The sequence below is a fragment of the Dryas octopetala genome, chromosome 2 (genome assembly GCF_963921425.1).
Source record: "Dryas octopetala chromosome 2, drDryOcto1.1, whole genome shotgun sequence".
In the NCBI taxonomy this organism is placed as follows: domain Eukaryota; kingdom Viridiplantae; phylum Streptophyta; class Magnoliopsida; order Rosales; family Rosaceae; genus Dryas; species Dryas octopetala.
The window spans coordinates 6,799,196-6,943,374 of record NC_141367.1 but is presented as its reverse complement, the minus strand read 5'-3'; the positions used below and the strand labels follow the sequence as shown (position 1 = coordinate 6,943,374).

Below are 144,179 nucleotides of genomic sequence, written 5' to 3'. Positions count from 1 at the left end.
TGATATTTTCAATCCTTATTCCTCTTTCACTATTACTTATATTGATGATGTTTTAATTTATTCTTCCTCACTGGAAGAACATTTTAAACATGTTAACATCTTTCTTAAGGTAGTGAAAAATGTAGGGTTGGTGGTCTCAAGCAAGAAGATAGTCTTATTCCAGACTAAAATAAGGTTCCTTGGACACAACATTGATCAAGGAACAATTGTTCCTATTGACAGAGCTATTGCGTTTGCAGACAAATTCCCAGATGAATTAAAAGACAAAACGCAATTACAGAGGTTTTTGGGAAGTCTTAATTATGTCTCAGACTTCTACCATGATCTTGCTAAAATAAGCAAGCCATTATACGAGAGGTTAAAAAAGAACCCTCCTCCTTGGGATAAAAAACATACCCAAGCCGTAAAGGCCTTAAAGGCTCATGTCAAAGAACTCCCTTGCCTATCCATTCCTAAACCAGGAATGTTTAAAATTGTGGAAACAGATGCTTCAGAAAAAGGATACGGAGGAATCCTAAAACAGAAGGATTTAAATTCAAAAAAAGAGGAATTAGTCAGATTTACTTCAGGAGTTTGGAATAGCGCTCAAAAGAATTATGCCACAATTAAAAAAGAAATTTTGGCTATCGTTTTAACTGTTACCAAATTCGAAAGTGATTTGCTAAATCAAAAGTTTTTAATACGTGTTGACTGCAAAGTTGCTAAGGAAGTTTTGCTAAAAGATGTTAAAAATTTAGCTTCTAAACAAATTTTTGCCAGATGGCAAGCTATCCTTTCAGCCTTTGATTTTGACATAGAATACATAAAAGGGGAGGATAACTCTCTTCCTGATTTCCTAACAAGAGAATTTCTGCAGGGCAAGAATGAGGAGAGGTTCATATTTCAGGAGAGGCTCAGGATCAAGGATGAACCAGAGGCAACAGAAAGAAGCTCAACAGCACACCCAGTGGCTTAGAGAGCCTCAGCCTGAGGAGCCTAAAAGGACTCCCTATTTTCCCTCCTTGGAGGTATCTGTTACAATAATTGAAAATCAGGATTTAACTAATCCTCCGCCAGATGTTGGTAAAAAGTACCTGGTAAACCATTGCAGCCCTGCACTGGGCAATAAAACTCGTGAATGGTACGAGGCAGTCTTAACAGACTGTGGATCGGTGCAAATTAAGCATCACTTCAGAAACAGAGGGATTATTGCCTTTTCTCATTTCATCATCTGTGATTTTATCACACCTGATGAATGGGGAACATCCCTTTTCGCTAAACAGCGTTTTAATGTGGAACAGGGACTTATCCCAAACCGCTTTGATTATTATGATTACATAAAAGCTTGGGAGGTCTCACTACTTTATCAGAATCAAGAATTTACCCATTCCTGGTTCCTCCAGTTTAAAACAACTGGTCAAAAAGCCCTTCCAAACTGGCTTAAAGCCTGGTACGCCATCTGGGGACATTCTCCAGACATTATTCCTGCCCCTGTTATGGACAGCCTAATCCGTTTTCAAAACTTTAATGAAGATGTTGTTCCTAGGTGGGAAACGGGATTATGGTTCATGTATTTATACAGTGTTCCCTGGATCCTTAAATGGTCCTATACTATCTCTCTTCCAAACGAAGACGAAGATATCTACATCCCCAATCTTCGCCGTTCGATTTGTGTCAAATGGTGGGACAAGTTCAACTCCAAATCCATTGAAGGAGCTTCTTTTAAATCTAAAAAGATTAAAGACATTTTGGGTTCCTCTTCCTCATCTTCTTCCTCTGATTCAGACAGGTTGAGGCATCTTGAGGCTGAATGCAACGAGCTAAGAAACCAACTCCTTAGAAGGACTGGTAAGAGGTCGGACACTGAAGCCCCTTCTTTTGACATCACCTCTGACAATGATAATGAGGATGACTGTTTCGGAGTCTTCACCCCAATCAAGTAACTTTACTAAAAGTAAAGAAAAATCTCGTGATGCTTATCAGCATCTATGATGGTCCCACTTATCTTTCGGTGGTTTGGCTTTTGTAAAATAATTTAACTTTACTATTTACTTTTTGACTTTTGTTCACGGGTGGTTGTACCCACTCTATCTTTCTGTTTTGCTTTTTAAAGGATAAGATTCCTTGTCGAGGCCAGCTGTTAGGCCTGGGTCTTTCCTTTCTCTTTATTTAAAGAGGCAAGAGCCTCAGTTGTAGGCATCGAATAACTTTAAGTTTTCTGCAAGTGTGAGATTGTAAGTGTGCAAACAAGTCTCCTGTTAAGACTTGATATTAATATAAGTGTGAGAATTTGCTTTCATTCCCGAAGTGTTCATTTCAAATCTGTAAGTCTGAATGTTTAATTTGATTTCAGTTCTTCTATATGTTTGTTTATTTCAGTTTATTCTGATTATACTTTTTAGTTTATATCTCTAGACTTTGCCAATTTTTAAAGTTAAAAAAGATTAATTTTTCGGTTTTAAAACCCTCTCCCTTACCTGGGATAGTTTTGGTATCAGAGCCATTTTTCACGGGAGATAGTAGTAGAGGTTATTAGTTTGATATTAGTGACGAGTTCTGACGAGTGAAGGGCAGTTGAAGGCAGGTTTAGCCGTTGGTAAGTCCCAGGAAGTAACTCAGGTTCAGAAATCAAACACTTTTATTTTCTAATCGCTTCTATGGCCAATCTCTTTAGAAGTCTGTCCAGATCCTCCGAAGCTAGTTCCTCAGGGAAGATGAAGCTGAACAATACCGAAGAAATAGTCTTTGCTGACTATGAAAAGCAGCTCCAGAACTGGTCCATACCAGCCTTTCCTACCAAGGAGATATACAGAAAAGGCACATTCGACTGGAGAACAGATTATGTTATCAAAACAACAGAAAGGACAGTGCCTATCTCCAATGCTCAGGACAACTTCCAGTTGTTCACACCAAGTATGCTAAATCAGCATATTTCCAAAAAATTCAAATACCTACACATAGGTGTAGTCCAGGTTGCGGTAAAACCTTTGGTAAGAACAGGTTTAAATACCTCTGTCTTGGTCTGTGTAAGGGATCAAAGGCATAACAAGTTTTCTGATTCTCTACTTGGAGTAGTTGAATCCTCTCTAAGTGAAGGTCCTATATTTTTTAATTGTTTTCCTAATTTCTCTGTATCCTTAACTGACAAAGGAATCCTGAAAGCCTTAACTCTAAACATCAAGTCCCATGGATTTGATATGATCCCAGGATCTGAGAACATGGCCATTGTTTACAGGATCTATTATAAAGCAATGACTACCTTATGCCCAGGAGCAAAGGATTTGCATGAGGAAGGAAAAACAATTATGTTTCAAGCAGATCTAAAAAGATCTAATGTGGCCGTCCCAAGGACAATTAGCTGGAACCAAGTCAGTCTCCCTCTCGAATGGACAGTAGCTCAAGAGGCACCTCAAAGGCCTCTCCAAAATCAGGAAATTGACCAGATCGTGGAGCATGATGATGGCGAGGTAGAAATTAGATTCTCCAATCTTAGATCTACGCGTCTTGGAACTTCCACAAACTCCAGGTTTTCTTATCCAGAAAACCCGCCAAGCCGACCAGTAACCTTGCCAAGATCTGTCTCATCCAGAACCATAGATGAACCATTGATGGTTGGAACAGAGAGAGAAGGATTAATCAGTAAGCCTATTTATACTGATTTTGAAAAATCTAATGTAGAGGATGACACAGTTGGGCCAACCTTTTCTGATGTGCAGGGGCCAATTTATACTGGGCCACAAATTAATGTTTTAGAAGGTGGAGGCCCATCCCATTTCCAGTATGATCTCAAAACTCTAAAAGCAGAGTTTATGAGCCCAAAGCATAGGCTTAAAAGAGCCTGGTTTCACGAAAACTTTGACAACATGCAAAGAATCTCTTTCCATGCAGAATGGACTTCCTACATGGAAAATACCAAAAGAGAAATTCCCTTTTGGGATTGGTTCTATCATAAGATCCAAAATCATGGTAGTGAAAAGTTAAAAGCTTCAATCAACACTATCACAAGTTCCATTAAAGAGTGGGCTACCAAAGAAGGAGACAAAGTAAGGTCAGTACATCCTCCTAATATTCCTATAATTGTTTCTGGAAGTTTAGCTACACCAGTTAAAGCATCGTCACTTTCTGGGGTAGATAACGAGTCCAGGGTTTGTTATAAACATATTGATGCCCTAGTGCAACAGAGCAATTATACCAATTTGTTTTTACAAACCTTAGGGGAACAAACCAGTAGAATTGAGGATAGTTTAAATGAACTAGCTCCTAAAAAGGAAGACTTAAAGTCTAAGGTGGCTTTTGAAACAGATAAATCTATCTTTAAACCACCACCAGACTTAGGAGAATTTAAACTTTCAAAAGGAAACCAGTCAGAACTAATTGAAGAAATCACAAATAGGTTAAATAACCTACAAGTGAAAACAAAAGAAAAACAAACAATAAATGTCTTATCTAAATCTGGATCTGATTCAGAGATAGATGAGGTGCAAAAAGCCTTCTTGGACTCTGGCAATGAACAGGATAAAAATCCTGTTCCTTCCTTAGATATTAATAGACTTACCTATAATTCAAGGTCCAGTTATGGTTTTCAAGGAAAACCCCAGTTTGCCCCTACAAGGAATTACTACTATAGGCCCACACCGGTAGATATGCAGTATGAAGAAAACTGGTACAATGACTCTGCAAGGTATGATGGAAATTCCATTGTTGAATGGAATATTGATGGTAAGACTGAATACCAAATCCTTGATACTTTTAATGATGATGTTAGCCACTGCTTATAGAGCCTCTTCTAATAATACAGAAAAGCAAATTGCAGGAGCAATTATTGCAGGTTTTGCAGGCCAGCTAAGAGGTTGGTGGGATTTCTTACCAGAAGCAGACAAACAAGCAATCTTATGTGCAACTAAACCAGTTGTCAAAATTGAAGGGCAAACTATGACCCAAACAGCAGAAGGAGATGCTGTTAATACACTGGTCTATACATTAACTCTCCATTTTGCAGGAACAGGAATGTTAATGGCTGATAAATCTAGAGAAGTTCTTATGAACTTAAAATGTGCAAGCCTTACTGAATACAGGTGGTATAAAGACGTTTTTATGGCAAGAGTCTTTACTAGAGATGACTGTCATTCCGATTTCTGGAAAGAGAAATTTCTTTCCGGATTACCACCACTCTTCGGAGAAAAGGTTAGGCAAAGGCTAAAAGCCAAATATGGTGGAACTATCCCCTTCAGAAATTGTACGTATGGAGAACTCCACAGTGAAATTTGTACTGAAGGTATAGCCATATGTATAGACATGAAGCTAAAAAAGCAGCTTGAAAAGGAGAAATTCCTTAAAGGAAAAGAAATGGGTGATTTCTGTGAACAGTTTGGGCTAACTACTGAAAATGGCCCATCACAGAAAAGGAAGTCAAAACCCAAATTTACACCTAATAGGTACAAGCAGGCTAAAAGGCCAAAACCGTTCCAAAGCCAACCGTTCCAAAGCCCATTCCAGGGCAAAAGAGGGCCTACCAAGAAAAGATATCCTGGTAAAAACTCAGGTAAAGCCCCTGTTACTTCCTGCCTTTCACTCTGGTCGTCCGGCTCGGCTGGAATGCTCTGCCGAGAAGGAGACGGTGAAAGGACCTCCTGCTCGGTTCGGGTCCGGCGCGATCGGAAACCCGATCTATCACTGTTCTCGAGCTGAGCACGATGGCGCGCAAGTTCCCCGGCCAGCTCGGCCTGTTTTGCGAGCAGCTCATTATTCTGCTTGAGAAGTGCATTCTCAGCGGCCAGATGCCGTTGGCTCTCCTTAAGGAGTTTGTGAGCAGCCCTGATTTTCGAGGGACCTTTGGACTTTGGTGTCCTGGGGAGTTGTGCTCCCCTCGTCTTCTCAGGTGTCTCAGGCTGATGTTGTTCATCATTCTGAGACGCTCCTGAAGAAGAACTGCTGTCACGAAAGATGGTAGCCATGATGACTTGTTTGGAGGAAGAACTTAGCACTCGTGGTGATGAACACAACGGCTGAAGATGATCTTCCCACAGACGGCGCCAATCTGTTGATACAAATTTCCGTAAGAGAGATGCAACAACTTAGAGGTGGTGACTTGGCTGATCCGAAGCCTTGCTGGATGATGATGTGAGATCTTCCTGTAAGAGAAACAAGATCAAAGGAGATGGACCGGTGTGGTACCAGCCAAACACGCTCCGATGATGAAGTCAGTGATGTGTGTTTGTTGATAGGTGAGGAAGAACAAAAGATGAACTTGGGAGAATAGGAAGAACAAGGCAAATGTTCTGGGTTTATTCTCAGCAAGTTGGGTATGCTCTTGGGTGAGTGGAGATTTTTTGTAAGTGTTTGTCTGGTGAGAGGTTGATAGATAGATTGATAATCATGGATCCCATTTTGCACATATGAGTTGATATATATAGGCAAAAGAGATTTGTGATGAGTAAGTTACCTGCATGTGACTGGCTGGTTGAGAAAGATCCACGAGTTCGGTCGTGAACAGTGGCATGCACAGCTACCCACCTCCTTTGCATTCAATGCTGCATTGAATGCAAGTATGGAAGATCCAGATGAACTGCCTCAGAAGTCATGAATGCAGGCTGGATTGCCTCTTTTGTCAGAAGACCTTTGTCAGGCGCATTTAAGTGTGGCGGTTTCATCCCAACGTGATCTTCCTGGGAATGGCGGCGGAGAGCCGAGCCGACCCGAACACATGTTCTTATGTGTACACATGAAGCCCATGTGTGATCGGGTTGGACACAGGATTCCCGACCGGACCGATCCAGTAGATAGAGATCCCTCCGAGCCGCATCTGGCCGACGCCAGAACCCGAAAGAAGGTTCTTCATGTGCCGAGCCGAGCCGAACCGGGGTGACCGTGGAAAGATGAACACTCAATCCCTTGGAAGATCATCGGTTCGGCTCGGACCGGGCATGGAGGGCTCGGCATGGAGACCCGATCTGAGCTGGCGGCGGAGGTGCTGAGCAGTGATGATGTGGAGGTCAAAGTCTGACCACTGAGAAGTCAAACATTGAAGTCAGGTCTGACCAGCCACGTGTCCGGCCCTGATTGGCCGTTGGATCGGTGTGGGTTTATCCACAAACACCAAGTACAAAGGACACGGGTTCACGAACATTCTTGGACAAGCTCCCCATGTTAAAGAGATTGAGTGGTGGCGGGTGATTTTGGATGAGGCACACATGATAAAGAATGTCAATGCTCAACAAAGTCAAGCTGTAACTAATTTGAAGGCTAAGCGAAGGTGGGTTGTTACAAGAACACTAATCCAGAATGGCTCATTTGATTTGTTTTCTTTGATGGCATTCTTGCGGTTTGAGCCTTTTTCAATTAAGAGCTACTGGCAAAGCTTGGTGCAGCGCCCGCTTGCTCAAGGTAACAAGAAGGGGCTCTCACGTCTGCAGGTAATAATGTGCTCCCATTTTTTTTGTGTTTCTTTTTTTTTTTTCAATTTTTTTTTTGTATAAACAGATTTGGATCTGTGCAACGGAAGTATGCATCACATGCAATTTTCTCCTCTTATACTCTGTTTATTTGCATGGTTAGGTGCTCTCATATCATTGTTTTTCTATATTACACAACAATTGCTTGTTTTGGAAAAAAAAAGAGAAATTTTTGGCCTTCATACAGCAGCAATGTTTAGGTGTATAATTTACTATCTTCAAAATACAACACCTTCCCTGCACCTCTATATTCAGCAAGTGCTAGCGATGATGGAATAAGAGCTGGAATTCTTTGGTGGAAACAAATAATAGTGAGGATAAAAAATTGTAAAATGTATTCTTGTTTGTATTTATGTTATAAATGGTTGCACCAATGTTATAAATGCATATTGAAAGGTGCCTAATAAAAAATTTCCGTTTCTAGCTTTTGTATTCTGCTTGTCATGTCTATTTTTGGTCAAACTGATTGTCATGTCTAGAAAAAAAAAAAAAAAAAAAAAAAAAAAAACCTAAATTTGATTGGTTGCTTTTTGGATGTTCACTTTGGCTAAACTGTACTAGAATTTCTAGTTTATGTAAAAGAGCAAACAAAAGTAACCCAATATTACAAATTTACAATAGAGTTCTATGGTAGGGATGGGAATGAGAATGCCCATTCCGTTGTTTGGTTGTCATACGTTGTAAGAGGATGAGCATTCCTATTATTCCAAAATAATTGGAAGTAAGAATGTTAGATTCTCGTTCCTAGAAATTCAAGCTCCAAACATCGAACATCCAGATGAGTTTTGGGTTTGTGAGAATGTGGAGTGTGGTGGTTTGGCTTTGTGAGAATGTGGAGTGTGGTGTTGTCTCATATTGAATCTGAATTTCAGCTGGAATCCTAATTTGTATCGTGCATTATATTACTCAGTTATTACTTTCTCCTTTATTATTAATTATCAAGTGTTTATCAGTACATAGTTTCTGAATTTAAGATTCTTATATTGATTTTATGATGAGTGTTGTTGGGATAATAAAACAAAAGAGAGAAAATGAGAGCCTATAAATTAACAAGCTATAGGAAACTCTAAACTTAAACGAGCATAAGGGGCACAATCATGCATCTTAAGAAGTTACACAAACATGTTTAATAAAACAACATTATTGAAGCATAAATCAAATCACTAAAACATCCACATATATATATATATATATATATCTCCTTGACTTTATCAAATCACTAAAACATTCTCCTATTTCAAATTCCAATATCACGACTACAACCCAAACCAATACAAGACAACATTATTTCACTCCAGTGCTGCTTCAATGACTGCATGTTTTTGCTGCCACCCTTTGAGATCTGCAATTGTTACGATTAAAGAAAAAAACTAACATTTAGATGTGCCATGAACATGTGATCGAAAACTTTAGGGAAATTTGGTAGTTATAAAAATCACATGTATTTGTTCATTTTGGTAGTTAAAAGACTTATTACTCAGGAAAGTAATATCCTTAAGTCTAAAACATATTATCATCTTATTTCAAAAAGGAAAACATATTATCATCGAACTTAAGTTGAACCAAGTCTAACAAACACAATACGTGTTACCTAATGAAATGAAAAGAACTCAAAACTTTATTTTGTTTTACAATACTTTTTATAAAACATAAAAAAACAAAAAGCAAATAAGAATTAAATTTTCATCAAACTCATAACCGCTTAGACCTTTGGAATTAATGGCATAAAACATAGATAGCATTTATTATGAAACCACAAATATGATATTGATAAGATAAAGAAGAAGAAATAAATACATAGACAGTAGATTGTTCCGTACCTTAAATCAAATCATCAATTGATGCAATTTGTTCACCATCAAGGAGAATAGATGGGACATGAGAGATGTTGGACCAATCCTCACCTTCTTCCCTTTCGCATCTTTTGCTCAATTCAGGACACCTGCTAAATTCCAATTCTCTGAGTGCAGTGAGGTGATGCATCCCTTCTGGCAAACTTGACAATTCGAAGCAATTCTCAATCACTAGTTTCTGGAGCAACCTGAAGTTTTGAAGCCACTCCGGAAGTACCGTGAGATCGTCACAATCCTCGATCCTCATGATCTCAAGAGTGTTTGCAGAATCTTGAAGCCAACAGGGCAAAACCTCCAGACTTTGATTGATGATATAGAAAACTCGGAGATCTCGAATGCCTTGTCCTGATTCCATCAAATCAAGGTTCTCACATCCCTCGATAAATAAAGTGTCTAGTGCGGTCAAGCGTTCCATATTAGGCGGCATGGACTCCAGACTTTCACATTCCACAATAAACAGTCTACGAAGGTTAGTGAGGTATTGGACTTCACCCAAAGATTTAAGATTCTTACACATGACGATCCATAAAGATTGAAGAGAGGTGAGGTGTCTAATTCCTTCTGGCAAATACATCTGCTGTGTAGTTAAAACCAACAGCATGAGGTTCACCAGGTTCCCAATGTCTCTGGGTAACTCATTCAATTCCACACACCCTGCAACTATTAACGTTTGCAAATTGAACAACTTACAAATGGAATCAGGAAGCTTTTCTATCCTATCATTACGAGACAGATCGAGGTATCTCAAGTGAATCAAATTGCCAATGGAACTTGGCAGGACCTCAAGAGTCGAATCACTCAGATCTAGCACCCGAAGATACTTGAATCTCGAGATGCATGTTTTTAAAAATGATTCATTGGTGACCCCATCTCCCTTATCTGGAAATAGAATGGTCTGGAGTTTATCTGACTGGAGTAGGAATTCAGGAACCAGTTGCTCTTCTTGGAAGAAATCCTTTTCAGATAGTGACACATGCCGAACCCTTTCAAAAGCCTTTTTGGGACGGAAATTAACGGATGACAACTCTACCTGCGCCTCTGAGATGGCTAAATCATGAACTAGATCATGCATTATAAATGATATAGCGCATAAACCATCCATCCCTAATTGAAAGAAAGACCTAGAACATAATTGCCTTATGTAGTTTAGGCCTATCTCATCATACCCTTGGTTTCCATTAGAGGTTTCAAGGAAGCCATGCGCCATCCATAGTGCAATCAGAGGTACACTTTGAAATACGTAATCTTTTGGAAAAAGTGAACAAAAGACAAAACAAGGCTTCAAGTAAGGTGGCAACGCATTATAGCTTAATTTGAGTGCAGGTAGAATGTCATCGTTTTGCTGTTCCAATGTCCAGATAGCATTATCCCTCACTTTCAACCAATCATTTTTGTCTCTTTTCACAGACAGTAGGCTCCCTACAGTAGTTACGGCTAGAGGAACTCCTCCACACTTTTTGACAATACTGTTTGCAATGTCCAACAAGTGTGAATACTGCTTCTCTTCTCCTTTTCTAAATGCCCTTTTTATAAACAAAGACATACAATCCTCAGGAGAAAGACCTTCTAATCGATGCATGTGTGTGGAGCCCATAAGTGAAGCAACCGATTCACTTCGTGTTGTTACAATGAGTTTACTCCCATTAGCCCCAACCTTTAACAAGCTTTCTAAACGAATCCATTTGTTTTTTGTTATTCCCAGTGGCTTCTTATCCCATACATCATCCAACACGAGAAGAAATTTTTTATCTCTCAAAACATTTTTCAACTTAATCTCCAAACCATCCAAACTTACATCCTCACAATTTTGATTAGTTGCAGATTTAAGAATTTTACGAACCAATGTTTCGTGGTCAAAGTCATCTGAGACGCATACCCACATGCTCAAATTAAATTGTTTTTTTATATCATCATTACACACCAATTGAGCAAGTGTAGTTTTGCCCATACCTCCTAACCCAATAATGGAAATAAGAGAAAGATTCACGTCCCCATGACCAGTGTTCTTTAAGAGATGGGTGATAAGTTTCTTTTTATCATCATCTCTCCCAAAAACATCTGAGACCAGCACAGAAGAGCCGGTCTCCCTCTGCATGTGCACGGCGCCATGCCATTCTCCAACTCGTTCAGAGAGAGAAAAGTTATTCTTTTCAACAGTAATTTGATCTAATCTTTTTCTTATGTCTTTGATTCTATGACCCATTTTACAGCGAAACACGAGTGGATTAGAACGTGAAAGGAAGTTGAATACCTTTCCTCGTGCCTTTCTTCTGATACTCCCACGGTTGATCACTTGCATCTGCAACTTTTGGAATTCAAAATCATCGAGCACTTCGTCTGCATCGTAGCAAACCTCTTTGAGCTTTTCTAACCAAATGGACAATCGCCGATCCTCTGTCTGCTTCTCCTCTGCATCCAGTAGCACTCTGGTGATGGTTTGTAAGGTCTCTTTGAGCTTGTTTAGCTCATCTTTGACACCCCATGCCAAGCAAATTTCTTGGTAAGTATGAGAAGCAAGCCTAGTCAACACTCTCTCTGCAATGTTGAAGGCAAATGACTCCATAATGATTCAGGGGGGGAGGAAAGGGAGTAATGTTATGTATGGTTGATTTGAGAAATGGGAAACGAGTAGATAGCTATGATAGAATATGGCACTTTATGGATTGGAAACTTGGCTTGCCTGGGTCTTCCTGAAGCAATTGACCAATCTTTCTTGTATATACATATGGAAAGCAAGCTGAAGGGGATAATTAAGGGACATGTCGGCCGGGCACCATGTGAAAGGAATCGGACTATGGAGTGGTGCACTCTAAAATGACGTGGAATAAGACAACTTGATTTTTATACTAATAAGCCATAGAATTAAAAATATGTTAATAATTATAAACCCCCTAGTTAGAGATAAAATCTTTCATAACCTCCACCCAAAATCTACCTCTCCTATAACCCCCAATCTTACACTTAATATTTTCCTAAACCCCCTAGTCAACTAATACCCAGTCAAGTTTGACTCCCCATCTTTTAATTTTCCAGTTTTACCCTTTTTTTTCCAATTATAACCCTCGAAAAAAATATTAAGCCCACATTTTTGAAATTTCTCTCTCTGTGCGTGCTTTCTCTCTCTCTCTCTCTCTCTCTCTCTCTCTCTCTCTCTCTCTCTCTCTCTCTCTCTCTCTCTCTCTCTCTCTCTCTCCCCGCGGTTGTCGTCGACGCGTGCGCCGCCGTCCGGCGACGGTTGCCGGCGATACCAGTCCCATCACGCTCACCTCTCCCCCCTCATCCTCTCCCTGCCCTCCACTCTCCGCGAAACTGAACGTCGACACCGGATCGGGTCTAGGCAGACCCGAGCTCCCCGCCGGAGATCTGCCAGTTCCGGCGACGACGAGGTGCCGGACCGCCATGGAATTAGGGGGTTTTGAAAGAGTTTCTAGATGGGTGGGGGTTTAGACAAATTTTTTTGGTGAGTAGGGTGTTTAAAATTAGGCACTAATTAAAAATTGGTTTCTAGAAGGTGATCTTTATTTAAAGCCCAACTTGCCAATAAGACAACTAATCTGTATACTTAATCAGCCTTAAAAGTCAAATTAAATTTGTTACTAGAAGGTGACTTAATTAATTGATCATGGGGTCAATATGGTGCAAAATATTGCAATCAATTATTGGCATCAAATTCTGTTTGTGAAAAGAAGATATATAACTCCTCCTACTTGAGTGTCGTCATGTAAACCCAAGAAAAGATGGAGACAAAAATTGTTAAAATGTCCCTCTCTAATCTATCAACCTAGTTTGTTTGAATGCCCCAACATTTTCCACAGTTCATACTATATATATGTTATTATGTTTATTATATTTTACGGTCACATTGATTAGGTGAAGTTTAGATTATAAAGGAGGAGGCAACAGCCGGTGTTCAATTGTCTATCATAGTGATCAATCAATCAGCATCAACCCATTGACCATCAAATTGAAATCTATACTTGCCTTTTGTTCAACAACCTGTTTCAGATGTGCTTCAAAATCTTCCTATGGACTCCCTGTTTCAGGGTCTTTGAGTTAGGCATGTTGATGAATCTGTTACTAGTGGTTCTATGGTAGATTATGAAATTAATGGACAACTTAATTTCAGACATGGCAGGAGTTGTTCTCATCTTTATGTTCAACTATGGGCCTATGGCAGAGTCCTTCCTTCTTTGATAGAAAAGCTTTCCGTCTTTTTTTTTTTTTTTTAACTTTTCTTGTATTTTTAAATTAAATTTCTATTTAATTTGCTTAAAATTTTAATTAAGGAACCCACTATTCGCACTCTAAAATTGTGATCATGCACTTCTCTGATTATTTTTAATTTATGAAATCTATTTTTATAACTAAATTGTCAATATGGCCCTCATTTAAAACTTGTAGTGTAGGAAACTTGTTCTGGCTCACTCTGCGCACCAATTTTATATCATTCCTCAACACCCATTTCTCTCTCTTACTGTATTATTGCTCCATGTAAGTCCTAAAAATTGCAAATCAACTCGTGTCTTCTGAATTTGTAAAGAGCAATCTATGCCTAAACATATTTTATTACACAAACCTTAAAAAACGAATTTGTCTCCCAGCATGAGCATGGAGAGGCTGGGTTGTGGATTTTACTGCAAGAAAAGGGATTCAATCAGTTCATTGATTTAATTTTGAGGACTCAAAACCTTAACTTATCAGTGACTCCAATCCACAATCATAGTCAAAATCATAAGGTTGAAGTTGAACCCATTAAAAATTTCAGATCTAACGAGCAAAGGAATCCCTTCTCTGCAAATCACTATTCTTTCCACTCTTTTTCCATGGCAGCCCGCATTAGACTCTCTCTCTCTTTACCTACCATGAAAGCAATACCACAATTACCATGAATTCCCAATCAAAACAATTCTACTCCAGAATTCTCAAAAGAATCACAGCTTCAATCCATACAAAGTTCAATTGAGTAATTGACTAAAACAAATGAAATAAATTGAAAAAAAAAAGAAAAAGAAAAAAAAAAAGAGGAGTGCATATTACTTTTTGAGAGTGTAAATAGCCTCCCTAGAATATTAGTTCGTAATTTTAAACTCCCTAACTACCCAAAAAATTTGCCTAAACCCTCACTCCTCTAAAAACTCTCTCAAAACCCCCTATAATTTATAATCATAAACTATCATTCTAACGCACTGACGCGCTACTCAAAAATTACTTCGCTGATACGTTCTGACGTGGATCATGTTGGCGTGAGTCAACCTTGGTATTAATAGAAAATATTTTATGGTATAATTATAATTAATGTAATTAATCAGCAATTAGTGTAGATTATACATTTCCTTGTAATTATGTTAAACTTTTTGTATACATACCACCTCTGTGGTAATTGTGAATTAATCTGAAATCATTTCCCTGAAACACATTTGCTCATGGTATCAGAGCAGACCCTCCTTTCTCTCTGCTCATAGGAATAAGGGTTTGTTTTGTGTTTTTCAGGTTGTTTTTTATTCATACCTAGGATTCTTGGTTATCGATTTTTCCCACAAATATCGTACATGTTTGTGTGATCTCTAAAGTATTTAAGATTGCTCATTCCGCTGCAAATATCTACTTGTGACCAGCCGCCGCTTGACCCGCTCGATCTGCCGCCGTAAGCCAGCCACCGTGTGTGATTCAGACGACCCAGGCGCTGCATCTATTAGCGCTGCCACTGTTGGTTTGTTCACATGCAATCTCTGGTTTGCTCAATCAATCCATATATCCCTGTGTATTGATTACATTGATATTAATTCATATATCTCTGTGTATCAATCCATATATCCATGTGTATCTCTGGTTTCCACTACTAACTTGGTTTGATTACAAAGAAAAAAGAGAAAAGAATATATATATATATATTATTAGTTGCTTATTGCCAGATTGTTGACTTCTGATCATTCATATGGGTAATGCTGATGGGCCTTTTGATTCTCTAAAACCCGATCAGTACAAAGGAAAAGATGTAAATTATTCATCTCTTCCTCCCATGAACCCACAAGAGATGTCATCCTTGATCACTTCTGAGAAACTCGACGGCACTAATTACGTCGAATGGGCTCTCATTGCTCAAAATAAGATTCGTGGTAGGAAGCGCTGGGGTTTTATTTCCGGTTCAAAAGCAGCACCAAAAAATGTGAATTCTGAAGAATATGAGACATGGGAAGATGAAAACTGTATGGTGAAGTCTTGGCTCCTTGACGCCATGACAAAGGATGTTCGTTCAATATTTCTTTGCTTGGCTACAGCAAAAGAAATTTGGGATACGCTGAAACAGACATATTCAGTTACTCAAGATGCATCAAAGGCTTATCAACTCCATTGTCAGGTAATTTCTATTCGACAAAATGGAGGGTCAATTGTTCCTTTTTTTGGCAAACTTCAAAAACTGTGGCAGGATCTTGATGCTATTGAACCATGTACTATGGAGTGTAGTCGTGATATTGAGCGGTACACTACTATTGTGAGTTCTCATAGACTGTATGTGTTTTTGGCGGGTTTGGATTCTCATTTGGATGGTGTTCGAGCTCGGATTCTTGCTATGTCTCCTCTTCCCAATCTGCAGGTAGCCTATGATATGGTATGTCAGGAGGCCAATAGACAGGATGCTATGCTTGGGACGGCACCAACTGATGGGGCTGTTATGTTGAGCGGACAGTCCTCTAACCGTTCTGATGCAAAGAATGGACCTCGAAAGTGTACTCATTGCAAGGGTACCAACCATTTTGTGGATACTTGTTTTCAGCTACATGGCTATCCAGAATGGCACCCACGTGGCAAGAAGACTGCTCATTCCGATTCTGTGGTAGAAGAACCAATTCCCCGAGGCCATTCTGCTAGCACTTCTAGTTTTACTGCCAAGACAGGTATTTTTAGTTCTGCTTTGAGTACACCTGAGTTTACTTGTGATAGTGCATGGACAATTGATACAGGTGCAACGGATCATATGACTTGTGATCGTTATGTTTTTCAGCGTCTGTCTTCAAATTGTCCAAAACCATTTATCATAAATGCTAATGGTGTGTCTTCTCCGGTTGTTGGAGTTGGCACTGTGTCATTGTCTCCATCTTTGTCCTTAACTGATACTTTGTTTGTTCCTTCCCTTAATTGTAATCTTTTATCTGTTAGTCAGCTCAGTCGGTCCTATAATTGTGTTGCCACCTTCTTTCCTACTCACTGTTTATTTCAGGACATCCATACCAAGGAGAAGATTGGCAGTGGTGAGCGAAGAGGTGGTTTGTACTATCTGGACAGTGTGTTACCAAAGACAGATGGGAGAGTTTTGTCTCATCATGTTGGTGGGAGTTTCTTTAAAAAATAAAAAGGAAATCTGGTTGTGGCATCGACGGCTAGGTCATCCTTCCTTTGGCTATCTTAGACGATTATTTGTTGGATGTAATCTTTCTGATTTTTGTTGTGCTACTTGTGTTTAATTTGGCTAAGAGCCATCGTGCTACTTTTTCTTCTCATGATAATCGAGTTGGTAAACCGTTTGATCCAATACATTCTGATGTTTGGGGGCCTTCCCTTGTTTCTACAAATAATGGCATGCATTGGTTTGTTACATTTATAGATGACTGTTCTCGAATGACTTGGGTGTATTTTTTGAAATATAAGAGTGATGTGTGTTCGGTGTTCCAGCTATTCCATCAGATGGTCTTGACTCAATTTGGTGTCTCTATTAAGACTCTTCGATCTGATAATGGTGGAGAGTATGTTAGTCTGGAGTTCACTGAATTTTTACAGTCTGCTGGTATCATCCATCAAACGTCTTGTTCTTCTACTCCTCGACAAAATGGATAGCTGAGCGCAAAAATCGTCATTTGTTGGAAGTTACTCGGTCACTTCTTCTTGGCGGGCATGTTCCCTCTCATTTATGGGGTGATGCCTTGAGTTCAGCAGTCTATTTGATCAATAGAACACCTTCGAGTGTCCTTGATTTTCGTCGACCCCTAGATGTGTTCTCTGATCACTGTAGTTTGCCATCTGTACTTCATCTGGAGCCTCGAATTTTTGGGTGTGTCGTTTATGTTCATCTCCATTCCCATCAACGCACTAAACTTGACCCACGTGCCTTAGAATGTGTTTTTGTTGGCTATGGACCTTCTCAGAAAGGCTACAGGTGTTATCATCTACCCACTAGACGGTTTTATGTGACCATGGATGTTATATTCCATGAACTTGTCTATTTTTATTCTCGGAACATTACTGATTCTTCCCTTTAGGGGGAGACTATTAGTGAAGTACAGAATTGAGAAGATGTGGACTTTTTTGATGCATTTACTGGGAAAGAGACTCGAGGGACTGAATGTATTTCAGAAGAAAATTCGACTGTAGACACCACTGAAAATCAGACTCTAGAGGATCAATCACCCATTGTTGTTGATGCAGAGCATATGGTCCATGATAGTACATTACCACCTTCTTCACCAATAGAACCATTGGTCCAATCTTCTCCTACTCCAATTGAGGTAATATCTAACCTTTATATAAATAGTTCTTTTAGTGTTGAGTCCATATCATCAAAATATCCACTCTCATCTCGTACTACTCGTGGTCAGCCTCCTGTTAGATATGAACCTGATCTGAAAGCAACAGTCAAATATCCCATTAGTAAACATATTTCATCTCATAGGTTATCCAAGTCATATGCATCTTATGTTCATCAATTATCTTCTGTTTCTATCCCTAGTAAATTGCAGGATGCTCTAGCAGATTCTAGATGGACCAAGGCTATGACAAAGGAAATGGAAGCTTTGAACAAGAATGGGACTTAGGAACTTGTTCCTTTACCAAAAGGGAAGAAGACTGTGGGATGTAGATGGGTGTTTGCAGTAAAACATAAGACTGATGGGTCTATTGAAAGGTACAAAGCTCGGTTGGTTGCAAAGGGATATACTCAGTCTTTTGGCATAGATTATCAGGAAACTTTTGCACCAGTCGCCAAACTCAACACTGTGAGAGTACTTCTATCATTAGCTGTTAACAAGAGTTGGCCTCTTCTTCAATTTGATGTTAAAAATGCATTCTTGCATGGTGAACTAACTGAAGAAGTATATATGGATCCATCTCCAGGTATAGCAGAATTATCGGGTACCAACATGGTGTACAAGTTGAGAAAATCTTTATATGGGTTAAAACAGTCTCCAAGAGCATAGTTTGGAAGATTTTCTAAAGCTATGAGGAACTATGGCTACAAACAAATTAATTCAGATCATACTCTATTCTTGAAGCGAAGGAAGGGTAACATTACTGCTTTGATTATTTATGTAGATGACATGGTGGTAACAGGTGATGATGATGAAGAAATTCGTAATTTACAGAAGTACTTGGCCACTGAGTTTGAAATGAAGCAGCTTGGATACTTAAAGTATTTCCTTGGGATTGAGGTAGCCCGCTCTAAAAATGGAATATTTCTATCTCAACGGAAGTATATTCTTGACTATTATCAGATACAGGGATGTTGGGGTGTAAACCTGTTGATACACCAATAATCACAAGCTGTTTGAGTGCTTGGGTTCATCTCCTGCTGACAAAGGGAGGTATCAGCGACTTGTTGGTAAGTTGATATATTTGTCTCACACTAGGCCTGATATTGCTTATGCAGTGAGTGTGATAAGTCAGTTTATGCATGCTCCGTGCAAACCACATATGGATGCTGTGGAGAGTATACTTAAGTATTTAAAATCTGCTCCAAGTAAAGGGTTGTTGTTTTCCAATCATGGCCACCTAAATGTTGAGGGATATAATGATGATGATTGGGCTGGTTCAGCAGATAATAGGAGGTCTACATCAGGATATTTTACTTTTGTAGGTGGGAATCTTGTGACATGGAGAAGTAAGAAGCAACGTGTGGTAGCCATATCAAGTGCAGAAGCCGAGTTTAGAGGTATGGCACATGGAGTATGTGAATTACTTTGGTTAAAAAATTTATTAGCTGATTTGGGTTTTAAACCAAGAACTGTCATGGATCTACACTGTGATAACAAGTCAGCTATTGAAATCGCACATAACCCTGTTCAACATGATCGAACCAAGCACGTGGAAATTGACAGACACTTTATCAAGGAGAAACTTGAAGCTGAGATTATCAGTTTTCCATTTGTAAGGTCTGAAGATCAACTTGCAGATGTGCTTACCAAGGCAGTAGCGAGCAGGGTATTTCTTGACTCACTAGTCAAGTTGGGCATGTGCAATATCTATGCACCAACTTGAGGGGGAGTGTTGGCGTGAGCCAACCTTGGTATTAATAGAAAAGATTTTATGGTATAATTATAATTAATGTAATTAATCAGCAATTAGTGTAGATTATACATTTCCCTGTAATTACGTTAAACTTCTTGTATACATACCACCTCTGTGGTAATTGTGAATTAATCTGAAATCATTTCCTTGAAACACATTTGCTCAGATAAGTGAAACTGAATTTCTAAAATTCAGTTACACTAACAAAATTTACATTGTTATTACTATAATAAAAAATAATAAACAGTTTCCTAAGGTTAGTGAGGTATTGGATCCCTTCACCCAAAGATTTAAGATTGGCACACTCTTTGACCCCTAAAAATTGAAGAGAGGTGAGGTGTCTAATTCCTTCTGGAAAATACATCTGCTGTGTAGTTAACACCAACAGTATCAGGTTCATCAGGTTCCCTATGTCTCTGGGTAACTCCTTCAATTCCACACACCCTGCAACTATTAACGCCTTCAAATTGAGCAACTTACAAATGGAATCAGGAAGCTTTTCTATCCTATGATTACCAGACAGATCGAGGTATCTCAAGTGACTCAAATTGCCAATGGAACTTGGCAGAACCTCAAAGTCGAATCACGCAGATCTAGCACCGAAAGATACTTGAATCTCGAGATGCATGTTTTTACAAAAGATTCATTAGTGATCCCAACATCTTCATCTGGAATTAGAATGGTCCGGAGTTTATCTGACTGGAGTAGGAATTCAGGAACCAGTTGCTCTTGTTCGGACAAATCCTTTTCAGAAAGCCATGCGCCACTGAACCCTTTCAAAATCCATGTGACACATGCCGAACCCTTTCAAAAGCCTTTTTGGGACGGAAATTAACAAATGAGAACTCTACCTACGCCACTGAGATGGCTAAATCATGAACTAGATCATGCATCGTAAATGATATAGCGAATATAGCATCCTTGTCTAATTGAAACAAAGACCTAGAACATAATTGCCTTATGTAGTCTAGGCCTATCTCATCATACCCTTGGTTTCCATTAGAGGTTTCAAGGAAGCCATGCGCCATCCATAGTCCAATCAGCTCTGCACTTTGAAATACGTAATCTTTTGGAATAAGTGAACAAAAGACAAAACAAGGCTTCAGGAAAGGTGCCCATGCATTGTAGCTTTAATTTGAGTGCAGGTAGAATGTCATCATTTTGCTGTTCCAATGTCCATATTGCATTATCCCTCACTTTCAACCAATCATTTCTGTCTCTTTTCAAAGACAGTAGAGCCGGTCTCGCTTTGCATGTGCATGCCATGCCAATCTCCAACTCGTTCTGAGAGAGAAAATTTATTCTTTTCAACAGTAATTTCATCTAACCTCTTTCTTATCTCTTTGATTCTATGACCCATTTTACAATGAAACACGAGTGGATTAGAACGTGAAAGGAAGTTGCATACCTTTCCTCGAGCCTTTCTTCTGATACTCCCACGGTTGAGCACTTGCATCTGCAACTTTTGGAATTCAAAGTCATCCAGCACTTGGTCTGCATCGTAGCAAACCTCTTTGAGCTTTCCTAACCAAATGGACAATCGCCAATCCTCTGTCTGCTTCTCCTCTGCATTCAGGAGCACTATGGTGATGGTTTGTAAGGTCTCTTGGAGCTTATTTAGCTCATCTCTGACACCCCATGCCAAGCAAATTTGTTGGTAAGTATGAGAAGCGAGCCTAGTCAACACTCTCTCTGTGCAAGGCTAATGACTCCATAATGATTCAGGGGGGGGGGGGAGGAAATTAAGGGAGTAATGTTATGTATGGCTGATTTGAGAAATGGGAAACAAGTAGTTATGAAAAAATCAAATGCGAAATTTGGGACTTTATGGATTGGAAACTTGGCTTACATCTGTTTTCCTGAAGCAATTGACATAGTGGAGTGTATATATATATGGGAAGCAAACTGAGTAAGATAAGAGACATTTGGGCACCATTTGCCTATATTGCACATTACAAGTGGAATCTATTAAAAACAGAAGAGTGGTGTTAAAGGAAACAACAATCCGGAGGAAAGTGAGGGTATAACTTGTCCAGGCCAAAGTGTTTGGTTTTTGCAATCTAATATTCTGGTTATTTCAAACTTGAGTGGAAGGCGATTCCAAACTTGCATTTTTGCACATTACAGTTTTATACTAACATCGATGTTTGTACACCTATAGCTACTTTTGTCAGATTCTGATAAAAGCAATACTATTTTTTTTTAAATGTGAATACTGCTTCTCTTCTCCTTTTCTAAATGCCCTTTTTATGAACAAAGACATACAATCCTCAGGAGAAAGACCTTTTAATGGATGTATGTGTGTGGAGCCCATAAGCAAAGCAACCGATTCATTACGTGTTGTGACAATGACTTTACTCCCATTAGCTCCAACCTTTAACAAGCTTTCTAAATGATTCCATTTGTTATTTGTTATTCCAATTGACATCTTATCCCAAACATCATCCAACACTAGAAGAAATTTTTTATCTCTCAAAACATCTTTCAACTTAATCTCCAAACCATCCAAACTTTCATCCTCACAATTTTGATCGGTTGCAGATTTAAGAATTTGATGAACCAATGTTTTGCTGTCAAAGTCATTTGAGACGCACACCCACATGCTCAAATTAAATTGTTTTTTTACTGTATCATCATTATACACCAATTTAGCAAGTGTAGTTTTCCCCAACCCTCCTAACCCAATAATGGAAATAACAAGAAAATTCACATCAGCATGACTAGTGTTCTTTAAGAGATGGGTGATAAGTTTCTTTTTATCATCACCTCTCCCAATAACATCTGAGGCGAGCACAGAAGAGCCAGTCTCCCTCTGCATGCGCACACCAGGCCAATCTCCAGCTCGAGAGAGAAAAGTTCGCTTTTTCAATTGCAATTTCATCTAACCTTTTTCTATGTCTTCGATTCTATGACCCATTTTAGAATGAAACACGAGTGGATTAGAGCGTGAAAGGAAGTTGCATACCTTTCCTCGTGCCTTTCTTCTGATACTCACACGGTTGCGCACTTGCATTTGCAATTTTGGAATTCAAAGTCATCCAGCACTTGGTCAGCGTCATAGCAAACCTCTTTGAGCTTTCCTAACCAAATGGACAGTAGACGATTCTCTGTTTGTTTCTCCTCTGCATCCAGTAGCACTATAGTTATGGTTTGTAAGGTCTCTTTGAGTTTGTTTAGCTCAACTTTGACACCCCATGCCAAGCAAATTTGTTGGTAAGTATGAGAAGCGAGCCTACTCAACACTTTCTCTGCAATGTTGAAGGCAAATGACTCCATAATGATTCAGCGGGGGAGGAAAGGGAGTAATGTTTTGTATGGTTGATTTGAGAAATGGGAAACGAGAAGCTACGAAAGAATATGGCACTTCATGGATTGGAAACTTGGCTTGCCTGGGTCTTCCTGTAGCAATTGACCAATCTTTTATATACAACTACTGAATTTTTACAACTAATAAAATTGGTGTGAAAAGGAAATAATAATCGTAGTTTTGAAGGAATCAGATGGGGAATATGGATGGGAAGCAAATACAAAAAAGTATAAGAGACATGTGGAAGCGCGCATATTCAAGTAGAGACTGGAGTCTAAAAATAAAATATAAATATAAAAAGAGTTAATTACACTTACACCCCTTGAGGTTTATCGTCTTTTCACATACACCCCTGGGGTTTCAATAATTACACATACACCCCTTGAGGTTTTAAAACTGTTACATATAACCCCCTATAATGAGACGAAAATGATGAGAAATTATGCAAAAAAGCATGTTAAGGGATTAAATAGCCTAATAAGATTATTCAAAGTGTAAGGTCCAACCAAATATTTTCTTTTTTATTTATTTTTTTTTCTTGTAGGGGGTTATATGCAACAGTTTTAAAACCTCAGGGAGTGTATGTGTAATTATTGAAACTTTAGGGGGTGTATGTGAAAAGACGATAAACCTTAGGGGGTGTAAGTGTAATTAACTCATATAAAAAATAAGAGACATGTGGGCACCATGTGGAATTGTATTGAAAACAGAAAATGGTGTGAAAGGGAAAAACAACAATTTGGGAGAGTGAGGGGATAACCGGTGCAAGTCAAAGTGTAGAAAGATAGAAAATTAATTGTGTGAGAGACGAGTTTTTTAGTAAGACAAGGAAAGTAAATTTTTTTGTTTTTTTGTTTATAGTATATAATTAATTTATTAGAAAATGTTAGAGGAACAAAACTTAAGCGAAAGTAATTGAATACAACGTACATTAATTTTGTGAATCATTGATATGATAAAACCTTAAAACAAAGTAATGAGTAGCATGCTTCAGTTTGATTGCTTACAACCTTAAAACAAAGTAATTAATACCTACAACCAGTGGCGGATCTACAATGGGGTCAATGGGGTCACTTGACCCCATGAACTCAGAAAGGCTGGGCTTGATGAAAAATCTTGACCCCATGAATGAAGCTTGGGTCTTAGTTGCAGCCATGGCTGGCAGGGGCAAGATTGCAGAGTAGAGGCAAGATTATAGAGCAGGGGCAAGAACCAGAACAGGGGAAAGAACCAGAGGCTGTCGCCGTCGCCCGTCACCTCCTGCTCTCTCGCTGTCGCCGTCGCCCCCTGCTCCCTCGCCGTCACCTGTCGCCCCCTGCTGGCTGCTGCCTCTACTCGCAAGTCGCAAGCGTCGCTTTCGCCCCTGCTGGGTTTATCTTGCCCCCATACCAGTGGATTTCTAGGTCCACCACTGCCTACAACATCATCTTATCTTGAAAGTGATGTACTTTGGTGAAGCTTTGGTCATTGAAACAAATTTACTGTTAAGACTTGAATTTTATGTTGAAAGCATTATTAAGGTTGCACAACTACTACCTCATTACAATCTTTCCAAGATAAATTCAGTGGGACAAAAATCTGGTGGAGAAGAAATAGTAGTTTTCTTCTAAGGCATTGACTACGTATACCCACCTAATAGAATCTTCAAAAATAGTTTGAGCACACCAAGAAGGGGGATGGTTAAAAATTTGCAGACCCAGGTCCAAAGAATGACCAAAAGTAGCAAGACTATCAGCAACATAGTTTCTTTCCCTGTAGATATGAGATAAGCAGCAAGTCCAGTCCCTTTTGAGGAGATCTTGACATGAAGCAATCAAGGAGCCGTGATTTATACAATCATTATGAAGCACCAATTGGACGCCACAAGAAGAATCCATCTCAACAAGAAGATGTCTATAACCACTATTCCAAGCCAAGCAAAGACCATGAAATAATCCCCATAATTCAGCAGATAAAATCTCACCTCTACCAAGATTGGCAGCAAAACCTGAAACCCAACAACCATTACAATCTCTAAAAACACCCCCAGCACTAATTGAACCAAGAGGCCCACTTTTACTCCCATCAACATTCAGTTTAATCCACTCAACAGGAGGAGGGGTCCAAGAGAGCATCAACTGAGAATTAGACTTTTGAGGAGCAGAAGCAAAATTAGCATTGTACCACTCAAGAGCAGCAGTCCTAATGAAAACTTCAGGCTGACCAGGGAAGGAGAAATCAGGCTCAAAAATCATTTTATTCCTCCAAAACCAAAGAAACCAGCAACCAAAACAGAAAATCACATTCCAGGCAACCCCACCATGGGAGACTTTCTTGGAAATCAAGTTGATCTTTAACCAGTCAGAAAACTCAATGCCAGGGGAATCCAAAATATGAATGGGCATCCAAAGGCTTCTCCAAACCAAATTAGCCCTGCTGCAATCCCGAAAGACATGAGAAATGGATTCCATAGAAGCACCACAAAAATTGAAAGCAGGGATGGGGCAAAAACCGCTTTTCCACCTCTGCTCATTGACCAAAAGCTTACCTAAACAAATCAACCACAAAAAAGTTTTAATTTTGGGAGGAGCAACAAGCTTCCAGATGAAAGACCATTGCCAGTTCTCATAACCATCATCCCCAAGACCAATATGATAAGCAGACTTGACTGAGAAAATGCCATTAGAAGAACTTCCCCAAATCCATCTATCATCATAACTCTTAGAAGTGCAAAAAGGAATGGCAACAATCTTTTGAACCAAATCCTCAGGCAAAAAAAATTCTAAGCTTAGGAATATCCCAACTTTGATTCACAGAAAAATCAACCACCTTAGCCTCAGAATGAACAGAGTCAAGAGGAATTAATGCATGAACATGTAATTTTCCAAAACCAGTCCAATTTTCATGCCAAAATAAAGTGTGCGTACCTGAACCAATCCTGCAAAATAAACCTTGCTTAAGGAGGGAGGCCCCATCAAGCATTCCCTTCCAAGAAGAAGAAGAAGAAGAAGAAGAAGAAGAAGTAGGCTTACGCTCATGGAGGATAGTCAAATTATTACCCTGCAAATACTTAGCTGAGACAGTTCTAGCCCACAAACCATCATCATTTTGAAGGATCCTCCAACCAGGCTTAGCGAGTAACGCAGTGTTCATCAATCTCATTCTTTTTAAACCCCTTTAGGAAGACAAACTTGACTTCACTTCACTAAATGAACCTTCCGCTTAGAATCCGTAGAACCCCACAAGAATCTTTTATTCAATTTATCAATATTATCACAATTTGAAACAGGAAGCTTAACCGATTGCATAGCATAGATAGGAATAGAAGAAGAAATAGATTGAATTAAAGTAACCCTCCCAGCAAGAGATAAGTTATTAATCTTCCAAGAAGCAAGCCTTGACTGCACTTTCTCAACAATTTCCTTATAGGTGAATTTAGTAATTCTAGAGTGAATAAGAGGCACTCCTAAGTAACGACCCAAATCTTTTGTCAAGGGACTGCCACAATGAGAACTAATAGCTTTAGCGAGACCAACAAGAGTATTAGGAGAACAGAACAATCTAGACTTCTCAAAACTGATTTGTTGACTAGAGACGGAACAAAACTGATCCAAACATCTTTTAATAACATTAGCTTGCCTCATTGAAGCCTCAAAGAAAAGGATAATATCATCTGCAAAACACAAATGAGAAATAGCTGGACCATTTCTACAAACATGCACAGGCTTCCATTCCCCTCTGCCAACAGAATCCATAATGAGATGACTAAGCTTTTCAACACAAAGAACGAAAAGATAGGGTGAAAGGGGATCACCTTGTCTAATCCCTCGCTCAGGCTGAAAGGCACTAGTTAACTCACCATTAACAATTAATTGATAATCAACTTTAGCAACACAATCCATTATGAGATTTAAAAGGTTACCAGAAACACCAACCTCTAATAAAGTCTCTTGAATGAAAGACCATTTGAGCCTATCATAAGCCTTGGCAAGATCAATCTTCCAAGCTAGAAAACCTCTCTTAGCCTTGCAAATTCTGAAAGTGTGGAGGGCTTCTTGAGCTGTAAAAATATTGTCTGTTATCTGTCTTCCAGGGATGAAACTCACCTGGTAGGGGCTGATCCATTTTTGCATAAGAGGTCTAAGCCTACTCACCACAATCTTAGTGACCACTTTATATAAAATATTGCATAAACTGATAGGCCTGAACTGAGAGATCAACTGAGGACCAGAAATCTTGGGGACAAGGGCAATAAGAGTATTACCAAGACCTTGAGGGATAGAACCAGTGCTAAAACAGTTACAGACCATATTGACAATATCAGGCCCAACAGTTTCCCAATGATTCTGATAAAAGCCTGCAGGAAAGCCATCAGGGCCAGGTGCCTTAAAAGCACCAATAGAAAAAAGGCTAGATTTAATTTCATCTTCAGTAACAGTCTTATTAATGCAAGACAACTCAGAACTAAGGATAAAAGGGAAATAATTAGGGAGCTGGATATCAGAAACACTAACATCTGAATCCATAAAAAGGGTTTTAAAATGAGAGACAGCAATGTCCTTGAGTGACCCAAATACCATTAGCATTGAGCAGCCCTGCAATTTTATTCTTTCTTCTTCGGATGACAGTGGAGAGGTGAAAGAAACTAGTGTTTCTATCACCATCTTGAAGCCATTTTACTCTTGACTTTTGCCTCCAAAAAGCAGCCTCTTGATCTAAAATTGCATTATTCTCATTTTGCAATTGACTCTCCAAATTTAGGAGAAAATAAGAAGCATTAGTACAGAGAGCCAGCTGAACTCCCCCTAACCTGGCCAAGAGCCTTTTTTTTTTTTTGTGAAAAAGATGACTAAAGACCTCCATATTCCACTTTTTAAGATCAATAGTCACAGCAGAAAGCTTGTTAAATAATTCGAGATCATGAGCAAACCAGACATATTGAAGAAAGTCCTTAAAACCCTCATGAAACAACCACATGCTTTCAAAACGAAAAGGCTTATTACTAGAATCAACATAATGACCATTATCTAAACAAATAAGGATAGGACAATGGTCAGAAGAAGTTTTAGGAAGGTGCTTGACAAAAGCTTTAGGAAAAAGCAATCTCCATGAATCATTGCTCACAGCCTATCAAGCCTCTCCCAAACAAGCCTACCAACATTATCTCTTCCCTTCCAGGTGAACGACGGACCAACAAAACCAAGATCAATACACTGCCATTTGTGAATCCAGTCTTTGAAACCACCAGCTCGAAAGTTTGGAGAACCTCCATTCTTCTCACTACTGCAGACCATTTCATTAAAATCCCCAGCTAAAAGCCAAGGGAGATTATGATTATAAGCTATAATATCTAAAACCTGCCAAAGAAAAGCTCTCTTTCTAATGCAAGGACTACCATACACAGCTGAAAAAAGCTACATAGAACCATCAGGCCAAGAAAACGAGAGAGTGAGAACTTGATCCATGCAGTGAATGACATCCACCTGAGCAACATTGGCACTCCATAATAACCAAATACCTCCAGAGAAGCCATGAGCATCAACTACCTCAAAATTAGGGAAACCAAGACTCTTGATGACCTCTAGAGCCTTAGAACCACTAATCCTAGGCTCAAACATAGCAGCAACATCAACTTTATTATTAGAGATTAAATCCCGAAAAGAATTCTTGAAAGAAGACCTATTAGCCCCTCTAACATTCCAACAAATAATATTCATCATCATTAAAAATAAGAGAGAGGTAGAATACTAAGAGGATAAACCTCAAACAGAAGCAACACCACCCTTCTCATGATGAGAAGAGTCCATGTGCATATCACCATACTGAGCTCCAACAGCTCCATGACCAATTTCCTGAGATTCAGGGACATAAGACAAATTAGTGTCACTTATATCTACACCCTCCATAGAGCAAATCCCTTTATCAGGCCTAATATCAGGAGGTAGATGGCCAAAGACAACAATGCTCTCCTCATAGTTGGGACCAGAATAAGCCTCAGTGATAACAGGATTACACACTCGAGGACCCTGCCCCAAAAAACCAGAGAAAGCAGCACTTAAGGTTTTCCTAAGCTTTTGAACCTCCTCTTCAGAATAAATAGACTTCATGCCACTCACAGAGACGCCTCCCTTTTGAGAAACACCATTTCCCCCACCCTTCTTATAAGATATATCAGAAAGAGGAGGTCTCTCTTCAGTAATTGCCTTCTTGCTTTTTGGGGACCAAACTTTCTTCCCCAAAACAGGTTTGTCCTTACCAGAGGTGGAGTTAGCAGGGACAGACCCTACAACAGACTCAACAACTTCCTGAGCTTCCTTAGATTTTAAGGCATTAAACCTAGATCCTTGAACTTTCATCTTATCCCCACCGGCAGAGCTAGTCCCGGAAGCCTTCTTACTTCTTCCCCTATGCTTTGGTTGCATCCAAACACCATGAATTGGCTCCTCAACCACCTCCTGAGACTTAACATGAACCATCTCAGGAATAGGTTCATTAATTGTAGTATCCTCAGAGTTAACAGCACCATCACCAACCTCCATATTTTTAGCTTCAGAAGCCTTATTTCAAGCACAACTCTCTTGCTTGTGACCATACCTCCCACAATGGAAGCAAATTTGAGGCATACCCTCATATTCCAAGTTATACCAAATTCCATTTATCTCAATATAGGCTTCAAGGGGCTTAGTAAGGTCAAGCTCAACACAAATGCGAGCAAACTTACCTCTAGAACAAGAGTTTGTGAGTATATCAATTTTGAGCAGCTTTCCCAGGGCATAGCCCAAGTGTTAAAGAATTCCATCTAAGCACCACTCACTCGGATCCAGACAGCCATATGAGTCACAGTGTCAGTAAAAGGATTGAACCCAGGCCTCCAATTCTGAATAGTCAAATAGTTTCCAGCAATGACCCAAGGCCCACTTGTTAAAACAAACTGCCGATCTTCTTCCAATTGAAATCTAACAATAAAATAGCCATTTTCAAGATCGATAAGCTGAAAATCCCCTTTAAGACCCCACTTCTGCTTTAGACGACCCACCAAGAAATTATAAGAATGGTTTCTGCCCAAAAGTTTGATGATGAGAGCTTGCCACCAAGGTTGGCACATCCGATCCATCGTCTTCTCAGAGAATCTAATGCTTGGACCCTTAGATCCACGAGAAATAACACAATCCTCGTCAAGTAAGTTAGACTCATTCAACGGAACAGATCGAGCACCCATAGTAGTCTCAACAGATTTCATAAGACGATCCATGAAACTTGGAGTCGATTTCGCCACCCCATATGGTGGCGGAGGAAGGGTAGAGTAAGAACCAAAATCTGGGTTGTCGACTGATCGACCTGCTTTCCAGCACGAGGATTCACAAAATCTAAGCCTCCCAAATTAGCCAAGGTGAATTCCGGCTCCCCGCCGCCCATTTGTGGTCGGAGAGCCGAAAAGATGGGTCTCTCCACCGTTGACGCCACCCCCAAACCAGTAGAATACCACCAGAAAGAGTACAGAGAGAACGTTTGTTAGGAGAGAGAACAGAGCTTTGCTGCTTTCAGTCACGTGATGTAAAAGTGATAGCTTCATGACTGATGCAGATTTTTCACTGTCAGAGAGCTAAACGTACGACATTAATACTAGTGGCTTCCTCGCTAGTAACTTCCTGGACCACAACAATTAATGCATCACAACCTTGAGGCCCCTTTTCTGATGATTATGTTATGTGAAAACCCCTTTTCAGCTTCTCTATTATACTGGCTTCTAACTTCACGTGGTTCTTATATCCTAAGAAATTAATTCAGTGAATATATAATGGTGGAATGGTCTCGGCGGTTGGATCACCTACTTCTCAGAGTAAAGAATACCCTCCCATATTCAAGAGTAAAGAGTGTATAAGGATTATCATTTCAGTTATTATAAATGATTGGATTATGTGTTGGGGTTTTTGTTAGATACTTTCGATTAAATATAATTATGAGTCCGTTAATATACAGGTATTGACATCTAATTTTATTAACCAAAACTACCTAAAGCATCATTCTTCATTTGCGGACCAACTACCACAAACCCATTCTTCATTTGCGGACACCACACCACCACTAGATCCCTGTGCCACAAAAAGCTCATTTACCCCGAGCATTGTTTTGACGAAAATAGACATAACAAAAAATAGCATGCAGACACCTTCTAAAATACCAGCATCAACGCATCACCAAAAAACAGAAACTGAAACTGCAAGTCCGCAACTCCAATAAACTGCAGTTTCACTTGCAGTTAGTAACTACAACTGCAAGTCTGCAACTCCAATAAACTGCAGTTTCATTTCATTTGCAGTTCCAGAAATTACAGTTTCTGCAGTTTCAGTTCACTTGCAGTTCCAGAAACTACAGAAACACTGCAGTTTCAGTTCACTTGCAGTTCTAGAAATTTTCTGCAGTTTCAGAAACTGAACTAAACAAAAAAAATCAAGAACCTACTACTGATAAGGAAGGCACGAGGGTGGAGTTGGCTTTCCCAATAACTTTCTAGGCGTTGTTATAGTGAGGAACTTGGCTTGTTCTTCGGCAACGTTGCGACAAGGTCGAAATCAGAGTCAACATCGGGGCTCCGATCGGGTCTGGGGGTTACTGGGTGTTCCGAGCTCACATGGATGAAGAGGGAAGAGAGAGGAACTCATGGGTGATCCTCTCGTCGCCATCCATGGCCGGATGCACACACACGCTGTCAAGGAAAGTTGCAGCGAGGGAGAGCAAAAGAGAACATAGAGAGAGTGCTTGGGGAGAGAGAAAGAGAGTGATGAAAGAGAAGATAAATTTCAGAAATGAGGGAGAGAGAGATACGTGAGAGAGTTTTGAAAAAATTAAAAAATTAGCAACCATTGGATTGCTTGGATAGCTAAGATAAAAAGCCTATACCAAACTGGTACCAAGAAATGGATAACCAATCCACTCTCAAAGTGACATGATTGTTAAATATTTTAAATATGTATATTACATATTACAAACAATAAGTAAAGTGTAGTAGAGAGTAATTATTTCTATAATTATTTCACATTACACAAGTAACAGTTTATAATTGGATATATTAAGTGAGAGCTTTCGCTAAATTACATCAAGATCTTTTAAGAAAAAATTCCTCACTTAGATGAGTTCATTGGGTTTATTCTCGTCTTGTGTTGGATTTTAACGCTTAAGTTGGATAAGCAATTATCCATAATTGTATGGAACAAACACATGCATCATTTCAAAGCATGGAATTAAATTTTGAAAATTTCTTTAAATTTTTTTTTTTTTTTTTTAGGTTTTGAAATATTAAAGAATTAAAATTGTCGAAATTTTGTTAAAAGTTTCAATTGTTTTTGTTTAAATTTTCAATGAAATTGAAATTCTTTCAAAATTTTTATATTTTTAAACTTCAAAATTTTTTCAAAATACGAAATTTAATTTCTTGTTTCAAAGTTTCACGACCAAAGTGAGATATGCATCTTTTTTTAAAATTATAGGTATATTCTAATTTAAGGTTTTTAGGACGAAGAAGAAAGGCACGTCAATACTATGGAGCCAACTTTCTGTCTTCGAGTCTCTATTTTCCACGCCACTAGCAAGGGTGACTACAACACAACAGTACAACACACGCCATCTATATTGTTATTATTCGCATCATGAAATTTGGAAGCACGCATACCATAGTTAGCAGCTTTTTTGGACTGCTCTTTTGGAGCTTATGACATTTTTAATCTTAATTACCCCCTCACTGAAACTCTGTATTTGGACTTTTCTCTCATTCAAAAGAGCAGAAACAAGTTTTATTTGTAACTCAACTAAGCCATTGGGTTGTTGTAAAGTATCTCTGATATTTTCAAGAAACAGCTTCCTTCAAAACTTTTAAAGTTTGAATTATAAACAAATTTTGCAATGGTTGTCTTCCCTATTCCACCAATTCCACAAATTACTAAAATGCCAGCATCTCTTGATCCATATTGAAACCATAAATTAATTTTTTTTGACTTGAGAATGAATTCCAATCAGATAAGGGCCAACACTTAAGGAAGTGTGAGTGATTTTGTCTTCAATCACTTTAACAATTTTCTTGATAAACTTTGACTCGTGCCTAAAAATTTTGCCAAAATGAAAAATCAATCAAACATGTCAAGACTTTGGAATTAGACTTTAAAATCCTTTTAGTAAAAAAAGAAGGAAGGATGTAAATGTAATTCACTTATGAATTTGAACAGATAAACAAACAAAATGCTCTCGATTAAGGCAATTCACTTATGATTTATTTCTCTGGTGAGGTAAGCGAGCTGTGCGCAATAGCTGGCTTTTTGCTGGTCAACTTGGTACGGTGTGTGGTACTCAAAAGTCAAAATGATGTGGCAAGGACTAAAATATAAAGCCCAACTTGCAAATAAGACAACTTTGTATTGTTAATCAGTCATAGAAGTATAGAATGCAAATTAATAAATTAGTTTGTAGAAGGTGACCTTAATCATGGGATCCATACGGTATTTAAATATCGCACTCAATTATAGGCATCAAATTTCCCTCCAGCAAGCCATATTTGACCTTGAATATTTCCTTTTCTCTTCCAATACCCACTCTTCACAAAGATGGTTCCAGCTACTTTTGCAAGAAGCTCAAAAAGAGCATTTTTAAGGTTTGTTTTGAAACAGTGCATATCCTAGCATTCATTTGAAAACACATGACAAAACAGAGTTTAGAAACAGAGATTGGAGATCATCTTATCACCATGTACATGTGCATTTGTGTATGTGCTTCTATTTTATACGCTTGCCTGTACTAGAGATTGTTTTATACCATATATGAGCAGCAGCCACATCATGTAAGTGTTTCCAAAGTGCCACTCTTTTTCATTTGGGGGCAACTGGTCACATAAACAACAGTAGAACCAATCTTGATAACCCATATATACCAGACACTAACACAATATTTATATAATATATAGCCTGGTGCATAGAGATCATAGTCTCAATATCCTTCACTTTTAGCATTATTAATTCCAAAGAAGCCAGATGCATATGCCTCCAGAAAAGACAAAATCTTTAACAACAAACTTATTTTTTAAAATAACTTACTGATAACTTTAGCTAAAATCCCAAATTTATGTACATTTTCCACGTCTATAATAGTATATGCAGGGAAAGATTTCCCACCATCCCCTATCACATTCAAAACCAAGCCAACAATCAAATGGATATATAAATTAAACCATTAAATACCATTCATACCCTCCAAATACCAGTGGAGGTGAAAGAATCTGCAACTGGAATTTGTCTCAACAGCATCAACAAAACGTTCTCCCCCTGCCAAATTTCAGCTGGAATCCAAATTTGTATCATGCATTGTATTACTGATCAATTTTTACGTACTTTCTGCTTTATTATTAATTATCAAGTGTTTATTAGTACAGAGTTTCTGAATTTAAGATTCTTGTATTGATTTTATGATGAGTGTTGTTGGGATATTAAAACAAAAGAGAGAAAATGAGAGCTTATAAATTAACAAGCTATAAGAAACTCTAAACTTACAAGAGCATAAGGAAAATAATTTCCTTATATTTAGAGTAGAAGTGCCTGCAGCTAGCGAAATTCGCATACCAAGTTTGTGCCACAATCTGAAATGCAATGTGATTAACTTCGATCCAAAAGGGGCACACTCATCCATCTTAAGAAGTTACACAAACATGTTTAATTAATACAACAACATTATTGAAGCATAAATCAAATCACTAAAACATCCATATATCACGACTACAACTCAAACCAATACAACACAACAAAATTTCACTCCAGTGCAGCTTCAATGACCGTATGTTTTTGCTGTCACTCTTTGAGATCTGCAATTGTTATGATTAAAGAAAAAAACCTAACATTTAGATGTACCATGAACATGTGATAAAAAACTTTAGGGAAATTTGGTAGTTATAAAAATCACATTTATTTGTTCATTTTGCTAGTTAAAAGACTGATTACTCAGGAAAGTAATATCCTTAAGTCTAAAACATATTATCATCTTATTTCAAAAAGGAAAACATATTATCATCTAACTTAAGTTGAATCAAGTCTAACAAACACAATATATATGTGTTAGCTAATGAAATGAAAAGACTCTCAAAACTTTAATTTGTTTTACAACACCTTTTATAAAACATTAAAAAAAAAAATTTAAACTTCCATCAAACCGACAACCGCTTAGACTTTTGGAATTTTGGAATTAATGGCATAAAATACAAACAACATTTACTATGAAACCCACAAATATGATATTTATGTTGATTGTGCTTAAGCATTTGCCAGACTAAGCTAGTTAATTAAGTCTGCAGTTATGTTAGTTAATTAACAAGTTAGTTTGATTATGTAATTGTACACGTGGCTGTGTCTCATAGGACACCAATTGATTGGTTGAGCTGAGCTCATAGGCTCACGCACTTGGCATGCCTCAGCATTGTGGTTACTGCCTTTTATGTAACAGAATGGGAATCAATGAAACAGTGGCGTGAGCACTGGAATTTTACACAGAGATCAAATTCATTTTTTGTTCTTCCCATTTTCAGCTTCAATGCTGCTTTCTTCCATAACCAAAAGTCTAATTAATTAAAACAAATCACACCTAAATTCTACATGGTATCAGAGCCTTGGTTTGGATCAAGGTGTACTGGGGCGTGATTGTGTGTGAAGAAAACAGAGTGAAACGAGCAAGGATTCGTAGTTGCAATGGCAAGCTCTGGAGGTGGTGAGCTACGAGCTCCTATCTTTGATGGTAATGAATTCGATTATTGGAAAGTAAGAATGATTACCATTTTCAAGTCACAAGGTTTGTGGAAGCTAGTAGAAAAAGGGATCACAGTCCCTGAATCAAAGAAAAAGAAGAGTTCTAAGAAAGATGAACAAGCTGAAGGTGTAGATGTTGATGAAGAGATGGAAGCATACCTTGAAGAACAGCACATGAAAGATGCAAAGGCATTAGGCATCATTCAAGGAGCAGTCTCCAAAGAAATCTTTCCTCGAATTGTTAATCAAGAAACAGCAAAGGGAGCTTGGAACCTACTGCAGGAGGAGTACCATGGTGATGAACAAGCTAGATCTGTGAAGTTGCAAGGTCTACGCAGAGAATTTGAGTATATGAGAATGAGAGATAATGAATGCCTTGCTGATTACTTTTCCAGGTTCTTTGATTTAACAAATCAGATGGAGAAATATGGTGAGATTCTCTCACATCAAAGAATGGTTCAAAAGGTACTTATCAGCTTATGCAAGATTTATGATCCAATGTGTGTAGTGTTAGAAAGAACTTGTGATCTGAATTCAGTTTCAGTACATGAGGTTGTTGGATCTTTGAAGAGTTATGAGCTTCGATTGAATAGACATGAGGAAGATGATGGACACACAGAGAAGGCATTCTCCAGTATGAGCATCACTCCAAAAGGCCAAAACTCACAGAATAGGCCATATGCTCATGATGGAGGAAGGAAGGGACAGAAGCAATGGAAAGGAAAACCAAGGAAATGGGATGCCAAGTTTCAAGTTGCTGGAAAACAGGAAAGAGGTGCTGACTCTGGGAAGCAGAAATGCAAGATTTGTGACAAACTTCACTATGGTGATTGTTGGTTCAAAGGCAAGGTCAAGTGTCACAAGTGTGACAAATTTGGCCACATGATGAAGGATTGTCATCAGCCTAACAGGAGGGGTGAAGTGGTGAATTATGCCAATCAGGTCCAGGACACTGCCACAATGTTCTATGCATGTCATATGGCATCTGTGCAAAAGGAACATGGGATCTGGTATCTTGATAGTGGCTGCAGCAACCATATGACAAGCTGTGAGTCACTTCTTATCAACATTGATCGAAGTGTGAGGTGCAAGGTCAAAATGGGAACTGGTGACTTAGTGGAGTCTACTGGCAAAGGTACATTGGTGGTTGAAACAAAGAAAGGAGTCAGACACATACCTGAAGTGATGATTGTCCCTGGTCTGGATGAGAATCTGCTCAGTGTTGGACAGATGATTGAGCATGGATATTGGCTTGTTTTTGGAGATTTCATGGTTTCCATTTATGGAGACAAGAACCTGCAGGAACCTGTCACTACTGTCAAAATGAAAGGAAACAGATGCTTCCCTCTTTCATTTGACAGTGTAACTCCCTTTATGGCAAATTCAGTTACCACTATAGGATCAACTTGGAAGTGGCACAGAAGGTTTGGTCATTTGAACTTTGGAAGTCTGAAAAGGTTACAAGAAAATGAGATGGTATATGGTCTACCAAGTTTGACAGACAGTGATCACATGTGTGAAAGCTGTGCAATGGGAAAAGCTCATAGGCAACCCTTTGACAAAGACAAAGTCAGAAAAGCTACTGACCTTTTGGAGTTAGTACACACAGATGTGTGTGGTCCCATGACAGAAACAATTGGAGGTAACAAATACTTTCTCACCTTTATTGATGACAAGTCAAGAATGTGTTGGGTCTATTTCTTGAAGTTCAAGTCAGATGCATTCAGTGTGTTTAAGAAATTTAAAGCAATGGTTGAATTGCAATGTGGATTTAAGCTTAAGAAATTGAGAAGTGATAGAGGGGGGGAGTATACCTCTCATGCCTTTGAGAAATTCTGTGAGGAGGTGGGAATTGAGAAGCAATTAACTGTTGCTTACTCACCTCAGCAGAATGGCATTGCTGAAAGGAAGAACAGGACCATAATGGAAATGGCCAGGACTATGCTCCATGAAAAGAAGCTGCCACAGAGTTTTTGGGGAGAAGCAGTCAATACTGCTGTCTACCTATTGAACAGGTGTCCTACAAATGCCTTAGATAACAAAACTCCATTTGAGGAGTACAGTGGAAGGAAGCCAGGTGTTAAACATCTAAGAGTCTTTGGTTCTGTATGCTTTACTCATGTTTCTGCACAAAATAGGCAGAAACTTGATGAAACTGGTCAGAGAGGCATCTTTGTGGGATATGGAACTCGAGAGAAGGGTTATAGAGTGTTTGATCTGAAGAATAACAAAGTGGTTGTCTCTAGGAGTGTGATTTTCGATGAAAACTCACTGTGGGATTGGAATTCTAAAGAAACTGTTTATATAACAGTACCTTTTGAAAGTGAGCAGACAAGCAATGCTGCAGAAGGTGAGGTTGAACCTGCAACACCTATGCAATCTCCAAGAGTGTCTAATGAGGCTGCAAGTGTGGAAAACTCATGTCCAAGTCCACTCACAGAAGGCTCAAGTGGTGGAACAAGTGTGACAAGGACTGATGTTCCAATTTCTACAGCTGAAAGGGAAATTGGGATGTCAGATACCTATGATAATACTCCAAAGAAGTGGAAGAACCTCAATGAGGTGTTTGCTCAATGCAAGTTTAGTGTAATAGAACCTGAGAGTTTTACTGAAGCTGTTAAAGACCAAGCATGGCAGAAAGCAATGTCAGAAGAGATTGCTATGATTGAGAAAAACCAGACTTGGAAGCTTGTAGATAGACCAAGTGACAAGCCTATTGTGGGAGTAAAGTGGATTTACAAGATCAAACTCAATCTGGATGGCACAATTCAGAAACACAAGGCAAGACTAGTTGCTAAAGGCTATACACAGAAGCCAGGAATTGATTTTAATGAAACCTTTGCTCCTGTGCCAAGGTTAGACACCATAAGAACACTGATTGCTCTAGCAGCTAAGAATGGCTGGAAGCTTTACCAACTTGATGTCAAATCAGCCTTTCTCAATGGAATCCTAGAGGAGGAAGTATATGTGGATCAACCAGATGGGTATGTTGTCAAGAATCAGGAGCACAAGGTGTATAAACTGCATAAAGCCCTCTATGGCTTGAAACAGGCTCCACGAGCTTGGTATGGAAATATTGACAGTTATTTGTTGGAATGTGGCTTTGAGAAAAGTCCTAGTGAAGCAACTTTGTATGTTAAAAGCAAGGAAGGCCAGGGCACACTTATTGTGTCAATCTATGTAGATGACATTGTCTACACAGGAAGCAGTGACAGCATGCTAGTGGAATTCAAAAGGGATATGATGAATAGATATGAAATGTCTGATCTTGGTCTGTTGCATCATTTTCTTGGAATGGGAGTGATCCAGCTAGAAGGGAGTATCTTTATTCACCAAAGAAAGTATGCTCTCAACTTGCTAGAGAAATTTGGGCTAAAGGATTGCAAACCTGTGTCCATCCCATTGTCAACAACTGAAAAATTAAGGAAGGAAGATGGAAGTGAGCCTGCAGATGAAGGCTTATACAGAAAACTGGTTGGAAGCTTGTTATACCTAACTGCTACAAGGCCTGACATTATGTTTGCAACAAGCTTACTAGCTAGGTTCATGCATTGTCCCTCTGCTAAGCACTTAGGAACAGCTAAAAGGGTGCTAAGATATGTGCAAGGAACCATTGACTATGGCATACAGTATAGGAAGGGAGATTCTGCCATTCTCATAGGCTATTGTGATAGTGATTGGAGTGGAGATGAGGATGATATGAGATCTACATCAGGTTATGCATTCTCTTTTGGGAGTGGTGCATTTTCATGGGCATCAGTCAAGCAACATAGTGTTGCTCTCTCTACTGCAGAGGCAGAATATATGAGTGCTTCAGAGGCTACATCACAAGCTATTTGGCTCAGGTTTGTCCTACAAGACTTTGGAGAAGAGCAAGTTGAACCAACTACCCTACTGTGTGATAACACATCTGCAATTGCAATGTCCAAGAACCCTGTATTTCACCAGAGGTCAAAGCACATAAAGAGGAAATTTCATTTCATAAGGGATGCTATTCATGATGGAGTGGTTGATCTGGTTTACTGCAAAGGAGAAGACCAACTTGCAGACATTTTCACGAAGGCATTAGCCAAAGACAGGTTCTGTTGGTTAAGGAGTAAGCTTGGAGTCAAGTCTGCCAAATCCTTAGAAGGGAGTGTTGATTGTGCTTAAGCATTTGCCAGACTAAGCTAGTTAATTAAGTCTGCAGTTATGTTAGTTAATTAACAAGTTAGTTTGATTATGTAATTGTACACGTGGCTGTGTCTCATAGGACACCAATTGATTGGTTGAGCTGAGCTCATAGGCTCACGCACTTGGCATGCCTCAGCATTGTGGTTACTGCCTTTTATGTAACAGAATGGGAATCAATGAAACAGTGGCGTGAGCACTGGAATTTTACACAGAGATCAAATTCATTTTTTGTTCTTCCCATTTTCAGCTTCAATGCTGCTTTCTTCCATAACCAAAAGTCTAATTAATTAAAACAAATCACACCTAAATTCTACAATTTATACAATAAGAAAGAAGAAATAAATAGATAGTAGATTGTTACGTACCTTAATTAATCATCAATTGATGCGATTTGTTCATCATTAAGGAGAATAGATGGGACATGAGAGATGTTGGACCAATCCTCACCTTCTTCCCTTTTGCATCTTTTGCTCAATTCAGGACACCCGCCAATGTCCAATTCTCTGAGTGCAGTGAGGTGATGCATCCCTTCCGGCAAACTTGACAATTCGGGGCAATTCCCAATCTTTAGTTTCTGGAGCAACCTGAAGTTTTGAAGCCACTCCGGAAGTACCGTGAGATCGTCACAATTCGCGATACCCATGGACTCAAGAGTGTTTTTCAGTCAGTATTGAAGTTGTGAAGAACTACTTTCAAGAGTGTTTTTAGTCATGTTTGGTGCATGATTGTGTATGTATCTATTTTATTTAATTTTGGTTCCTAATAAATTTAGGGGTTCTCCTTGGGCGGGCTTAACTTGAACCTGTCCAAACCCAACCCAAATTTTGAGGTCGCCCTAATTCACTGCTGACACTCAATGAAGCACCGATATGGATATAAATACGACGATACGATACGATATGATACGGTGATATAAAAAAATTTTAAAAATTAAGATACGATACGTCATGGATACGGCAAATAAAAATATATATTAATATATAATAATAAAAATATGAATAATTTAAAACATACTTTAAATAACATAAAAATTTAAATTCATTTCACTTAAACTCTAAAGACTTAAAAAGATCATCCAAATGTATTGGGTAACGTATATATTAACTAATATTAAACATTATATTATTAACATATATTATACACATTGTACTAGGTAAGTGGGTAACATATATATATTATTAACATATATCATTATATTATTAACTAATATTACATATTACACCGAATTGAAGAGAGTCAACTACTCAAGAAAGTAAGAAACAAATATACAAGCTGACAAAGTGATAACTGACAAGCTATTAATAATATAATTTATATTTTATTATATTACAATCAAATAATGAAATAATCAATATTATTATACATCAACCAAACGACCAGTATACACTATACGACTTTCCTTAATCTCAATTCTAGTTCTCAATTAATATATTACCAGTATACCACGCACAAAGTTCAAGAGTTCACAAAGAGTCAAAGACACAAACAAACACCAGTACGCACTTACCAGTAAATGAAGTGGCTGAAGAACTGAAGAACTGGGTGCGGCGCAGGTCGATCGTCGCTCGTCGCTTGTCGGTGGTGCGGTGCAGGTCGATCGTTTGGAGTGGGTTTCTGCACATCCGATTTGGGTTGCCAATTTGGGTTTCTTGACTCTCTCCAATTTGGGTTTTCAAGAATAAGTGAAGAACTGAAGAAGTAGCTGAAGAAGATTGTTGATGCAAATTTCCGTAAGAGAGATGCAACAACTTAGAGATGGTGACCTGGCTGATCCGAAGTCTTGCTGGATGATGATGTGGGATCTTCCTGTAAGAGAAAAAGAGATCAAAGGAGATGGACCGGTATGGTACCAGCCAAACACGCTCCGATGATGAAGTCAGTGATGTGTGTTTGATGGTAAGTGAGGAGGAACAAAGGATGAACTTGAGAGAATAGGATGAACAAGGCAAATGTTCTGGGCTTATTCTCAGCAAGTTGGGTATGCTCTTGGGTGAGTGAGAGCTTTGTGTAAGTGTTTGTCTGGTGAGAGGTTGATAGCTAGATCCTCCATTTTGCACATATAAGTTGGTATATATAGGCAGAGGAGATTGTGATGAGTAAGATACCTGCATGTGGTTGGCTGGTTGAGAAAGATCCACGCGTTCGGTCGTGAACAGTCGCATGCACAGCTACCCACCTCCTTTGCATTCAATGCAAGTATGGAAGATTCAGGTGAACTGCCTCAGTAGTCATGAATGTGGGCTGGGAAGTCCTATTTGTCAGAAGACCTTTGTCAGGTGCATTTAAGTGTGGCGGTTCATCCCAACATGATCTTCCTTGGAATGGCGGCGGGGGGCCGAGCCGACCCGAACACATGTTCTTATGTGTATACATGAAGCCCATGTGTGATCGGATCGGACATGGGATTCCTGACCGAACCGATCCAGTAGATAGGGGTCCTTCCGAGTCATAACTGATTGACGCTAGAACTCGAAAGGAGGTTCCTTCCGCGCCGAGCCGAGCCGAGACGACCGTGGAAAGATGAACACTCAATCCTTTGGAAGATCATCGGTTCGGGTTGGACCGGGCACGGAGGACTCGGCGTGGCGATCCGATCTGAACTGACAGAGGAAGTGCCGAGCTGTGATGATGTGGAGGTCAAAGTTTGACCACTGAGAAGTCAAACACTGAAGATGGGTCTGACCGGCCACGTGTCCAGCCATGGTTGGCTGTTGGATCGGTGTGGGTTTATCCACAAACAAAGATGAAGTGGCACTGTGGCAGACACGCAGAGTCCTCGATCGATTTCATGATTTCAAGGTAGAGACTCTTCGTATCCTTCATCCAAATTAAATTCTCTTCGTTTTCTTCAATTGACTGTTAAACTTATCCAAAAAATCGGATACCCGTGTCGAGAGCAAAGGATACACGTATCCAACGAGTCAAATACGTATCCGTTGACTTGGATACGTATCCAAAGCGTATCGGCCCGTATCTGATGCGTATCCGTATTCGATACGGGATACGGGACCAAAATGGCGTATCCATGCTTCAGAGCTGACACCTAAACCTGAACATACAACCCGAGACTCAGCCCAAATTTGCAACTCATACCAGCAACCTGATACAAATATGTATTAATAACATATTCATATATCAAATAGTATTTAAGCTATCTATTAGTCTGTCAGATTGTTGTTGTTGAATTGGTGTTTATTTGATTCTTAATATTCTGGATTTGGTCTTTCTCAATTTTTTTTTTTTTTGACAGATTGGGTTCACTGGTTAAACCTATGGGCTAAACTAAACCTGACCAATCCGGGCAACCTGAGCTCATAAAATTACTCATAGGTTGAGATTATTTTGAGCTCATCCCAACCAGTGTGGGTTAAATCCGGGTTTGTAAACCAAACTAAGTATCTCGCTTGAGATCAGGCTAACCTTACAACCTGCCCGAGCAGTTATATGTCTTTAACTGCTATGGTTATTGTATTTTTCATTTTATTTAAATTTTTATAGGGGAGGCGATGATGTTGGGTTATATTTACCAGTATTCTGTTTTTTTCTTGAGTCATATGGAAATGATTTGTGATTTGTTTACGCTCACTTAACAAATATTGTCTCGAGCTTATAGTTAACAATGATTCTTGAAAAGTTTCTCATATCCCAACTACGCTGTTGAAATTTTGAAGGAATTGCAAGTTTGTTAAGCTATGTTAATCAAGCTTAAACTCCATCAGGGTTGGAAGAAATTGTTGAGTGCCAAATTGAGAAATTCATCCTCATAATCTTCATTCTTAGGAGGGTTGCTGATTGTCTTTTGCATCTGGAGTATCTGGTCTTTTTTGTTATGAGAGTATATGGAACTCTTTTCATATCAATGCTGTATATGAAGTTGTATTTTCAATGTGTTGTTGCTCTTATGATGCATGCTAATATGCTATTAATACACTGTATGTCATCTAAGTATCTTTCCTTTTTTGGGTCTCAGTTGCCATCTTCTGCTTGGGGAAGTTGAAAATGCAATGCAGTACTTTAATAAGTGCTTGGAATCAGGAACTGGTGTGTGTTTGGATCGGAGAATTGTAATAGATTCTGCTGATGGCATACAAAAGGCTCAGGTAATGCATTTGTTTCTTCACATATTATGTGATAGGGGTGTAAGATTTTTATTTTAATGCTGTTTATAATAGTTTTATAATTAGTTATTGTATTTTGAGTTTGGTGATTGTGCTCAAATAGCCAAGGAAAAACAGAGAAGATGTGGTGGAGAAAGATTTCTTTTCCTCAAAATGTCTTAACTTTCATTCTAACCATGTAATATAAGCTAGTAGATACTTTTTTGAGTGTTTGTTGGCCTGGAGAGTATTTTGTGAGTGTTTTTTTAGATGATCTAATTAATATTGTTTTAGGGATTTTTTTTTTTTTGGGGGGGGGGTGAGTACACGTTTTATCTTCAATTTTCATGGTGGGTGCAAAAAGCAAATGGGTGTATTGAGAAATAAAGTTGGTGCAAATAGCACCCATTTTTAACCCACCTATTCATCATTTTCAACTTTCACAGTACTTTTAGAACAAAATTTACCAAACAGAATACAGGTACTCCTGTTATCTAGGGCAAGTTTTACATAATATTAGCAAACATTTTATAGTATTGCAATTGCTTTTCTAAAGAAACTTTTGGATAGCTGCAGCATTGTCTATAGGAGCCAAAGGATAACAGTTGGTGTGCTTGACATGACTTATGTGGTCTTTATTTTATACATAATCAATGTTTCAGGTATCCACATGCATAGGGTTAGGGAATCGTATAGGATCCATTTATTGATAATACATAAAGTTTATTAAAATATCGTGACAGCTATTTATGCAGTTTTCTTATTTTCAGAAAGTGGCAGCGTATTCAAATCGTTCTGCCAAGCTTCTGGAACAGGGAACCACTGATGCAGCTCTCAATGCTTTAGAAATGATTGCTGAGGCCTTATCAGGTAGTTTATACTCAGAAAAATTACTCGAATTGAAAGCGGAGGCTCTGTGTTTGGTCTGTGCTATATTCTCTACTCATGTATTTTCATTAGTTTCTTTTACTGAATCAATTGGTGTGGTGGTGGTTGGTGCTTCTTCAAATTTAAGTGTTTTTTTTTTTCTTATACCCCAAGTTTTGGTCTGAATATTGTTTGTATTTTTTGTGCTTCTTGCAGTTGAGAAGGTATGAAGAAGTAATTCAGCTGTGTGAGCATAGTTTGCATTTTGCTGAAAGGAATTTTGCTTCAGGGAACAGTGTAGCAAATATGGATGGTTCTGGATGTGACAATTACCCATTTGTTAGGTTGTGGAGGTGGTTCTTCATATCCAAGTCTTACTTTCATTTGGGAAGGCTTGAGGCAGCTCTTGCTTTACTTGAGAAGCTAGAGCAAGTGCGATCTATTAAAGACATGTAATACACAATTTTTCATTGCATACCTAACTTCTGTATTATAAAGTTCAGTCATGACATTCCTTTCTCTAATGACATGGAAGTTACTGAGTGTAATTTTAACTATGTACGTATGAAAGTAAGAATTTGGAATCATCGGTTTCATTAGCTGTCACTATACGTGAATTGTTAAGCCACAAGGTAAGCCCTCTGTTGCTTTAATATATTATGGTTATTATCTCACTTGGATGGAGGATTAGTAGAAAACTTTATAAATACGTCTCTTATATTGTCATGCTTACTATATCATGTATCACATGTGTTGCATCAGTTATTATTATTATTATTATAGTTATTTTTAAATTGAATTGTTTTTTCTTTCTAATCTGGGGCAGGGGAGACTCAAATTTGACTTCAAACAATGTGGAGTATTAAGTTAAGTGATTATCTTGCAAATGCAAAGAGAAGATTGGTAGCACATACTTCCACATCAAACCTTCATTAAGATAATTGTTTTCGTTGTACAATAATTCAATGATGGTTTTCAAATGATAGTTTGTATTGGTCCAAGGTGATTAACAATTACAAGAGTTCCTTGTCCTGGGGGATGAAGATTATAATCTTGGGGTCACTTCGTGGAGAAAATTAAAAAGGGGGAGGGGGGAAGGAATTACATTTTTGAGAATTTAATGGAAAGGTCAGTAATGTTTGGGCCAAGCAAATTGAATTCTTATGTGTTGGAACTTGGAAGATATGTTTTTTCCTCGCTCTTCTTGTTGTTGATTTATTTGGCCACTGTTCATAATAATAATGTTCTTGTTCTTCTGTCTAAGAGCTTTTATCTCTGTATCCAAATGTTTCAAATTTTTGTTAGCTATCAGTATGATTATTCTGCCAATAATTCGAGCATTTGAGATCATCTGTTAAGTTCCAATTCTCTTAAAAACAGAATGCAGGCAATGAAGCATTTAAATCTGGAAGATATACAGAAGCCGTGGAGCATTATACTGTTGCTTTATCTAGCAATATTGGATCTCGTCCATTTGCTGCAATCTGTTTGTGCAACCGTGGTGCAGCACACCAAGCTTTGGGTCAGATTACTGATGCCATTGCAGACTGCAGTCTTGCCATAGCTCTTGATGGAAATTATGTGAAGGTATGCCATTTAGGTGCATTTCCAGCAGGATACTACATAAGCATGTGAAGGTACCCTAAGAAGGAACTTTTTTTTTTTCTTTAATAATGTGAAGAGACCCTGTTTTGAGGATTTTGTTAGCACTTAATGACAGTCTTCATAACAAAGACCCATTTTTCTTTCCTGATTACTGAGTTGTAGATATCAAGATATCAATCCATTAAAATTTTCCGCGATCATTTAAATATGATAATTTCATTGGAAATCTTTCAAAATCTTGACCTTTTCCATTACACTCATCTTTTTATTTTAAAGAATTATAACTTGTTTCTTCCTTTGTAATCAGCAATTAATTGACCTTAAGATGATATTTGATATTCCAATTTAATAATGCTAAAGGTACTTTTACAATGTGTGTAACTCAAGTCCTGCAGTTCTTACAGAGTGATCTAAATAAGTTTGAGCTACAATGCTATAATACTTTTACAATGTGTGTAACTCAAGTGTATTGATTTTTTTTTTTTTTTGGAGAACAAGTGTATTACTTTGTTGTCTCTTTGGCAAGAAATCAGGTTAATTTGTTAAATGTTACCTTTCTTTGTTCATGGTCTTGCCCCCTTTTTTAGCAATGAATTATTCTGAACTCAAATTGGTTCTGTAAGTATTCTTGTTTCTGACTGTGTTTCTGATTGCTTCTGTCTTTAACAGGCAGTTTCTAGAAGAGCCACCTTACATGAGATGATACGGGACTATGGACAGGTGGCCAGTGATCTCCAAAGACTTGTTTGTATATATCCTTGAAAACCAATCTGATGACAAGGCCAAAGAGTCTAGTTTACAAGGTAGATCGAATGGCAGTGTAAAAGAATTACGCAATGCTCATCGACGTATGCCTTTGATGGAAGAAGAAGCTAAGAAAGGAATCCCCTTAAAGTTTTACCTCATTTTGTAAGTTCTTATTTTATGAACGTCTTTATAACTTGCCTAGATGTTAGTGTTCAATGAATTATGCATGGTGTCATGGAAATTTAGGGTTTTAATAAACCAATGGAGTTAGTGTTTCATATATATGTATAAATATGTGTATACATATATATATGTGTACAAATAGATGGTTCCGATCATCAAAATACAATATGGAGTTAACCCCACAAGAGATCCCTTAAATAAGCTTATTTAAGGGATCCCTCAATGGAAGAGGCCTATATGTGTGTGTGTATCTATATATAATTGTTCTCTAGAGCTGATTATTGCACCTTTCCTTTTTTTTTTTTTTTTTTCGGATTTTCCGGCACCGAGTGATTGGCAGGAACGTTGAGCCCTCGGCGTCTTTTTTAAAACACTGCGAATCGCCACTTATATATATATATAGAGTAATGCTATTTGGACCAAATTAAGTGACCAAATGAGAGGGACCAAGTGAGGTGTCACTTGGGGAGATGTGGAGATGAGGGACCACATGGAGATGAGGACCACCTCCCCAAGTGACACCTCACTTGGTCCCTCTCATTTGGTCACTTAATTTGGTCCAAATAGCATTACTCATATATATATATATATGCTTATTTATATATAGGAATTCTCTAACGAGGATGCCCTCATTTTAAGAAATGTGAAGACCACACTGCGGGACCCATTTCGAAATATGGTCTCATGATCCAAAGCATTTGTTATTCAAGTCCCTCTTCAAGGATTGTCTTTGCAGAACATTGGACAATCAGAAATCTTTTAATCATCTAATTGTTGTTAAATAACTAGGAAACATAGTGTTTCCAATAAACAAATATATGGTCATTATGATAATCAAATGACTAAATGATTTTTTATTTTTCTGATTTTTTTGCGCAAGTGATCTTGAAGAAGATCTTAAAAATGAATGGTTTCGATCGTGAACTACATTGCAGGGTAGGGCCAAACAATGTGGTCCTTTTATTAAAATAAGGGCATCCTTATAAGATATATATATATATACACACATATATATAGGTACAGGCTCCTTCTATTGAGATATACCTCAACTTATTTATGTTGAGGTATGACCTTATTGGGGCCCACACAAGTCGTTTTGTGTTGATCCGAACCGTTCGCAAGGATCATCTTCATTGATAGATCATCTTTGCAAAAAATTAGTCAAATCGGAAATCATTTGCCGATCTAACTTTGATAAAACAAATGGACGGTTTCATCAAAAATATTTGGTTCATCCATTTATTTGATCAAAGTTAGATAGGTAAATGATTTCTGATTTGGCTAATTTTTTGCAAGGATGATCTATCAATAGAGATGTAGAAAATGAACGGTTCGGATCGACACAAAACAACTCGTGTGGGCCCCAACAGGGTATACCTCAAGATAAATAAGTTGAGGTATACCTTAATAGAAGGAGCCTGTATATAAGTAATGTTCTCTTGCCAGATATTTAGCATGTTATGTATTGTTTTAATTTGCAACACAAATTCTAACAAGAATCCATTTGATCAATGGTCCGGATTGACATTTTAGCAACATAACATAACCAACTTATCTTCTTAGAACATAAGTTAGGTATCATAGTTTGTGTTGGTTACATACCATTCCCAGGCTTACTCTTAGATGATATTGCTAAAGATCTTATAATGTTTCCAGAATTATTGCTTTTGCTATCTCCATGTGGGAGGAAACTTTTGCCGTACATATACATTGAATGGCGGCTAATAACTTAAAATGATGTCCATTAGATGCAATAAGGAGTATTCAAGTTGTGAAGAACTACTTTCATATTTTGAGAGATTTACATTTTAGTCATGTTTGGTGTATGATTGTGTATGTATCCCCATGCCTAGATTTTTGGGAAGTTTATGTTGCCTGATAGCTTGACAGTTGAATTGGTGTAGCAGCTTAGTTGAGTTCAGAATATTGAGCCTATTTTGCTGTGACTTGTGCCAATAACTGATTATTGTAAATCTCAATGCCAGGGGAATTAAACCATCTGACACAAGTTCTGACATTAAGAAGGCATACCGGAAGGCAGCTCTCAAGCATCATCCGGACAAGGTTTTAACTTTTATACCTCCCATTGAGAAGTTTATGTATTCTTCTGTACCTCTGACAGCCCTTTTTTTTTTTTTCTCTATTTTCTTTTTGTCGTATTTAGGCTGGCCAGTTCTTGGCAAGAAGTGAGGGTGGAGATGAAGGTCGACTCTAGAAGGAAATCTCTTTGGAGGTTCATAAGGATGCTGACAGGCTCTTTAAAATGATTGGAGAGGCATATGCAGTGCTTTCAGACCCTACTAAGGTTTTTCCCCTAGATGATTGCTACTTGACAGTTACTAAAAAAAATAAAGTTATTTATACTACATTATTCTATGTGATTGAAGCTTTAGTTGTTTTCGCATTCATTGCACTATAGACATAATAATTACGGAAATTCTAACATAACTGCAGGCATTAGATGCCTTCAAGCTTTTGACCGTTAGATCAGTAAATGTTGATCTAACGGTTAAAAAAAAAACTTATGGGCCAGCAGGTAGCAAGTTAATTTCAAAATATTACATAGTTTTGCTTCTTAATCTTTACCCTCTCTCTCCCGCATCCTTTCTCCAATCAAAGCCCAGCCGTCCGGCGGCAACGTTGGCAAAATCGGCCCCAAATATTCATCTACCAGTTACCATGCCGAAATCGACGAATCGATTGAACTTCGTGACGGCCATCCGCCTTCTACAGCGGAGTTGCGACACTGACCACCCAAGACATCGTCCTCTCGACACACTGATCGTCTGGGTGTCCTCCTTTAGTCCTGAAATTCAATCATGGAGGAGAATCAAAGGAGAACAGATCCAACCCCTTCGCCGGCGATCTGAGTTTCTAGCGGCTTCGAGGTCTCTCTCGGGGATCAGGTATCAGATCATGGTCGCTACCGGATCATTACAGAGGTATAATTGCGTTCTCATAGAGAGATTGTCAATCTTGTCAATTACCTTGCAATGGCTTTCTGAAATTTGTGTATTTAAATTCTCTTACTTGTATGGATTTCAGAGGAATTGGTTTTTCTTGCTATGCCAGAAAATGTAATTGGTTTTTTCCCCGATTTGGGTTTTCACATATAGCAGCACAGAGTCCAGGAGGAAGATCTGTTGGTATGTTTTTTTCTATCCTTAAACCGGATACATGTTGGTATGTATGGGTAGAGTTTTGTATGCTGCCTTGATGCAGGAATATATGATATGTGCAACTATGTGTACCTGCATTACCTGTACTGTTACGTTCTCTGAATGTAATGTTATCAGGGAGATAAAAATTGTCTGAAGTTTTAGTGTTGTGTATGTTTGTTCTGGAGTTCAAGGCTAATCCCGCATCTTATTTTTCCTATTATTTGTGTAGATAGCATATTTCCTATGGCCATGTGCTTGCTCTTCTCTAATCTGCTGATGTTGATGCTTTTTTCTATTGTTATTGAAAGACCAATTTTATATGTTAGTTGAAGGTTTTAATAGAAGAAAATGGTAGATTGGATCAGTGCCTGTAATCAACCAATTCTTAGTAGGGCATTACAATTTCTGGCTTACTTTATTGGCTCCATTTCTGATTGGTTATTTCTTAAATAATAAATTTGCATTAAAGATTTCTTTCCCATCTAAGCATTGTAGTATTTTACAATGCTTAGATACGTGCTTTTGGGTCCTGTACTCGGGTACTGTAGATCACTGCAAGTAGTGAAAACTACATGCTATAGGACCTTACATATAATTGCTTAAATGGTTTTTGTACCTTTGTGCTTGATACAAAAACATGCCACTGGACCTCTTCTTTTATTCTGTGATAGCATGACATGTTATCGACCTGTTTGAATTGCATACGTGGTTCAATTTTAATTCATATTTTGAAGCATTATGTATAGCATCATCTTTAACTCATCAAAATATGTTCAGATATTCAATGCGAGATTGTTTCAAACTGCAACTGAGCATAAGGAACAGATTCATGGTAATTCATTTATTTTAATCTCTGAGAGTTCAACAATTGACCTCCACACGTCTAGGTTTCATGAAATGCAGAGCTCCTGTGTTAATGCTCCCTTTATGTTTGTCAGCTCATGTTTCTTTACAAGATTTTAAATTTTTTTTTTTGAAGTAAATGATTATATGTGATACTGAATTTATTCTTATGAGATTGTTACAAGAATGCTGCAAAAACATTCTATGATGAATTGTGATGGAGATATGGTATCAGCTGCACGGGTCAAATTCATGACTAAAAATTGGAGTAGAGAGGTAGAGAAGAGAAAACGAAGGCCCTTCATCTGAGTTTTTTCTAAGAAATGGGAAGGTCACTAGTAATTCAGACTTTTTGCATGGACTTGGCAGCCGCTTTTGACTTTAACAACTAGAGACTAAATCTATTCCATGGTTAAAAATTTTGGGCATGGGTGTTCAGACAATATATGAGCATGAAATTCTTCCAGGGCACAATATATTCAAGTCTCCCACTTTAGCAAGTATATGCATGCTTACCACTTTTCTTTAGCAAGTATTTAGCATGCTTGCCACTTTTCTTTTCTCTGTTTTTCAGAATTATTGACCAGCATGACAAACTGAGGAAAAGAAGCACAGAAGCTTATACCACCGAGATAAGTACTACTCTTTTATCCTTTTGTCTGGTATAACCTAAGTATCATATAGCAGATAACATTGAGAAGTTAAATCACACATTAATATTCCGATTTCTTTAGTAAATGTCACACAGTACTTTCTTACTTGTTTTGTTGCCATTTTCAGCAGTTATAATTGAATAATCATGTATCTTGTGCTATCTTATGTATTTCTTTGCTATCTCATGAAGTTTTTGAATTGGGATCTAAAAGGCTCTATTATTGAAAACAAACTAATGAATGCAGATTGGGTTGGTAGTTCCGTTCGCTCACTGTATATCTTCATGTTAAAATTGTGTGAAGAAGCAACCTTACCTCCAGACCTATTGCAGAGGCAGAGTATGTTGCCATTGTGTGGTCTGCAACATCTCAGCAATCAACACATGAAGATTGACTAGTATTTCATACCAAGTGTGTTCAAGCTAGTTGCTGATATTTTCCAAACCACTTCCAATGGTCCCATTATGTTCACCAAGGATCAAAATTGGTCTCTAAAACTCTCCGTGCTTTTGGAACATGTATTTGAACAAATATTGATTAGTTAAATGAATGGATGGAATTTTTTATGAATGGATGGATTTTTGTTGAATGGATGGATTTTTATGAGAGAATGGAATATAAATAACATTTATAACATCCAAATCCCATTCAAAATTGACATGTATAATCTTGTTTATTTATATCAGTTTCAGGAGGTTTTATACATCGAAAAAACTTGATTACGATTTCCAATCTTGTTGTGGATTTCAGTTGGGCTGAAAAAAAAAATGGGATTTGCTTTGTTCTTTTGACAATTCATACATTGCGTTTGATCTGTTTAAATGATTGGGTTTAGGGTATACACTTTACCCTATATACATTATACTTATTAATTATTATAGTTCTACGGTATAGTACTGTATAGTGTATATGGTATATATGAATTAAAAATGTAAAACACATGTAAATGTGTAATGTATATAGTTTTAGACTTTTAGTATAAGGTTTTTAATTAAACATGTTAATACTTAATACCCTAAAAAATTTCTTCTAAAAAAAACCCCCTACAAAATTTAAAATTCACAAAACTAAAACTGAAACTCACTAAAACAAAAAACTTAAAACACAAAATATTGAAATTGAAACCAAAATTCCATCCTCCCCCAAAATATAAAATTAACCCACCCAAGTTGAAAAAAAAAAATGAACCTCTGGCGCATCTCCAGACTTGTCAAATAGTGTAATTTTGAATTGCATGTCAAAACCTGATTGTCAAACAGGAGCTTGTATTCAGTAGTCTTAGAATGCAATTGCCTTTTCGTCTATACACAGTTGCAGTACGAACCGTTTTTTGGGCTAGTGATGAAGTTACCATTTTCTTGAGATTTGGTTCAAGAAAATGGTAACTTGGATTAAGAAAATGGTAATACCAATTTTTGTCAAAAAGTTATCATTTCTTGAGAAAAAAATCAAGAAAATGGTAAATTTGGTCAACCTTAGGCTTGGTTACCACTTTCTTCAACGAAGTTACCATTCTCTTGAACGAACGATCAAGAAAGTGGTAATGTATTTTGCTTGACTGATTCCGTTACCAATTTCTTGATATTTGGTTAAAGAAAATGGTAACATAGATCAAGAATGTAGTAACTTACCATTTCTTAAGAAAATGTTACCATTTCTTGAGGGAAAAAATCAAGAAAATTGTAACTTTGGTCAACATTGGCCTTAGTTACCACTTTCTTGAACTAAGTTACCATTTTCTTGATCGAACGATCAAGAAAGTGGTAACGTTTTTTGCTTGGCTGATTTGGTTACCATTTTCTTGATGTTTGGTTCAAGAAAATGGTAACTTGGATCAAGAAAATAGTAACTTACTATTTCATAACAAAAAGTTACCATTTCTTGAGAAAAAAAGTCAAGAAAATGGTAACTTTGGTCAAGAATGGGCTTGGTTACCACTTTCTTGATCCAAGTTACCATTTTCTTGATCGAATGATCAAAAAAATGGTAACGTTTTTTGCCCCACTGATTTAGTTACCATTTTCTTGAGCATTGGTTTAAGAAAATGGTAACTTGGATCAAGAAAATGGTCACTTACCATTTCTTAAGAAAAAGTAACCATTTCTTGAGGAAAAAAATCAACAAAATGGTAACTTTAGTCAAGCTTGGGCTTGGTTACCACTTTCTTGATCTAAGTTACCATTTTCTTGACTTTTTTAATCAAGAAAATGGTAACGTTTTTTGCCCCACTGATTTGGTTACCATTTTCTTGAGGATTGGTTCAAGAAAATGGTAACTTCGATCAAGAATGTGGTAACTTACCATTTCTTGAGAAAAAGTTATCATTTCTTGAGAAAAAAAAATCAAGAAAATGGTAACTTTGGTGAAGGTTGGGCTTGGTTACCACTTTCTTGAACCAAGTTACTATTTTCTTGCTCGAACGATCAAGAAATTGGTAACGTGTTTTGGTTGGCTGATTTGGTTACCATTTTCTTGATGGTTGGTTCAAGAAAATGGTAACTTGGATCAAGAAAATGGTAACTTACCATTTTTTGAGCTAATATTACCATTAATTGATAAAAAAATCAAGAAAATGGTAAGTTTGGTCAAGATATAATTTTGTGATTGCATGTTCAAATCGGATTGGCAAACAAGAGCTTGTATTTAATACTCGGAGAATGCAATTGCACGTTTGTCTGTATACAGTTGCCATTGTACGTGGTTACCACATTCTTGATGTTAAGTTACCATTTTCTTGAATATAAGATCAAGAAAGTGGTAATTTGGGTTTTATGCAGTTTTGTGAAGTTACCATTTTTTTGATGCATCCCTCAAGAAAGTGGTAACTCTTAGTCAAGATTTGGTAACTTACCAAATCTTGACTGAGTTACCACATTCTTGGGGATGCATCAAAAAAATGGTAACTTCACAAATCACACAGAATTTCCGCCCATTTCACTCTCCATTCAAAATAAATAACTTAGCCTCACCCAGACTGTCTCTCGCAGCCCTCGCCCTCTCAGTATCTCACTTTCTCACTGAATCCTCGCCCTCTCAGTCTCTCACGCTCTCACTGAATCCTCGCCCTCTCGCCACCCTCGATCTCGCCATCCTCTCACCGAAAACTCAGAAACCCATCCCAGAAAGATCAGACTCTCTCTCGCCGTCCTGGCACTCTCGTTCAATCCTCGCCCTGTCGGCACCCTTTCGCCATCCTCCCACCAAAAACCCAGCAAACTCAGAAACCCATCCTAGCACGTCCATCGCCCATCATACCAGAAAGCTCAGACCCTCTCTCACTGAGTTTCGAAACCTAGAAACCCAGAAAACTCACTCAGACTCTCTCTCTCACCGAGTTTCGATCTCTCAGAAACTATAAAACTCCGACTCTGTCTCTCTCACCCAGGTTAGGGCTTCGATTTGTTTACATTTGATTTTGTAGTTTTATTCATATATCAAACTCTCTATCTCTTTCATGAATTTAATATTTGGATTTTGAACTAATTTATGCAGGCTCAGAAACAGGCACTTGCAGCAATTTAACCTGAAGCCAAGACACATTGAATGACAAATATTTATGAGCAGGGATTACCTGTGGTATATTCATTTTTCTAAGGTTCTCCTTTGTGTGTTTGTTTTTGTTAGGAATAAATTTGACTATGACTATGCACAGGGGACAATTACATGCATTAGTTTTATTAAAGAGTGGACAGTTTAGGAATATATGAAGGATTATCACAGTGCACACCTTTATTTCTTTACTATTGATTCTGAATATCATCTTTTCTTTGACCTCTGATATATGAAGGATTACTACCTTTCCAAGTAATTGACTGCGTACTATTTTTTCGTGTGGCAATAAGAGTTTTCATTTGTAGTGAATAGTTATAGCTTTCCCTTTTTTCTTTTTAATTTGTGCAAGGAAAAAGAAAAGTGGGGTTTGTTTTTATGCTCTTTTTCTTTTCAAAATCTTGGAAAGGGGGGAGGAGTAAGTAAGTGGGGCTGATTTGTCAGGCTATTTTATTTTCCATGAAGGTTTAAAATTAGATATACTTTACGATGATGAGGTTCCGTTGAAATTATTCAGAAACTTGATCAGGTGGAGAGCAATATTTCTAAATAACTGGAAGGTATGAGATCATGCGTAGTATGGGTTTGTTGATCACCCTTGTAGGCTGGGTCTACAATTCATATGATGACATCCACAAACTGGAAATGCATGCACTGTTTAGCTCTTCCACTGTTTTTGGGTGTCAACATTCATTAACTAAACTTTGCACTAGTTGAAAGACAGTATTGCTTTAGGGAGAACAAATTGAAAGTTTTACTTTACCTTAACTTTAAAGCCCATGGTACATTTTGAACGGTAGACAGTCAAGTGAGATGTATATGTTCGTATTGAAATTATCTTGTTAATACATTGTTTCTACCTAATCTTTTTACGTAAAAAGTAATCTTGTTTTGACTAAATGATTTTACTTTTATGCATCTCTTAATCAAAATTTGTAAACTATATTACTTTTTTGCTCTATGGAAATACACGCAGTACTTTTGATCCTCACATCTTAATTACATTGTAGATTCCCTTCCTCTGAAAAAGCTTCTAAACGAAGAAACTCTTAAGTGGTTTCAGCTAAAGGCCCACTGAGCATACCTGGGGATTACTCACGAAAGCCCCCAGTAGGAGGTAATTTACTACTGATTATAGTATTCAATATTTAGTTTCTTTTTTTGTCCTACTAAAGCTAGAATTTAGTGTTATAATAACCCATTTTTATTTTTCTGAACAACAAAAGTAAATACCAAGTCCAAGTCCCATCGGAGCAGATTTCACTCACCCTGAGAATGGATAAGCTTCCAGCCCCTCCATTGCTACTGTAAAATTCTTTACCTCCAGGAACTTCTTTCCGTAATGTAAGTTGAGACCTTGTTGCTAATGGATGTTTGTACTACTGTAGGTAGTAGCTTCCCATGATTGGCCTGAAGTGACCAAATATGTTGGATTAGTTTGTGCTCAAGCTCAGAGACAGGAACTCATTCAAGATTTATATAAAACATGGCAAGACCCTGTTCGTGGCACAGTCAGTGGTGGCATGATCAGGTATGAGAACTCTAGAATCACTTCTTTTGAACTTTCTCAAGGTGCAGTACCTCATTGGTTAACTCCCATTTGCTTGTACCAACCTGTGCTTGCCCATAGGCAAGCACACCAATATTTCCCAAAGTCTAACCTCATACAGCCCCTTCAATTTGTTCCTTCGATATTCTGCTTGCATTTAATGCTACTCCATGATGGAAATTGTTGCCATTTTATTTTTTTGTAAGGTGTTAGTATTCTATCTCAATATCATATTCTCTTTTGTCCAGGGATCTTCTGGTTTCGTGTACGAAGGTAACAGGGCAGAAGCCACTAAGGATTTGAATACAGGTACATGTTTGTAATCCTAGGTCAGTCTGTGCAACAAAACTTGACATTGGAACTGCAAGTTTGTAAAAAATACTTGGGTTACCCTTCAACTAGGTTGCTCTGTTCTTATTTGAATGACAAATATTTCTGATCAGGGATGGCATAAGTGAAGGGCAATTTTATCAAGCCTTACTGTATGCGGTTTATGCAATCTAAATGGTGATAATTGATTATGGGTTTTGCTTCATTATCACTAGTATCAGAATGTTGGAGATAAAAAACGGAAATTTTTGTTGCAAGGAGCATCTAGATGTCTTAACACAATCATGAATCCATTATCAAATCATGTGGCATGTCTTAAAGCAATCTTGGGAATCCATTATCAGTTTACCCCTCCCCTCTAGAAAGTAGTTAATAAAGAAAGAAAAACAAGGATTCAACAATTCAACAAGAAGAATATAGTATGAACTTTTCTTAAGGAAGAAAGTACCCTTCATTGTTAATTGACTTGGCATAGAAGCCTACAGGTCATTCTAATTTACTTTCAATATACTTTCAGTTTCTCTCATTGTAGTTTTCTGTTATTTTTTAGTGTTTGTAATAAGTGGGTTTTGGCTGTTTAATTCTTGATTCCTCACACAGAGGTAATGTTGCTTTTTTCTTTTATTTATTTATAATTTTTGTATGAGTGTTTTATATGTTGAGGAGGAGCAGGTGTATTCTTGATTTTCTGTCATGTTCAAACAATGGATACTGCAGGCAAAAATTTGTAGATATCCATATGTTGTGCAATTACATTCATTCATGATGCAGTAAGCCTTCAGTTGTTCTTTTGATGATCCACCTTTTTTCTTTTGGATGTGAATGTATATTCAATGTAAAGGTTGTAGCTAGAGGATTATAGCTTGGTATATTTTTATAAATTTTTTTTTGTTCTCTACAATTTTTTGAAAATTACCATGACTTCAATTTTGGTCAAGTTATGGAAAAAAGAAACAGGGATACTAATGGTGAAAATGAATGTTTTTTATATTTTCTCTCAAAGGTGATACTAGGGGCTGCTCTCGAGCTATAAGGTATTTTTGAGATATTTCCATTACGAAACCTCAAGTCAGCAGTAGCTTAAGTGCATAATTTTTGTCGTTCTTGATTTGCTGCTAATTATATTTGGCTACCCACTCATTTTTACCCTGGTCTCCTTAATTAATTCATTACAAGTATGCTCACAAGTTTATGACTCTGCTCCCCATTTGCTTGACCCCTATTTTTTTTTTTTTTTTTCATGAAGGACTCCTGGGTTAAGCAAACCAACATTCACATTTAAAGAAGTAAATCTGAAGGTGTTTGATCTGCAGGAGAAGGTATTGTTGCAATTATGTTTGTGGATTAAGAAAATAATTGATATATTCTTTTCTTCCATTTCAAATTTCAAATTTCATTTATGCATATATTCAAATCTCAACCATGTTCTTTTCTTAATGATATGAAAAAAGTGATTCATAACTGCAGTTTTTTATTGTATGCAATTTGATAACAAAGTCATCTTTATTGAAGCATCCCAAATAAGATTTTAGATATAATGTTTCAATACTTTAAATTTCTCGTTTAATTTTGTTAATTTTAATCACAGCCTATTTTATGTCATCATTTTCATCTAATTACAATATTATAACATTTTACCTTTTCATCCATTACAATATTTGTCCGTGGCATCAAATATTTTTTGTTTGCCTTTTTCTTTGCGTTTGGTTGCTTGCCTTCTCAAATTTCTTGTATAGATCCCCAGTCCGAAACTCTCACTGAATCTCTTTCTCCCTTAATTTCCTGCTCGATCTCTTTCACTGTTTCCTTCTCATCGATTCTCTCCTTGTAAGAGGCAATCCACACCTAATGTCATTTTAGTGGTCATCTCTTTGCACAACAGAGAAAAGTAGAAAGAACATGCTCAAATCAGTAGTTGTCGATGGTACTCTTCTAGTTTCTTGGTTTGTTTTCATTCTACTGTTGTGTGCTTGAGAATACCCATAGGTTTCAATGGAACAAAGAAACATAATCATGTTCTGCTGTGCAAATATGCTCAATGGATTCTTGTTTCCTTTCACATGCATCCCAGTAACTAACTTGCACACAAGTAAAACCTATTTTGCAATGGCCTTTTGAACTTGTTTCTAAGACACTTAACATTTAAACTTAGATGTGTTATGGGATTAATTGACTTTGAGTTTTAAGGAGACTATAGTAAGTTTCAATTTTCTTAAACATCCAACTTCAATAGAAGTTGAGTTGGTAATCACATATTTTGTTTATTCTAGTTTCCAGGCGATGAAAGAAGACATTTAAACCAACTCGAAAGTTTTCACAAATTCAAGTTTGAAGAAGGCAGTAAAGATGCACCCCTGGCCTTCAAATTGCTCTGAGAAGTGATGTGAAGGACCAGTGCTTTCCTTTGGCTGTTAATTGTGCCTCTGTTATATGCTGCAGGGTCTCTCCAAAACAGAAGGATTTGGTAGGTCTATTATATATAATCTTCATTTTAGAAGTTAGGCAAACAGAAGGCTTCTTCTTCTTTTATATTCTATACTAAATTTTATCATCTTACCAACTTCTGTAATTAAGAAAAACAAGCCCATTCCATCTTTTCATTTCAAAATACCTACGAGTGTCCTGAAATCAATCTTATATTTTTGCAGATTACTCGTTTGGTTAAAAAAAAACATACAGGAAGGACAACCTTGGCAATTGGAGATGGGGCAAATGATGTTGGCATGATTCAAGAGGCTGATATTGGAGTAGGAATCAATGGCATGGAAGGAATGCAGGTAAGCTTCAGAAATGATCTTTGACTTTAGGACTTATTTCTGGTGACATGGATGATATATATATGTATAATATACCCTTGTTATTCAATTTGAAATTTGTCGTCTGTGCAGGCTGTTGAGATTTCAAGGACAGATTACAAGCCTTCGGAATGGACATCTTGTATCTAGAGATTTGCATTGTTGGGTTTTTTATTAAAATCTAAGTTGTGAGAGAGATGTACATGTTTTGATGGATAAACTTTGATATCCGAATACTAGTCACTTGTCATTTTGAAATGAAATGTATTAACATCTACTGTTGCTACTTATATTGAAAACAAAGCAGGATGTATTTAATGTAGTAATTTTGAAAAAATGAGTTTAAAATAGTAATTAAAATCGAAGTTGTGACCAAATTCTATCACTAAATGTATCTACAATATTTTAGTGAACGAATGGTAGGTTTTAGTAATGAAGATTTTGGTCACTATTTCATGTAACCACCAGATCCACCTCATCATATTTTAGGGATGAATATATTTATGTTCCTCACTAAACCATCATCTATAGTGATGAAACATAGGCCTTTAGTGACCAAAATTTTGGTATTTTTGGGATGGAATAGTTCATCAATAAATCAATTTTTTAGTGAGGAAAGACTTTGGTCACTAAAAAGTATAGGTTTTAGTGATGAATATTTTTTGTTCGTCACTAATAGGCTTTAGTCACTTGGTTTGGGCTTCGGTCAATTTAGAAACTTAAACTTAAACTTAAACCCTATATTCTATATCCTAAATCCTACTGTGTTTTTTTCAAATTGTAAATCCTATAACTTACCCAATACACTATACCTTAAGACTATAATTCATAGTTGGTAACTTGGTATATAACTATAGAAGCAATTTTGTTGAGAATTTGGGATTGCATGTCAAAACCTGATTGTCAAACAGGAGCTTATGTTTAGTAGTCTGAGAATGCAATTGCTCTTTCGTCTATACACAGTTGCAGTGTGAAACAATTTTTGGCCCACTGATGATGTTACCATTTTCTTGATGTTTGGTTCAAGAAAATGGTAACTTGGATCAAGAAAATGATAACTTACCATTTTTTGAAAAAAAAAAATTACCATTTCTTGAGAACAAAAATCAAAAAAATGGTAACTTTGGTCAAGGTTGGGCTTGGTTACCACTTTCTTGATCAAAGTTACCATTTTCTTAATCGAACAATCAAGAAAGTGGTAACGTTTTTTGCTTGGCTGATTCCGTTACCATTTTCTTGAGGTTTGGTTCAAGAAAATGGTAACTTCAATCAAGAATGTGGTAACTTACCATTTCTAGAGGAAATGTTACCATTTCTTGAGAAAAAAAATTAAGAAAATGGTAAGTTTGGTGAAGCTTGGGCTGGGTTACCACATTCTTGAACCAAATTACCATTTTCTTGATCGATCGATCAAGAAAGTGGTAACGTGTTTTGCTTGGCTGATTTGGTTACTATTTTCTTGATGTTTGGTTCAACAAAATGGTAACTTCGATCAAGAATGTGGTAACTTACCATTTCTTGAGAAAATGTTACCATTTCTTGAGGAAAAAAATCAAGCAAATTGTAACTTTGGTCAAGATTGGCCTTGGTTACCACATACTTGAACCAAGTTACCATTTTCTTGATCGAACGATGAAGAAAGTGGTAACGTGTTTTGCTTGACTGATTTGGTTAATTACCATTTTCTTCATGGTTGGTTCAAGAAAATGGTAACTTTGATCAAGAATGTTGTAACTTACCATTTCTTGAGAAAATTTGACCATTTCTTGAGAAAAAAGATCAAGAAAATGGTAAGTTTGGTCAACATTGGGCATGCATGGTTACCACATTCTTGAATCAAGTTACCATTTTCTTGGTCGAACGATCAAGAAAGTGGTAACGTTTTTTACCCCACTAATTTGGTTACCATTTTCTTGATGTTTGGTTCGAGAAAATGGTAATTTCAATTAAGAAAATAGTAACTTACCATTTCTTGAGAAAAAATTAAGAAAATAGTAAGTTTGGTCAAGATATAATTTTGTGATTGCATGTTCAAACCTGATTGGCAAACAGGAGCTTGTATTTAATACTCTGAGAATGCAATTGCCTTTTCATATTATACAGTTGCATGCGTAGGTGGTTACCACATTCTTGATGTGAAGTTATCATATTCTTGAATATAAGATCAAGAAACTGGTAACTTGGGTTTTAGACAGTTTTTTGAAGTTACCACTTTTTTGATGCATCCCTCAAGAAAGTGGTAACTCTTGCTCAAGATTTGGTAAGTTACCAAATCTTGACTGAGTTACCACTTTCTTGAGGGATGCATCAAAAAAATGGTAAAACCCAAATCACACAGAATTTCCGCTCATCTCACTCTCCATTCAAAATAAATAACGTAGCCTCACCCAGACTCTCTCTCGCCGCCCTCGCCCTCTCAGTCTCTCACTCTCTCTGTAAGCTATTCCTCCTCTCTTTCGCTTTTTAGCATTCTCTCTACCTCATCCTCTTGGGTTTCTTCTTTATGAAATAGGGTTTCAAATTAGGGGTTTTTTGGGGTTTATGTTTTTCTTCAAATTAGGGGTTTTCTTAGGTTTGTTTGTTTCTTCAAATTAACTACACCTTCGTCTGACACTGGAGTCTCCCATTTTCTGCTTATCAAGGTTTTTTTTTTCATTTTGGGGTTTTTATTTTCCTTCTGCATTTGGGATAGTTACAAGTTTGGTTTTTGGGCATGTTCAGCTCTGCATTTGGGTTTTGCATCTCACAGAGAGTGCAAAAAAAGACTAAGACAAGGAAATAGCCTTGTCCTTACCTACTGGCAGTGGCCCTGTTTACCTCACCATCATCGACTTACCCACTCGCATCCTCAAATATTGAGATATGGGTTGGTTGCTGCTATATCCAACTCCTCCAGCAAATTTATGGAGATATGAGTGAGAAACCGTAGCCCTAAAACAGTTCTTTTATGTACTACTGAATTTGTAGATCTCACTGGCGCTATCAGGTGCTCGGCCTTTCTCTCTCAATTCAATCTCTGTTTTTGTTTTTGTATTTTTTTCTTTTTTAAATCTATTTATGTTCTCAATCAAAGTATATTTGGTTGAATTTTGTTGTAGGTTTTTGGTAGTTCTCTGTATCTAGGCAAAAATCTGGTGTTGGTTTTATAAATTTCTTTATGATTTGGTATTATAGATCAACACTTAATTCCGCTGGATATTCTGAGGCAAGAATAAAATCAAAAAAATCTGGCCTGAAGTTCCAGTTTTTGATATGCTTCCTTAATCCTTAGTTCTAAAATTATTTCTTCCCTTTTTCCTAATATAATTAGATATCCAAATGTATATATTGAGGTGAGATTTTGAAACAAGATACTCGAACTTTGTTTACATGGGCTCTTGATGGTGAAATTCTTGTTCTTAACATTACCCAACAACAGATTTTTGCCTCCAACCCCCAATTAAATAGCAACAATGATTGCAGTTCTCATTTAAGAGGAATGATGCAAAACCCTGAATTTCTTTGTCAGTTGGCTTCTCCTGAGAATATGCAGGTATGGTAATGAGTTACTAGCTTGCTTTTGGAATTTTGAAGTGTTTGTTTACCTAGGCTACCCAATTCACATGAGAAGTCTACTAGATTGGGTTTCTACTTTGTAGTTGTTTTGGTTTGTTGTATTTCTTTCTACTTTTCTTGTTTGTATGAACCTCTTGTATCACTTTGGCGGTTTTCCTTTTAATGGTTGAAGTATTTTCTGTTTCTCTTTTTTAGGAACATGTTTTGGGTTGGGATCATTGTAAATTGTGGAGTTGGAAATTAATAAAGCTATGTAAGGTCTTGATGCATGTTTTAAGTGAACTGCAATGAGTAAGGGAATATGTTGGTTTTGACTTGCAATAGAGCAGATGTAATTGGACACTTGATGAAATTTATATGAATAATACTTGAGAAATGTTTAGCCTTTTCTTTTCCTTAGATGATGCTGGTTCAGATCAATTTGTAGCTTTCAACTAAATTTATCACTTGTTATGGTTTTCTTTTGTAGTTTTGTATGTCAAGGGTAGTTAGTACGTACTCCGCATTGGGGTTTATTAGTTTTTTTATAGTCGCGTGTGAATTATTGGAAAGATTTTCAAACATGTCATGCAGATTGGCCTGTAATGAGTTACAAGGAATTGTGTTAATGCATATTGGACTATAATGAGTTCCACAAACCTAGGAAGACTGATATTTTGATTAACATACTCTGCAGTTGAAGGATCATTTGAGGATGAGAATACTGGTATGTTTACTTTCTTATCTATTTTGTTTAATTTGTTTTCTATGTAAATGTCATCATAAGAAGGAAAAATTGATAACTTTTATTGCTACTTTTGTACTGTCACAACTGAGCCAGCTGTTTGTTTGAGTACTGGTAAGCCCCTCTTGTTAGTATGGTGTTTTATTATCTGTTTGTTATTTTTTCATTCTGGGCTTGAATGTTGTGTTCACTATTTATTCATGGTAGATGTTGAGACGAATGCGTGCTCGGATAACAATGGTGGTTGCTGGCAAAATAAAGCAGCCAACCTCACAGCCTGCAAGGTATAGATCATAACTTACTAGCTCATCACATGCTTTTTGACAAATCAGAAAATCGTGTATTTTAACTCCTCTTCTTTGGGACTTCGGCTCGCACACTCAGGATACATTTCGTGGGAGGGTTTTTGAGTGCCCCCTAGTTGATGGTGTGCAGTTCAAAGGAGATGGTTACACTAGCTGTGAAGGTAAAACGAAAAAACTATATATTTTTTGTTTATGTCAAAAAAGACATGAAAATTAAATAGAGAAGGCAAAAGTGTGGTTAAAAAAAATTGTGGATTTTTTTAATGCTCCTGGTTTTGCATTCAAGTTGCTCAAAAGGTTTGATCAAGATTTAATGATCCTAGTTGTTTATATCTAGATATTGCAGACTTAGTTCTAAAAATAAATATGTATGGGTTACAGATCAATGGAAATCTACACTGAAATTTCAGTTCTTATATTCTTCTTCATGTTAATCAAATTATAGCTAGAATACTTCCACTTTGCAAAAGTTTTCCTTTTGTTGCACATTGTATTTCAATATATTAATATTACCATTGGCTTCCAGCGAGTGGGCCTGGGAGGTGCAAGGTAAACAATGGAGGTGGTTGGCATGAAGCTCAAGATGGACATGCATATTTTGCTTGTACGGTAAGTGATCTTTATGTGTTCCTTTTTTTTTTTTTTTTTTTTTTTAAAACAAAACATTCTGCTCTTGGAAAATATATTTATTTTAAATTCCTATTATTTCTCTAAACATGATGATGGAGAGGTCAAATACAAGTGTCCTGCTGGGTTTAAAGGTGATGGTGTCAAAAGTTGTGAAGGTAAGAGAAATTAACGTCTTGGTATTTTTTGTTGTTGTTTTTCTATTTCACTGTAATAGGAAATAAATCTAGTAATGCATTGATGTCTAAATAGCTCAAGTTCAGAAATTAAAGTCATGTTTTTGTACTGTGACAACAATGGTTCGATGCAATATATTGCCAATTTTGAAGGTAATCAACGCCCAGCCTGGGGATGCAAAGGGACTAATGTAAGTGAACGTTTTTGTTAAGTTTGGCCGACCATTTGTGCAACCAAAACATTGAAATGTCATAATGCATGTGTTTTGTATTAGGGTAAGGCTGACTGCCATGGCTGGATATGGGTAGATGAGTACAAGAACTGTGGATTCACCAATGTTTCGGCATCACAACCACCCAAAGATACCGGAGTGTCAAATGTCGCGGATTCATCACAAGGGTTAGCTGCCCCTGATTTATCTCAACAGTCCAGACCCCTGGATTTGGTGGATGAAGAACCTGGGAACGACTATCATTCAGAGTCATCGCCAGACTGCACCCCTGCCAATTAGCGTCCATGGTGGCCATCTGACTCATCGTGGTCACCTGATCCTGATGAAATTTACTCCCCGTATTAACAAATGTAATTATAATGTGCAAAACTGGTTGTGACGTCACTAAACTTGGCAGGCTACAATCAGGAAGATTGCTGTTACTCTTGATTAATTTTGCAGTTTTCATGTTGTGAGAATTGCTTCTTGGGTATCTGCTTGGTTATTGTTGTACTAAGACTCAATCTAAGTACTATGGATGAAGTGTATGCTTGGCCATTTTATTTTATGCATTTTGTTCGTTCTGTTGTTTATGGATGTGAGTAATGTGACTGTGTATATATGAATACGTGGCTGCATTGTTTGGTAAATAAATGACGTATCGGTGTGCATCCTGAAAATTATGACAATTAAGTTATTGAGACGTTAATAAGTGCATGTTCGTTAGTAAATATTCAGGCACTCCAATTTAAACTAGCAGAGGATAATTGGGTATGTTAGACTAGACAAATACATTCATTTAAGAAGAGATGCTGAAAAACATAATGTCATGGGCAGGGGCTTGCCTCTGCAATAATATGCCTTATAGGAACCCTAGTTGTGCACGAGGATGCAGTAGACCTATCATTCAATCTCATGCAGAGTTCCATGTGTCCAAGAAGGAGGCAGATTCTTCAACAAATGCTGCCTCTGGCGCGTTTCCAGACTAGTCAAACTGTGTAATTTTGGATTGCATGTCAAAACCTGATTGTCAAACAGGAGCTCGTATTTAGCACTCTGAGAATGCAATTGCCCTTTCGTGTATACACAATTGCAGTGCGAAACCTTTTTTTGGCCCAGTGATATTCAGCAACATGTAAATGCTTGATTCTAACATTGCTTGTTTATTAAGTCAAAACTATTACAAGGGGATCAATTAAATTTATAGTCTTTATGAAACTAGACAAACTCACATCTCCACGAAAAAGTTAAGTACATGTAGGGAATCAAATTGTAAGAGAAATGAGCTAAAAGGCTTCCGCCAAAATATATTAGTAGGAACCACAGTTACTGTCTAAATGTATAAATATGAGTGGTTTGGGTTTTGGTTAAATTAGAAACTTAAACTTAAACCCTATATTATATATCCTAAATCCTATTGTGTTTTTTTTTAATTTTAAATCCTATAACTTACCCAATACCCTATACCTTAAGACTATATTTCATAGTTGGTAATTTGGTATATAACTATAGAAGCAATTTTGTTCAGAATTTTGGATTGCATGTCAAAACCTGATTGTCAAACAGGAGCTTGTATTTAGTAGTCTGCGAATGCAATTGCCCTTTTGTCTATACACAGTTGCAGTGCGAAACGATTTTTGGCCCAGTGATGAAGTTACCATTCTCTTGATGTTTAGTTCAAGAAAATGGTAACTTGGATCAACAAAATGGTAACTTACCAATTTTTGACAAAAAGTTACCATTTCTTGAGAAAAAAATCAAGAAAATGGTAACTTTGGTCAAGGTTGGGCTTGGTTACCACTTTCTTGATCGAAGTTACCATTTTCTTGATCGAACGATCAAGAAAGTGGTAACGTTTTTGCCCCACTGATTTGCTTACCAGTTTCTTGAGGATTGGTTCAAGAAAATGGTAACTTGGGTCAAGAAAATGGTAACTTACCATTTCTTGAGAAAAAGTTACCATTTCTTGAGAAAAAGTTACCATTTCTTGAGAAAAATAATCAAGAAAATGATAACTTTGGTCAAGATTTGGCTTCGTTACCATATTCTTGACTGAGGTTACCATTTTCTTGATCGAACGATCAAGAAAGTGGTAACATTTTTTGCCCCACTGATTTGGTTACCATTTTCTTGATGTTTGGTTCAAGAAAATGGTAACTTGGATCAAGAAAATGGTAACTTACCATTTCTTGAGAAAAAGTTACCATTTCTTGAGAAAAAAAATCAAGAAAATGGTAACTTTGGTCAAGGTTGGGCTTGGTTACCACTTTCTTGATCAAAGTTACCATTTTCTTGATCGAACAATCAAGAAAGTGGTATCGATTTTTTCTTGGCTGATTTGGTTACCATTTTCTTGAGGATTGGTTCAAGAAAATGGTAACTTGGACCAAGAAAATGGTAACTTACCATTTCTTGAGAAAAAATTACCATTTCTTGAGGAAAAAAATCAAGAAAATGGTAACTTTGTTCAAGGTTGGGATTGGTTACCACATTCTTGAACCAAGTTACCATTTTCTTGATCAAACGATCAAGAAAGTGGTAACGTTTTTTGCTTGGCTGATTTGGTTACCATTTTCTTGAGGATTGGTTCAAGAAAATGGTAACTTGAATCAAGAAAATGGTAACTTACCATTTCTTGAGAAAAAGTTACCATTTTTTGAGGAAAAAAATCAAGAAAGTGGTAACTTTGGTCAAGATTGGGCTTCGTTACCACATTCTTGAACCAAGTTACCATTTTCTTGATCGAACGATCAAGAAAGTGGTAACGTTTTTTGCTTGGCTGATTTGGTTACCATTTTCTTGAGGATTGGTTCAAGAAAATGGTAACTTGAATCAAGAAAATGGTAACTTACCATTTCTTGAGAAAAAGTTACCATTTTTTGAGGAAAAAAATCAAGAAAGTGGTAACTTTGGTCAAGATTGGGCTTCGTTACCAAATTCTTGAACCAAGTTACCATTTTCTTGATCGAATGATCAAGAAAGTGGTAACGTTTTTTGCCCCACTGATTTGGTTACCATTTCTTGAGGATTGGTTCAAGAAAATGGTAACTTGGATCAAGAAAATGGTAACTTACCACTTCTTGAGAAAAAGTTACCATTTCTTGAGGAAAAAAATCAAGAAAATGGTAACTTTGGTCAAGATTGGGCTTGGTTACCATATTCTTGAACCAAGTTACCATTTTCTTGATCGAACGATTAAGAAAGTGGTAACGTTTTTTGCCTCACTAATTTGTTACCATTTTCTTGATGTTTGGTTCAAGAATATGGTAACTTTGATCAAGAAAATGGTAACTTACCATTTCTTGAGAACAAGTAACCATTTCTTGAGGAAAAAAATCAAAAAAATGGTAATTTTGGTCATGATTGGGCTTGGTTACCACATTCTTGAACCAAGTTACCATTTTCTTGATCGAACGATCAAAAAAGTGGTAACTTGGTTTGAGGCAAGGTTTTGGTTACCATTTTCTTGATGTTTGGTTCAAGAAAATGGTAACTTGGATCAAGAATATGGTAAGTTACCACATCTTGATCAAGAGTTACCATTATCTTGAGGGATGCATCAAAAAAATGGTAAAACTTGTTTACCAGTTCAGCAGGTTATCGATCTATTTTTTTTTTTTTTTTTGTTTGGTGCAGGCATTCTATGCCTGCAGTCATTATAGAAGCTCCCCTAATGTAGTTTTGTCAAACTAGATTCAATGTTTTATGGAAATTTTTAAGAAGATAGCATTTAAAATATCGCATGGTGAGTAGTAAGCCAACAATATATGTTTTTCTAGACCTTTTACCTGTTGTGATGGGAAAATGGTAAATATAATGATATCTTAGTATATCTTTTTAAAAACAAAAAAATATGTGACTCAAGTTTAAGGCTGGAGTGCGAAATACTTCTAGAATGAATATGTTTTGCGCTTTTCGTCTTCGGTCAATTTCCAAGCTATCTTACTTGACGTTATGAATTGTTTCCTGTGATATCAACAATGTTCCAAGCTGCAGATGATTCCGAAGGAATTAAATAGCTGTGGCTGAATGTCATATGGGTTAGGGGAGTGTACTACTTGAAGATCCATTTGGTAGGTCTTGGCTTGTTAAGCTTAGAAGCAGCGGCCAGTGTGATTCTAAATCACTTGATCATGATCACAAAAGATTGAGGCAGAATGCTGTAAACGGAACCAGAATTCACTTGGGGACACCATCATATATATTTGTGTGTGTAAATCAAGGTGTAATTCAAATTCATATTTGCAAAGTACGAAACAAGAGGTGTCCTGTGAAACTTTCTGCTGCGTCTTGATGTAAAAAAATAGAGCTAGTTGATTTATTGCAATTTTCTTTTTAGAAAAAATTTTGATTGCGCGCTATATTTGACTCCATGCAATTTTCTTTTTTTCGAACAATGCAGTGATTTTATATTTGCTTATCCATTTTGGGTAAAGAATGATCTTGAATTCAAGGCTATTTTTCATTCTCCAAAACCTCTTCTAAATATGTTCTGATGAGCCTGAGAAATATTTTTTAATTGTTTTCTGATTTAGATAGATTGACAATTGATCGAGTTTATATTAGTTTGCCTTCCAAATAAAACAAATCAAATATTACAATTACAAAGCAAACAAACATCGTTTAAAAGTAATATATATAAGGCCCATTCCGTTGAAGCATACCTACTCTTAAACATAATAGGTATGGCTTATATGACCAACTCCGCATTATATATATCAAATGTGCTTGGTGTCTATGAAAGATTTTTCTCCTTGGTATATCAATATTGGTTTATCAGCTAGTATATATGTGTATAAATATATTGTTTGGGACAGTAACTACCAAGAGTTTGGTGGTCCAATGAATAAGGCATTACTTCTCTTCTTGGTCTTGTGTTTGAATCATGTGTAGTAACTTGTTTTTTAGTCTTTTAAAGTTAGTTTTTTTTTGGGTTTTGGGTCTTGTGTTCTGTATATATACGTACTTATATTTATATATATTTATAATTTTTTTTATTATAAAAGATATGTCTCGAAAAGCTTACGTCTCAACGCGTCGAGGCTTATGCCTCGCCTACCACTACAACAAATATGGCTTAAAGCCACCTTGAATTGAAACTAGATTGAAGTTAGTGACAAATAACATTTTTTTGAGTCACCAATTAATATTTTAGTTGTTTTAAAAATTTTGGTGGAGTTAATAGTTGCCTTAGGATCCACTAATTTGTACAATGGTTGACTAATAAGTAGCTAAACAAAAATGGTAACCAAAATAGAAAATTAGTGGGAGTAGGTAATAGAATGTTCACCAAATTTAGTTAGAATTTGCACCTATACCTTTTATTTTGTCAGGAATTTGCAATTGCACCTATACTTAAACGTTGGAAAAATAGTGGAATTTCAAAACTTCTGAAAATCTATTTAGAAAATTACAAATTTATTTCCTACTGCTTATTTTATTAAAATTTTTTGTGAGATGTTATAATTGTAATTTTGCAACCTAGGGTTTTATTATAAAAAGTTAAAAACCCATCTACAACAATCACTTTCTCTTTTCCTCCTGAACACAGCCGCACCCTCTCTCTCTTTCTCACTTCTCTCTTCTCTCTTCTCTGCTGTTGATTTTTGGATTATGTTTTCTATCACCATGATTGAAAAACTGTATATCAACCCACTACAACAAATGCCCCCTTTATATATATATATCAGTGAATAACTGATGTCTTTTCATGTTTTCGGGCGATGTCTAGGTAGGCAATATCTAATGTACCTACTTAAGATATCGGTTTTACACTGATATCTACAGTGAGGTTAGACATCTTTTTAGTTTAAATTCTGATGTCCAATGGGCCCTTTAGATATCAGTTCTCTAATTTTCTGGTGCAGTAAGATTCTAAAACTGATATTAAAGATAAGAAAGACATCGTTAATTACTATGTAAATGATCTAAATTCTGATTTAGACATCCGTTCTCTTATATTTATCGATATTGTAAACCCATTAAATGTATTTTTTATGCTCTCTACATAATATTTTATGTGATTTTTGATATGTGAACTACCTTATATATTGTTTTATTCTTCCAGAACTGATCTATATGCTATATTACATATCGAGTTTTTTTTTTTTTTTTCTATAAATAGATGTTTGAATGTATCTAAAACATCTGTATTTGATCTATAATTGATATAAAAGACAATGTTGGACATCAGGTTTTTTTATATTTATTGATATTGTAATGTTACCTAGATATTGGTTGTTTTTGGTAAACTAATGTGCATGCTATTTTATATTTCTGTGTTTTAACATAAACTGATATGAAATTTGTACTATAATATCACTGTTATTATCCAATTTGTACTACAATCCTGATATAAAAGATATAAATTGACATTCAAGCCTGAATTGGTGCAATCTCAATCCATTCCATTACCATTAATTTCAACATCCAATACAAGTATTTCAAGGCTTTCTAAAAAAGGATTACCCATTGCACCAAAATATGGAACATATATCCATAATTAATTACCCGATCACATCCTAGTATCTAAATTAAGCTTGCCTCCCTTTACAAAAACCAATAATCAGCCCATGCACTTGCACACACTACTACAAAAAAGTTCATACATATCAGTAATTTACCGATATCTAAAGCCCCTAAATTTGATATTGGATGATGTGATATCTATTCTCATTGGTTTACATATCAGTTTTGAATTGATATTTATATCATTTTTTACATGCATCAGTTCTTTTTGTAAATTCGATATATTTTTCCTTGCCGGATGGTTAAATACGCAATAACTGATATATTTATAATATATTATATCAGTATTATATTTATAACTGATATCTTATAAATGAATAATATGAGTTTTAATCATAGAACTGGTATAAATATTTCCATAGACATCTGTATTGTATATAAGAACGAATATCTTAGATCAGATTTATATGTCTTTAAATTACAGAACTGGTGTAAATAGACTCATAGATATCATTATTGGTTCTAAGAAATGATATCGTATATCTGAATTATATGTTTTAAGAGTATGGAACTGGTATAAATATACTCATAGACATCAGTTTGAGTGATGCAATTGATTTTGAAGGCATGATTGATATCACTTAAATTGAAAGAACTGATCTCATATATTTTGAAATTATTGTTATGTAAACCCTGTTTAGATATCAATTTTTTTCCTGAAAACTGAGATAATTGCTCAATACCATTACACTTGTATTGCATATTTTTTTAGTGGCCAACCCATTGAGATAAATGCTCTAACATCCATTACATAGTAAAGATCCTCAATTCACATAAATTTCAATATCTCCAAGTACCCAAAATATGTCTACATATCACAAAAATTAGGGGGAGACCTCATCTCTAACCCCATCCTTAAATCTAAGCTAGGCCTATATAGTCAACATGTACAAATATAAGGCATGGCAGTGCACACTTGTTATAATTTGTATCACAGCAGTTCATGAGGGAAAATAATTTTACAAACTAATTGAATCAAAATTAACCCATGAAATTTGCACCTCATTGACTTCAATTTCCTCCCATGTGTACTACTTTCCTTATAAATTCGATCACCTAACAATTGGAAAAATCAAACAAAATTACAAAATCACAATACTAAAAAGAAGCAAATTGAGTATTCATGCCAAATCACAGTACTAAAATATTCAAGATTTCATAGCAAATGGTCTATATTGTTATCTAAATTCATTGTAACTTGTAAGAAAAATATATGAAAATTTTCAAACATATAGTGATTTGCAAGTGCAATATACTGCAAAGGGCATGTCATAAGAGATAGGTAGTGTACATGAGAAAGGAAAAAATGCAAGAAACACAAGCAAAAGAATAACATTCCCCAAAAAACTAGGCCATGGATTTAACATCAACTTCAAAACTCATTTAAAATTTAGAATGAGATAAACTCACTCAAAAGAAGGATCAATTAGTTGTATTGTACCTCAATGGAAGGCAGGCTGACTGAGATGTGAAGGTCCCTGCCATTGTTCACAGCTTCCATCATGTTAATGCAGTGAGAGCTCTCTACATTCTGAGCAAGATCCTGGCCAATGGCTATGCAGATTGCAGCAACAATATTGCTGGCGCGGGCATTGAACCCACCAAGAGCACCAGCCATGGCAGAGTCGGTAAGCTCTGTAGATTGTATAATCCATATAAGGCCTTATAATTAACTATCACATAGAATATATTTTTTGTTGCATTCAATTGATTATCATGAACACAACATATCTAAAAGGATAAAAAATTTATGTCAATTTCCTGGGTTTTCTCACTAAAACAAAGTTTACTCCTAATTCCAATACATTGGGAGGAACAAAAGAAAACCTCAAGTTTCAATTCTTGGAATCAATGAGAAAGACCACCAAGTTAATAAACAGATTTTCAAGATGTAAACATATTTTAATGTTCAATTTTATTAATCAATCTTGCACAGTTTTACATGTATGTAAAAAGACATAAGTATATATCAAACTTTTCCTCTTTAACCATCAAAATCAGACCAATAAGAACCAAACTTTAAACCAGATTATTTCCAACATGTCACACAATGAACCTAAATAATTCCTTCCTAAGAGGTTTGGATTTATTCCTATTTTAAAACACATATGAAGTTAAATATACCTTGGATGCTGCTATTCCATTCATTCAATGCTCATGAACATCTCAGTAGCAACTGGCAAGATACCTTTTTAATTCTCACTCAATAACGTCTCAAATCATCTCATCACCACTAAAAAATTCCTTTCTATTTTCTCTTCCTCACCACTAAAACCCATTACAACCACAGAGAAAACTCCAGCCAAACCCTAAAAACCAAAAAGAAATATGGGATTTGAAGATGACCACCCTGATCACCATGATCACCATGAGCACATTGTGATGCTGCCATTCATGGCTCAAGGCCATCTCATCCCATTCCTAGCACTCGCAAAGCAAATCCAGCTGCGCAAACCCTTCTTCACCATCACCATCGCCTCCACCCCCCTCAACATCCAATACCTCCGCTCCACCATCAACTCCTCCTCAACCCCAAACATTCGCTTGGCCGAGCTCTCCTTCTGCAGCACAGACCACGGCCTTCCCTCAAACACAGAGAACACAGAGAACCTCCCTCTCAACAAAATGGTCCATCTCCTCACTTCATCCACAAGTCTAGAAGCTCCTTCTCGCCGTCTCATCTCCGATATCATCGAAGCAGAAGGCCGGCCTCCTATCTGCGTCATCTCCGATATGTTCTTCGGGTGGGCTACCAATCTCGCAAACAGCTTAGGAACAGTCAATGTTTCCTTCACCACCGGCGGTGCTTACGGCACTGCGGCCTTCGCGTCCATTTGGCTTCACCTCCCACACCGTTCTACGGCCTCCGACGAGTTCACGGTTCCCGGGTTTCCGGAACGGTGTCGTTTTGAGCGGTCTCAGTTGCATCCATATATGCGTGCTGCAGATGGTACAGATGCTTGGTCGAGATTTTTCCAGTCCCAGATTTCATTCTCTACGAAATCTTTTGGTTGGTTATGCAATACCGTTGAGGAACTCGAGCCTTTTGGGTTGGAAATCTTGAGGAATTACTTGAAGCTTCCTGTTTGGTGCATTGGGCCTCTTCTTCCTCCAGATGCGCTCAAGAACTCATCACCCAATTTGGGTTTCAGTGTTTCGAGGCAACGAGCAGGAAAAGAATTGGGGGTGTCTGCTGAGAAATGCCTCGAATGGCTGGATTTGCACGGTTCAGATTCGGTGGTTTACATCTCGTTTGGTTCCCAGAACACAATCAGTGCCTCCCAAATGATGGAATTGGCAATTGGGTTGGAAGAAAGTGGGAAGGCCTTTGTTTGGGTTATAAGGCCTCCACTTGGGTTCGACTTGAAGGGTGAGTTCAGAGCAGAGTGGCTGCCAAAAGGGTTCGAAGATCGAATGAGGGAGAGCAAACAGGGGCTGGTGGTGCACAACTGGGCACCCCAGTTGGAGATTTTGGCGCACAAGGCCACGAGGGCGTTTGTGAGTCATTGCGGGTGGAACTCAGTTATGGAGAGCTTGAGCCAGGGTGTACCCATTATCGGGTGGCCATTGGCGGCCGAGCAGGCCTACAATTCGAAGATGCTGGTGGAGGAGATGGGTGTTGGTGTGGAGTTGACAAGGGGAGTGCAAAGTGTTATTTCTGGGAAGGAGGTGAAGAGAGTGATCGATTTGGTGCTGGATGAAAGTGGCAAAGGAGGAGAGATGAAAAAAAGAGCAGCTGAGATTAAGGACAAGATAAGGGCTTCGATTAGAGAGGATGCTGAAGAGAAGGGGTCTTCTGTTAAGGCTATGGATGATTTTGTTGCTTCTATTTTGTCAAACAGACAAACAAGCTAGAAGTACCAAGATACAGTAATTGTATTGTTTTTTAGTTAATTAGTTTTTATGTAACTGTTCAATGAAAAAGAAAGAAAGAAAGAAGAATGTTGGCCTTTTTGAAAGTCATTTGAGAAAGCGAGCATCATCTATTCTTTGCAAATTCTGGACCCAAGTGTGTTTTTGGGGCCAATGATTTAGTTTGGGACTTGCAAATTTCTTTTTCCACTTTTGATCAGAACAGGTTTTAGCATTGGAATTGAGATTGGACCTCAACCAATCAATTATAGGTATGGAAAATGAGTTTTGCAAAGGAATAGTGATGAAAAGACCTCCCCATACTTGATCCCCAAAATTTTTGAAAGACCTCTTCATACAGATTGAGCCTTCTCCCAGTTTCTGAACACATGTAAAGCATTTTCCAGAGGAGGCGCCCCATAGAACTACACTCCACACCATTTGTCATACCCTGTTTGCACGATTTCCATTAGTGATAAGCTTATCCAGACCAAGGAGCCATAACAAAAGACTTGGACTTTTGGAGGTAGATTGAGTATCCACACAAAATTACCCCTTCAGTCAGGAACAAATCAACTCCAGCTGCAAAGATCATAATTGAAGAAATACATTCATCTTAAAACCAATTGGCAATAGAAGAAATAGTCTAAATCCTTATACGCCACTATGCAAAGTTATACTTTTCCAATGTGCGATAACACTCCACATTCTCATACGCCCCCGAACGTGTGACGTCACTAAAGCCAAATACGTAGACAATTCATACTCATATTGGGTGACGTGGAGCACGTGTGGCCATTGGGCTTAACACACGTGGGTGAACATGCTCTGATACTATTAAGAAATTTAGGCATTCATCCCAAAACCAATTGACAATGGACAGGGACGGATCCAGGAATTAGAATTTGTTGGGGGCTAAAAAAAAACCTCGACGGTACAATAAAATTTAATTAATAAACATAAATGATACACATAGTCAGAGAGAACATAGTCCTAAGTTCATTATAGCTCTTCGAACCTTATCATATTTATTAATAGGATATTTCCATATTGCTTGACATCATCGTAGATCACGTTCAAGAGCACTAGTAGTAATCTCAATATTTAAATCTAACTAGACTCTTTGAGTCTCAACTCCTTCACTTTGAGACTCAGAATCACAAATTGGTGCAGATGAAGAAGGGTTGTTTGTCTTCTTAAAATAAAAAATAATATTGTTTCTTCGCTTCAAAATTTGTGGATGATCAAACATTATAAACTCGAACCTTTTGGTAATATATTATAAACATGACATGTAAGGATATTTTACAAACAAAATCACACAATAGCAACTTATTTTTCTAGCAATATGCAACTAGAATATAATATTTAAATTTAGAGCTTACTTGGTTTTCAAACTTACACTTCCAATAATTGAGATTGAGCTTAAAAGCAATCCCACATCAACAAATTATACGAGTTTTCTGTGAGTTTCCTGAACAATTTGGATGATCAAATATTAATTCTCATTTAATTTTACAAACATTTAAAAGTAAATTAGAAATACCACATCTATTGCATAAAAATTGAATCCCTAAGTCCGCAAATAGCTAAAAGAATAAAATATAAGAGATTGAATAGATATATTAGTATAATAGTATTACCTTATATATATATAAATATCAAAATAAATATCTGTATTTGACTTTAATACCAAAATTTATCGCCTAGCATAAATTTCGAAAACATAAAAAAGAGATAAGAAAATTTCAATCACTTTACTTGAATGATCCCATGGTTACAAAATTTTTACAATTCCAAACTGAATTCTTAGTTACAACATGCATGAGAGAAACGAAGAAACAAAGGGGAAAAAAAATGAAGTAAATATGAAACAGAGTACTGAAAATGAAACTATCACATGCACATTAATTTGAAGAAGAGGTTAATTGGTTGAAGTCAATAGGCAGCTAATTGGCGAGAAGCTGCCAACCTCTTGTATATCTCCAAAACCAATCTGCTGTCAACTTCCTGACCGCCAGAAGAAGCTATGGACATCTGATCTTGTGCTTTTGCCACCTTCTTCCCTGTAAACCTTCCAACACTGCCAAAGTTACTCGCCACCCGAATCATCATGTCAACATAAGCTTCATGGAACTTTGTCAAAAGCTTTATTGGGGTAAGAAATCTCAGCTTCAGCTTTCTCATGGTTCTAATCTTCCAGAACCGTGGAGGACTAGTCCCATTAGGCCCTCCTCCAAGCCTTGTAACCCTCAGCTTCTTCTTGTTGTCAACACTCAGCCTTTGGTACTTTCTCCTCCTCCAGTACCTCTTCAAGTTGTTGTAGTATGTGCTCGGAACAATCTCCATATTAATTAGTCTCTAGTCTGCAAAGAAAGAAGGATGCTTGTGAAGAAGGATGCCTGTGAAATTATAGCTTGAACAAGAGGATGAGTTTGAGAGAGGTGGTGTGAAGAGAGGAAGTAAAGGGGTTTATATAGGAGAAGAATTGGGTTTGAAGTCAAAATGGGTGTGGCATCATGAAGGGGCTTGGTCTTGGAGTTACTTCCGGGAATGAGAATCAGTGAGTTTTTTGTTGTGTATTTGGTCAATATTATCTGTCTGACCAGGCAAAGGCTAATCTTCCAATAATTGAATAATTAATATGTTTGATCAGGTATTCTTATACTTTAATTGATTCATAAATCCAGTCCATGGTATAATTATAATACTATAATGCTATCTTTTATTCCTATGCTTGAATTGATTAGTAAATCCAATATATTCCATGGTCTAATGCTCCAATTCTGACTTGAATAAGACTCTTCCGTACATACAAACAAATAGTGGTGACCCAAAATAATTGTTGTGCTAGGGTAACAACTAACAATGAATCTCTAAATGTACTTTATACTCTACCTAAAATTCTAGATGGCCCATCTCTATTTTGTATTTTTCCTTTTTCCTTTTCTATTTCCCCAAGGAAATGTGCCAATGTAATATCTAAATGAAAACTTGATTTTCAATCACCTATGACTCTCCTTGCAGTGTGGCTTTATGGCCAGCTTTGATAGCCCCCCCTAAGATTATTTTTTATCACATTATGAATTATCTTAATTTGTATACCAAAGTATAATTCCTCTGGTATTAATGATTTCTCCTAATGCCTTAGGTGAATACTTGTAAAAATGGAGCTCTTGTAATAGTTAAACTGTTAGTTACAAATTTTTTATTTTTTTTTAATTGGGGGAGGAGAATCGAATTTAAGTGCATTGTGGTTAATTCTACGGCTCTTCCAACTGGACTACCCAACAACTGCATTATAAATTTTCATTTGAAAATCATTATTCTCACAATCATCAATTAAGTCTTTAGACTCTTTACAATAAAATTAGTTTGACTTTTACCAAAAAATAAAATAAAATTAGTTTGACATATCATTTTCAATAAATAGCGTAATTAAATTTAGAGCAAATTATACGTAGATACCTCAGGTTTACACCGTTTTTCACTTGGGTACCTCAATAAAAAAAAGTTGCATAGACGTACCTCAACTACCATTTTTTGACACTTAGGTACCTCTGTCAACTTTTCAGTCTGCTAGGCTGTTAATTGCTTACGTGCCACAATGACGTGGCTTAAAAAAATGCCACGTGGACAAAAAAAAATGAAATAGTTATTAAAAAAACTAAAAAAAATTAAAACCTAAATAATTAAAATAAAAAAACAAAAAAACCCAGCCACCCTTCCCTCCCTCCGAGACCCCAACCCAGCCATCCACCCCCTCCCTCTCTCCTTCCCTCCCTTCTTCCCAGCCACCCCTTCCTCCCGCCGACCCCACTTACCCCGCCGCCGACCCACCCCGTCGACTGCCCCTCTCCTCTCTCTGCCCCACACTCTTTCTTTCCTCGCACCTCAATTTCTCTCTCTAACTCACTCTCTCTCTCCCCGAAACCCCAGGTCCCCAGCCCCCCACCACCCCGCCTCGACCACCGCTCTCCCCCTGCGTCCCTCCGAACCCAGCCCAACCCCAGCCCCTCTCTCTCTCTCCCCACCACTCTCATCTCTCTCTGCCGACCCTTTGCTTGCCTGATTCCGGCCAAATTTCAGCGCCAATCACCTCGATTTTAGGTGGGTTTTTCTGCTCTACTTATAGGCTTCATGTCCTTATGATTTGGTTGATTTTATTTGGAGTATTTAAAACTTGAATTTTAGGGATTTGGAACCTAATTCGGGTTCTCTTGGGAATTCAAATTTAAGGGGAATTTTGAGGTACTTTTGGACAATTCACACCCCTAGGAACATTTAATTGATTATTAGAATTAGAAATTTGATGAAATTTGGAGTTTTTGTGACATGTGCACTTGACACTGCCACTTTGGGCGGTGATGGTGGTGGTTCTGATCACCCAGTCGTAAAATTCTTTAAATATTATGAAAGGAAGTTTATAATTAGTTGAATTTTGAGTTTAGAAGGGTTGAAGTTGCTTGGAAGTGATAAAACTCCAAATTCTATAGTAATTAGATACTTTCAGATGTCAAAATAGCTAGCTTCGAACGAATTTCCGATAGAGTTGGACTCCACCTAGAATATGTTGGAAATTATGGAGGATGGTTGGGTGAATTGGTGATGGTTTGAGCCGGGAAGGATTTAATTTGAGTTTATCGTTAAAATCTAGAAAAATATTGAGCAGAAACGTCTAGGTTTCACACACACACTTTAAACGTCGTTTAGCCGAGACTAACATTATGTTTTATTGTTTTATCTTATAGGCAAGACGACTATGGCCTGTGACGATCCGGAGGAGGATCAAAACTAAGATTCTCACTATGAGTGGACCTTGATTTTAATTGATCTATGTTTTCTATATGGTTTTCAACCTCATTGATTTAAGTTGAATCTACCTTGAGTTTTAAATATGAAGTTTTCTCAAATAATCATTAATGTTAGTTTGATCACCCTTATGTTGGATTTTATAAATTATGCCATCAAGAAATATTTCAACATTCTTTTATACGTGAATTCATATTGAAAGGATCTTGATTTGAAATGGCGTGCTTTAATTTCAACTTGGTTTATAGAAAGATTGATTATATCTCGTATTTTTATCTCAATGATTACTTATACTTGGTTGTGGGATGTTGTGCTTTGAGAAAATGCATATTTTGATCAGTTTGGATTTGTTAAGGAGAGTTTTGGAATAAGAATGAAATAATTTGGGATTTGGTTTAAATGTGTTGCGAGTTGCTTTTGGTTTTCAAACCACCTACTTCGTTACCCTCCCAGATTATCAGATTGGATAGGCCTTTGGGACCCATCTCATTACACATATAAGCTTTGGGCCGTGTATTGGGATGTCTCGCCTTTTGGGGGCCGCTCTGAGTGCACGTATAACCAAATGAGCCTGTCTGGGAAGTGGCTAGGCCATGAGCCTGCCCGGGAAGTGGCTAGATTACTAGCCTGCCCATGTTTCGAGATTTCTCTGTACGGGATGTGGCTAGATTATTTGCTTACGGTTTCTGAGTACAAGTGTGGTGTGAGTTGTTTCATTTCTCTGAGATTTTGCGAAGTTGAGTTTTTAAATTGTTGAGAAACTAGATTATTTTGTTTATTTGCTATTTTACTTAATGATTTTAATTGATATTCCTGGCTAGCATATCTTATTGAAGCTTTTTGAAATCTAGAGCATACTTGGTTTATTGAAATCATTGCATTGGATGGCCTTTTGAGATTTTCCAAAATATTTTTCGAAAAGGTTTTAAAACTGGAGGATTTCAAAGTCAAATTTGTTTGAGGAAGAATGATTTTTTTTTTTTAAATTAAATTTACGAAAGGTTTTAGGCTATAAAACCATTTTATGTCTACTCACTGAGTTTCTCTCACATTTTATCTCTGTCTTGTTTTTCTTTCCCCTAGATAGTAGTGGTGGTGGAGGTCGAGCCATACATGTCGAGGCATATTTTCTACTTCCATTCCTCTGCCATTGTAGGTGACATTTCCACCTAATTATTTCTATTAGGTTTAATGTAAAACTTGACGTAATAGTGACTTTGATAACCGTACTTGGATCCTCTAACTAGATTGTATTTTGATGAGTCTAAGACCCCTTTGGTTGTGATAGAGGTGGATGTTGGATATTGAAGTGTTTTCTACAGGTTTCATAAGTATATGATAGTCCAATTTCAGGGGAGGTTCTGCTGAAATTTCGGTAGAATTTTCCTTGGTATTGGACCCTACAGGATCACTTCGAGTTTCAGGGTGAAATCTGGGGACGATTCTGTTACCAGAAAGGCGCCTTCAATGGATTTTATTCCAAATGCAATGAGTGTTTTTTATTTGAGACATGATATTAGACTTTGGTATTAGGCATATGTCTTATTTTTCTTGCATTTTGAATATATACTTTGGTTTGTGTTTTTTCTGGTTGGATAATTTGGTGTGCTTTTTTGTTTGGTCAGATAATTTGGTTTTGTTTGGTTAGATAATTTGGTTTGTCCTAGAAATTGCAGAATAGTAAACTATATATTATATATATTTGTGGATTGCAACTTAATTATTTTAATTGGATTTCACGTGATTGTAGATTACTATGGTTATGACTTGCTTTTGAATTTTTTCTAGGTGGCTCTCTATAGAAAATGTCTCAATTGGGCATACATGAAGATATTGAAGTAGATGAACAGGAAATGGAGGATCAAGAATTTTATGAAAAAATTAAGAATTTATTGATGGCAATACAAACAATAGTTTATGTGCAAAAAAAGTTCATGGTTATCTTACATGATGAGCATATTGAACGTCCACTAATTCGACGATTAGTTAGTTGAAGTGGATACATATATATACACAAAGTATTGAATGATCGAAGACCTTGAAAATTTTCAACAGGTGTATAGGGTGTATCCAAAAGTGTTTCAAAAGTTATGTACTATTATAAGAGAAAACACACATTTATAGGACACAAGATTTATTTGTGTTGAAGAAATATTTGCAACCTTTTTACTCATTGTCAGGCAAAATTCTTGATATTGTCTAATTTGCAAGATATTTGCTAGATCACATTTTACTATTAACCAAAACTTCAACCGAGTTTTGAAGGCCTTGAACACAATAGCACCAAAGATGATGGCTAAACAGGACCCACAATGCCAGCTAAAATTCGGGAAAGTACCAGGTTTTATCGTTACTTTACGGTAAGTGATGTACACTCTAATATTATTATTATTATTATTATTATTATTATTATTATTATTATATATTATATATTATATATCTTAAGATATAGATTATTGACTTTATTTCAGGATTCCATCGGAGTTATTGATGGCACGCATATCCCAGCAACGGTAACATGACTCGATATAAGCAGCTATCGTAATCGTCACGGTAAAATATCACAAAATGTATTAGCAGCTTGTAACTTTGATCTGGAATTCATATATGTGCTTTGTGGGTGGGAGGGTTCAGCCCATGATTCAAAAGTGTTAAGTGATGCTTTATCAAGGTGGAATAGACTTAACGTGCCACAATGTATGTATTCATTTATTTATGTTTTTTTTTGTCTAGTTAACATTAGACCATATATTACATACTAATTGAATATGTATTTCATTATTAGGCAAATATTTCTTAGTCGATCGTGGATTCCTAAACCGACGCCAATTCCTAGCCCCATTTCAAGGTGTCCGATATCATCTCCAAGATTTTGTCAGAGAAGGTCACGACCCTGAAAAGGCGGTTGAGTTATTCAATCTTCATCATGCTTTATTGAGGAATGTAATTGATAGGATATTTGGTATATTTAAATCGCGTTTCACAATTTTCAAGTCTGCACCTCCATTACCATACATAACACAAACAGAGTTAGTATTGGCTTGTGCAGGACTGCACAACTTTCTTCGAAAAGAGTGTTGTTCCGATGAATTTCTTGTTGAACAAGATGTTGAATCTTCATCATTTGGTTCATTACCAGTCAATGAATTAAGAAGATAATTTTGAATCAATTTTTCAAACTCAAGAGCAACAACGGGAGAATGCTAATGAATGGCGAGCTGATATAGTACGTTACTGATATGTGAAGAGATGTCGAACACAATGACAATGATGGCAATCAAGCAGATCAAATAAATGGCCTCACAATTTTGCTATGGTTTTTTTAAAATTTTATTGTTTATATGAATGTTTACGATTACTATTTAAAATTTGACAATTTCATTTACTTGAAAATCACCTCAGAGTATCTTACACTTCACCCACAACATAGAGTTCAAGTAATGCTTCACTGTCTTTGAACTGCGAAGACTAGAGTAGCAAATAAATCATGCACTTGGTCTATGACTATGGAGTACGTTGACATTGATGCCTTTAGATATCTTATTATGTTTTTCTTTAATTAATTTTTGAAAAAAAAAAAATTTATTTACAAAGTCCATCAAACTCTATGAGATTCAACATAAATTCTACAAAAGTCTATAAAAGTTTATCCTCTAATTCTATAGAAAGTGTGTAAAAGTCTATCATTAAACTCCGTGGAGTTTTATAGACTTTTTGAAAAGTCAATAAATCTATGAACTCTGTCAAAATTTATTATTTATTCATTTAAGTCATGACCTATTCTGGTGGTTTGAACTGCCAGAATTAAATAAATAAAAAAAAAATACATGTGCTGGCAGCCTAATTGGACATGATTGAGTTTGACCGCTAGCTGGACTTTTTCTGAACAGGAATTTTCCCGCTTAAGCATTCATGTCGGTTTAATCCGTCAGGAAATTTGTTCCTGAGGGTTTAATCCGCCATGTCAGAGAATTTCTGTCGGACTAATGGATCCGCCAGGATTATTTGAGCTGGCGGACAGAGATAATCAGCTAGTACTGCTCGCAAGAAAGACCTGTTTTGTAGTAGTGGAGGTATCTACTCTATAATAGCCTAGCCAAGTTAGTGTTTACAATTAACAGTTGTCAGTTATAATTTTCGTCTAAATCCAAAGCAACAAAATTCCAAAAAGGTAAAAATAAATATATGACGTAATCGATGATGCATTTGAAGTGACGAGGACGCTGCTATTCCATTCAGTCATCGCTCATGAACATCTCAGTAGCAACTGGCAGGATACCGTTTTAATTCTCACTCAATAACTTCCCAAATCATATTACACACATTCCTTTATATTCTCTCTTCCTCACCCCTAAAACCCATTACAGCCACAGAGAAAACTCCAGCCAAACCCTAAAAACCAAAATCAGAGATATGGGATTTGAAGATGACCACCCTGATCACCATGATCACCATGAACACATTGTGATGCTGCCATTCATGGCTCAAGGCCATCTCATCCCATTCATAGCACTCGCAAAGCAAATCCAGCTGCGCAAACCCTTCTTCACCATCACCATCGCCTCCACCCCCCTCAACATCCAATACCTCCGCTCCACCATCAACTCCTCCTCAACCCCAAACATTCGCTTGGCCGAGCTCTCCTTCTGCAGCACAGACCACGGCCTCCCCCCAAACACAGAGAACACCGAGAACCTCCCTCTCAGCAAAATAGTCCATCTCCTCACTTCATCCACAAGTCTCGAAGCTCCTTCTCGCCGCCTCATCTCCGATATCATCGAAGCCGAAGGCCGGCCTCCTATCTGCATCATCTCCGATATATTCTTCGGTTGGGCTACCAATCTCGCAAACAGCTTAGGAACAGTCAATGTTTGCTTCTCCACGGCCGGTGCTTACGGCATTGCGGCCTATGCGTCCATTTGGCTTCACCTCCCACACCGTTCTACGACTTCCGACGAGTTCACGGTTCCCGGGTTTCCGGAACGGTGTCGTTTTGAGCTGTCTGAGCTGCATCCGTTAATACGAGCTGCAGATGGTACAGATGTTTGGTCGAGGTTTTTCCAGCACCAGATTTCACTCTCTACGAAATCTTTTGGTTGGTTGTGTTATACCGTTGAGGAATTCGAGCCTTTAGGGTTGGAAATCTTGAGAAGTTACTTGAAGCTTACTGTTTGGTGCACTGGGCCTCTTCTTCCTCAAGATGCGCTCAAGAACTCATCACCCAATTCGAATTTCAGTGTTTCGAGGCAACGAGCAGGAAAAGAACTGGGGGTGTCTGCTGAAAAATGCCTCGAATGGCTGGATTTGCACCGTTCAGATTCGGTGATTTACATATCGTTTGGTTCTCAGAACACAATCAGTGCTTGCCAAATGATGGAATTGGCAATTGGGTTGGAAGAAAGTGGGAAAGCCTTTGTTTGGGTCATAAGGCCTCCAGTTGGGTTCGACTTGAAGAGCGAGTTCAGAGCAGAGTGGCTGCCAAAAGGGTTCGAAGACCGAATGAGGGAGAGCAAACAGGGGCTGGTGGTGCACAACTGGGCACCCCAGTTGGAGATTTTGGCGCACAAGGCCACGAGGGTGTTTGTGAGTCATTGTGGGTGGAACTCAGTTATGGAGAGCTTGAGCCAGGGGGTGCCCATTATCGGCTGGCCATTGGGAGCCGAGCAGGCCTACAATTCGAAGATGCTGGTGGAGGAGATGGGTGTAGGTGTGGAGTTGACAAGGGGAGTGCAAAGTGTTATTTCTGGGAAGGAGGTGACGAGAGTGATGGATTTGGTGCTGGATGAAAGTGGCAAAGGAGGAGAGATGAAAAAAAGAGCAGCTGAGATTAAGGACAAGATAAGGGCTTCGATTAGAGAGGATGCTGAAGAGAAGGGGTCTTCTGTTAAGGCTATGGATGATTTTGTTGCTGCTATTTTGTCAAACAGACAAACAAGAAGTACCAAGATACAATAATGACAAACAAGATCCAATGTTTTGTCAAACTAGAATATTCAATGTAATAAAGACTTCTAATCTAGTTTTGTCAAACTAGATTCAATGTTTTATGGAAATTTTTAAGAAGCTAGCATTTAAAATATCTCATGGTGAGTAGTAAGCCAACAATATATGTTTTTCTAGACCTTTTACCTGTTGTGATGGGAAAATGGTAAATATAATGATATCTTAGAATATCTTTTTAATAACAAAAAAATATGTGACTCAAGTTTAAGGCTGGAGTGCGAAATACTTCTAGAATGAATATGTTTTGCGCTTTTCGTCTTCGGTCAATTTCCAAGCTATCTTACTTGACGTTATGAATTGTTTCCTGTGATATCAACGATGTTCCAAGCTGCAGATGATTCCGAAGGAATTAAATAGCGGTGGCTGAATGTCATATGGGTAAGGGGAGTGTACTACTTGAAGATCTATTTGGTAGGTCTTGGCTTGTTAAGCTTAGAAGCAGCGGCCAGTGTGATCCTAAATCACTTGATCATGATCACAAAAGATTGAGGCAGAATGCTGTAAAGGGAACCAGAATTCACTTGGGGACACCATCATATATATTTGTGTGTGTAAATCAAGGTGTAATTCAAATTCATATTTGAAAAGTACGAGACAAGAGGTGTCCTGTGAAACTTTCTGCTGCGTCTTGATGTAAAAAAATAGAGCTAGTTGATTTATTGCAATTTTCTTTTTAGAAAAAATTTTGATTGCGCGCTATATTTGACTCCATGCAATTTTCTTTTTTTCGAACAATGCAGTGATTTTATATTTGCTTATCCATTTTGGGTAAAGAATGATCTTGAATTCAAGGCTATTTTTATTCTCCAAAACCTCTTCTAAATATGTTCTGATGAGCCTGATTTTTTGATTGTTTTCTGATTTAGATAGATTGACAATTGATCGAGTTTATATTAGTTTGCCTTCCAAATAAAACAAATCAAATATTACAATTACAAAGCAAACAAACATCGTTTAAAAGTAATATATATAAGGCCCATTCCGTTGAAGCATACCTACTCTTAAACATAATAGGTATGGCTTATATGACCCACTCCTCATTATATACATCAAATGTGCTTGGTTTCTATGAAAGATTTTTCTCCTTGGTATAACAATATTGGTTTATCAGCTAGTATATATATATGTGTATAAATATATTGTTTGGGACAGTAACTACCAAGAGTTTGGTGGTCCAATGAATAAGGCATTACTTCTCTTCTTGGTCTTGTGTTTGAATCATGTGTAGTAACTTGTTTTTTAGTCTTTGAAAGTTGGTTTTTTTTGGGTCTTGTGTTCTATATATATACGTACTTATATTTATATATATTTATAATTTTTTTTATTATAAAAGATATGTCTCGAAAAGCTTACGTCACAACGCGTCGAGGCTTATATATGCCTCGCCTACCACTACAACAAATATGGCTTAAAGCCACCTTGAATTGAAACTAGATTGAAGTTAGTGACAAATAACATTTTTTTGAGTCACCAATTAATATTTTAGTTGTTTTAAAATTTTTGGTGGAGTTAATAGTTGCCTTAGGATCCACTAATTTGTACAATGGTTGACTAATAAATAGCTAAACAAAAATGGTAACCAAAATAGAAAATTAGTGGGAGTAGGTAATAGAATGTTCACCAAATTTAGTTAGAATTTGCACCTATACCTTTTATTTTGTCAGGAATTTGCAATTGCACCTATACTTAAACGTTGGAAAAATAGTGGAATTTCAAAACCTCTGAAAATCTATTTAGAAAATTATAAATTTATTTCCTACTGCATATTTTATTAAAATTTTTTGTGAGATGTTATAATTGTAATTTTGCAACCTAGGGTTTTATTATAAAAAATTAAAACCCATCTACAGCAGTCACTTTCTCTTTTCCTCCTGAACACAGCCGCACCCTCTCTCTCTTTCTCACTTCTCTCTTCTCTCTTCTCTGCCGTTGCTTTTTGGATTATGTTTTCTATCACCATGATTGAAAAACTGTATATCAACCCACTACAACAAATACCCCCTTTATATATATATATTAGTGAATAACTGATGTCTTTTCATGTTTTCGGGCGATGTCTAGGTAGGCAATATCTAATGTACCTACTTAAGATATCGGTTTTACACTGATATCTACAATGAGGTTAGACATCTTTTTTGTTTAAATTCTGATGTCCAATGGGCCTTTTAGATATCAGTTCTCCAATTTTCTGGTGCAGTAAGATTCTAAAACTGATATTAAAGATAAGAAAGACATCGTTAATTACTATGTAAATGATCGAAATTTTGATTTAGACATCCGTTCTCTTATATTTATCGATATTGTAAACCCATTAAATGTATTTTTTATGCTCTCTACATAATATTTTATGTGATTTTTGATATGTGAACTACCTTTGATATTGTTTTATTCTTTCAAAACTGATCTATATGCTATATTACATATCGAGTTTTTTTTTTTTTCTATAAATAGATGTTTGAATGTATCTAAAACATTTGTATTTGATCTATAATTGATATAAAAGACAATGTTGGACATCAGGTTTTTTTATATTTATTGATATTGTAATGTTACCTAGATATTGGTTGTTTTTGGTAAACTGATGTGCATGCTATTTTATATTTCTGTGTTTTAACATAAACTGATATGAAATTTGTACTATAATATCACTGTTATTATCCAATTTGTACTACAATCCTGATATAAAAGATATAAATTGACATTCAAGCCTGAAATTGGTGCAATCTCAATCCATTCCATTACCATTAATTTCAACATCCAATACAAGTATTTCAAGGCTTTCTAAAAAAGGATTACACATTGCACCAAAATATGGAGCATATATCCATAATTAATTACCCCATCACATCCTAGTATCTAAATTAAGCTTGCCTCCCTTTACAAAAACCAATAATCAGCCCATGCACTTGCACACACTACTACAAAAAGGCTCATACATATCAGTAATTTACCGATATCTAAAGCCCCTAAATTTGATATTGGATGATGTGATATCTATTCTCATTGGTTTACATATCAGTTTTGAATTGATATCTATATCATTTTTTACATCAGTTCTTTTTGTAAATTCTATATATTTTTCCTTGCTGGATGGTTAAATACGCAATAACTGATATATTTATAATATATTATATCAGTATTATATTTATAACTGATATCTTATAAATGAATAATATGAGTTTTAATCGTAGAACTGGTATAAATATTTCCATAGACATCTGTATTGTATATAAGAACGAATATCTTAGATCAGACTTATATGTCTTTAAATTACGGAACTAGTGTAAATAGTCTCATAGATATCATTATTGGTTCTAAGAAATGATATCGTATATCTGAATTATATGTTTTAAGAGTATGAAACTGGTATAAATATACTCATAGACATCAGTTTGAGTGATGCAATTGATTTTGAAGGCATGATTGATATCACTTAAATTGAAAGAATTGATCTCATATATTTTTTGAAATTATTGTTATGTAAACCCTATTTAGATATCAATTTTTTTCCTGAAAACTGAGATAATTGCTCAATACCAATATACCATTGAGATAATTGCTCAATACCAATATACCATTACACTTGTATTGCATATTTTTTTAGTGGCCAACCCATTGAGATAAATGCTCTAACATCCATTACATAGTAATGATCCTCAATTCACATAAATTTCAATATCTCCAAGTACCCAAAATATGTCTACATATCACAAAAATTAGGGGGAGACCTCATCTCGATCTAACCCCATCCTTAAATCTAAGCTAGGCCTATATAGTCAACATGTACAAATATAAGGCATGGCAGTGCACACTTGTTCTAATTTGTATCACAGCAGTTCATGAGGGAAAATAATTTTACAAACTAATTGAATCAAAATTAACCAATGAAATCTGCACCTCATTGATTTCAATTTCCTCCCATGTGTACTACTTTTCTTATAAATTCGATCACCTAACAATTGGAAGAATCAAACAAAATTACAAAATCACAGTACTAAAAGAAGCAAATTGAGTTTTCATACCAAATCACAGTACTAAAATATTCAAGATTTCATAGCAAATGGTCTATATTGTTATCTAAATTCATTGTAACTTGTAAGAAAAATATATGAAAATTTTGAAACATATAGTGATTTGCAAGTGCAATATACTGCAAAGGGCATGTCATTAGAGATAGGTAGTGTACATGAGAAAGGAAAAAAATGCAAGAAACACAAGCAAAAGAATAACATTCCCCAAAAAACTAGGCCATGGATTTGACATCAACTTCAAAACTCATTTAAAATTTAGAATGAGATAAACTCACTCAAAAGAAGGATCAATTAGTTGTATTGTACCTCAATGGAAGGCAGGCTGACTGAGATGTGAAGGTCCCTGCCATTGTTCACAGCTTCCATCATGTTAATGCAGTGAGAGCTCTCTATATTCTGAGCAGGATCCTGGCCAATGGCTATGCAGATTGCAGCAACAATATTGCTGGCGTGGGCATTGAACCCACCAAGAGCACCAGCCATGGCAGAGCTGGTAAGCTCTGTAGATTGTATAATCCATATCAGGCCTTATAATTAACTATCACATAGAATATATTTTTTGTTGCATTCAATTGATTATCATGAACACAACATATCTAAAAGGATAAAAAATTTATGTCAATTTCCTGGGTTTTCTCACTAAAACAAAGTTGACTCCTAATTCCAATACATTGGGAGGACCAAAAGAAAACCTCAAGTTTCAATTCTTGGAATCAATGAGAAAGACCATCAAGTTAATAAACAGATTTTCAAGATGTAAACATATTTCAATGTTCAATTTATTAATCAATCCTGCACAGTTTTACATGTATGTAAAAAGACATAAGTATATATCAAACTTTTCCTCTTTAACCATCAAAATCAGACCAATAAGAACCAAACTTTAAACCAGATTATTTCCAACATGTCACACAATGAACCTAAATAATTCCTTCCTAAGAGGTTTGGATTTATTCCTATTTTAAAACACATATGAAGTTAAATATACCTTGGATGCTGCTATTCCATTCATTCAATGCTCATGAACATCTCAGTAGCAACTGGCAAGATACCTTTTTAATTCTCACTCAATAACGTCTCAAATCATCTCATCACCACTAAAAAATTCCTTTCTATTTTCTCTTCCTCACCACTAAAACCCATTACAACCACAGAGAAAACTCCAGCCAAACCCTAAAAACCAAAAAGAAATATGGGATTTGAAGATGACCACCCTGATCACCATGATCACCATGAGCACATTGTGATGCTGCCATTCATGGCTCAAGGCCATCTCATCCCATTCCTAGCACTCGCAAAGCAAATCCAGCTGCGCAAACCCTTCTTCACCATCACCATCGCATCCACCCCCCTCAACATCCAATACCTCCGCTCCACCATCAACTCCTCCTCAACCCCAAACATTCGCTTGGCCGAGCTCTCCTTCTGCAGCACAGACCACGGCCTTCCCTCAAACACAGAGAACACAGAGAACCTCCCTCTCAGCAAAATGGTCCATCTCCTCACTTCATCCACAAGTCTAGAAGCTCCTTCTCGCCGTCTCATCTCCGATATCATCGAAGCAGAAGGCCGGCCTCCTATCTGCGTCATCTCCGATATCTTCTTCGGGTGGGCTACCAATCTCGCAAACAGCTTAGGAACAGTCAATGTTTCCTTCACCACCGGCGGTGCTTACGGCACTGCGGCCTTCGCGTCCATTTGGCTTCACCTCCCACACCGTTCTACGGCCTCCGACGAGTTCACGGTTCCCGGGTTTCCGGAACGGTGTCGTTTTGAGCGGTCTCAGTTGCATCCATATATGCGTGCTGCAGATGGTACAGATGCTTGGTCGAGATTTTTCCAGTCCCAGATTTCATTCTCTACGAAATCTTTTGGTTGGTTATGCAATACCGTTGAGGAACTCGAGCCTTTTGGGTTGGAAATCTTGAGGAATTACTTGAAGCTTCCTGTTTGGTGCATTGGGCCTCTTCTTCCTCCAGATGCGCTCAAGAACTCATCACCCAATTTGGGTTTCAGTGTTTCGAGGCAACGAGCAGGAAAAGAATTGGGGGTGTCTGCTGAGAAATGCCTCGAATGGCTGTATGTGCACGGTTCAGATTCGGTGATTTACATCTCGTTTGGTTCTCAGAACACAATCAGTGCCTCCCAAATGATGGAATTGGCAATTGGGTTGGAAGAAAGTGGGAAGGCCTTTGTTTGGGTCATCAGGCCTCCAGTTGGGTTCGACTTGAAGGGTGAGTTCAGAGCAGAGTGGCTGCCAAAGGGGTTCGAAGATCGAATGAGGGAGAGCAAACAGGGGCTGGTGGTGCACAACTGGGCACCCCAGTTGGAGATTTTGGCGCACAAGGCCACGAGGGCGTTTGTGAGTCATTGCGGGTGGAACTCAGTTATGGAGAGCTTGAGCCAGGGTGTGCCCATTATCGGGTGGCCATTGGCGGCCGAGCAGGCCTACAATTCGAAGATGCTGGTGGAGGAGATGGATGTAGGTGTGGAGTTGACAAGAGGAGTGCAAAGTGTTATTTCTGGGAAGGAGGTGAAGAGAGTGATCGATTTGGTGCTGGATGAAAGTGGCAAAGGAGGAGAGATGAAAAAAAGAGCATCTGAGATTAAGGACAAGATAAGGGCTTCGATTAGAGAGGATGCTGAAGAGAAGGGGTCTTCTGTTAAGGCTATGGATGATTTTGTTGCTTCTATTTTGTCAAACAGACAAACAAGCTAGAAGTACCAAGATACAGTAATTGTATTGTTTGTTAGTTAATTAGTTTTTATGTAACTGTTCAATGAAAAAGAAAGAAAGAAAGAAGAATATTGGCCTTTTTGAAAGTCATTTGAGAAAGCGAGCATGATGAGCATCATCTATTCTTTGCAAATTCTGGACCCAAGTGTGTTTTTGGGCTAATGATTTAGTTTGGGACTTGCAAATATCTTTTTCCACTTTTGATCAGAACAGGTTTTAGCATTGGAATTGAGATTGGACCTCAACCAATCAATTAAAGGTATGGAAAATGAGTTTTGCAAAGGAATAGTGATGACAAGACCTCCCCATACTTGATCCCCAAAATTTTTGAAAGACCTCTTCATACAGATTGAGCCTTCTCCCGGCTAAGGCCCAAGGCGACGAAGGCACAGGCCTAGGGCCACAAATTTTGAAAGGCCTCACATTGTCTGATAGTCTACTACTCTACTATTAAAAAAAAAAAAAATTTATAATGAAACTATAGAAGCCTAAAAGCCTTCATCCTTTTCTCTTTGAAAAAAAAAAATTTAGGCCTAATATTTTTGTGGAAGCCTACTAGCCTAGTAGTCTACATGCCTTATGCCTACAATTAATGTTGCACACGGCACCTCTACAATTAATGTTGATTACTTGATTGAGTGATTGCTGCACTTGCAGAGTTGCACGCCTACAATTAAGCATTAGACTCTACATCTTTTACTTGTTGTCTATTCCTTATTCCCATCAGACTCTCAAGCTCTCGTCTCTCTCTCCCTCTTCTCTTAATCTCTTAATCTCTCAATCTCTTCTAGTTTTCTCTATTCTCTTTGTCTCTCTGACTCTCCTCACTCCCAGTCTCTCTCGTCTGTATTCTCTAATAGTGTAAGACCCCGTATTTTTCAAGGAGTTATTTTAAATATTCTGCGAATTTATTTTAAGGATTTTGGAATTTATTTGGAATTTAAAAAGGTTTTGGGTTAATTTTTAAATTTTGTGTTAAATTGGGCATGACAAAAAGTTGACTTTTAAAACTAATGGACTTTCGTCTTTGACTTTGGGTCCGTTGGATTGGTCTCGAGTCTACGAGTTCGTAGACACGCGGCACGCGTCAATCGAAGTTACGGTTGGAAAGATACGGGTTTTTGAAGCGAGTGGCAAACTTGTAATTTTTACAAAGGTGGGTTTTAAAACCCCAAAAGTCAGTTCTCTCTCTCCTCATTTCTCTCTCTCTCTCTCTCTCTCCCCCACGCGGTTCCTCTCTCTCGCACTGTACAGTGTAGCCGCCGCCATCACCGGCGCTTGAGGGCGCGTCCGGCGACGGCTGCCGGAGGTCGAAGCCCAGACGAGGTCGTCTCCCTCCCCTCTTCCTCCCCCTGGTGGCGGCACAGCCCAGAAATGCCCCGAGACCCGAGAACCAGTTTTCGCCCGTTTGGAGGTCCGGCGTTGACTCATCGTTTCCGGCGTCTTCGCGGCCCAGCTCCGACCCTGGAAGCTTCCTCTCGTCGAGCCGAGCACGGTGGTGTGCTCCGATCGTCCACCCGACGCTCCCCGACGGCGGATCGACGCTGAGATGGCCGGCAACTTCTCTGGCCAGTTTCGAGCTTTTCCGGCGAGAATTGGCCGTTGACCCAGGTATAAAGGTTGATCCTCTCGACGTCTCCTTCGTGCCTGTGTAATTCGTTTTTGTTAATTTTGAGTTTTGAAATTCGCGCAGGTTGACCATCAGGGACCACCGCGGGTCCCGCCGCGTTTGGCCACACCGATGGCTGGAATTGTTGATTTTTGGCCTCTGGCCAGTCACTCGAAGCTTGTGGTGAGTTTTCGGTGATTTTTCTGTGTTGTTTGGGGAGGGGCAGCCACCGTGTGTGGTGGCGGCGGCCCGTTTCGGTCGTTCAGTGGGCTATTTGTGTTTCTGAATTGTATTTATTGATTGTCTGGTCTTAACAGGTACACGGGCTCGGGAAATCTCATTCTCGATGCCGTTATGCTGCCGGATTTGAGATCCGAGCAAAGGAGCCAAGAAGGGCATTTCGGTGTTTTTGCGTGGTTAGACTGTGAGTGAAATTAGATAGCCTATTTCGTTGCTTTGTGTGCATGTGTGCATTTGTTTGCTAGGATTTGGTTTGGCTAGGACTTGGTAAAGTGTAGGCTTGAATCTTGAGGATGGACATTGATGAATGAATTATGCATTGAGGTTATGAGTTAGGAAGTGAACGATTCGAGATTGAGGTTAATAGTTGACATTTAGGCATTTGAATGGCAGAATGATTATTATTATTTTTGGTGGGATTATAATGTGAATTTGAAGAATTATATTTATCTTGATGCTTGGATATTTGTTGATGAATTTGTGATGTGATTGAGTAATTATGGATACTCTTGTGGATTATTTTTAGCATGGAAATTGAAGGATTATATTGAGGATTATTGTTTAAGTCATTTCACTCATACGAGCTCTAGTGAGCTTACCGGGTTGTTTGTTTGAATGACTCGGTGTACCATGGATATGGTGCAGTGTGGTTATTGGTGTTTTGCAGGTTAAGCAGGCTGAGGAGGCAGTGAGGAGAAGACGAGGCAGTGGGACCTATTTTAATTTGATTTAACTGATTTCATACAGTAAATTTTACATAAATGTTTTGGGCTCACACTCTGATTTATTTAATGTATTTATTTATTATATTAAGTGCATGGCTCATTCTTTGAAAGAGGTTTAAAGGACAAAGTTTCAGTGCATTTTTGGGCCCGAGGTTCGGGGCGTTACAAATAGTCTCAACTCTCAATCTTCACAGTTCAAACTCAATAGTCAAGACTCATTGCCTCATTGGATAACTGGTAAGTTTTTGCTAATTTTTGATATTTGTCATTCGATTTTTGGTTGTTCAAAATTGGTGTTTAAATGTGCAATGATATGATTTTTTATACTAATCAAGATTTTTTTCTTCAAAATTGCAGAGCCTTTTACTTGTTGAAATTGCAGAGCCATTTACTTGTGGAAATTGCAGTTGAGCAAGGTTTTATTGTTCTTGTATCTCATTAGTTTTTGTTTGTTACTTTGTTGTTTAATTATCAGTATAAATATCAAATATGTCTAGCAGAAAATTTGAATCAGGGTATGAAAAACTTAAGAAGAAAAAAAGAATAGAAAAACTAATTCAATCTCAAAAAGGAGCTCTTGATAAGTTTGTTATTAACAATAAAGAACCAAGCCAATACCCAAATCAAGGACTAAGTCAAGAACCAAATCAAGAACCAATTCAAGAACACAACCAAGAACCAAGCCAAGAACAAAACCAAGAACCACACCAAGAACCAAGCCAACAACTAGGCCAAGAACCAAGTCAAGAACCAAATGAAGATGTAACAAATATTTATGATCCTTGCCAATGGAAAAACATCGATACAAACATAAGAAATTTATTAGTGGAAAGAGGTCCCATTCAAGACTTTGAATTCAATTTTCCTAACGATGAAAACTCTAGACATTTCTCTACAAGACATTACAATCGAAAATTACCAAATGGAGAAGAACGTGAAAGAACATGGCTAGTTTATTCAAAAGAGTTTGATAGAGTATATTGTTTTTGTTGTAAGCTATTTAATTCAAAGACTAGTAGAAGTCAATTGGCTAATGAAGGATGTAAAGATTGGAAAAATCTTAGTGAAAAGCTAAGAAGTCATGAAGCAAGTATTGAACATGTGACTAATATGGGTAGTTGGATTGATTTAGAATTAAGATTGGAAAAAAATAAAACAATAGAGAAAAAATTACAAGAACACATTAACAAAGAGAAAGAGCATTGGAAAAAAGTATTATTAAAAATTATTGCAGTTGTAAAAAATCTTGCTAAAAACAATTTGGCATTTCGTGGAAAAAATGAGAAGATATATCAAGAAAATAATGGAATTTTTTTAAGCTTTATCGAAACAATTGCAGAATTTGATCCAACAATGGAAGAACATCTTGAACGTATAAAAAATGGTGATGTTCATAATCATTATCTTGGTCATAACATACAAAATGAATTGATAGATATGTTAGCATGTGCAATTAAAATTGAAATTCTTAAAAAAGTTAAAGAGGCAAAATATTTTTCAGTTATACTTGATTGCACACCAGATATAAGTCATCATGAACAAATGTCTCTTATATTACGTTTTGTGGATCTTTCAAAAAGTCCAATAACTATAGAAGAATTCTTTTTAGGATTTTTAAAAGTAGATGATACATCAGGAAAAGGACTTTTTGATGAACTTATAAGTGAAATAACAAATCTTGAACTTAATATTAATGACATAAGAGGACAAGGATATGATAATGGATCTAACATGAAAGGGAAAAATCGAGGAGTACAAAAAAGATTGTTAGAAATAAATCCAAGATCGAGCATTTTACACTCCATGTGGTTGTCATAGTCTTAATCTTGTACTTTGTGACATAGCCAATTCTTGTTCTAAAGCTAAAACATTTTTTGGAGTGTTACAACGTGTGTATAAATTATTTTCTTCTTCACCTAAGCGGTGGAAATTTTTTGAAGATAATGTAACTAGTTTAACTGTTAAAGCATTGTCACAAACACGTTGGGAAAGTCGTATAGCAAGTGTCAAAGCAATAAGATACCAAGCTCCACAAATTAGATATGCTTTACTCCAAGTAGCAAAGCTTAGTGACTTAGATCCCATATCAAAAAGTGAAGCCGAAACATTATCAACATATGAGATTGAAAACTTTGAATTTTTATTGGGCATGATTATTTGGTATGACATATTATTTGCTATTAACTCTGTTAGTAAAAAATTGCAATCCAAAGACATGCATATTGATGTTGCCATACACCAATTAAAAGGTTTGATTTCTTTCTTTGAAAAGTATAGGGAAAATGGATTTGAATCTGCTTTGATTTCAGCTAAAGAGATTGCACTTGAAATGGAAATAGATCCTATTTTTCGTGAAAAACGTAAGGTTTATAGAAAAAAACAATTTGATGAGAATGTAAATGATGAAACAACTCAATCAACTGAGGAGTCTTTTAGAGTTGAGTATTTTTTATATATAATAGATCATGCTATTTCTTCACTTCAAAGTAGGTTTGAACAATTTCAAACATATGAACAAGTTTTGGTTTCTTATATGATTTGAAATTTTAAAGTCATTAGTCAATGATGATTTGAAAAGTAAGTGTCTTCATCTTGAAGAGTTTTTAAAAGATGGCAACACTTCTGATATTGATGGATTAGATCTTCTTCAAGAATTAAATGTTTTAAGAGAAATGTTACCAACAGAAACAAAAACTCCAATTGAACTACTCAATTTTATTGCGAGGTTTGATTCTTTTTCAAATGTTTGGATTGCATATAGAATATTATTGACAATACCTGTAACTGTTGCTTCTGCAGAACGAAGTTTTTCAAAATTAAAACTAATAAAAACTTATTTACGGTCAACTATGTCACAAGAAAGATTAAATGGGTTAGCTATGTTATCTATTGAAAAAAATTTGGTAAAACAACTGGAATATAAAAATTTAATCACTAATTTTGCATCTCAAAAAGCAAGAAGATTGATTTTTCAATAAATTTTTTTAAAAAATATTTTTGAATAATATATTTGGAAGGCCTCTTTGTAGTTTCGCCTTAGGCCTCACTTTTCATTGAGCCGCCACTGCACATGTAAAGCATTTTCCAGAGGAGGCGCTCCATAGAAACTACACTCCACACCATTTGTCATACCCTGTTTGCACGATTTCCATTAGTGATAAGCTTATCCAGACCAAGGAGCCATAACAAAAGACTTGGACTTTTGGAGGTAGATTGAGTATCCACACAAAATTACCCCTTCAGTCAGGAACAAATCAACTCCAGCTGCAAAGATCATAATTGAAGAAATACATTCATCTTAAAACCAATTGGCAATAGAAGAAGTAGTCTCCCTTATAAGCCACTATACAAAGTTATACTTTTCCAATGTGCGATAACACTCCACATTCTCATATGCCCCTGAATGTGTGGCGTCACTAAGGCCAAATACGTGGACAATTCATACTCTTATTGGGTGACGTGAAGCACGTGTGGCCATTGGGCTTAACACACGTGGGTGAACATGCTCTGATACTATTAAGAAATTTAGGCATTCATCCCAAAACCAATTGACAATGGACAGGGACGGATCCAGGAATTAGAATTTGTGGGGGCTAAAAAAAAACCTCGACGGTACAATAAAATTTAATTAATAAACATAAAAGATACACCTAGTCAGAGAGAACATAGTCCTAAGTTCATTATAGGCTCTTCGAACCTTATCATATTTATTAATAGGATATTTCCATATTGCTTGACATCATCGTAGATCACGTTCAAGAGCACTAGTAGTAATCTCAATATTTGAATATAACTAGACTCTTTGAGTCTCAATTCCTTCACTTTGAGACTCAGAATCACAAATTGGTGCAGATGAAGAAGGGTCGTTTGTCTTCTTAAAATAAAAAATAATATTTTTTCTTCGTTTCAGAAATTGTGGATGATCCAACATTATAAACTCGAACATTTTGGTAATATATTATAAACATGACATGTAAGGATATTTTACAAACAAAATCACACAATAGCAACCTATTTTTCTAGCAATATGCAACTAGAATATAATATTTAAATTTAGAGCTTACTTGGTTTCCAAACTTGCACTTCTAATAATTGAGATTGAGCTTAAAAGCAATCTCACATAAACAAATTACACGAGTTTTCCGTGAGTTTCCTGAACAATTTGGATGATCAAATATTAATTCTCATTTAATTTTACAAACATTTAAAAGTAAATTAGAAATACCACATCTATTGCATAAAAATTGAATCCCTAAGTCCATAAATAGCTAAAAGAATAAAATATAAGAGATTGAATAGATATATTAGTATAATAGTATTACCTTATATATATATAAATATCAAAGTAAATATCTGTATTATCGACTTTAATACCAAAATTTATCGCCTAGCATAAATTCCGAAAACATAAAAAAGAGATAAGAAACACTACTATAAAAAACGTAATACACAACGGATAAAATCCGTTGTGTAAGTTACCAAAATACCGTCGTCTAATCGACCGACGTCTATTGGGGTACCAATAGACAACGGGTAATATCCGTTGTCTTGTAAACATTAACACAATGGTTTTAATTTAAAACCGTTGTATATACACCCTCAAAAACTAATGATTTAGGAGATACCGTTGTTGTGTACTTATCTAGACATCGATTTTTATTTAAAGACCGTTGTGTACTAATAGGAGAGACAACGGTTTCTATACCCTAAAGCATGTATTTTACAACTGTTTTAAGTATAACCACGAGGTGAAATAGCCATGAAGACAACGGTTTATTGATAATAACCGTTGTTTAGGTTATTGAAAATAGGTGTACTGCCATGTCTATAGGTCTTTCATACTACGGTTATGAGAAGAAACCGTTGTCTTAATTCATTAAGAACATCGGATTTTAGACATATAACCGTTGTGTGAGATACTCATTTCAAGTTTGTTTTGATGTATATACGTGTTTGATACATCAGTTTTGGATTGAAAACTGTTGCAAGAAGGCACATCATACAACGGTTTTGTAAAGTTTGTGTGGTATGCTTATAGATTAGACAATGGTTTCTGACATTGAACCATTGTATGTTAAAGGTTAAGACCACGTTTTGGAACAATAAATTGTTGTATTATGTGCATGTTTACATCTGTTTTTAGAAGCTCTCAATTGTCTTTGATATATTACCACAATGCAATTATGAACATGTACAACCTAAGATGAGTTTTTTTGGTAACATCTAGATAAAAAGTAATCAATAATATTATCAATCTTTTCAATTTACAAAGTCATAATGTATCAAAGAAATACATGTATATTATTCCTCCCTCACAAGATAAAATGTCTTGTTGCCCCTAATGACCAAGTCAATATATATACAACATAGATAAAGTAAAAACATAAGAAACCATTGCTGCCCCCAAAAACCTTCCATGAAGATAATAAGAGAAAAATAGACCGAGAGAGCAAGAGACTACTCATTGTGCCTTTGGTGCAGATGGGCCGACAACCAAAGCATTTTGAGCTCCTTCCGTCTTTGAATCCCTACAGAAAAATGGGCAAATGGACTTATATATTAATTAAAGAAAAATCAAAGTCTGTGAAAATAAGACACATCATTGAAAATTTCATTATAAAATAAATCATATGTCACTTAGGAGATGTTGAAACTCATGGCTGCATGAATATGAGTCATTTAAATTTAAATTGACAAGGATAAAGATTTAGCAGCTTATCTTGATATAAGCCTTGTAGTAATCTTTAATGGTTGGGTGAACACAAATATAAGCCTTGTAGTAATCTTTAAGTTCCAACACAAGGACCTTCAGAGCCTAGAAGCCTTTAGTTCCAACACAAGGACCTTCTCTAATCTACTTTCCACTATATATTCATAAAAAATTAAATATGGCAAACTGAAGTAAAGGCATTGTTTAGTCCAACCAGATTGTCAAATTTACTAAAAGGAACAAACCTCTGTTTCTTATCAAGTCTGCAGTACTGACACCATTTCCATCAATCGAAAATATGGCATGTGTTCCTGCAAGGACAAGAAACACAAAGTTGAATAGTACGAGTTGACAGCTACATGTGTTAACTCAAAGTCTCAGAGAGGAATGATTCATTATGCAAGTTCTTCCTAGAAATCTAACCAGGTCCAAGACTATTTCATTTAATAACATAATACTACTGATCAATTATTTATTAGGAGAGGTAAAACCAAGAAAACAGAAGGAAACAAGGCCAAATATTTTCTGCCAAGAATTATGTTATAGAAGAGGAACAACATACTTGCAATTTGCTATTGTCAATGTTTTGAATGCAGGTCCAGGCAAATAAAAATGAATACTAGCCTACCAAGGTTCTTTAACTTGAGAGACAAAATACTATAAACTTGCAAGTGCCAAAGCAACATAAGCATATGCGCCTTACCTGGTTGAAACAGAGCCCCAAGCCCCTGCTATAAAAGTTAGCATATTTAACCATAAACATGCCACAGTCAAACCTGTTATCAACAATTAATTGAAGACATTTTAATTGAGGTACATATTTCACATATACATATGAGTAAGTTTCTTATCATTGATTTTTAAATCATATCCCAAAAGTCAAGTACTTGAGCTAGCTAAATCAAAACAAGTGCTTGAGCTAGCTAAATCAACACATGTTATATCAATTCACATTATCCCTCCATATTAGCATATCTAGATATTGTGCAGGAAATCAAAACCAAACAAACGAACTGTGTTGGCCCATATCTACTTTATATTTAATTAACTAATAGAATATTTTTTCCAATTTGGCCAAGCTTCAATTTCATACACAAGATTCACTAACTGATAAAATATATATATATAAAATATATTTGGAAGACATTCAAATGACTAATGTACTTTCCAAGGTAGATAAAACAACCCATTATTTTTCCCCACAAAAAAACTGCATTGAAAAGTCAGATTCGACAAGGCAGCATCCAAACAAGGGACAATATATAGGTCACCCCAGGGTGCACCTCTATATTCACCCCAAGACATTATAGGACATACTATTAGAGTAAAGCTAGAGAAAAATACAGTAAAGAGAAAACACAGCTACTCCTTGTTTTTCATTAATCCATCCAATTGTCATAATCTGTCAAGTAATAAAATAAGTTTTAGAGTACAAGTATTTTTTTCTTAATAATCATCACTGTATTTGGAAGGGCATATGATGCAGGACAATCAGAGACAGAAAGAGCTAAGCATTCTGTAACAGATTGCAACATAAATGCAGGACAAATCAACTCCAAGAATGTTTGTAAAAACTTAGCAGTAACTAGGGATGTTTTAATCAGGATAGAAGCATGATAGTGAACCATATGATGAATTGTAAAACATTTCCACCTCCGCAAATAGATCTATTTAACAGGATTTATAGTGTATTGATACAAATCTTAAAGGTTGCAAAATTAATATACAACTGGAAAGAACATGCGTGTGTGTGTATGTGTGTGTTGGTGTGTAGTAGAAGCAAGGAAAAGATATATACCGCCCACTTATCCACCAAACGTAAACCTGGGGCAGTTTTTCTTGTCTTTAAAATACATTCAGGGCTTGCAAGATCTGCCATTGCCTGCAGGCAACACAAATAATGAAAGCTCTCCCTTTACACATCCAGCAAACATATTATAATAATACATATTTAATAGGCATAGCATGACTCAAGTTATTAATCTCTCCTCTTAATTATTTTACAGCTTTGCATAGTTTCAGAGAATCAGAGAGAGAGAGAGTGAGAGCACATATATAGTTTCTACTCAATCAATACACAACCAAACACAACAGACATGCTTAGCATAGCAGATAATGGAATTTATTACCACGCAAGAAATATTAATTGTGTCTTATTCAGGGAATCATTAATTTGGTGGATTGACTCCCCCTACTTGGGTTTTCAAATTTACGTCACTGATATTAGATAAAATTAAGAGCATGGCATGAAGCGTTGTCACCCATGTTCAGAAAGTTGTGCATTTGAAACAAGTTCAATGAAAATTAAAGACAATTACAATACAGAACTTGTTTCTGTTAGCATTTAATCCTATAGTACAAGTACAATACAACATAAAATCCGGATGTTAAGGTAGGACAGGAAGCTCCACCTTGTCAAAGGAAAAGAAACTCACCCACCCCTACTCCACATTATAGAACTTCAAAGGAATGCTCCCACATTGCCTCTCGAGAGCTTCAAGGTCTGCTTTTGAGGGTGGATGGCCACAAAAAGAGAAGTTTACATAAAAATGACACTCTGATCAATTAATAAAACAAAGAATCTGATTTAGTATGTAGTTAGACGGAAGAAAAATTTGTATGGATGCTAGGCTCCAACTCAAAATAAACTACCAATACATATAAGCAAAACCTTGGCTAAAGAATTGTCTCCATACTTATAAGCATGAGGTTGTGAATTCTCAAATTTAAGATCTCCAAATAATGATTGCAAAATGAGTGACTAAAGAAAAAAAAAAGTTAAGAGAATTGATGTCTTCTGCTGCACAAAAAGATTTATTAACAATTATTTCTCCAAAAAGAAACTCCATCACAGCAATACATAGTGTTTGGTGCCTCACTAAATTGCAACTTAACATGTTTTTCTAGTTAAAAAGGAAAAATTATGTTAATTACTAACAAAATAAGATTTTGAAATAATTAAAGACTAAACCCCAAATAATAGACTATCAACATTGACAATTATAAAAAATGGGGGACTCTTAATCTATACACTATTCTTAGCAAAAAAATAAAAAATTATACAATATATATTACCAAATCATAATGATCAGTCTCTGTACATATTGTAAATTAACCTCTTGGTTTTCATCTTACACGAAATGTCTCTAGGCCCTTACATGCAATGCAGGTACAGTTACATTAATGGTCATCTTTATAATGATTCATTGCATAACTAAAATGAGAACAATATATGTTGATGAGAAAAGAAAATTAAAAGATTTTTCTTTGATGTATTCTAAACAAGGCATCTTTGTTTATTTGTCCCCCGAAATATGGATTATACGGCAGTTTCCAAACTTGGTTTTATTTTTAAATTGAAAAATATTTTTATTGAAAAAAAAAATTAAAAAGAGTTACAATCAGATTAAAGTTGTTGTTTAATCTATACAGGAGCTTTCCACACCCTCATAGTCTTTGGATTATTGACAGAGTAGGCATATCTTATGACAATGAGGATTGATATCTAAAAGAAAAAAATCAATCGATCACAGCAAATCAAGAATAAAATCAATTCAAGTAAATTGTGGCAGCAGTTTCTTCCAACTCAATGGTAATCTTCTCAATCTTCAATCTCAACAAATGAATTGGTGATAGTGACAAAAAGTATTGTTCACAAATCTCAATCAAATCTAAACACATTAAATTTATAAGAACATCTAGCAGCAGAAGGAAACAAAAAGAACCATCGTTTGAATTAGGACCTGGGATTCTTGTATTCAGTTCAAGCTTTAGCCAAAGCCTCTGCAAATGCAAATTGACTGCCTGCAGCCCTATTAGGAACCCTTTTGGAATCTAATCCAAGAAATACTCCATAGTGATAAATCCCACAAGTCACAATGAATGTCATAGACCCAAACCCCATTAGACTGATAAATCCCCTCAACCCTCACTCATTAAACAAGTTAATTTCCAGACTTGATCCTAAAAGAGTACCTCATATCTCATATCCAAAACTTGTCATAACAACATTCAGCTCCCACAAAATTTCTACTTTATATTAATTTTTCATAAATGAATTACTTTTTGCTTTGCATTAATTTTACAGTAGCCAATTAATTTTTACTTTACACTAATTTTTCAACAGCCACACAAAACTTAAAAACCTCAAACAAGCATAAAATATAATAATCCATCAATCCCACAACAACCATAGATTGCACAAACACAAAAACTGAAATTTATGTATTCAGAAATTAAGATAAATCATCCACCCATTAAAATTCCAGATACCCATTTGTCCAATCAAAGAGTTAAACTGGCTACCTCAAACCCCAAACAATGTAGCAGAGTTAAGCCTCTCTAAAATCTACAGCACACAATTTTCCCCAAAACCCACTAACCCTAAAATCAAAGAATGGGCTTACCCATGGACGTGGCAGTAAGAGAGAGAGAGAGAGAGAGAGAGAGAGAGAGAGAGAGAGAGAGAGATTAGAGGAAGATTGATAATAGACTTACCTATGAACACGAGCAGATTAGAGAAAGATGCTCGATTGGTGGCGGTTGGCGGCAGATTGGAGGAAGACGACATCAGTCCAAGCTTTTTCTCTTCCTGTTTGTCTCCAGACCGATTGATTTGCGAGCGAAAAGGCTCGGAGAGAGAAAGATCGCGTACAAACGCAGCCGGAGAGATTGAAAGAGAGCGAGAGAGAGAGAGAGAGAGCGACATAGAGAGGGAAGGAGAAGGAATGTTCTGTCTTGGAAGAAGAACCTGCAGAAATCGCAGCTAGGGCTTCACGAAGGGGAGGAGATACACCTCAGAGGAAATAAATGGATAGACTGAGAAGTGAGAACGAGAGACAGAGAAACGGAGGAATTAGTGAGACTCTGAGAGGGATCTGGCTGGGAGCTTGGGATCGAGGGACTTTTGTCTAAGTTAGAGGGTTGGGAAGATGGAGATCGAATAATTTGGGTTAAAGAGCAAGGAAGAAGGAGATGGAGAAGTCAGAGGGGCTTTGACCAAAATGGGAGTTAAGGTGCGATAACTTTTTTCATTAATGCTAGCGTGTTTTACCAAAATACAAAGACCCGCAAAATTGCCAAATTTTTTTTAACTCAACCAACACAACGGTTTTGCCTAAAACTATTGTGTTTAATAAATTAGGAAAATCATAAGAACAAAAACCATGGCATATTATCACTTCATATAACGGTTTACAAAAAAACGTTGTGTGGTAAATTAAGATAACGGACAAAATAAAAATCGTTGTCTATTGACCGATGTCTATTTACTATTTTGTAGTAGTGAAAATTTCAATCACTTTACTTGAATGATCCCATGGTTACAAAATTTTTACAATTCCAAACTGAATTCTTAGTTACAACATGCATGAGAGAAACGAAGAAACAAAGGGGAAAAAAAATGAAGTAAATATGAAACAGAGTACTGAAAATGAAAGCATCACACATTAATTTGAAGAAGAGGTTGGTTGAAGTCAATAGGCAGCTAATTGGCGAGAAGCTGCCAACCTCTTGTATATCTCCAAAACCAATCTGCTGTCAACTTCCTGACCGCCCGAAGAAGCTATGGACATCTGATCTTGTGCTTTTGCCACCTTCTTCCCTGTAAACCTTCCAACACTGCCAACGTTACCCGCCACCCGAATCATCATGTCAACATAAGCTTCATGGAACTTTGTCAAAAGCTTTATTGGGGTAAGAAATCTCAGCTTCAGCTTTCTCATGGTTCTAATCTTCCAGAACCGTGGAGGACTAGTCCCATTAGGCCCTCCTCCAAGCCTTGTGACCCTCAGCTTCTTCTTGTTGTCAACACTCAGCCTTTGGTACTTTCTCCTCCTCCAGTACCTCTTCAAGTTGTTGTAGTATGTGCTCGGAACAATCTCCATATTAATTAGTCTCTAGTCTGCGAAGAAAGAAGGATGCTTGTGAAGAAGGATGCCTTTGAAATAATAGCTTGAAAGAGAGGATGAGTTTGAGAGAGGTGGTGTGAAGAGAGGAAGTAAAGGGGTTTATATAGGAGAAGAATTGGGTTTGAAGTCAAAATGTCGAAATGGGTGTGGCATCATGAAGGGGCTTGGTCTTGGAGTTACTTCCGGGAATGAGAATCAGTGAGTTTTTTGTTGTGTATTTGGTCAATATTATCTGTCTGACCAGGCAAAGGCTAATCTTCCAATAATTGAATAATTAATATGTTTGATCAGGTATTCTTATATTTTAATTGATTCATAAATCCAATCAATGGTATAATTATAATACTATAATGCTAATCTTTTATTCCTATGCTTGAATTGATTAGTAAATCCAATTTTTACAATGGTGTAATGCTCCAATTCTGACTTGAATAAGACTCTTCTGTACATACAAACAAATAGTGGTGACCCAAAATAATTTTTGTGCTAGGGTAACAACTAACAATGAATCTCTAAATGTACTTTATACTCTACATAAAAGTGTAGATGGGCCATCTCTATTTTGTATTTTTCCTTTTTCCTTTTCTATTTCCCCAAGGAAATGTGCCAATGTAAAATCTAAATGAAAACTTGATTTTCAATCACCTATGACTCTCCTTGAAGTGTGGCTTTATGGCCAGCTTTGATAGGCTCCCCTAAGATTATTTATTATCACATTATGAATTATCTTAATTTATATACCAAAGTATAATTCCTATGGTATTAATGATTTTTCCTAATGTCTTAGGTGAATACTTGTAAAAATGGAGCTCTTGTAATAGTTAATACTTGTGAGAGTTAAGCTGTTAGTTACAAATATATATATATTTTTTTTGAATTGGGGGTGGAGAATCGAACTTAGGTGTGGGTAATTCTTCGGCTCTTCCAACTAGACTACCCAACAACCGCATTACAAATTTTCATTTGAAAATCATTATTCGCACAATCATCAATTAAGTCTTTAGACTCTTTACAATAAAATTAGTTTGACTTTTACCGAAAAATAAAATAAAATTAGTTTGACATATCATTTTCAATAAATAGCATAATTAAATTTAGAGCAAATTATACGTAGATAGCTCAGGTTACACCGTTTTTCATTTGGGTACCTCTATAAAAAAAAGTTGCATAGACGTATCTCAACTACCATTTTTTGACACTTAGGTACCTCCGTCAACTTTTTCGTTTGTTAGGCCGTTAATTGCCTACGTGGCACAATGACGTGGCTTAAAAAAATGTCACATGGACAAAAAAATAATAAAAAATGAAATAATTATTAAAAAAAACGAAAAAAAAAAAAAACAAAGAAAAAAAAAAAAAACCCAGCCACCCTTCCCTCCTTACCTCCCTCTGAGACCCCAACCCAGCCACAACCCCCTCCCTCCCTCCCGCCGACCCAACTTACCCCGTCGTCGACCTACCCCACCGACCGCCCCTCTCCTCTCTATGCCCCACTCTCTCTATCTCTCTCCCTGCCGCTCAATTTCTCTCTCTGACTCACTATCTCTCTCCCCGAAACCCCAGGTCCCCAGCGCAAACCCAGCCCTGACCGCCGCCCTCCCCCTGCGTCCCTCCGAACCCAGCCCAACCCCAGCCCCTCACTCTCTCTCCCCGCTCTTCTCATCTCTCTCTCTGCCGACCCTTTGCTTGCCTGATTCCGGCCAAATTTCAGCGCCAATCACCTCGATTTTAGGTGGGTTGTTCTGGTCTACTTATAGGCTTTCATGTCCCTATGAGTTGGTTGATTTTATTTGGAGTATTTAAAACTTGAACTTTAGGGATTTGGAACCCAATTCGGGTTCTCTTGGGAATTCAAATTTAAGGGGAATTCTGAGGTACTTTTGGACAATTCACACCCCTAGGAACATTTAATTGATTATTAGAATTAGAAATTTGATGAAATTTGGAGTTTTGGTGACGTGTAGACTCGACACTACCACTTTGGGCGGTGATGGTGGTGGTTCTGACCACCCAGCAGTAAAATTCTTTAAATATTATGAAAGGAAGTTTATAATTAGTTGAATTTTGAGTTTAGAAGGGTTGAAGTTGCTGGGAAGTGATAAAACCCCAAATTCTCCAGTAATTGGATACTTTCGGATGTCAAATTAGCTAGCTTCGAACGAATTTCCGATAGAGTTGGACTCCACCTAGAATATGTTGGAAATTATGGAGGATGGTTGGGTGAATTGGTGATGGTTTGAGCTGAGAAGGATTTAATTTGGGTTTATCGTTAAAATATAGAAAAATATTGAGCGGAAACGTCTAGGTTTCACACACGCACTTTAAATGTCGTTTAGCCGAGACTTACATTATGTTTTATTGTTTTATCTTATAAGCGAGACGACTGTGGCACGTGACGATCCGGAGGAGGATCAAAACTAAGATTCTCACTGTGAGTGGACCTTGATTTTAATTGATCTATGTTTTCTATGTGGTTTTCAATCTCATTGATTTAAGTTGAATCTTCCTTGAGTTTTAAATCTGAAGTTTTCTCAAATAATCATTAATGTTAGTTTGATCACCCTTATTTTGGATTTTATAAATTATGCCATCAAGAAATATTTCAACATGCTTTTATACGTGAATTCATATTGAAAGTACCTTGATTTGAAATGGCGTGCTTTAATTTCGACTTGGTTTATAGAAAGATTGATTATATCTCCTATTTTTATCTCAATGATTACTTATACTTGGTTGTGGGATGTTGTGCTTTGAGAAAATGCATATTTTGATGAATTTGCATTTGTGAAGGAGAGTTTTGGAAGAAGAATGAAAGAATTTGGGATTTGGTTTAGGCTTATTTGCACATTTACCCATGACTTATAGGTTTTTTCTCACTTTGCCCCCTAATTTTTATTTTTGTCAAATAACCACCTGAACTTTAAGTCCATGTCCCACATAACCCTATTTCGTCCACTCCGTCTTGACCTCCGTCAAAAAGGATGATGTGGCGTGGGTAATATCGTCATTTCAGCCCTCTGAGTGCCACATGAGTGTCATTTCTGTATTTTGTGGGCCCCAAATGGCCACGTTGGCAATGACTCACATTTTCCCCCTTTATTTCTTCCTTTCCCCTTAAAAAAAATAAATCTTTGGTTTGGATTGTGCGATGGTGGGTTTGAGGTGAGGCTAGGGGAGGGGCGGGGGAGGGGGTGTGGGACGATGGGAGGTACTGGGTGAAGGCGGGCGAGGGGGAGGGGTTGGGCCGAGCTGGGGCTGGTCGAGGAGGAGCTAGGCCGAGCTTGGGCTAGGCTGTGTGGGGCGAATCGGGGCAAAGCGAGGGCGGGGCTGGGCTGGTTGCATGCGACGGATCAGGGCAAGGTAAGGCTGTGCAGGGCGGGGGAGGGGTTGGGTGGGGCTGGGCCAAGATGGGGCAGGGCGGGGCGGGTCTGGGGCTGGGTGGTACGGGTCTTGGCTGGGCAGGGAGGAGTTGGGGCTGGGTGGGGGAGAGAGAGAGAGAGAGATAGAGAGGGAAAAAGAATGGAGGAGGTGGTCGGCATGTGCAGTGGGTGGAGAGGGTGGGGTGGCCGGAATGGGCAGAGTGTGGGAAGGGTGGGATGGCCGGCATGCGCAATGGGTGGGGAGAGAGTGGGGAAAAAGGGGTTTGGTCTTATTTTTAAAAATTTAATTTAATTTTAAAAATTTAATTTTAATTTAAAGTTTAATTATTTTGTTAATTTAAATATTGTTTTAAATATATTTTACTGGTGAAATGACAAAATTACCCTTCCACGTCAGCATTTCTAACGGTGGTGTTGACGGAGTAGACAGAATCGGGCAATGTGGAAAACGACATAAAAGTTCAGGGGATTATATGAGATAAATAAATGTGAGGGGGCAAAGTGAGAAAAAACCTAAAAATTAGGGGGCAAATGTGCAAATAAGCCTTTGGTTTAAATGTGTTGCGAGTTGCTTTTGGTTTTCAAACCACCCACTTCGTTAACCTCCCAGATTATCAGATTGGATAAGTCTTTGGGACCCATCTCGGTACACATATAGGCTTTGGGCCGTGTGTCGGGATGCCTCCCCTTTGGGGGCCACTCTGAGTGCACGTATAACCAAATGAACCTGTTTGGGAAGTGGCTAGATCATGAGCCTGCTCGGGAAGTGGCTACATTACGAGCCTGTTCGTGTTTCGAGATTTCTCTGCACGTGATGTGGCTAGATTATTTGCCTATGGTTTCCGAGTACGAGTGTGGTGTGAGTTGTTTCATTTATCTGAGATTTTGCGAAGGTGAGTTTTTAAATTGTTGAGAAACTAGATTATTTTGTTTATTTGCTATTTTACTTAATGATTTTAATTGATATTCCTGGCTAGCATATCTTATGAAGGTTTTTGAAATCTAGAGCATACTTGGTTTATTTAAATCATTACATTGAGTGGCCTTTTGATATTTTCCAAAAGATTTTTCAAAAAGGTTTTAAAACTGGAGGATTTCAAAGTCAAATTTTTTTGAGAAAGAATGATTTTTTAAAAAAAATTAAATTTATGAAAGGTTTTAGGTTATAAAACCATTTTATGTCCACTCACTGAGTTTCTCTCACATTTTATCTCTGTCTTGTTTTTTTTCCCCCTAGGTAGTAGTGGTGGTGGAGGTCGAGCTATATATGTCGAGGCATATTTTCCACTTCCATTCCTCAGACATTGTAGGCGGCATTTCCACCTATTTATTTCTATTAGGTTTAATGTAACACTTGATGTAATAGTGGCTCTGATAACTGTACTTGGATTCTCTGACTAGATTGTATTTTGATGAGTCTGAGACCCTTTTGGTTGTGAAAGAGGTGGCTGTTGGATATTGAAGTGTTTTCTACATGTTTCATAAGTATGAGTTAATCCAATTTCAGGGGAGGTTCTGCCAAAATTTCGGTAGAATTTTCCTTGGTATTGGACCCTACATGATCACTTCAAGTTTCAGGGTGAAATCTGGGGACGATTCTGTCACCAAAAAGGCGCCTTCAATGGATTTTATTCCAAATGCAATGAGTGTTTTTTATTTGAGACATGATATTAGACTTTGATATTAATTAGGCATATGTCTTATTTTTCTTGCATTTGAATACTTTGGTTTGTGTTTTTTCTGGTTGGATAAGTTGGTTTGCTTTTTTGTTTGGTTAGATAATTTGGTTTGTCCTAAAAATTGCAGAATATTAAACTATATATTATATATATTTGTGGATTGCAACTTATTTAATTGGATTTCACGTGATTGTAGATTACTATTGTAAGACCCCGTATTTTTCAAGGAGTTATTTTAAATATTTTGCGAATTTATTTTAAGGATTTTGGGGATTTATTTGGAAATTTAAAAGGTCTGGTTTAATTTTTTAATTTTTGTTTTAAATTGGGCTTGACTCAAAAGTTGACTTTTAAATTGAATGGGCTTTTGATTTTGACTTTGGACTCGTTAGGTAGGTCTCGAACTCACGAGTTCGTAGACACGCGGCACGCGTCAATCGGAGTTACGGTTTGAAAGATACGGACATGTGAAGCGAGTGGCACACTTGTAATTTTTACGAAAGTGGTTTTTAAAACCCAAAAAGTCAGATTTCCTCTCTCTCTCCTCATTTCTGTCTTTCTCTCTCTCCCCCGCGCGTCAGTCTCTCTCTCGCCCCTCACCCTCGCCGTTCCTGCCACCGGCGCGTGGCGGCGCGTCCGGCGGCTGCAGGGCTGGGTGTTTGGCCCATGCTACTCGCCTCCCTCTTCTCTCTCTCCCAGTGGCCTCCGTTTCTCCGGCCGATCACCCACGACGAAGACACGACGCAGAACAGCTGAGCTCCTCCTCGCCGGCGATCTCGATTTTCCGGCGACGCCGCGACTTCCCACCACTTGGATCCTCTCCCTCTCGTCTCGGCGAGCCTCCCCGTACTCTTCCCTAGCTTCGACAACTTCCCACGACGGCGAATCGAAGTCCCAAGGCCGACGGCTTCTCCGGCCAGTTTCGGCCATTTCCGGCGAGAATTGGCCGTCGACCCAGGTATCGTTTTGGCTCCTCTCGATGTCTCCTTCGTGTCCATGTACTTAGTTTGACCCACTTGTGATTCGATTTTGATTTCCCTATTTTGCAGCCGCGGCCACTGTAGCTCTGCCTTGTGTGGCGGTGATTTTGGTGGTTTTTCTCGGTCGTTGTGCCTTTTCGGAAACTCCTGGAGTCTTTTCAAGGTCCGTCGTTGTTTTGGTGTGGATTTGTGTGTTGTTTGGGGTGGGGCAGCCACCGTGTGTGGTGGCGGCCGCCCGTTTCGGTCGTTCAGTGGCCCAATTGTGTTTCTGAATTGTATTTATTGATTGTCTGGTCTTAACAGGTACACGGGCTCGGGAAATCTCATTCCCGATGCCGTTATGCTGCCGGAATTGAGATCCGAGCAAAGGAACCAAGATGGGCATTTTTGTCATTTTACGTGGTTAAACAGTGAGTGAAATTAGATAGTCTATTTCGTTGCTTTGGGTGCTTGTGTGCTTGTGTGTATTTGATTGCTAGGACTTGATTTGACTAGGACTTGGTAAGTCTAGGCTTGAATCTTGAGGATGGAATTGGTGAATGGATTATGCATTGAGGTTATAAGTTAGGATGTGAATGATTCGAGATTGAGGTTAATAGCTGACGTTTAGGCAATTGATTTGCCAGAATGAGGATTATTATTTATTAATGGATTTAAGATGTGAATTCGAGGATTTATGATTTATTTTGATGCATGGATGATTGGTGATGAAATTATTGTGTGATTGAATATTTATGGGTTTTATTGTGGATTATTTTCAGCATAGAAATTGAAGGATTATATTGAGGAGTATTGTTTAAGTCCTTTCACTCATACGAGCTCTAGTGAGCTTACCGGGTTATTTGTTTGAATGACCCGGTGTACCATGGATATGGTGCAGTGTGGTTAATGTTTTGCAGGTTAAGCAGGCTGAGGAGACAGTGAGGAGAAGTTGAGGCAGTGGGACCTACTATGTTTTGATTTAACTGATTTTATACAGTGATTTTTACATACATGTTTTTGGGCTCACACTCTGATTTATCAAATGTATTTATTTATTATGTTAAGTGCATGGCTCATTCTTTGAAAAGAGGTTTAAAGGACAAAGTTTCACTGTATTTCTGGGCCTTAGGATCGGGGTGTTACAAAATGGTATCAGAGCTAGACCCGGCCGGAAGTGTGTGGATTGCAAGACCCAGGGACCAAGACCCTGAGTGGGCGGCTGCGCGAGGCAGTGGCGAGCTACCAGGTGAGGAGAAGTGAGTGATCCCATACTGCCCGGGTGAGGAATGGTGATGTTACAGAAAGTTTGAGGAAATCAGTTGAGAAAGTGTTTGAGAAACCAGTTTGAGAAAATCAGTTGAGAAATCAGTTTGAGAAAATCAGTTCAGGAAATGTTTGTGAAAGCCAGTTTGAAAAAGAAAATGGTTTTCAAGTGATTTCAGAAATGTATTTTATTTGAGCCATGAAAATGTTTGAGAAAGTTTTGAGAAATGTCCCCTGCACTGCAATCGCCTCTCTGCTCCTCAGCAAGTTCAGGAAAGTTGGAAGTTGGAGACTTAGTAAGAGGTTTGAATTTAGAAAAGTTGGAAAGATGGAGTAAGATTATTAGTTAGAGACCAAAGGTTCAAGAGAATTAGTGGAGTAGTACTTCTTAGTTGGTTGAAGAGTTAGTTCGCCGAGTAAGTAGGGTTTTCGAGGTAGTAGCTAGGTAGGACTTGGCTGTTGTTTGTTTGCTAGAACTCAGCGGTTACTGTTTTGCGATCTCAAGTGGCAACGCTTCAGAAGTGGTTGAGCGACTCGCACATGAAGAGGAAAGTTCTGAAGAAGGAGAATTTAGAGTCATCGAGGATTGAGGCAAGCTACTCAAAAGAATCGAAGATCAAGTTGGATGCACTCGAAGATCTTGGAAAACGGATGCGGATGGAACACGACAAGCTCGTTACCTACAGTTCTCAAGTGAAGGTTTCGATTCGTCTTCGTATTTTACTTTTCGTTTTGCTTGTGTTATTCTCAGGTTCTTTTAACTTAAAAGAGTTTCTTTGAACTGTGATTGGTTGTTGCTTGTGATTGCTTATGTTTGTGTGAGGTTGTTATGCTTTTACTTTCCTTGGGAATTTCGAGGACGAAATTTTTTTTAAGGGGGGTAGATTGTAAGACCCCGTATTTTTCAAGGAGTTATTTTAAATATTTTGCGAATTTATTTTAAGGATTTTGGGGATTTATTTGGAAATTTAAAAGGTCTGGTTTAATTTTTTAATTTTTGTTTTAAATTGGGCTTGACTCAAAAGTTGACTTTTAAATTGAATGGGCTTTTGATTTTGACTTTGGACTCGTTAGGTAGGTCTCGAACTCACGAGTTCGTAGACACGCGGCACGCGTCAATCGGAGTTACGGTTTGAAAGATACGGACATGTGAAGCGAGTGGCACACTTGTAATTTTTACGAAAGTGGTTTTTAAAACCCAAAAAGTCAGATTTCCTCTCTCTCTCCTCATTTCTGTCTTTCTCTCTCTCCCCCGCGCGTCAGTCTCTCTCTCGCCCCTCACCCTCGCCGTTCCTGCCACCGGCGCGTGGCGGCGCGTCCGGCGGCGGCAGGGCTGGGTGTTTGGCCCATGCTACTCGCCTCCCTCTTCTCTCTCTCCCAGTGGCCTCCGTTTCTCCGGCCGATCACCCACGACGAAGACACGACGCAGAACAGCTGAGCTCCTCCTCGCCGGCGATCTCGATTTTCCGGCGACGCCGCGACTTCCCACCACTTGGATCCTCTCCCTCTCGTCTCGGCGAGCCTCCCCGTACTCTTCCCTAGCTTCGACAACTTCCCACGACGGCGAATCGAAGTCCCAAGGCCGACGGCTTCTCCGGCCAGTTTCGGCCATTTCCGGCGAGAATTGGCCGTCGACCCAGGTATCGTTTTGGCTCCTCTCGATGTCTCCTTCGTGTCCATGTACTTAGTTTGACCCACTTGTGATTCGATTTTGATTTCCCTATTTTGCAGCCGCGGCCACTGTAGCTCTGCCTTGTGTGGCGGTGATTTTGGTGGTTTTTCTCGGTCGTTGTGCCTTTTCGGAAACTCCTGGAGTCTTTTCAAGGTCCGTCGTTGTTTTGGTGTGGATTTGTGTGTTGTTTGGGGTGGGGCAGCCACCGTGTGTGGTGGCGGCCGCCCGTTTCGGTCGTTCAGTGGCCCAATTGTGTTTCTGAATTGTATTTATTGATTGTCTGGTCTTAACAGGTACACGGGCTCGGGAAATCTCATTCCCGATGCCGTTATGCTGCCGGAATTGAGATCCGAGCAAAGGAGCCAAGATGGGCATTTTTGTCATTTTACGTGGTTAAACAGTGAGTGAAATTAGATAGTCTATTTCGTTGCTTTGGGTGCTTGTGTGCTTGTGTGTATTTGATTGCTAGGACTTGATTTGACTAGGACTTGGTAAGTCTAGGCTTGAATCTTGAGGATGGAATTGGTGAATGGATTATGCATTGAGGTTATAAGTTAGGATGTGAATGATTCGAGATTGAGGTTAATAGCTGACGTTTAGGCAATTGATTTGCCAGAATGAGGATTATTATTTATTAATGGATTTAAGATGTGAATTCGAGGATTTATGATTTATTTTGATGCATGGATGATTGGTGATGAAATTATTGTGTGATTGAATATTTATGGGTTTTATTGTGGATTATTTTCAGCATAGAAATTGAAGGATTATATTGAGGAGTATTGTTTAAGTCATTTCACTCATACGAGCTCTAGTGAGCTTACCGGGTTATTTGTTTGAATGACCCGGTGTACCATGGATATGGTGCAGTGTGGTTAATGTTTTGCAGGTTAAGCAGGCTGAGGAGACAGTGAGGAGAAGTTGAGGCAGTGGGACCTACTATGTTTTGATTTAACTGATTTTATACAGTGATTTTTACATACATGTTTTTGGGCTCACACTCTGATTTATCAAATGTATTTATTTATTATGTTAAGTGCATGGCTCATTCTTTGAAAAGAGGTTTAAAGGACAAAGTTTCACTGTATTTCTGGGCCTTAGGATCGGGGTGTTACAACTATGGTTATGACTTGCTTTTGAATTTTTTTTCTAGGTGGCTCTCTATAGAAAATGTCTCAATTGGGCATGCATGAAGATATAGAAGTAGAAGAACAGGAAATGGAGGATCAAGAATTTTATGAAAAAATTAAGAATTTATTGATGGCAATACAAACAATAGTTTAAGTGCAAAAAGAGTTTATGGTTATCTTACATGATGAGCATATTGAACGTCCACTAATTCGACGATCAGTTAGTTCAAGTGGATACATATATATACACAAAGTATTGAATGAAGACCCTGAAATTTTTTGACAGGTGTATAGGATGTATCCAAAAGTGTTTCGAAAGTTATGTACTATTATAAGAGAAAACATACATTTACACGACACAAGATTTATTTGTATTGAAGAAATATTTGCAACTTTTTTACTCATTGTCGGGCAAAAATTCTTGATATTGTCTAATTCGCAAGATAGTTGCTCGATCACATTTTACTATTAACCAAAACTTCAACCGAGTTTTGAAGGCCTTGAACACAATAGCACCAAAGATGATGGCTAAACAGAACCCACAATGTCAGCTAAAATTAGGGAAAGTACCAGGTTTTATCGTTACTTTACGGTAAGTGATGAACACTCTATTATTATTATATAATATATATTATATATCTTAAGATATAGATTATTGAGTTTATTTCAGGATTCCATCGGAGTTATTGATGGCACACATATCCTAGCAACGGTAACATGACTCGATGTAAGCAGCTATCATAATCGTCACGGTAAAATATCACAAAATGTATTAGCAGCTTGTAACTTTGATCTGGAATTCATATATGTGCTTTATGGGTGGGAGGCTTCAGCCCATGATTCAAAAGTGTTAAGTCATGCTTTATCAAGGAGGAACAGACTTAAAGTGCCACAATGTATGTATTCATTTATTTATGTTTTTTTTTTTGTCTAGTTAACATTAGACCGTATATTAAATACTAATTGAATATGTATTTCATTATTAGGCAAATATTTCTTAGTCGATTGTGGATTCCCAAACCGACGCCAATTCCTAGCCCCATTTCGAGGCGTCTGATATCATCTCCAAGATTTTGTTGGAGAAGGTCACGACCATGAAAAGGCGGTTGAGTTATTCAATCTTCGTCATGCTTCATTGAGGAATGTAATCGATAGGATATTTGGTATATTTAAATCGCGTTTCACAATTTTCAAGTCAGCACCTCCATTACCATACATAACACAAAAAGAGTTAGTGTTGGCTTGTGCAGGACTACACAACTTTCTTCGAAAGGAGTGTCGTTCCGATGAATTTCCTGTTGAACAAGATGTTGAATCTTCATCATTTGGTTCATTACCAGTCAATGAAGAAGATAATTTTGAATCAATTTTTCAAACTCAAGAGCAACAACAGGAGAATGTTAATGAATGGCGAGCTGATATAGTTACTGATATGTGAAGAGATGTCGAACACAATGACAATGATGGCAATCAAGGAGATCAAATAAATGGCCTCACAACTTTGCTATGGTTTTTTTAAAATTTTATTGTTTCTATGAATGTTTACGATTACTATTTAAAATTTGACAATTTCATTTACTTGAAAATCACCTCAAAGTATCTTACACTTCACCCATAACATAGAGTTCAACTAATGCTTCACTGTCTTTGAATTGAGAAGACCAGAGTAGCCAATAAATCATGCACTTGGTCTATGACTATGGAGTACGTTGACATTGATGCTTTTAGATATCTTATTATGTCTTTCTTTAATTAATTTTTGAAAAAATAAAATAAAATTTACAAAGTCCATCAAACTCTATGAGATTCAACATAAATTCTATGAAAGTCCATAAAAGTTTATCCTCTAATTCTATAAAAAGTGTAAAAGTCTATCATTAAACTTCATGGAGTTTTATAGACTTTTTCAAAAGTCAATAAATCTATGAACTCTGTCAAAATCTATCACTTATTCATTTAGGTCATGAGACTCATAACATATTCTGGTGGTTTGGACCGCCAGAATTAAATAAAAATAAAATAAAATAAATACATGAGCTGGCGACCTAATTAGACATGATTGAGTTTGACCGCTAGCTGGACTTTTCCGAAATGGGAATTTTCCCGCTTAAGCATTCATGTCGGTTTAATCCGTCAGGAAATTTGTTCCTGAGGGTTTAATCCGCCATGTCATAGAATTTCTGACGGACTAATGGATCCGCCAGGATTATTTGAGCATTGCCGGCGGACAGAGATAATCAGCTAGTACTGTTCGCAAGAAAGACCTGTTTTGTAGTAGTGGAGGTATCTACTCTATAATAGCCTAGCCAAGTTAGTGTTTACAAATAACAGTTGTCAGTTACAATTTTCGTCTAAATCCAAAGCAACAAAATTCCAAAAAGGTAAAAATAAATATATGACGTAATCGATGATGCATTTGAAGTGACGAGGATGCTGCTATTCCATTCAGTCATCGCTCATGAACATCTCAGTAGCAACTGGCAAGATATCGTTTTAATTCTTACTCAATAACTTCCCAAATCATATCACATATACACACATTCCTTTATATTCTCTCTTCCTCACCCCTAAAACCCATTACAGCCACAGAGAAAACTCCAGCCAAACCCTAAAAACCAAAATCAGAGATATGAGATTTGAAGATGACCACCCTGATCACCATGATCACCATGAGCACATTGTGATGCTGCCATTCATGGCTCAAGGCCATCTCATCCCATTCCTAGCACTCGCAAAGCAAATCCAACAGCGCAAACCCTTCTTCACCATAACCATCGCCTCCACCCCCCTCAACATCCAATACCTCCGCTCCACCATCAACTCCTCCTCAACCCCAAACATTCGCTTGGCCGAGCTCTCCTTCTGCAGCACAGACCACGGCCTCCCCCCAAACACAGAGAACACCGAGAACCTCCCTCTCAGCAAAATAGTCCATCTCCTCACTTCATCCACAAGTCTCGAAGCTCCTTCTCGCCGCCTCATCTCCGATATCATCGAAGCCGAAGGCCGGCCTCCTATCTGCATCATCTCCGATATATTCTTCGGGTGGGCTACCAATCTCGCAAACAGCTTAGGAACAGTCAATGTTTGCTTCTCCACGGCCGGTGCTTACGGCATTGCGGCCTATGTGTCCATTTGGCTTCACCTCCCACACCGTTCTACGACTTCCGACGAGTTCACGGTTCCCGGGTTTCCGGAACGGTGTCGTTTTGAGCTGTCTGAGCTGCATCCGTTAATACGAGCTGCAGATGGTACAGATGTTTGGTCGAGGTTTTTCCAGCACCAGATTTCACTCTCTACGAAATCTTTTGGTTGGTTGTGTTATACCGTTGAGGAATTCGAGCCTTTAGGGTTGGAAATCTTGAGAAGTTACTTGAAGCTTACTGTTTGGTGCACTGGGCCTCTTCTTCCTCAAGATGCGCTCAAGAACTCATCACCCAATTCGGGTTTCAGTGTTTCGAGGCAACGAGCAGGAAAAGAACTGGGGGTGTCTGCTGAGAAATGCCTCGAATGGCTGGATTTGCACCGTTCAGATTCGGTGATTTACATATCGTTTGGTTCTCAGAACACAATCAGTGCTTGCCAATTGATGGAATTGGCAATTGGGTTGGAAGAAAGTGAGAAAGCCTTTGTTTGGGTCATAAGGCCTCCAGTTGGGTTCGACTTGAAGAGCGAGTTCAGAGCAGAGTGGCTGCCAAAAGGGTTCGAAGACCGAATGAGGGAGAGCAAACAGGGGCTGGTGGTGCACAACTGGGCACCCCAGTTGGAGATTTTGGCGCACAAGGCCACGAGGGTGTTTGTGAGTCATTGTGGGTGGAACTCAGTTATGGAGAGCTTGAGCCAGGGGGTGCCCATTATCGGCTGGCCATTGGGGGCCGAGCAGGCCTACAATTCGAAGATGCTGGTGGAGGAGATGGGTGTAGGTGTGGAGTTGACAAAGGGAGTGCAAAGTGTTATTTCTGGGAAGGAGGTGAAGAGAGTGATGGATTTGGTGCTGGATGAAAGTGGCAAAGGAGGAGAGATGAAAAAAAGAGCAGCTGAGATTAAGGACAAGATAAGGGCTTCGATTAGAGAGGATGCTGAAGAGAAGGGGTCTTCTGTTAAGGCTATGGATGATTTTGTTGCTTCTATTTTGTCAAACAGACAAACAAGAAGTACCAAGATACAATAATGACAAACAAGATCCAATGTTTTGTCAAACTAGAATATTCAATCTAATAAAGACTTCTAATCTAGTTTTGTCAAACTAGATTCAATGTTTTATGGAAATTTTTAAGAAGCTAGCATTTAAAATATCGCATGGTGAGTAATAAGCCAACAATATATGTTTTTCTAGACCTTTTACCTGTTGTGATGGGAAAATGGTAAATATAATGATATCTTAGAATATCTTTTTAATAACAAAAAAATATGTGACTCAAGTTTAAGGCTGGAGTGCGAAATACTTCTAGAATGAATATGTTTTGCGCTTTTCGTCTTCGGTCAATTTCCAAGCTATCTTACTTGACGTTATGAATTGTTTCCTGTGATATCAACGATGTTCCAAGCTGCAGATGATTCCGAAGGAATTAAATAGCTGTGGCTGAATGTCATATGGGTAAGGGGAGTGTACTACTTGAAGATCCATTTGGTAGGTCTTGGCTTGTTAAGCTTAGAACAGGTTTTAGCATTGTAATTGAGATTGGACCTCAACCAATCAATTAAAGGTATGGAAAATGAGTTTTGCAAAGGAATAGTGATGAAAAGACCTCCCCATACTTGATCCCCAAAATTTTTGAAAGACCTCTTCATACAGATTGAGCCTTCTCCCAGTTTCTGAACACATGTAAAGCATTTTCCAGAGGAGGCGCCCCATAGAAACTACACTCCACACCATTTGTCATACCCTGTTTGCACGATTTCCATTAGTGATAAGCTTATCCAGACCAAGGAGCCATAACAAAAGACTTGGACTTTTGGAGGTTGATTGAGTATCCACACAAAATTACCCCTTCAGTCAGGAACAAATCAACTCCAGCTGCAAAGATCATAATTGAATAAACATTTATAACCAATTGGCAATAGAAGAAGTAGTCTAAACCCTTATAAGCCACTATGCAAAGTTATACTTTTTCAATGTGCGATAACACTCCAAATTCTCATACGCCCCTGAACGTGTGGCGTCACTAAAGCCAAATACGTGGACAATTCATACTCATATTGGGTGACGTGGAGCACGTGTGGCCATTGGGCTTAACACACGTGGGTGAACATGCTCTGATACTATTAAGAAATTTAGGCATTCATTCCAAAACCAATTGGCAATGGACAGAGATGGATCCAGGAATTAGAATTTGTGGGGGGCTAAAAAAAAACCTCGACGGTACAATAAAATTTAATTAATAAACATAAAAAATACACCTAGTCAGAGAGAACATAGTCCTAAGTTCATTATAGGCTCTTCGAACCTTATCATATTCATTAATAGGATATTTCCATATTGCTTGACATCATCGTAGATCACGTTCCTGGATCCCCCTTTTCGATCTTGTAGGAGCCGGACCCCACACATCTAAGTGAATATAATCGAGTACTCCTTTGCTCTTGTTATCTGACTTTGTAAATTTGAAAGAAACTCTACCTTGCTTTCCGAGAACACAATACTTGCAGAAAACTAGCTTACAATAATTCGCACCGTCTAGAAGACCCTTCTTGTGCAATTCTTGCAAACCCCTCTCACTGATGTGCCCTAGTCGATGATGCCAAAGCTCAGTTTTATCTTCCGCATTCTTCTTTGTGGAAATAGCTGCTCCACCTATTATTGTAGTTCTCATGAGCCTGTAAAGATTGTTCTGTTGAATGTCGGCCTTCATTATCACAAGTGACCCTTTGATTATCTTGAGTCTCCCACCTTCAGAACAGAAACTAAACTCAGCCTTGTCTAAGGTTCCCAAAGAAATCAAATTCTTCCTTAGCCTAGGAACGTATCTGACATTCCCCAAAGTCCTTATTATTCCATCATGCATCCGGATCTTAATAGTGCCAATCCCAATTATAGGACATGATGAATCATCTCTCATTAACACATCTCCGCAGCTGCTGTCCTTGTAAGTGTCGAACCATTCCTTTGTTGCACACATATGGAATGTGCACCCGGTATCCAAAATCCAACTTGTGAAAGCCTTAGATCCTGATGTGACCGAAAGTAACTCTCCATCACTCTCTTCTTTGGTGACTGTACTAGCTGAACCTGAGTCTCTTTCCATCTTAGCTTTTCTATCTTTCCAAGTCTTGCAGTTCTTCTTCCAATGATCCATCGAACCACACACGAAGCAACCTTCTTTTGGTTTTCCCTTAGATTTTGATCTACCTTTGTTGCTGTTTTCCTCTCCCTTCTTGTTCGACCGACCCCTCTCATTGCCTTTGGCATAAAGCCCTTGTGTCTGAGAGCCATCGATTAAGTCATCTAGCTTGGCATATGACTGAAGGGCTTGCACAACATCATCAAGCTTCAGAGTCTCCTTTCCAAACATTAGGGTTGTTCGGAAGTGCTTGAATGATGGTGGTAGAGATCGCAGCAAGATGATCGCCTTGTCATCATCTTTATAGACTTCTCCTACCTTGGTGAGATTAGCTAAACAATTCTGAAATTTGCATATATGATCAGCCACATCTCCACCTTCTTCTAGTCGAAGTCCGAACAATTCATCCTTTAGAAAAAGCTTATTAGACACAGTTTTGCCCATATAAACACTCTCCAACTTTTCCCAGGCTTATTTTGCTGTCATCTCTTCTGTGATGTGAGATCTCACGGATCTTGTGAGATGGATCTCAATTGAACTCTTGGCCTTCTTGAGAATCTTGTTCCACATATTTTCTTGCGTGGTTGCAGGCCTCGCATCAAGTAGTGCATCATCAAGATCTTGGTGAACCAAAACGTTCCTCATCATCCGTTGCCAATCGGTAAAATCCTCCTTGCCATCATATGGCTTCAAAGCAGGCCTTATATCCCCTAAGTCCATGCTTCGATTACCTTCTCTAGACATCGCGAACACCTTTTAGCCAACCTGGCTCTGATACCAATTGTAGTGAAAAACACCTTCAGCCTTGTCTTAGATGTATTCTAGAGTTAGAATAATTAGCACACAATATATAGCAGCAAAAGTAAACACAAAAGAACACCAAGATTTGTTCTCGAGGTTCGGCTAACTTTGCCTACGTCCCCGAGTGATCCTTTGAGAATCACAGCTGCACTATAATTAGAAAGAGAGTTACAAGAGTTTGCTGAAAGAACCCTAGAACTAACTCAACCCGCAGCCACTTTTCTCTCTCCTTGATCACAAAACCTCTCTCCCTGTTTCTGGTGCTCTATCAACCACTTTCAAGCCTTGCAGCAGCCTATTTATAAGCTTATAGGCTGCGGCATACAATAGGTTACAGCTGAGAATTCTTTTTCCTAGTTGAATTAGGTAATAGGCCTAATACCTAATTCTAACCTTGTAAACTTAGAAAAACTTAGAACTTCCTTCCTTAACTAGGAAAGCCTTGCGCAAGCCTTCTAGCATTCCTAAGAAAACTGTACCCAACTAGGAATTATCTAAAAACAACTACTTTCCTATTTTAATCAATTTCCAGAAATATTCCGGCGAGCCAAACACAACAGTCCAATCATCAAAATCCTCTACCGTCCTGTTTCATTGATAAGTAAAACAGCTCAGTGGTTTCAAAAGAAGAAAAGCTTCAGATATATGTCCCATACTGACACAATATAGAAAGCTAAACCCAAAATTAAACGTCATAGAGAAACTAGATACAATGATCCCGCAAAAATTAAATACAAATACTACAAACATACTTTTGCCACTCGAAACCAGAGGGATTAAAGATATAGGGTGCAAACAACCAGGAGAGGACAAGGAACCAACTGCTAAGAGTTAGTAAAACGAAAGAAACGGCTCCACCATCTGTGGACCCATATGCAATGTAGACTATGAGAAGCAGAGCCACTTCAAACCTGGAAAAATTACATCATAGCAATCAACCAAAAAATGGAAGTTTAAGAAATCAAAAAGGAAAAGGGAAAATAAATTATGTATTCATCACAGAAAAATATCACTCACGCTTTGACAAAATGACTTCTTGAGTAGAGCCTATAATTCTCAGCAAACTTTATGTGGCGGACAACAAAGCCCCTACCAGTTGCTCGGTACTGTTGGTGAAATGAAAAACAAAAATATAACCAATTGATTTCATAAAATAATACAAAAGCAATAATAACAAAATAACAGATTCTATAAGAAGGATAAGCAAAGCAAATACATACTTTTGCACCTCCATGGAGGATGGTGCGTCCAAAATAATGAGTTCTAGTCCCTAATGAGAATGTGAAGAAGACAGAACATAATTGAAGCTGCATAGTGATAAAGCTGAAAACCGCCTGCAACACATAAAAGAATTTTAATTACAAAAGGTTATCCACTAGGGCAATGGCGATCGAAGCAAAAGGCTTCAATAATAAAAATAAGATAACTCATAAGTTGACCAGGGTCATATCACGGATATGTCTGGCTTAAAATCACCCAATTAAATTACAAATTAAGAGATTTGATGGTTAAGGTCCAATATCACAATTCATAGATGTAGAAAACGATATATATGTATAAATTTTTGTTTTTATATTTCTGTTTAATGGATTTCAGATCTTAATTAGATCAAATCTTGATGATAATGAATTCGACCTGATCATAATTTGTTTTGTATTGTGGTATTGGACCTTAACCATCGAATCTGTAAATTGTAATTTAATTGGGTCAAATTTGATTCGAAGTTGGACAAAATTGCCATGTAAATATTGGACATTAACACCATTAACACTAAGAATGTAACTTTTATCAAACACGTTGCCATGTAAATGATACCATTTTTCTTTTTCTTGTTCTATATTTACAATCTCAAGAGCATAGGAAAAAAAAATAAATGTTTATCCTTGTGGGTAAAAAATCAAAGTACAACTAATTTAATGTTTTTGTGAGAAACTATATGTGTTCCTTTCATTTCCCCCCTTTTAAAATTGTTTTCTTTTAAAAGATTATAATGCAATAAAAGACTTTGAAAAACTGATAATATTAAAAATTCCAAAATTGCATTTAAACAGTTGATCTTATATCAAATTAGAACTCAAACTTTAAAGTAAAGATCTGTTGGATATCAGTTCAAATTCAGATATCAATATTAATAGTTAGATTCAAAATAGGATTTCTATGAGATTTCCACTGAATGGAACCCATTGATAGCCATAAACCATGAATATAAAGCCAAAGTGCTAGAAGGCTAAGCCTAGAAATAATTACCACCATGGTAAACTACAAGATGAACTATATGTTAACAGTCGAAGCAATGTACACAGCTCAATCGAATGATAGAATTGAAGAACATCACATAGGGAAGTTAAATATGAACATGACACTGATGAGAATCAAAGAGACTAACCTTCAGCAATCCCGATTCAAGTATAAAACCCATTATCATTGGGACTGCAGTAAAAATTCCAATCTGGACCAAGAATTGTGCATTCAAAGCAGCATCCAATGATGTGTTACCCGACATTTTTGCTTGCTTCCAAATCGCATTATCAAGTCCAGAGAAAGCCTATACGATTTAGCAAAAAGATATCATGTATAACACATTTATATATATACTGAGTCGATTCACCACCTAACATGTTTTCTTTCAGTAGATAGAAAGTAACAGGGTTTCTAAGAACACCCACATCTAGTCATTGCCTAGCTTATGGAAAAGGAAAATGAAATGCTAGAGCAATACAACCTACTTGTAAGTTGTAACCAGTGACAAATAATACCATCTCATGTGGTGCTTTACAATTAATGGAAACGACTTTTTATAAGGTGGCTGAATTTGGATGGAGCACCAAACATGGTGGCAATACCAACCCAAATGTTAAAGTGATTCAGACAAGTCACAAGAATAAGAAAAAAAAAATGTTGACAAAATTTATCTTTTGGTAATAATTTGCAAAATGTTAAAGTTGCATGCAATGGAAAATGAAGAACTTATTCTACCTTCCATCCTCTGTATGTACACTATCTAATTAATATTAAGAGAAAACACAAACAGTTGATGCGTTTCATTAGCATCACCGGCCTCTCCAGCACTCGTGCATTTTAAAGGCATTTTACATTTCTAAGCTCTCCAGCACTCAAGCATTTTAAAGGCATTTTAACTAGTCATGCAAGATGATCCCACACAAGCAGCAAGTCTACATCTAAACTTGCCTAGCTATTTGACAAAATTATCTTTCTCCAAGGTGGTTTAAATTACCACTTACCAGGTAAACCCTTCCACATAAGAACTCATGCCACGTATATGACCACCCAAAAGAAGGGTATACATGTGGGATATTATTGAACACTATCTCACATTGGTTAGGCCAAGCGACTGAGATAGTTAAACGTTCAACCGGTCCACCTAATAACTTGAGTTTATAAGTTGGATAATTTTATAACCAGAAACAGAAGACTGAGAGATACATTGGGAAGCAAAATCAAAACTATTCTAGACTAGCTGGAAACTTAAACTGCAGGGAGAAAAAAGTAAGTAAAAGAAATTCACATTACCTGATCCTTTCCATTTATATTGGCTTTTACAAGCTTTGAATAAAATTCTTTTGAAATCTTTCCTTCAGCGGCACCACTCTCCTCCACATGTATATATGCAACGCGAAGTGCCTCATTCCTAGAATCAAATGTAAGTTGAAATATACTAATTGTATGAAAGGAAAGAAAATGTTTCAGGGGTAACACCACCAAGTTTCACAAAAATAAATTTAAGGTTTCAGGGGGAACTACTCCCGACTGGATCGGCTCCTTTTTCATTTTGATTCTTTCATGTCTAAGATTATCTCATTGCCTCTACCAGACCTGACCTCCTCAAAAGAGTTGAAGAAAATTTATGCACAAGTCCAATATGTATGGGAGAAGAGCAGGCATAAAACCTTAGCTAAGGAACTAGGAGATATCAATTCTGCAATTTAAACTCATGCAACCAAGGAGCAATTTTAAAAATCACACTTAACTATGTGTCAACAGTAATCGAATCCAACATGAAGTTAACGGGTTAAGGTTGATTACTTGGCATGAACTCATAAATAACACGACCTGCTAACACAAAATCAGATGTTGGCACGACAAATTTTAACTGGTATTGAATGAAGATACTGATTTTTTTTTTTTTTTTTTCATTTCTTGATAAGGTCTATTGTATGAATCCTTCTAGAATTATTGATTTTTTAATAGTTTTTCTGGCATCATGATTAAGTGGATTTTAAATATTTGATGAGTGTATGAATAATAAGTTTGGTTTAGAAATAAGAAGATAGTAGTCTTGACCACATGATATGGTAGACGACCCGAACACGACAGGATTAACAGTTGGATTAGACACAAATCATCTAACACGAATATTTAAACAGGTGGGACTTGGGTGACTAGTACTTGAGACGAATGTGAAATGATAAAAACAAAACACAATATGACATGACCCAATTGTCCCCTATATGGGTATGATCACAGATCTAGAAAGAAGAGGCGTCGAAAGCCATCATATAAAAGTGAACCACGTTCACGAAATACACCAAAATACTCTGAGGTCATTTATCATGACTGTGTTTCTTCATTATACTCCCATTAAAATCTTATAAGACATATGCAGCTATATGATCATGTGACTATATGATTCCCTTGATATGACAGACCTAACTAACATAAGGATGCTACTAGTCTACTGTCCATATTAAGATATAAAAAGGACCTTGTCTTGGAGCAAACATTACAACAAAATAAATTATGATTTACATTGTTTGCAATCTACAAAAGGGTTAACAGAACTCAAAACTTAAAGAATTCATTATATTTTAAAGATCATACCTCTGCAACAAAAGGGAGATATCAGCAGCCTCCAGTGCATTCCTCTGCTTTTGTTGCCCATAAATTGGGCATGACACCACATAAGTAAACTTCAAATCTGCCTGTGCTCGTGATTCACGTGACAACTCAAAGCCTTGACTTGTGAAGGTATCAATTTGAGAATAATCGTCCACTATCAGTGCAGGAAAATGTGTTAAAAGTATATTCATAATTCATATGCTCCACCAAATAAAAACTTGAGAGCAATTCAAAGTAAATACCTCCCAAAGATCTTGTTTCCATAAAGCTCTGTAACATTAAAGCCTTTCTATAATACATCATACCACGCACTGTAATCCCAAGGACATCAAAATCATCAGGTGCAAGTCACATTAAGAGACCAACCGAACTTCCATATAATGGTATATGGATGGCCTAACATGGCATGTTAAGATTTCAAAACAATGCCATTGATAATAGCAAGTGAATCTAACCTGTCCTGGCTAAAGTCTGCCCACGATAAGATACCCAAAACCGAAGTTCCAAAGAATCACTTGAGTTTCCCTGAAGCTCATCTCCAGTAGACTCACCCCGACCAATCCGTTCCAAAAAATTGTCCCACTCATCTAAAATGGAAGAAAAATTCTTAGCCATCTACCATAAAATAAAGAGGGATATTAACCAAAAGAAAATCAATCAGGTATAAACTAGAGCCAGTTAATTGTCTGCAATGCATAAAATTTTCACTGGGATTGGATTCGCAAGACGTAGAACTGGGATCTGACCCAAAGAAGCAAGGGTGTAAGTTGAAACAAACAGTTTTTGATCATGTAAGAGCTTGCCATGTTGAGCAATTAATGCCATGTCCATCTTCAGCTGGACAATAACACCAAAGAGGGGGCTCTATTTAGACCCTCTTATTTGCCAACCATACCCCCTCTACTCTCTGCACCCCCTTCAGTTTAAACTTTAGGCAATTGCTCAATATACCCATCCTAATTGCAAAAGTACCACTATAACACCCAAACCCACTTGATACTACCATTTACTTTCTGTACCCAATATCTATCACCCAGCCGTACCCCTACCTCTTTCTCAAAAAAAAATAATAAATAAATAAATAAATAAAAAATATGCTAACAGTAAGCTTCTTCATCCATTGCCGAAGATTCTTCTGAGGAAAGTTTCTGTTCTTTTTGTTGCCTTTCTTTTATTGTTTTCTTTGTATTTTAATTTTTTTTTGAGAAAAATTTATATGTTATGCACACCAGGGAAAACATACAACTCTATCAAAGTAAACATCAAAACACAAAAATAAAAAATAAAAAAATCAAACCCACATTTGTATGTATAGAATTTTCTACAGCTGCAACAGAAGCATCTAGAAAGTGATTCTCCACTTTCAACAAGAAGGAAAAAAAAATTCATAAGCATTTGTCTCTGTAAACTACATGTCCACATGATAAAGAGAGAGAAATGCAATCAAATAAAACAAGTACATAAAGCAAAACAAGCATCATTTGGATTCAAATACCATAGTACTAATTTTGGCATGAAACAGTGTCAAGACAATATGAACTAGAGCAATATAAGTCTTGGTATAGGACAAGCAGGATCATTATAAACATAAATACAAGAGGACATACCTAGAAAAATTTTCTGAAGATAGAAAAGAACGGATATTCCATCCTCATTTTCAACCCGCAATTCAGAGGAACTATAAAGTACAGTCTCACTGTAGTATGGGGTGAAGACACTGTTCTCGAACAAACCAACAGATTTAAAAAAAATAAATAAATAACGACGATTATATCGACAGTTAAAGAAATTTAAGCTCATCTGAAGAAAATCATGTGTACCTGAAAGGCACCATTTCACTAACTGGCTTTGCCGAAGGCAAGTCCATAACTAACGAATTTGTAAAAAACTCTAATCTTCTTCTTGCTTCAAGATTCTTTGGAATATTCGCTGCAGAATTCTTTACAGTAAGAAGCAGGTGTAACCGCTTAACCAGCTCTTTCTGTGGCAACAGAAAAAACATATATATATATAAATATAAAAGCCTAAAAAATTCAATCATAATTAAAAGGGCCTGGTTTCTTTTTTTTTTTTTTTCATTTTTGTCTTCCATTCAAAGATGCTTACAGTTTCTGGATCTCTGGGCCACTTTATCCTAGAAAACAAGCGTCCTTCATTTCTTGCTTTTGCTAAAAGGCTCCATGTGTCAAGCTGCTCCCTGGAGCATTTAAAAGGGAGAAGGTAATAATGGAAATTACAAGAATCTCAACAAAGGAACAAATGCCACGTAAAAATTAAAGTGTAAAAATCATATACCTCAAATCAGATGACAGCAGGTCATGAGTAACAACCTCATATAGATCAAATACAGCTTTGGCAGCCCCTTTTGCAAGTTCATCAGTTTCATTACGTATCTGACACGAATCAACCATTTCAATAACAAGAAATCAAAAAACCATCTAAAACCGACAAAAAAACCGTGTTATCTTTTTTTTTTTTTTTTTGACAGGACACAAACACTAGAATACATGATATCTAATAATATTTATAAAAAAAAATGAGATACTTTTATTAACAGATTGAACAGTACAATAATAGTGGATAAGGCATCCACCTCAGATTTACATTATAGATACTATAACAAAGTGCCCAGATTCCTATCAAAGCAAAGAACACAACACAACTACTGAACAGCTGCCCTCCAATCTAATAAAATATCTGACAGAGACACATCTCTAAATTCCCCTGATACAACCTAAAAATCCAACAAACTGTTTAATTTATACAATGACCACATCAACAGCAGTCAGACACACACTCAAAAAATAGACACCATTAAATAGGATCAAAGTTCTATATAGACATCTACAGACTCCCATTTATTGAACTTGACACCAAATATTTAATGTTTGATAGCAACATATGCTGTGGTTTGTTACTGTAGGAAGATGTAACAGGGAAAGAAAGCGGATGAAACAATCGAGTTACTGAAAATATAGCACCAGAATGGACTGTAAATAAAACAACCATTTACAAGGTGTGGCCAACCAATCTACCACCACAAGTAGCTGAAAGAAGGGAAAGTTCTAAAATATGCAATATTTTGACAACTTGATTGATGCAAATGGTCAAAGTCAAAGACTATACCAACAGCCCAGTTAAAGCTGTAAATCTTTGTAACACCGGCGGAAGCTTCTTAAGGGATAAAGTAATAACAAGGGAGCCCTCCATAATACTGTTGTTGATCTCACGGTATATCCTTTCAACCCTACCAAAAAGAAGGTTGCACAAATGGCACAACAATTTGATAATGATTTTATATAACATTCCATATTTTAAACCAGAAGAATGATATTCTAAATATTTCAAAGGTCAAGGAAAATTAATACCAAAGTCTTCCTTCACCATCAACCAGAGAATATAATATCTTTTCAATACTGTAGTAGCATTCTTGAACAGCATATGCCATGTACTCATCCCTGCATATTCTATTCCAGAGATCTGCCTGTGTATCTTTGCAGTCCAAAGCCAAATCAATTGCCAGCAAGATCTGTAAAATATAAAATAAAAATAAGAAAGTAACAGGGATATTGAGTGTACTACTAAAAGCTGCTGGCTTTTATTTTTTACCAGGTAAGATCATACGGTTGTACCTTACTACTTAGAAGAAACAAAGGCCACTGAACTAATCTTAGACTTCCTGTGTTGCTAGGAATACAGAGCATATCCATCTCCCTGGAAGGATAAAACTTGAAGGTTCAAGAAGCACCAACCATAGGACAAAAACAAATTAGAGTAACATAACAAAGAACAGTGATTTAGATTTTTCTTCTCATTATCAGGTAGCAATCCCCAGCAGATTACCTATTACTAATAAAATCCTCCTCTCGCAAACTTTTTATTATTTCATTCCAAAATGGAGAAAAAAGGGCTGCATAAGTCTTGTTCATGTCCTGAGAATCCTGAATGAAAAAAATTCAGACCTCAGTGTCCAGAATGTTATAGTAGGCAGAAAAAAAAAAAAAAAAAAAAAAAAAAAAAAAAAGGGAAAAAAAATTGTAGCAACAACAGTTAAAAGAATAGGAAAGATTGCAGAACCATAAGATGAATGTCCAGAATATAAAATAAATAAATAAAAATTCCAAATCACAAGGGCCCACAGCGTATATTTGAGCAATTTTCTCTTGCAAAACACTAATTATTATTATTATTATTTTTGGTAATAGAATAAAATCAGCATCATTAGGGAGAAAATGCACACAAATCAGCATGTGTATCTGTGTATTCTGCATATCAAAAGCCCTAAATCAGCCAAAAACACTCACCTGAGATGACTGACTGTTAAATGGCAACCTGAAAAAGTGAATTAAGATGCAAGTTATTAAGTAAAATGGTAAAGGAAAATGTAGATAATTTGGATTAGAGTTATCAAGGGCCAGTATCATCACATAGATATCAAGTTACATGTTACACAATCAAGCATCAATGTGCAGTCTCATTATGCCATAAAAACAAAAATCTCATCAGGATTTTTTATAAATTAAGAATCAAGCATGAAAAGAGTATGTTGCATTTCTTTTGGACTGGATAAATTTTCCCATGTGCTTCCCTGGACAAGGAAATGCACAACAGTGTTACATGTTCAAATTTAAATACACTGTGGAGTCTAAAAGAATAACAGCAAGTATCATTCTGGTGCTCTTTGGAGGGTCAGCCTTTTCATTAATTATGTAGCACATATTTTAAGAATGCCAAGACCTCTAAGCCTCACACCATAAATTGCACAAGTATAAATAGGTAAACAAAATACCACCTTTTTGTTTGCGAGACAAGATTCTTGACAAAAGCTTCTGGAAAACTCTCAAAATGTTTATGCACCATTTCAATTGAGCGTATCTGCCACAAGCAAACAACAGACAATTAATTACCCTACAAGAATCGTGATGAAATGGGAATAAGCACAAGACATGAATAGTGAGATAAGTAGAATATGAGAGAGAAATAGACAGAGAGAGGGAGAGAGAGAGAGAGCAATTGAATGAGATGAAAGAATAGAGTTGTTATGGCACAATTTCTTCAAACATTTTCCACTAATCACCATAGACTTACAAAACACCATTAAATATGTCTATATTAAGCAGTACACTGCTCTAATATGTGAAAGAAAGAATTTGCAACTATTCAGAGTATTTAAATACCTCGCCTAAACGAGACCTTGCACCCATTACACCACCAATTACGGCTGACAAGAGAGTGTACCATATGTGAATATCCATGAGATAGATCTGGAAGATTGAAAAAACATTAGAAATGAGAATTTTCATAGTGGATGCAATGTGTACATCCTAATGGATTTTTTTACTATGGTTTTCAGATTCAAAAGGTAACAAAGGAGAAGGTCCTTAATCTGAGAAAGGCAAAGCATAGCACTTGAGGCACGACAAATTTAATATGTTTTTTTATTGACATCTACAACCTTTCCAAAGTCATATTCAACAAAATCAAAAATTGCAGTCTAACATAATACAATTTCAGATGTGAAGAAGAGTTGAATCCTCTCATTTACATGAAGTCCAAAGCTAAAGAAAGAAGATACTCACAGCCACAACAGGAGCCCATAGGCAAGCTATAGTTAATGCATTATTGATGTCTGCCAAAACACAGGTTTACATCAATAAATGAAGCAACACTCTATTTCAAGCACTGTCAATCCACCAAAGAAACAATAATAACAGCTGAATTTTATTTTTATAAAAAAATTAAGTTACGTACTCTCTGAGATCAAATCATGCCACGAGTATTCCAAAGATGGAAGGTCCACAATAATTTGTGTGGGTTCAACAAGGGGTTTAATTTGCAGTAGAAGTGAACATTACATATTATGATACTTCCTCCTCAAAAACCTCACGCTTCTCTCCAACCAAACATCATATAAAATTAAAGTGTCATATTAAATAAACTATAAGAAAAAACTAGGCTTGTTGTTCAACAAGAAAATATACTCATTGATCAATAAAACTCAAGAATGATTAAGAATAGCCTTGCCTGCAGAAAGTAGGTAAACATGAACTTGCACGTGAAGATCATCAACCAAAAGAGCACATACCTGCAGCAGTTAAGATTTTTTAAGAAAAAAACAATGAAAAACATAGGAGTGGAGATCTCAAAAATAGAAGTGCATGTCACTAATCCAACAAGACCATGCAAACATCTAATAGTCATCAAGTATGAAACACGGTTACTGATCCAACAAGACCACAAGCATCCAATATAATATGGTCCATCTGAATTATATTTGACTAAATACAGAGATGCAGAACTCAATTGTGCTCAACCACCATATCTGCCAATACACAATTTGACATGCACATATAGGCAAACATAAAAATCCAATTGAACCATGCTATCAAAATCCACTGGTCGGAATACCGATAGAAATCTTCATCACTAAGATCTGTCCAAATTTGGAAATTCTCAAGACCCAGAGACAAATGAAAAGTGAAAAAGGACAGAATAACCTTAACAAACTCAAACTCAAAATGGTCCAAGGTGGAGACAAAGATTTATATATATATATATATATATATATGCAGGCGGACTCAGAATTGGAATATGATAGGAAGTTACACCTCAAATTATGTACAAGTCAAAAGGTTAGTCTCTTCTTAAGTGATGGAAAGCATACCCTATCTCATGGAAAGGTCCCATGAATCTATCCTCTGTTATTATCAGCATATCTACCAAAATATGCGATAAATCATCTACACAAGTGAAAAATTTATAAAATAATATGGACACCTAAAGGCCTTAAACCATGATAAATCCAATATGATGATAAATATTCAACTAGAAAGAATAGAATCTAACTGTACCAGGACAAGGCAAGAACAAAATAATCAAGTAAAATCCCCCAAGCCTTTATATTAAAGAATTGGTGTTCACCAGCCAAAAAAGGGCAACTGAGCCCCCTTTATCCCAAAATATTTATAGTCAGCTCAACCTGACTACATGGGATTCTTAATAACAGGATAAAATTGCCAGTCGTCACTCATGACAACAAAAGAACTGAGCTCAAAACACCATTTGTGTTACAAAAACGGCCAACAATACAAATTTCAAAATTCCCACAAACCTGCAATAATCGCTCATTCTCTCATAAAGACCACGTCCAACAAAGTAACGCTCCTGAAATACGAAAATTCAGAAAGCAAATAATGACATGTCTGTTCACAAAAATAAAGGATAACGAGTTAGACCATCCGGAGTACTCACTGGATCTGCCACAGCAGGTATACTGAGGCGAGATTGTGCATTTGCAACTGTAAGCACAACATTTTCTCTCTGATTTCTTACGTTGTCTTTCTGCAAAATTAACCAGAATAATTACCAAAGAGGGGAAAATTAAATTTAAAAAATATTTATCTATATTACAGATGCATAAGAACAGCAATCAAAATTGAAAATTTATGCATAGATTTATATTTACCATACCTCATTTAACCACAGTATTATTAAGGTTAAAGAAAATGTAATGAAACACAAACCTGAAAACCAAACACATATTCCAGAAGATCAAACATGTCTGCATCTCGTTGTCCAGATATCTCAAAATTAGCAGGAAGTATGGGGAATTGCTCAGTATATCTAATTGCAAATATTGCACCTCTAACCTGGAGAGATAACCCAAAAATTAAAAATTGTGAGTCACGAGTACCTTTAATGGTTTGACTAAACAGCACATACAAAAGCTGCATCCCAGAGAATAAGACAAATTTCACAGCACAAAGGGTACTTGTTATTTGTGATTTATGAATACTAAAATAAAATATTTTTAGATCAAACATAATCAAAGACAAGATACAAAGTGAGTGCAAAGAACTGTTAAAGGGCATGGAGAACGGATGGCAAGACATATATAATTCAGGTTAAACTTACTTCTGGGAAAACTCCAATTGCATTTGTCAATGATGGTGCTTCTAGAGGGACAATATTGTAGGCTGTGAGCTCTCCAGATAATGTTGTTCCTCGCAACTGGAAACCCACAGAACAAGATTTAACCTCAATGAATACAGTCAATTACCTAGAAAAATCATAAACTGAAGGTAAAACAACAATGCTCAAAATAGTTGGGAACATAAATTTGGAAACAAATTTTGTATCCCCATTATTTCTGATCATCTAAGATCAACTGACATAAGTCATTGGAAGAAGATCAAATTTTTGGTATAGTGTACATGGTAAAACTTGTGAAGACAAACTCTAAAATACAATTAAGTGCAAAGGATTTAGGAGACACAAACAGGTTGTCAATAGTAAACCATTTGTTGTGGATCACATCCAAATGTAGGTAAAAGGACAAATACCTCCTCCTTAATAAGTCCTCCAACCCCATTAGGATCTGCATCTTTGCTAAGTGCCTCCATCACCTCAACCAAAGCCCTCAAGGTTGCAATTGTCTTTTTCATCTCTGAGTAACTGAGTTCCAATATGAAACAACAAAACGATTAACAAATAACATATTGGTCAAATCATAACCACAAAAGAGGGAAGTAAAAGGACTTCCCCATTTTCCAAATGTTTATACAAGCAAAAGAACCAATTCTTTGAGTTGAAAATTAAAAAAAAAAATAAAAAAAAAGTAAACCAGAAAACTACATGACACGAAGCAGCAGTATACTGCAGCACAGAAAATATACTACTTTAGAGAAACTTCACATATGAACAGTGATGACAATAAAAAAACACACATTATCTCTTTTACACCCCCCCCCCCCCCCCCCCCTTTTTACTTATGAGAGGATTATAAAACACTTCCTTATATGATCGATATCGATATAATCCTCAAACAGAGTAGAGATGTATAGGGTGCATGCAGAAAATAAACCCATTCCAGCTTCAACTAATAAAGCAGAAAATTAGTTATGTTATGCATTCCAGCATATCCAAGTTACTGTTCAAAACAATAGGTCATAAACAAGGGCGTTCAAATTACTAAATATTAGACTTTGATACATACTATTAAAATTAACCCCCCAGCAGTCGTTTATTTCATTTTCCAGTTGTCAGCCATCTACATAAAATATGTTTTGAGATTAAAAAAAATGATCTTTCATCCAGAGACAAGCACCTCATTTAAAATGTAAAAGACCTCAAAAGAATGAAATGCCATCAAACAAAAGATACTATAATTTTACCATACTAGTTCAAACTCATTAGTTCCATCATGCAAATTCTAATCTCTGTAAGTATGCACAATTGCAGCTCATTAATGTAGATCATGCTCACAAAAATATTTGGACAGAAATAAGACACAGAAAACACTAAGGATTTTACTAAAGCAGAAAATGATGGCCATACTCTCCAAAGTTAGCACTAAAAGTTCCAGATTCACGCAATCTCTGTTCCTCTCTTTGGATATCATCCAATCTATGTTGTCGCTTGTAGCGCTGGGTAAATTCCCAAAGGTTCTCAATATCACGATTGCGATCTATTTGACCCCCCCCCCCCCCATCAAGTTTTTGCTGTAACAAAGTTTCAAATACACATAGCTTAGTTTATGCATTAATCAAAGCAAAGGAAACAAATAAAAGTAATATTATCATCATTGAGATGCCATTGCATCAATAAAACTGATACTAATTGCTGAACAGTATCTAAACAGAGGCAGAGCTTAAGTGATACCTTGATTACAGACATCAAACCCGTCTTAAACTGAAGAACACCTCTACCATCACTTTTTGGATCCAGATTTTGCGCCATACTATACGCCTGCTCACACACTATGATCCAAACAATACAACTCTTGTGAATTCATAAATACTCTAATAAACATACCAAGTAAGATAACATAATCAAACCAAATATTCCAGCAAATAACGAAATAGTCGCCAAAAATAACTTTGATTTAACAGTGCATGAAAATCCTTACGGTAAATTAGTTCTGATTGATATATTACATCCACCTCAGTCTTTAAAAGAAATCTCACAGGAAAACAGACTAAATAACACCCTAGCAGGAAGCTGACATTGATTAAACATGATCCCGGTATCGGTCATAGTCATTTATCAACAACATCTTCTCCGCATCATAGTAGTATTAGCTCATAGTTTCACTACCACAATAATATATAAACAATTACATGAAAATAACCTCATCAATTTGAAGCTCGATTAGCTAAGCCAGCTCAAAACCTTAATACTAATACATTAACACTAACAAAGGAATGCTTTGTGTGAGACAGAAATAGTAACAATTTCAATGGCACCGATAATCGAACACTGAAAAAATCAAAATTAATGTAAACAAATTCAAAAACAAAAAGGAAAAAAAAAAAAAAAAGCCTTACAAATTCTGGAGATGTTGGGGTCCTCAGCTTGAATCACATCGGCGGCTTGTAAGATCGCATCGATATTGATGGTCTTCACCAGCGACGGCGGAACCGCACCGGCGATTCCACTCGGAGCCCTCTCGTGGCCTTGGCCGGAACTTCTGAGCTGCTCCCGCCTCAGCGTGGTTCGCACCAGCCGCTCCCAATTGTCGTAAACCCTAGCCATGTCTGCGAGACAGGCTCAGATGAATTGCGAGCTCTCTCTAGATTTCGAAGAACTGGTGGAACTCGTTTGGAAGTGTTGAACAATCTTGAATCGGTCCGAGTTGAATGGTCCGACTCGGTGAGAGTGAGCCGGATAGGTGGTGAGTGTTTCTGAAGATGAAATAAGGGGATTTCGATCTGAATGAGAGGTTTAACGAAGATCGTTAAGGAACTAGAGGAGAAAGGAAAGCGAGATGAGGAAGATGGATGCTAAATGACAAAACTGCCCTTCAATATTGAGAGGAACTTGCCTGCCCCCGTGTTAGGGGGACAGATGGTGTCACAAGAGAGAAAAAAAACAGAGAGAGAGAGAGAGAAAGAGAGAGAAAGAGAGAGAGAGATAGAGAGAGAGGGATGCCAGCTGGTGAAACAGGGGTGCAGGCAAGTTTTATTCTTCAATATTTAAACATGAATCGAGCCTTTTGGTCTGTGAAGCGCGTAACGTCTTTTCCTTTCTCATATTTTTCTTCCCGGTTAAGTGTTAACGAACTATGGAAGCACGTATATACAAAAGTTTTAGCCAAAAGTAAAAAAAGAAAAAAACTCACCATTTGTACTTTTTTCGAGATGTTGAGTATAACAAATAAGGATGTTAAATACCAAAAGTGTACAAATGTTGAATAATATTAATATGTGATAAATACTAAAAGAACGAATAGTGAATACCAAAATTATTATATATAAAAAATATATATTAATGTTACGAATGATAAACACCATATGTATGAATTATATTAAGTATTCGAATGTTAAACACTAAATATATGTTGAATATTAAATATACGAATTTTAAATACTAAATGTATGAATTGTGAATACCAAAGATATATGAATATTGAATTCTAAAAATTGGCAGTGTGTTGTGTTACGAATTAATATGTTATAATATAAGTGTATGTTATTAATATTATATTTTATAAATATAAACTCGTTGTCCGCCCATAGTATAATACATGAACTAATTACATAACGTGATTGTGCTACGATTGTACTTCTCCTCTCTTTGTACTAGACTTGAGAGAAAAGAGGAAAAAGAAATATAAAAAAAGGGAAATAAAGGGAATGAAAGAAAGAGAAAAATAGAGAGAAGGAGGGAGTAAAAAGTGATGCCGATTGGTAGCAAGGGCAGCGACACCGGCAAGGTGGATGGTACTGTTGGGTGGGGGCTATCGGGTTTTGTTTTTGAGTTGGAGGAGTAAAGTTAAAAAAATATAGGAAAAAATATTTTGTGGATTTTGAAATCAAATAACGGAGTCATTTTATATTTTGTTAAAAGACTCAAATTCATAACCCAAAAGAAAAAGAAACAAAATAACAAAACCACTTTTAAAAAGAGAAAAACCCACTTTTGAAAAGAAAAAACCCAATTGGCTGTTAACGGGTCTACGGGTGCGACCGTATACGAGTGGGTTATAATTATAGCCCAATTCTCTGGCGGCAAAGAGAAAAAGAAAAGCCCAGCTACGTGTTTCTTTACGGGAACAAAAACGACGTCGTCTATTTAGTCTGGAAGGATGAAACGCGTCACCCATCTGCGCTCAAATTTGGACTTTGGAGCGCTCTGGAGAGACACAATATGAGACATTGAGACCCGTCCACGGCAACAGAAGGTCAATACGGTGGGTTTTGAGCTCTGAAACCCACCTCTCTCGCTGAGTTTCTCTGCAAAAATCCTAAAGCAACTGAAACCACATAAAAATGACTGAAAGGCGACGACAAGGCGCATAAAGCGTACGCCTCGCGACGGCAAGGCGACGAAAGCGAGAATGGCGACGCTCTGCAAGAATTTTTTTTCAGAAACTCTCAGCCCCAAAATGACGTCGTTTTGGGCTGAGAGTTAATTAAACTCATTCAGTCCTTCCCCTTTCAGAATCACACATTCTCTCAACTCTCAACCCTCATCTCTGTGAGTGTTATCTCATCACGGCGGCTGGGTGGTCTGGGCAGCGGCTGGGTGGACTCATCTCTGTTCTGTCATCTCTCAAGTCTCAAGTCTCAATCTCTCTCTGCGCAGCTAGGAGCCCATTCCTCTCTGGAGAGTTGAGTCTCGATCTCTCATTCTCGGCAGCAGGAGCCCATTCGTCTCTCGTCTGTATGTTTGTTTTTGACTTTCTTCTCATATGTATGTTTGTTTCTGCGCATCTGTGATTCTGTGAATATTGGGAATTTTTGTGAATAATGAATATTTGGGAATTGTTATGAATAATGAATATTGGGATTATGATTCTGTGAGTATTGTGATTATGTGACTCGTGAGTATTGTGAATTCGAATTCTAGGTGGGTTGCTTTTAGTTTAATTTATTTTATTTTTATAATTATTTTAATTTATTATTATTTTTTAAAATTGATTAAAAAGACATTTTTACCCCTAAAAATTAGCCATGTGACCCGCACATGACCAATTTTTAACGGTTTGATTGGTGTTTAAGTAAATTAGGAGTCCTTAATTGAAACACTCTGAATATTGCATTCTTAACTAAAAATCATTGTGAAAGTTGAGTCATTTTACTAAAATTTTCTCTCTATTAAATTATAATTCTAACCTCTAACCCAATGACCATAATATTCTCACTAAATCCTAGAATAACAAAACTACTCATCACCGCCTTCATCACTCCAAGCACAGACCCATCACCACCTTCGTTGGCGTCGCCCCTATCGCATATGGGTTCGCCGGCCTTATTTTCTCCCTCCTTACATCTATATCTCTTTCTCTCTTTTTATCTTTCTCTCTATGCTCACTGCCACTTTGATGTAGATGGCGGCAAGCTCGTCGACCCCTGCATCTGATCGGAGACAGAGAGTGGCAGTGAGCTGAGAGAGAAGGAAAAAGAGAAAATGAGAGAGGAGGGAGGAGAGAGAGGGAAAGAGAGGAAGGGAGTCCGGCCGGAGTCGACGTCGGGGATGGCATCGGCGTCGGGGGGTAGGGGTGGGTTGGCTGGGTTTTGGTTTTATTTTTGTGTGTGTGTAAAATGAGAGTATTTTGAATATGGGCAATGCTAGAGTGCCCTAATAGGGCACATGATTTAATTTCATGTCAATTAAATCATTTAATATATCTAATAATTTATGCCACATAAGCTTTTAAAAATACTAATATAACCTTGTTTAAAATTCTACAAAATATTAATTAAATTACAAAAGAAAAAAGGATTTAAAAAAGGTTTCATTGCAAATCTATAATCTCAGACTTTGCAAATTTGGCGTCATTGCACGGTTGCACCCAAAATATCAAAGATTTAAAGTCCAGTGGACTGAAGAACCGTACTGTGAGATTGAGTAGCTATAACAATCATTTTGGCATATTGGACTTTAACCCCTGCAGTTACGCCTTCATTGTCGAAGAAAATAAGTTCAAATTCTCCAACAAAAGTTTTCAAGAACTGAACAACACAAAATACCTCCCGATGGTTCTTAATTGGGCAATTGGCTATGAGCCAGACCGATGTGATGTAGCTAAAACGAGGGGGGATTTTGCATGCAAGGCAAATAGCATGTGTGTCAACCCCACAAATCGGAATGGTTACATATGCCAGTGCTTGCCAGGTTACCAAGGAAACCCATATCTCCCAGATGGTTGCCAAGGTGATCCATATTCTTTATATATACATGCACACACATCCTAATACTTATATAAATGTGCATGTACGTCTTA

At 37.1% G+C, this 144,179-nt stretch overlaps 5 protein-coding genes, 3 long non-coding RNA genes and 7 pseudogenes across 11 annotated transcripts; 9 read left to right on the top strand and 6 right to left on the bottom strand.

Annotated features, from left to right (window-relative positions):
* Positions 1-8,517: 8,517 nt before the first annotated feature.
* On the bottom strand, positions 8,518-11,972 carry LOC147292810 (putative disease resistance protein RGA1). The gene is made up of 2 exons (XM_086230934.1): positions 9,251-11,972; positions 8,518-8,772 (listed from the first exon to the last, which is right to left on the bottom strand). Exon 1 carries the CDS (start codon positions 11,844-11,846, stop codon positions 9,252-9,254), a length of 2,595 nt encoding a protein of 864 aa, XP_086087060.1. The 5' UTR covers positions 11,847-11,972; the 3' UTR covers positions 8,518-8,772; position 9,251.
* A 7,770-nt stretch (positions 11,973-19,742) lies between these two features.
* Positions 19,743-22,834, bottom strand: LOC147292809 (putative disease resistance protein RGA1; annotated as a pseudogene).
* Positions 22,835-43,652: 20,818 nt separating this feature from the next.
* On the top strand, positions 43,653-49,778 carry LOC147292808 (uncharacterized; annotated as a pseudogene). Its single transcript, XR_015120234.1, has 10 exons — positions 43,653-43,657; positions 43,764-43,893; positions 44,661-44,813; positions 44,974-45,209; positions 45,320-45,389; positions 46,138-46,344; positions 47,032-47,271; positions 49,278-49,356; positions 49,457-49,597; positions 49,686-49,778. The product of XR_015120234.1 is annotated as an uncharacterized LOC147292808 (transcript).
* Positions 49,779-49,802: 24 nt separating this feature from the next.
* Positions 49,803-60,466, top strand: LOC147292807 (uncharacterized). 2 transcript variants are annotated; one of them, XR_015120398.1, is made up of 10 exons: positions 54,973-55,334; positions 55,442-55,525; positions 56,509-56,615; positions 56,725-56,805; positions 56,887-57,029; positions 57,296-57,356; positions 58,624-58,696; positions 59,648-59,841; positions 60,026-60,154; positions 60,266-60,466. It is a non-coding gene; the product is annotated as an uncharacterized LOC147292807 (long non-coding RNA). The 2 variants fall into 2 exon arrangements; XR_015120399.1 differs by lacking the exons at positions 54,973-55,334; positions 55,442-55,525; positions 56,509-56,615; positions 56,725-56,805 and adding exons at positions 49,803-50,234; positions 50,338-50,438.
* A 4,958-nt stretch (positions 60,467-65,424) lies between these two features.
* On the top strand, positions 65,425-66,362 carry LOC147292806 (uncharacterized). The gene is made up of 3 exons (XR_015120819.1): positions 65,425-65,541; positions 65,636-65,750; positions 65,835-66,362. It is a non-coding gene; the product is annotated as an uncharacterized LOC147292806 (long non-coding RNA).
* Positions 66,363-74,605: 8,243 nt separating this feature from the next.
* Positions 74,606-76,271, top strand: LOC147292805 (UDP-glycosyltransferase 92A1 pseudogene; annotated as a pseudogene).
* Positions 76,272-78,089: 1,818 nt separating this feature from the next.
* Positions 78,090-78,669, bottom strand: LOC147292804 (uncharacterized). The gene has a single exon (XM_086233868.1). It carries the CDS (start codon positions 78,498-78,500, stop codon positions 78,090-78,092), a length of 411 nt encoding a protein of 136 aa, XP_086089994.1. The 5' UTR covers positions 78,501-78,669.
* A 6,694-nt stretch (positions 78,670-85,363) lies between these two features.
* Positions 85,364-86,918, top strand: LOC147292803 (UDP-glycosyltransferase 92A1 pseudogene; annotated as a pseudogene).
* Positions 86,919-92,132: 5,214 nt separating this feature from the next.
* LOC147292802 (UDP-glycosyltransferase 92A1 pseudogene) lies at positions 92,133-93,833 on the top strand (annotated as a pseudogene).
* A 4,624-nt stretch (positions 93,834-98,457) lies between these two features.
* LOC147292801 (uncharacterized) lies at positions 98,458-99,286 on the top strand (annotated as a pseudogene).
* A 2,421-nt stretch (positions 99,287-101,707) lies between these two features.
* Positions 101,708-104,573, bottom strand: LOC147292800 (nicotinate-nucleotide pyrophosphorylase [carboxylating], chloroplastic-like). Its single transcript, XM_086234285.1, has 5 exons — positions 104,454-104,573; positions 103,817-103,900; positions 102,722-102,746; positions 102,264-102,329; positions 101,708-101,836 (listed from the first exon to the last, which is right to left on the bottom strand). The coding sequence occupies exons 2-5, from the start codon at positions 103,895-103,897 to the stop codon at positions 101,766-101,768; spliced, it is 243 nt and encodes an 80-aa protein (XP_086090411.1). The 5' UTR covers positions 103,898-103,900; positions 104,454-104,573; the 3' UTR covers positions 101,708-101,765.
* A 2,762-nt stretch (positions 104,574-107,335) lies between these two features.
* LOC147292799 (uncharacterized) lies at positions 107,336-107,943 on the bottom strand. Its single transcript, XM_086233867.1, has one exon. The coding sequence runs from the start codon at positions 107,901-107,903 to the stop codon at positions 107,493-107,495; it is 411 nt and encodes a 136-aa protein (XP_086089993.1). The 5' UTR covers positions 107,904-107,943; the 3' UTR covers positions 107,336-107,492.
* Positions 107,944-116,987: 9,044 nt separating this feature from the next.
* On the top strand, positions 116,988-117,971 carry LOC147292798 (uncharacterized). The gene is made up of 3 exons (XR_015120838.1): positions 116,988-117,036; positions 117,177-117,283; positions 117,754-117,971. It is a non-coding gene; the product is annotated as an uncharacterized LOC147292798 (long non-coding RNA).
* A 2,651-nt stretch (positions 117,972-120,622) lies between these two features.
* On the top strand, positions 120,623-122,358 carry LOC147292797 (UDP-glycosyltransferase 92A1 pseudogene; annotated as a pseudogene).
* Positions 122,359-123,366: 1,008 nt separating this feature from the next.
* LOC147292796 (callose synthase 10-like) lies at positions 123,367-140,653 on the bottom strand. 2 transcript variants are annotated; one of them, XM_086231353.1, is made up of 31 exons: positions 140,278-140,653; positions 139,613-139,710; positions 139,289-139,452; positions 138,295-138,406; positions 137,867-137,962; positions 137,476-137,601; positions 137,204-137,293; positions 137,064-137,116; positions 135,977-136,037; positions 135,704-135,785; positions 135,532-135,581; positions 135,130-135,216; positions 134,745-134,827; positions 134,257-134,284; positions 133,796-133,893; positions 133,585-133,666; positions 133,321-133,481; positions 133,079-133,199; positions 132,248-132,345; positions 132,059-132,149; positions 131,773-131,933; positions 131,560-131,669; positions 130,408-130,539; positions 130,195-130,263; positions 129,935-130,106; positions 128,627-128,744; positions 127,482-127,640; positions 126,316-126,429; positions 126,113-126,201; positions 125,848-126,006; positions 123,367-125,681 (listed from the first exon to the last, which is right to left on the bottom strand). In XM_086231353.1, the coding sequence occupies exons 1-31, from the start codon at positions 140,483-140,485 to the stop codon at positions 125,600-125,602; spliced, it is 3,354 nt and encodes a 1,117-aa protein (XP_086087479.1). In that variant the 5' UTR covers positions 140,486-140,653; the 3' UTR covers positions 123,367-125,599. The 2 variants fall into 2 exon arrangements, with proteins under 2 accessions (XP_086087479.1, XP_086087480.1); XM_086231354.1 differs by lacking the exon at positions 139,289-139,452 and having other exon boundaries at positions 140,278-140,298.
* Between the last annotated feature and the right edge of the window lie 3,526 nt (positions 140,654-144,179).

Bases quoted from the DNA above. Each gene is read 5' to 3' on its own strand.
- LOC147292800 (XM_086234285.1), bottom strand. From the start codon at position 103,897: ATGGCAGATCTTGCAAGCCCTGAATGTATTTTAAAGACAAGAAAAACT. The intron at 102,747-103,816 runs GTATATATCTTT...CTTTTATAGCAG, and splicing joins GTTTGGTGGATAAGTGGGCG to GGGCTTGGGGCTCTGTTTCA. The intron at 101,837-102,263 runs GTTTGTTCCTTT...ATTTTTCTGTAG, and splicing joins AGACTTGATAAGAAACAGAG to GGATTCAAAGACGGAAGGAG.
- LOC147292810 (XM_086230934.1), bottom strand. From the start codon at position 11,846: ATGGAGTCATTTGCCTTCAACATTGCAGAGAGAGTGTTGACTAGGCTT.
- LOC147292804 (XM_086233868.1), bottom strand. From the start codon at position 78,500: ATGGAGATTGTTCCGAGCACATACTACAACAACTTGAAGAGGTACTGG.
- LOC147292799 (XM_086233867.1), bottom strand. From the start codon at position 107,903: ATGGAGATTGTTCCGAGCACATACTACAACAACTTGAAGAGGTACTGG.
- LOC147292796 (XM_086231353.1), bottom strand. From the start codon at position 140,485: ATGGCTAGGGTTTACGACAATTGGGAGCGGCTGGTGCGAACCACGCTG. The intron at 127,641-128,626 runs GTAATGTGAATT...TAAATCGTATAG, and splicing joins ATATAAATGGAAAGGATCAG to GCTTTCTCTGGACTTGATAA. The intron at 126,007-126,112 runs GTGAGTGATATT...TAATTTTTCCAG, and splicing joins AGAAGTCATTTTGTCAAAGC to GTTTGAAGTGGCTCTGCTTC.